Consider the following 142,758-nt stretch of genomic DNA (forward strand, 5'->3'; position numbering starts at 1 on the left):
GCAGTTTCACATCTTTGACAAGAATACTTGTCCTCTCCAAACTTCTTACACAACACTAAATCATCCATCTTCACTGCAAGATATAGTAGTGGCAGCATGATGATGTATGAAAGCCTTTCTTCAGCAGGGACAGCAGAAATTGGTCAGGTTATATGAAGATGGAAGGAGATGCAAAATATGAGACTCTGGGGCCAGATGTTCCCAACATTCCAAGCATTCAGCACGAGCTACAGTAAACAGGTTCAGAATGAAGCTTGTGTTAGAATGGTTATCCTGAGCTATCTCTATAGTTATATTGCTATAGGCTTAGACTGCTGGAGGACATAGGGACCCTTATTTCATCATTCTATCTCTATTCTCTGACTCTGCAGAATCTGCTTTTTCTCATGGTAGCTTTGGCTCATCTGTTCCTGTTTGGCTGTGACTCCATCCTGGAGAGAAATATCAGCTGTGCTTCTGCCATAAACACCTTTGTATATAGATGTGCAAGATCGGACTGTTTTTCAGTGTAGTCCTGTTTCTCTGACTGTGACTGGCTGGATGTGCTCTCTTCATCCTCTGACATGGGAGCTGGCTCAGAGCTCGTCTGCCTGGCTGTGTGTTTCCTGGAATGGGGTCGCCTTTACAGCTGCTTTTTGTATCTCTGCTTCTGTCTCCTTTATCCCCAGTCGGCCTCAGCAGATTCGAGTCAATGAGTCGATGCAATCAACTGGTTTTCCTTAGATAGAAAACTTTGAATGAATTTGATTGTATGATTTGGTGAACTGTAAAGTGCCTTGAGATGTGTTGTGAATTGGCTCTATAGAAATAAACTGAATTTAACTGAATTGGAACAAAGTCCATTGTTTTGTTGTTGTTTTTTTAACATTTTTGGATTAACTATGGCCTGGATGACTAGGAATCTTCACCAGCATATTCCAACATGGTAAGACCACGCTAGTATATTCCACTTCTTTATGACAATTTATTTCTGTTTTTAAAGGTACATAGTAAGATTCTTTAATAGCAGTCTATTATGTCCTTTTTAAGCCTAAATAGAACTTCAGCACTGTGCGATGGGCAGACATAAAGAGATGTGGTGCCATCTACTGCCAATACGACAATAGAGGAAGCACTTAAATGGAGGCAGACCATCCTGTAATGCTTCGCTCAGCTCAGCTTGGTCAAACACTAACACATATTAATTAAATAAACCGATTTATAGCAAATCTAAGTTCTAGTGAAACCTGCCGAGAGTCTCCTATCAGAACATCAAGGGAAAAAAAATCAGGGCGCTAACAAACAGGGAAACTACATGAAGGTAAAAAACGATCAATAAATAAAGCTATTTATAATGCTATCTATACTTAGACTGTAGAGACTAAGCATAGCCTGCTGTTGCAATTATCAGCATTAATAAGGACGTTTACTTTTGCATCCATCAACTATGCAGACACATCTGAACGCCTCTGCAGCTTTTAGCTCCTGCTTCATTAAACATCAACGTTCAAACTATATTTCCAGCCCTATTCCAGTCTTATCCCTCTTGAAATAATAAAAAAAAAAAATAATTGTGATTGTTTCACACTGGATCTTTGAATTTTCTTAATTATTTCCATACTTTGCTCAGAGGTGCTAACTGGCTTAGCCACAGTAGGCTACTTCCTTATTTACCCTCTGCAAACATGAGCAGTATCATACCTCTTTTTTAATTGTACATGATGATCTTTAAAAACAAAAAATTAAAATGTTTAAGCAACAAGACAGATTTACTGGTATTTAAATTTTCAAAATCTAAAATAAACAATGCACCTTTAAAGTTCTACCAAAATGATCTTGTTCCAAATGCAACATATATTATCAGCTAACGCCCTTCAAAATAAATATTTTATAGATACCCATTTAATCACAAGTAGACTACATTTTTAATTACATGCTGTAAGGTGTAATTAAGATCAATTTAATTAGCAAAATTAATTAATGCCATCCATAATCGTTTTTCTGCAATATTCAGTTATATTCATTCAAAATAAAATACAATGAAGTTTGCAGTTACCACGGAGCGGTAAATGCTTCACTGGCCTTTCATGTTAATAACAAAGTGGAAAGCTCATAATTCATGCTGTTCGAGAACCTTCGCATCTGCATACTTTTATAACCATCTGCTGCTGCATCTAAAAAAAAAAAAGGCTAAACTTCCCAAAATTTGAAATGTATACAGAAATCATTGTAATTCTCAACAGATTTTAGGATAAAAGGAGCTGAGTAGTGTTTTTTTTTTTTTTTTTTGTTGTTTGCCAAGAAGAATAAATAATATGATAAACTCTGCATATTAAGACATCAAATAGCACCGTTTTGGCCCATTACTGGCAGGAACCATCACATTTTTACAGGGCTGATCACTAGAGAATCAGTTTAAGATAGAAGATTAGAAGTGGATTGCTTTTCATATAATCACTTTGTACCGACTTGGCTAAAAAAAAAAATATTCAGCAGGTTTTGGAACCGGTTACAACACAGGTGATTTAAAAAAAAGTGTTTGCCTACCTGAAATACAGTGATTCACTGGAACAAACGATCAACAAGTCACCAAACTGAAACTAAACACTGCACATAAAATAAATGTTCATTTTATATAAGTTGACACGGGGCCACAGCACAGCCATGGGGAAAAACATTTGATGATGTCAACTGCAAGAATCATTTGGCCCAAAATCAACAACCACATTGATAAGAGCAAATATCTTGCCCTATTTTGTTTAACAGAGACCAACAGTGAGGGGGAGTCCTCAGGTTTGGGTATGAATGCTGGAAATAAGACAAGAAGAACCAACTTTGGCACACTGAATGAGGAGAGCAGTCAGAAAAGAGGGTGCTGTGTCCGGGTAGGGGGGCGGCTCATAGCCCTTTGTTGAAGTAGACCCGCTCCACGCCCGGGTGGCTGGTCCGGATTTTCTCCTGCAGCTCTGGTTCCAGGCGGCTGACCGACATGGAGCTGGACGGGAGGAGTTAACACAGTTCAGGTTCAAGTTCTGGGACTGTTATCAGGCCTGAAGTTATAAACTGACTCACCTCTTCTGAGGGAACAACGCGCAGCACAGAGGAGTGGCAAACACCAGGCTGAACAAGAAAAAACAGGCACAATAAATGTGGGTGAACTATCAGAAATGTTGCACAAGTTTTACTCACTGTTGTGCACAATGGTTTTCACTCAGTCATGATAAAGATCGATTTAATTTAGTTAAGTTGATCTCAGTGGGGTTTAATGGTCAAACTAGACCCTGTTATGGTCTAATCTGTGGAAAATGCAGGATAGCACTGCCCCAAAGCAGAAACATGTGGAGAGACAACGTTGTGCTAAACAGGTTATGAAGACAGCAGGACATTTCTTCCTGTTTGAAAGGGCTCCTCTCACCCAGCAGCAACTGGACCAGAGGACTGACCTCTGAAAAGCGCTCTTCATGTGATCCATGTCATGGGATTCACATGAGCGGCGTGTCCCAAAGCCATTAAAGACCCGCCTGAGGAGGGGGGTGAACTCAGCAGAAATCTCTGCAGAGAGAAATCTCAGTAAAGTTTCATGTAGCTGTGCCCAGCAAGTAGATTCACCAGTTATTTACATATCAGGTCTTAATGTGATGATTTGGTCTAAAAGGTTCAAAGGATTCATATAAAATATAGTGTGATTTTTCTATTTCACTTTTTCTTCTTCCACAGGATTAAAAAGGCAAACTAGCTGAACTGATCATCATTTTAATCGATTAATCAGTTTCAGACAGAAACCATAACTCACGATAGAAAACCATTTAAATGGATCCATGATTAGCTGTAACAGCAGACTTATTTATTTTCGATGTAAACAATACAGTAAAAATATTGGCCATTTAGCTTTTATAAATATAAAATATAATATCACACAGATGTCACCATGTTTAGACTACAATGTATTCTGCATAAATGGTCCTGTAGTTCTAGCTTTGCCCAGACAAAACAGCAATGAGTAACATTAATCCTTTTCAGTTTTAACCAGAGCGCTTTGATTATTTAGAAAATGCAAGATATGAAGAGGAGAACCAGTTGGAGCAAGAGGGGAGATATCCGAAGAAGCTGGGGTTTCTGCAGCTGCTGCTAGGAGATGCTAACCCAGATTAGGGGTGTAAATCACACCCATCATGGCGATCTGATTCAGTATCAATTTCCTGACCCAACGAATCAATAATTTTTCGATACTCAAGAATGCACCACGATACGATTCAATAATTTTTTATTTTTTTTACATTACAGGCTAAACAATGTTGCAAATTTGAAAAGTAATCAGTGAAAGCTGTAATATTGTTGTGCATTTTATTTGAGAAACAGCAGCAAATTCCAGAAGTAGCAAAGTTATACTCCACCTAGGCCTATAAAAACCTCATTGACTGAAAACAAATAATCCCTCTGTGTTATAGATTCTGAAAGGCCTTGCATCAATAAATACTGCAAGTGGAAAGAGTGTAGTGGCTAAAGGAAGCGAGTTAGGAGAGCAAAATAGGTTTAGCGCCTCCGCAGCACGTGAGTCCGAATTACGACCAGGAGCAAATGGATAAAAATAGACCGGAGGGGGGGAAAAAACTGCGGACGTATTGATGCATCAGACCGTCAGATCAAAGCATCGATATTAAACTATTATTATTTACACCCCTAACCCAGATGTAGAGCTGTGCTACAAGGAGCTCCAGTTTCTAACTGAAGCTGTTTAAGCATCTGGATCAAAACATTTCCTCACATTTAAGAATGATGTTTGACAATGACTAAAAGATGCTTCACTTTCACTTTCAACTGTAATTCATTATCTTCTGATTTACTTTTGATTTCTATTTGCGTTAGCTAATATTTTAAACAGTAGATCGCCGGCTGATCACATTCGTTCGTTTCAACAGGTGTCCCATTTTTAACAGGTAGTGAAAACTGAGGCAGGGACGCAGTGTGGCACTGTCTGCATTGACACTAGTCAAACAAAAATACTAAATTAAAATATAAGACAACTCTGATCATGTTAGCCTTCCTGTGTTTAGCTACTCAGTAGCGTCCAGTAAAACCCAACCACGTCATCAACCCAGCATGAAAAATGAATATCCTGGTGACTTCCGTGGGTAAAAAATATAACAAAGGACATTTTTTTTTTTTAGTTCTTTATGGCACTAGTGGTGTGTTTTTTTGACAGTAGGCTGACAGGAAAGGGGGTATGAGAGAGGGGGAGAGATGCAGCAAAGGACCACAGGTGGTATTCGAACACGGGTCGGCCGCGTCAAGGACTGAGGCCCCCATAAATGGGTCGTTGGCTAACCACTGCGCTATGGTTGGGAATTGATAAGATTTTCACGATTCCGATTCCCTTATCGCTTCTGTGAAACGATTTGATTCTCTTATCGATTCTCGTCACAGTCATCTAAATCTAATGGAGAAGGCATCCGTTTAATCAAAAAGCATTAACTCATCTCCCCTTGATTTAAATAAATGAGCGTCACCTTTCTCTCCTCACCTTTCTCGCTCCTTGAACTGCGGAGCAACTTCGTAGCACATTTCTTACATTCATTGCAATAGCTAGAATCATGAAAGAATTCCAGCTAGCAGTAGTTCTAATTAAACATGCTAGCAATGAAGGGCTGGATTAACGAGAAAGGAACACTCCCTTAATTGCCCCAAAGAGAGGTAGGAAACTGGTTTATTTCCAGAAACGGCATATGATTTACTAGGAACCACTTTAAGCACAGTCAGTGATATAAAACTAGCTACTTACCACCAGAGTTGCCTTCCATGCTGGTTGTAATTTTAGCTTCTGTCCGGAAGCATCAAAAACACGGCATTTGTTAAAATGTCTGCCATGTTGTGTGCGCAGGTGTTTTTGCATGTTGGATGTATTTCTTCCCGCTGATGTTATTGCCACTTTGCATTGATTGCAAAGCGCGTTGTTGCCATCTTCCTTTTCCTTAAAATTAGGCCAAACTTTCTATCGCTTTATCCGATGGGACGCCATTTTTTTTGTTTTGCTTTTCTAGACACGTTGTACTTGCTTACTGAATACCGTGTGCATAACTTGCTTTAAAAAATGTGACGTAAGTCGTGCTGCCCAGAGCGGCTCTGGTGCTTCCTGGAACAGTTAAGAGAATCGTTAACGGTGCCATGGAATTGGAACACACAGAACCGGTTCTGAACAGGAACCAGTTTTCGATTTCCATCCCTACACTGCGCAAACCATTGCGCAACCGAAGCACAACCAAGTAATTATGAGTTCTTCATATCAAAAAGAGTCTTCTTTTTAAGGTAATAGGAAAAATATGACATATTAAAGCCAACAGGTTCTACTGGTCATGAATCCCTTCAAGACAACTGCAAATCTCCCCAAGAGAGGAAATCTAATGAACCCCTCCCCCAAGTCTGGATCGGTCATTTCTCCAAGAGATTTCAAGCATCCAGGATCTCCATTTCAGACTATATGGGTCTCAGGTAGCATGGCACTTGTTAGGATTACAGTACAACTAGAAACAGAGAAGGGAGATATAGTTGATTTGGAAGGGTCACACTTCCAAAGTGTCTTTCACAAACATGGCAACAACTTTTGCAAACCATAATGAGAATGATTGGCCTTTGAACAAGTGAAACTCATCAAACAACACTGGAAAAACAATCTAGAAATAAGTAAAAATGTCTTAAATTAAGTGTATTCCCCCTTAATTTGAGTAGGTAAATGAGGTAGTTTGCCAAAGGAATGAGTATCTTTACTCTTAAAATAAGATAATTAGATAACATGCACCTAAAATAAGTGTATTTTAAATGTAAATTGTCTTGTTCCATTGGTAAAATGTCTCTTTTATCTCCTCAATTCAAGTACAAATGCACTTATTTTAAGAAAAAAGATGATGATCTAGATTTCGATTTTTTTCCAGAACAGGTCTGAGCCAACTATGAAGCATGGTTATGATAATCAGTTTAATTCAATGCAGCTAAAGCTCTTAAAGCTGCTAAACTGTGTATTTAGCTGTTCACCTAAAAGTGGTTTAGCTTAATTTTTGTCTTTAAGAAATAAGAAATCAATATCTGTTTGTTTCCACTTTTATGTCCTGTAAAATCCAACCTCACGCTTAAAATAAGGTTTGCTTCCTTTACACCATGACGGTGTTATAGTGCAGTGATTGCTGCCAATGCCTGTGGTGTTATCTGAAGAATCTCTGCAGTTGGTTTCAAATCGCCACGCAGTGAAACACTGATGAGATGTTGGCATGAATGACCATTAGGAAGAGGAAAAATATCTGCAAGCCAGATATTACATCTTATCGCAGATCATTTATCTAAGCGCATTTCGTCCAACCTGCTTTACTGACCCCTGAATGTCTCAGTTTACTGCTCCAATAATGGGATTACTGCGATCAAATGTCACAGCCGTGAGAAATTAGGCTGAAATCGGAGAGAGTGTTCTCATGAGAGCTTATCAGGTGGGCCATCTCCGACCACTCACCAGAATCCCACCAGGCTGACTTGAATGGGTGCGCTCATCCATGGGAATCTCTGAAAAGACAAATCAGAAAAATGACAGAGGCACACAAAGGCAGCGGGGAACTCCCATACAAGGACAGGCTCAGCTCTTTTCAATCGTCTGACGGCTCGCTGCTGAAAGGGAGCCGACTTCGTCTCACTGTTCAGCCTAATGGGAGCGCTGGCGTTTGTCTTTAAGAGAGCAAAATGCTTACCTTCAGAAAAGCCTTCTTTTCCAGGTGGTTCATTAAAAATGGAGGGATAGCTGAAAATGCAGTTAGTTAAAGTGTTAATGAAACAATCTAATAAACGGATGACGACTGATTTTAAGTAGAGAAATGAAATGTTGGTACCCATCCCAGGAGAAGCCATGAGGATCCGAGAGACAACGACCTGAGAGATGGCCTGCTGAGCAGCTTTGGTTGACTCGCCTAACCTGTTGTCATTTTCGTCTGTTATGGGAATGCCGTGTTGAAGCTCTCTGGAGACAAATCAACCAATCAAACTTTATTTCCTTTCATTAAGAGTTGTGAAACATGCTGCAAAAACAATCTAGAAATAAGTAAAAATGTCTTAAATTAAGTGTATTCCCCCTTAATTTCAGTAGGTAAATGAGGTAGTTTGCCAATGGAATGAGTATCTTTACTCTTTAAATAAGATAATTAGATAATATGCACTTGAAATAAGACAATGCATTTGTGTTTTCTTATTTTAAGTGTAAATTGTCTTGTTCCATTGGCAAAATGTCTCTTTCACCTCCTCAATTCAAGAACAGATGCACACACAAAAGGACTTAACTAGATTTAAATATATATATATATATATATATATATAGTTTCTAGTAACTGATTAATAGTCTGTGATGTTCTGGTTATAAATCAGAGCTGAAAGGAGAGGGAGAGAAAAATGGCTCCAACGCTTTCTGTCAGAAATCTGCAGTAAAAAGAGTTTTTTTGAGATCACCAACTATAACTAAAGTTATATCCAATAAATAAGAAAAATGCATTTGTTTCAATAACTCAATTCACAATGTGAAACATGATTAACCGCACAAAAGATTTGTACTTTCAGTCCCTCATTTCCGTTAACGATGAAGATTTTCTGTTTACAGCTCATGAAATGAGCTTTTTTAAAAAGACATTTTAAGGAGGGGTTTCCAGATACAACTTTTTTCCTTCCCAATACGATACCGATATTGCAGCTTTGAGACTTTACCAATATTGATATTGACCAGATACAATATTAACATGAATCAAATGTCCTTTTATTACTCATTCTGTACTGTAGAATGTTAGAAAAGGTTCATTCAAGTTATATTAACAACACAAGTTACCGTATTTTCACGACTACAAGGCGCACTTAAACGTCTTTTTTTCCCCTCAAAATGTGCGGTGCGCCCTATGGTGCGGTGCGCCATGTGTGTTGAAACTGCGACTTTTGAGACCACCTCATTGAGGACATGATGAAAGAGTGGCTGTTTTTTTTTCCACTCATCACCATCGCTGTTAATATGTAACTCCATGCGTGCCCATCTCACAGCTGATGTGAAAAACATGGGGAAACAAATTAACCCTGTGCTCGCTGTTCAAGCGCTCGACATTGGTGTGAACCGGACCCAGCAGGTGCAGCAGAAGCAGCGAGTTTACATGCAAAGTCAATGGTTGACGCGCGTATAGGTGCAGCAAAAGGTCCTGCAGCAGCAGGTGCAGCACGTCGGGAAGCGTTTAAGCATCTGACGCACCGCCAACGCGCTGCTGCTGCTCGAGATGGAAAAATTTAAGTTTTGCTGCTGGACGCGCCGCATCAACCAATCAGAGAAGCTGATCTGGGAGCTGACAGCGAGACAGACACAGCGCTCTGATGACATATGATATTAAATGAAAAAGGCTGGATGGATGAGATGATGAAAGCGTGGCAGAGGCAGGTGTATGTGAGGAGAACAGGTGTTTTTTTCCACGCATCACCATCGCAGTTAATCTGTGACTCCTTGCGTGCCCATCTCACAGCTGATGAGAAAAACATGGTGAATCAAATAAACGCTGTGCTCGCCGTTATCTCGGGGGTCTGACAAAGGAACTTCAACCGCTCGACATCGGTGTGAAGCGGCCGTTCAAAGTAAGGCTGCGAGCGGCGTGGGAGCGATTGATGACAGACAGAGACCACAGTTTCAGGATAAGTGGAAGGCAGCGCCGGGCAAGTTACGCCACCGTTTGCGGATGGATTGTAGATGCTTGGACTGACGTGTCTGCTGGCTCTGTTGTTCGAGCTTTTGCAAAAGCCGGCATTATTTCTGAGGAGCTGCGCTGCACGGAAAGTGACTCTGACAGCAAAGAAGGGGAAACTGGCATGTCTGATTTAGCGCAGCTGTTTAATTCAGAAACAGAGGATGATGACTTTGATGGGTTTGATTAATACTTTGTAATAAATACATGAATAAAGCACAAACATACTCAGTTTTGCTCCCGCTCTATTTTTCTACCTGAAAACTTAATTCAACAGCAGCCTCTGGGCGGGTCTCCTCCTCTTCAGCGCGGCTGCTGGCAGGTGTTTTTTCATCTAAATTATCTAAATCTTGCAGCTATATTTGCTGTGATCAGTGGGAATAAAGTAGTTTTAATACATTTTTAAGTGAGAAAGTCCACCTGAAAACTTAATAATTGCAGTCAGTTCATCCAGATTATCCATTTCTGTCGGAGGCGCTCAGACCCCCACATACCAGCGGTGCACCGACAGCAGAAATCCTTTCATCAGCAACTATAGACCGGGCAGCCTCCAGGTTCACCGCGGCTGCTGGCAGGTGTTTTTCATCTAAATAATTTACAGTGCAGGCACCAGGATACCGGTAATAAAACTGAACATATTCCGTCGGCAGGTTTCAGGATTTTAAGTTAATTTGGGAGTGATCACAGCGCTGTGTCATCTGCGATGTGTCTGTCTCACGGCCAGCTGCCAGGTTTGATTAATACTTTGTAATAAATACATGAATAAAGCACAGTCATACTCAGTTTTGCCCCCGCTGTATTTTTAAATACGCAGTAGAGGTATTTAAAGGTAGTAGAGGACATGTACCTGTATATAAAAAATGCGCCCTATAGTCCGGTGCGCCTTATGTGTGTGTTAAATACAGAAATGGGACACATAACTGAGACTGCGCCTTTTAGTACGGTGCGCCTTATGGTCGTGAAAATACGGTATGTGAAAAAAAGTGATCCACATTAATAGAAGCAGAGCGTTTCTATCAGTTCGTCAATATCTGAGATTTTTTGGGCCGATATCATCAGATAACACCATTGGCTAAAACTGGACTAATATCCGATATTAGTACCAGATCGGCACACAACCTACTTTTAACCCTATATAGGGCAAGTTACAGTTTTTAATCACTTGCATACCCCTTGAAAATGGAGTCCCTCGTGCCCCTCGGTGAGGTCTAGAAGCACAAGATCTATATCCAGCCATTCAGCGAAGATGCTCTTACATGGCTGTACATCTTATTTTGGCGTCTGACCAATTAGATGAGCCCTTGAATGACATATTACCTGCTGTAAATTAATTTAAAGTCAAAAAAGGTAAAAAGCTAATTGAAAAGTTAAAAAGTAAAGTTAAAAAACTTAAAAAGGCCTAGTTAACAATTATATTTAGGTTTATGAACTAAAAAATATAAGTGCCAGTATCAGAATGAATGCCTCTAAGGTTATGTTGTACCAAAAAATGTGTTTCTTTCACTCTCAGAATTCCTTATAGTTATTTTTCTTAATATATTCAGGCAAGTTGGCATTTCTTGTTATTACATTGACGTTAATGTTTGCCATCAAAATATACCTTTTTTTAATGTTACAAATGTAATAAGGTCTTTTCCTGGATTCCAATAACACTTTTGGCCTGAAATTTGGATTTTCAAAGAATTTCACTGAGTACCCTATAAAGGGTTAAGCTGACAAAGGATTCTCATCAAAAGCATTTTCAAATTTATTCAATATGACTGTATTTTCCATTTCTTTATGGGAAATAAAGCTTTAAAAAAAAAATCTAAATGAATCCATTTCTGGGAAAATATTCTTAAGGCTGGTGAGGAAAAACAGTGGAACATTTCAGTAGCTGTGTATTGTGTTATATCTGCTGTTAAACCAGCACAGTTTTTTAGGAAACATAATGAAAGTTAAACAAGGTGGTAGTTGGATTGTTTGGGGTCGCTCTCCTGCTTACAAACCTAGACGACTTGCAGTAAATCAAGGGAGCATAAAAACTCTGCTCTCTACCAGAAAATTCTGAAAGAGAATGTCAGTCCATCAGTAAACTTAAGCACAGGGCAGGTAGTCTCATTGTTCAGGGATCGGGTAAAATTTATGCTAAAAGTATATATACACCCGAAACCCAAATATGGCCTATGCAAAAAAAAATAGAATAAAAAACATTCAGATTTATCCAACCATCCCAAAAAACAAGCTAATTTGCTGGCAAAGATCCACCTCATCTACAGCTTATTCTCTAAGGGGTCCATGCAAAGCACTGCATGAATGCCGGTGTGTAATCAAATCAAGTGTCCGTGTCCGTTACCTTTGTCTCATCAGCGGGATGTTGATACAGTTAGCGGCCGCTACAGCGGCGAATGGAACGAAACGTCCAATCAGGGGTGAGATGTGCTGCAACAGGAAGGAAACAGCAGAAAATCAGCAGAAAAAAACAGCAAAAAATCCAACAAAAACACCAGATTCATTCCAACGGAGACACATTAGATGTAGCCGTACCTTTGTTAGTGCGTTTAGTCCTAGAGCCGTGGCGACAGCTCCTGTGGTGGCCGAGACATAAGCTGTGCCCAGCTGACTGTAACAGAAAAGTTAGTTGAGTGGTTAAACTACAGGACTGATCCATGTGTGGCTGAGTCCAAGCTCTCCTACCTAACTGTGATTGGAGCGTCGCCGCTCCTGTTGGTGTAGTTCACTATTGCATTGAAGGACTGGTTGATCCACTGCCAGAAGAGCACGGCGGGGGTTGTCCTGTGAGAGGAACACAAGTTGTTTCAAACAACTCAAAAAAAAATCACAGGACCTCTTATTGTAAATGGCATTGAGTATTTTATAATATTGCTCTTTATAATATCGACATGGGAGCTGGCTCAGAGCCCGTCTGCCTGGCTGTGTCTTGCCTGGACAGGGCCGCCTGTGGGGCTATTTAACATTTACATTTTGTAAATCTGTATTTTCTTTTTTTTCCCCCTGTATCTCTGCTTCTGTCTCCTTGAACCCCAGTCGGCCTCAGCAGATGGCCGCTCACACTGAGCCTGGTTCTGCTGGAGGTTTCTTCCTGTTAAAAGGGAGTTTTTTCTCTCCCCTGTCGCTACAAGCATGCTTAGTGTGAGGGACTGTTGTCGAGTCAATGGGTCCATGCAATCAACTGGTTTTCCTTAGATAGAAAACTTTTAACAAATTACACTTTATGATCCGATTTAATTTTCTCTGTAAAGTGCCTTAAAATGACAGGTGTTCTGAATTGGCGCTATATAAATAAACTGAATTATATTGAAATGATTTTCAGTGCCTTGCAGCAGTATTAATATTTTATCTTTTGTTATAATAAACCATATACTTTAATAAATAATGTATTTATTTTCTGGAAAAAAAGAGGACAAAGGAGCTTATGTTCACTCTATATGTATGGAGATTTTTTTCCATTGTTTCGGGCAAACAATAATGGAAAGCGAAAATCCTAGACATAGCTGAGGTTTTACTGTGACTAACTGTATGTGCTCTCTCTCAGACTTTTGACATGAAAACAGGCTCAGAGCTCATCTGCTTATAGTTTTCTGTCCTACACAGAGCCACCTGTGGAGCTGTTTTATCATTAGCTTTTCTATCATATAAAGGATTAATCGGTGCTTCTATGTTTATCTTATATGTCTTCTTGTCTCCTTGAACCCCAGTCAGCCTCAGCAGATGGCCGCTCACACTGAGCCTGGTTCTGCTGGAGGTTTTTCTTGTTAAAAGGGAGTTTTTTTTCTCTCCACTGTCACTGCATGTATTCTCGATTTGAGCATGTGCTTATGCCCTATGGAGATAATTTTTTCCATTTTTTTGGCAAACAAAAATGTCTTGTGAAAATAGAAATTTGAAGTAAATGCAGTCCAGAAATGAAATTTAAGAGAACATTTTAGATAAAAAAAAAAAAGTAAATGTGATGTTTCATTAGAATTATTTTTTTTTCACTTTTGTATGTAATTTATTTCCCCACATTTTCTTCCATTTTTAACATATTTTATATTTTTCCTTTTTTTGAATCTCTTTTATTCCCAATTATTATTTTTCAACCTTTTTTTTAAATCATTTTTTCAACAAAGTGTTGAAAAGGTGTATAAAAAATGTTTTTCAATATATATTATTTTTTTATTTCTAAATTTACTGTGTAACATATTAAATGTCACAAATCTCATTGTTTTTAAATAGTTTTTACGGTAATTTTCTTTTCATTTCAAGGCCAGTATGAACTCTTGCTCTTGAAACAGATATTGACCGATACAGTGTTGTTGCTAATGTCAAATCCAGAGGAAAGCCTGCTCATTATAAGCCAAATTGAAAAGGATGTAATTTGTAAAACTGAAACTGAAAGATAGGGAAAAAATAAAATTATATATATATATATATATATATATATATATATATATATATATATATATATATATATATATATATATATATATATATATATATATATATATATATATATATATATATATATATATTTGAAAAATAATGAAACATTTTAAAGATTCATTTCTGGATTGCATTTGATTTTAGATTTCAGTTTACAAAAAGTATTTTCTTTAAATTCTCATTTCCAAAACAAGTTATATATTTGTAAGAATAAATGGAACAAAATTTACTCCATACATATAGTTGTCTTTTTGTTTTACAAATAAAAACCAAAGTTAAATAGTACATTTGCATTTCACCGCTGTAAGTTTATACTTAGCTCAATCACCTTTATATATATAAATCACATCTGAAGGTCACGCCTGTGCTTTAAAAATACAACAAAACATCTTTTTGTGAGTTTTCTTTAATAATAGCTAATGTTCAATCAGAGTGGATGAAGAGAGTCGGATCAAATTTGAATTTACTTATTTAATTTATATTTGAATCTGGATAGTGCTAAAACAATTAATTGGATTAATCTGACTAATCGATTATTAAAATAATCGTCAACTAATTTAGTAATCGATTAATCGTTGACTTGAGCATAGAGACTCTAATACATGCCTTTAACTGACAAAGCAACGAACCCTTGGGCAGCAATTAAACCAAAATTGTAAAAAAAAAAAAATGTAAATATTTTGAAGTTATAAAAATCTTTTTTGTCTCTCAATATGCTCTATCCAGAACTCAAGTGGAAGTTTTCACCTTGTTTCATTTCACAGAAAGTCTTCTTTAAGGAATCTTTGGCTATACGATTTATAATGAGTCATTCTAACCATTGAAGGTGCTTGTAGCATTGGCTGTATGTTTGCAGTTGCCACATGATCTAAAGACGAACTTTCACCTGAGCTGTCTTTAAAATGACATCAAATTCTACGCAGCTGGACTCTTTTCATCTATAGGCAGACATCTAAAAGAAATTATGCCCACTGTATTTTATTTAAGGCTTAGTGTTCTAAGGTTAGGCACGGTCTTACTTATAAAACGTCATCATACAGCCGGTGATCGTCATGTTCATGGGAACCTGAGCCGACATTCGGCCGATCAGGATCATCTTCTCTCCTGTGTCCGGATGAAAGGCAGAATCGAAAACATATTTGGCCCTCCACAGTTCATCTTCCGTCAGACCTGGAGAGACGATGCCTTTTCTGCAAGATACTAGACGTGTGAGCCAACATCTTCCTACAATCACAATCAATCCCTGTTCCTGCTGCTTTACCTGTAGTCTGTGATGATTCTGTGTGCGTGTGAGAGTTGTTCGTTGGTCAGGAGAACGTTCCTTGGGTCTGTGACAGTGAAGAAATGCTTGGCTCGACCGATAAATGTGCTTTGGTCCCACCGGGGCTCCTTGATGTTAATGGAGGTGGACAGGTCGGCTGCCATGCTTATCTGCAGAGAGAAAAGGTTCAAAAGCTGAAAGGTGCTGGGGAGTGCCAGGATATCCTTCAGTCCAAATGACTCCTATCTGAAGAGAATCAGTAGCACAAGAGCAAAACACAATGCCTCCATTCTATTCGGCTACGCTGCTTACTCAGCATAACGTTGCTATAGCAATGGTCAGGCATGGCACGCAGGTTTTCAAGCACGAAATAGCAAATCCAAGCAGCCATGGGTGCAGTAACCTCACTCTGTTACTCAAAAGCAGTTTCAAAAATTATAAAAGACAATTAGAAGATTTATATCAGCAAACCACAGCCTGTGACTTTAGAAAACGTGCTTTCAACTTTTCAACTTCAACAGGCTTTTTGTTTTCCAGATATGTAAAACAAGAGGATTAGGGCCACTGAAGAAGAAAAAAAAGTTTACTGATTTTTTTATTTTATTTCAGTATAGTATGGGAAAAAAGTCAGAACTCTGACTTTAATCTCAGAATTCTGACTTTTTTATTGTCAGAATTCAGTCAGAATTCTGAGATTAAAATCAGAATTCTGAGATTAAAGTAAGAATTCTGAGAAAAAAGTCAGAATTCTGAGATTAAAGTCAGAATTCTGAGATTAAAGAATTCTGACTTTAATCTCAGAATTCTGACTTTTTTTTAATTATCAGACTTCAGTCAGAATTCTGAGATTAAAGTCAGAATTCTGAGATTAAAGTCAGAATTCTGAGAAAAGTCAGAATTCTGAGATTAAATTCAGAATTCTGAGATTAAAGAATTCTGACTTTAATCTCAGAATTCTGACTTTTATTTAATTATCAGACTTCAGTCAGAATTCTGAGATTAAAATTAGAATTCTGAGAAAAAAGTCAGAATTCTGAGATTAAAGTCAAAATTCTGAGATTAAAGTCAGAATTTTGACTTTAATCCCATACTAAACTGAAATAAAATTTAAAAATCAGTTAACTTTTTTTTTCCACTGGCCCTAATCTTCTTCCGTAGTAACCAGATAAGAACATAAACCAAACCAAAGGAGAGACTTCCTGTCCCAGAAGTGATGCAATAAAGTTATGAATCATAACTGTTATTTTCCTTTTCTCATCACTATCATTAGCAACATTTTTGACTTATTTCACATTTCCAAATAGTGAAATGCATCCCATTTTTCAGACATTAGGTTTTTGTATTTCAGCACTATTTCTAATTACCAGTGAATTAAGTTATATTTCTGTGCATAACATGCAACCCTGGTCCTGTATTTCATCATTTCTAACACTCATATGATGAAACAGAGGGAAAACCCTGCATCATTAAAATCAGGTGAAGGAATTGAGGTCCTTAACTGCTCCAAATGTTGCATCAGCATGAAGCATGTTGTCTCTTTAAATTATTTTAAACTCAGAGGTTTAAAACACTGAATCCTTTTCACAGGGTTTGCAGAGCACTCAGCATTAACATGAATCTGATGCTCAGACACAGATTAATGGGATCTGGAAGAACTGAACTTTGTTCAGTGTTGGTCTTTGATCTGCAGACCCTGAGCTGCTTCTTCTGCCCTCACTCTCAGCCAATCAGGGCGAGCCTCCATAGCTACACATTAACCAGAAATTCACAGCACTCCTTCACTACCATTCAGATACATCTCTAAAATGATAAAAGCAAGCAGCACCAGGGGGGACAATATTAGAGTGGCTGTCTGGTAATATTCCGCAGCTTTCTGTGAGCGATCGTAGGGTTTAATGAGCTCTGTGGAGGAATACAATGGTTGTTTTATGGTGCTGAAGTTGGTATGCGATTTGTAATGTAAAGGGCCATTCCGCTGCACCAAAGGCGTGCAGACTACCTTCAATTAATTATAAATACAGATCTAAAATACTTAAAAAGCCAAACTTCAATTTTATCATTTAATATTTATTCCAAAGCCTATAATCCACAGTTTCTTCTTTAAAGGATTCCTTTTCTGAGTTTTTGCAGATTGCATTGTGGTTTTCGATCAACTGGAGATTAATCACCAACTGGGATTAAGCGTGACAGAAAATTTATGGTTTTTCAATCCCAAACTGTTAAAAAAATTTTATTTTGCAAAGATTAGAACCCTGAATATTGCCATTTACAGAGATGGATAGTTGATTGTATTTAGTTAAATTTACTTAAGCAATTTTTAGGAAAAAGATGTACTTTTAGAAGTACTTGTAGTGTCCTGCAGTATTTACTTTAACTGAAGTAACACATACAATAAAATCATATGAGGGTATTGCTCTTTTAACCTAAGTTAAAATCCTGATCACTCCATCAGCCATTAGTAACACATACGTACAGATATTGCACCAGGTCTTTATCCTTTCATGACGTGGATCCTGCCTGCATTCTCCATTCAACATCTATTGCTGGGAAGTGGTTAGGGTATAGAGCTTGGAATCCAGAGGTTCTGAGTTAAAGCCCCACTCCCACAGACTGTCACTGAGCAAAAGACCTTTAACCCCACACTGCTCCCCAGGGCGCCGCACAATGGCAGCCCACTGCTCCCCAAGGGGATGGGTTACATGCAGATAGTTCATTTCGTTGCTCTGTACTTTTGACAGTTTAATGACAATAAAAAGCTGGATAACCTCACTTTGAAATAAAAAAGGTTTTCTACTGCTTGAATTTTAATTTTGTAATCACAATGTTTATTGGTTTTTATTATTATTATTTCATTCTTTGAAAAACCAGAATTGCCACATAACTTTCTGTCAATTTACATCATTTTAAACATGAAATCTGATGTCACGAGCCAATAATTATGCGGTATTTGGGAAGCAATTATACAAAGTACTTTTTTAGTGATAGCTTCTCCTTACTTTTAATTGAGTAAAAAAAGTTTAGGTAGCGCTACTCTACCTTGAGTACAATTTTTGGGTTCATTATCCACCTCTGGTCATTTATATTATGTATATATTATCTGTATAAAACAATCAATAAATCAGCTCCATTGAGTTTTCACAAATTAGATATTAAAATTACTAAATTGCCTTGCAGCAAGAAGGTTGCTGGTTCGATTCCTGGCCCGGAGTCTTTCTGCATGGAGTTTGCATGTTCTCCCTGAGCATGCATGGGTTGTCTCCGGGTACTCCGGCTTCCTCCCACAGTCCAAAAACATGACTGTTAGGTTAATTAGCCTCTCTAAATTCTCCTTAGGTGTGCGTGAATAGTTGTTTGTCTCTGTGTTGCCCTGCGATGGACTGGTGACCTGTCCAGGATGGACCCCACCTCTTGCCCATTGACAGCTGGAGATAGACATCAGAACCCCTCGCGAAGCGTGTAGGAAAATGGATGGATGGATAAATTGTATTTTACAATTAAATCGGTTAGTATGCAGTAAATTCATAAATGCAAAAGAAATTCGGCTACATTACACATCTATAATCCAAAATAATCCAGGTTACATTAGCTAATTCTAAGTATTTGTCATAAAGCAGGTGAAAATGTTGCAGAATAGCCCTTTAGTTAAAGTGCAGCATGAAAACCTCCAAATCGAAAGCCAACTTTAGCGTCTTCACCTACCCGACGTGGACCAGTCAGATCTGGACTGCAACTGGAGCTGCTAAAACATCTGGAAGATTCAATCACACAAAGCCTCCCCTAATTAATCAGACTAATATCTTCAGTTTTCCTAGCAGGATAATAAGGAGCCACATCTGTATGAGGCCAGGTCTCATCCAGCTGTGAGGCGCTCCAGATTCAACTAGTATCAGCGGGTTTCTGGGGGGGGAGCCGTCTGATTTAGGGTCCCCTCCGACCTGAGGAAGCTGGATTTCTCTCTGACTATCTAAATCAGATAAATGCACTGGTTACTTACTGCACTGAGGGCTCCGGGGGTCTGCGAGAGAGGGAGAGGGTGGCCCTAACAGGCTGCAGCCAATTTTACACGCAGCAGCGTCAGTAGAGCAGAAAACACGGAGCCACGTCCCCCCACTCAGCCAGGACCGCTCTGTGGGAAAATAAAAGTCCTGCTTCTGCAAACACTGGGAAAAAAACACTGATATTTAAGGAAAAAAGGCATACTGAAATAAACACAAAGACATCTTCTTCTCTCATAAACATTTATAATCTTTAATAAAAATATTAGGCGACCAACGACGTTTCAGTTCATTTTGCTCTTAAAGCCAAGCTTTTATTTTGTAGACATTTAACATCCGCCACAGCTATAGCATTACTGCTTAGATTACCTCACAGAAAAAAATCATTAATGCGAAAAAACTTTAGCAAATCTGCATTTTTGATAAGAAAAATACAGAAACAAACAGACTAAACACCTACAAAGGTGACTGATAAAAAATAAATAAAATACATATAGTTAATGTTATATGTAAATCTAATATATATGCATATCATACCAGCCAATTTGCCTCAAATGCAAAGTAACGATCATCCAACGTGTATTGTTGGACTAACACATTTAGAGCTCTGTCTCCACCTAGTGGTGAGTTTGCAGTAGTGACTCAAACAATGTCCTTTTGATGAACCCTCAGTTCACCTCTTCAAAGCGTTTCTAACAGGTTGGATTTTATTAAAGGTTTTGAGCAGATACAGGTGCTGGTCATAAAATTAGAATATCATGAAAAAGTAGATTGATTTCAGTAATTCCATTTAAAAAGTGAAACTTGTATATTATATTCATACATTACATACAAACTCATTTTTTCAGATGTTTATTTTGTTTAATTTTGATGATTACAAATGACAACAAATGAAAATCTCAAATTCATCATATCAGAAAATTAGAATATTACTGAAGACCAATAAAAACAAAGGATTTATAGAAATGTTGGCCAACTGAAAAGTATGAACATGAAAAGTATGAGCATGTACAGCACTCAGTATTTAGTTGGGCCTCCTTTGGCCTGTATTACTGCAGCAATGCGGCGTGGCATGGAGTCGATCAGTCTGTGGCACTGCTCAGGTGTTATGATAGCCCAGGTTGCTCTAATAGTGGCTTTTAGCTCTTCTGAATTGTTGGGTCTGGTGTATTGCATCTTCTTCTTCACAATACCCCATAGATTTTCTATGGGGTTAAGGTCAGGAGAGTTTGCTGGCCAATTAAGAACAGGGATACCATGGTCCTTCAACCAGGTACTGGTAGCTTTGGCACTGTGTGGAGGTGCCAAGTCCTGTTGGAAAATGAAATCTGCATCTCCAAAAAGTTGGTCAGCTGCAGGAAGCATGAAGTGCTCTAAAACTTCCTGGTATGTGGCTGCGTTGACCCTGGACCTCAGAAAACACAATGGACCAACACCAGCAGATGACATGGCACCCCAAACCATCACTGACTGTGGAAACTTTACACTGGACTTCAAGCAACGTGGATGAAGTGCCTCTCTTCTTTTCCTCCAGACTCTGGGACCTTGATTTCCAAAGGAAATGCAAAATTTACTTTCATCAGAGAACATGACTTTGGACCACTCACCAGCAGTCCAGTCCTGTTTCTCTTTAGCCCAGGCAAGACGCTTCTGACGCTGTCTGTGGTTCAAGAGTGGCTTGACACAAGGAATGCGACAGCAGAAACCCATGTCTTTCATACGTCTGTGTGTGGTGGTTCTTGAAGCACTCACTCCAGCTGCAGTCCACTCTTTGTGAATCTCCCCCACATTTTTGAATGGGTTTTGTTTCACAATCCTCTCCAGGGTGCGGTTATCTCTCTTGCTTGTACACTTTTTTCGACCACATCTTTTCCTTCCCTTCGCCTCTCTATTAATGTGCTTGGACACTGAGCTCTGTGAACAGCCAGCCTCTTTAGCGATGACCTTTTGTGTCTTGCCCTCCTTGTGCAAGGTGTCGATGGTCGTCTTTTGGACAACTGTCAAGTCAGCAGTCTTCCCCATGATTGTGTAGCCTATAGAACTAGACTAAAAGACCATTTAAAGGCTTTTGCAGGTGGTTTGAGTTAATTAGCTGATTAGAGTGTGGCACCAGGGGCCATCAATTTTGAACCTTTTCACAATATTCTAATTTTCTGATATGATGAATTTGAGATTTTCATTTGTTGTCATTTGTAATCATCAAAATTAAACAAAATAAACATCTGAAATATATGAGTTTGTATGTAATGTATGAATATAATATACAAGTTTCACTTTTTAAATGGAATTACTGAAATCAATCCACTTTTTCATGATATTCTAATTTTATGACCAGCACCTGTATGTGTACGGAAGAGGATTAGGGCCACTGAAAAAAAAAAAAAAAAAAGTTAGCATGTTTTTCAAATATTATTTAAAAAACAATAAATTTTCAGAATTCTTAGATTAAAGTAAGAATTCTGAGAAAAAAAAGTGAGAATAAAAAAAAGTCAGAATTCTGAGAAGAAAGTCAAAATTCTGAGAAAAAAGTCAGAATTCTAAAAAAAAAGTTAGAATTCTGAGATTAAAGTCAGAATTCTGTGAAAAAAGTAGGAATTCTGACTTTTTTTCTAATATTATACTGGAGTAAAGTGGCCCTAATCCTCTTCCGTACATGTAGGCCTCAGGGAAATATTCTTTTACATTTAGATTACCAGAGGCAAACCAGGAAGTGGGAACTAAACTCGCAAATCCATTCACAAATGTAAATAACCTCTCTGGTAACACGTTTAATTGCATGTTAATGACCAGTTCTGAGGTTTGCTTTCGAATGTTAATGTTAACCCTTTATAGGACAAGTTACAGTTTTTGATCACTTGCATTACCCTTGGAAATGGAGTCCCCCCACCCCATCCCTCAGGGAGGTCTAGAAGCACAAGATTTATATCCAGCCATTCAGCAAAGATCCTGCTACATGGCTGCACATCATCTTTTGGCTATTGACCAATTAAATGAGCCCTTGAATGATATATTACCTACTGTAAATTAAGTTGAAAAAAGTTAAAAAGTTAAGAAAAAAGGTAAAAGGCTAATTGAAAAGTTAAAAAGTAAAGTTAAAAAGTTAATAAGCCTAGTTATATTTAGTTTTATAAACAAACAAATGTAAGTGCCAGTTTCAGCATTAATGCCTCTAGGTTTATGCTGTACCAAAAAAATATGTTTCTTAAAGGAGTGTTTTTTAATGAATTTCTTATAGAAGCCCTTTTGCTTTTTTTCTTTATATAATTGAGCAAGTTGGCATTTATTGTTATTACATTGACATTAATTTTTGCCATTAAAGCTACAGTGTGTAACGTTTAGCGACATCTAGCGGTCAGACTGCAGACCGCAGCAGCATGAACATCTCCCCCCCACCGCTTCTCCCCCCCAACAGTACGGCGAGCGTTACGGGACAAAATTCAATTCAATTGAATTCAGTTTATTTATATAGCGCCAAATTCACAACACATGTCATCTCAAGGCACTTTACAGTTCAACCAGATCATACAGTCAAATCGATACAAAGTTTTCTATCTAAGGAAAACCAGTTGATTGCATTGACTCATTGACTCAAATACAATCCCCCACACTAAGCATGCTTGTAGCGACAGTGGAGAGGAAAAACTCCCTTTTAACAGGAAGAAACCTCCAGCAGAACCAAAATGTCTTCCACGACGTCTGCATCACCTACCTTCTCAAGTTATGAGGTTTGTTTACATAGATAATTTTACAGATAGTATAGATTTAGTCTGTGTAGGGTATAGATTTCATGTAGACTTAAGATAATAAATATACCCGTTATTTTTTCTACATCGTTGTGACGTTTTGGCGATCTCGCAATCACTAGTTTGTTGGCTCTGCACTGCCGTAGCGCAAAGATGTCTGCCTCCATGGCTGCGAGACCCGCTCCTATGTAATTATAAATAACGAATTCTAAAGCAACGCAAATATTAGGGTTAAGAGGCTGAGCTCGTAGATGATGATAAATAACATAGTTATGTATATTACATTTCTGACTGTATATCCCTGTAATTATTACACACTGTAGCTTTAAGCTATCCATATTTTTTAATGTTACAAAGATAATTTGGTCTTGAAATTTTGATTTTCAAAGACCAAAGTGAGTGCCATATAAAGGGTTAATATGAATACAAATATTTCAGGTTTATATATTTCATACAAACAATGAAAGAAACCAACAGTGCGAAGTTTCCTTTATAGTAAAAATGCCAACGTTAAGGTAAAACCAAAATACTTTGTTTTAATTGTGAACATGCTTAAAATCTTTAATATTTTTGTTGTTAATCAACAAGCATAACAAATAATATACGCTGAAGGAGTGATAACTCCTTATGGTTGTGCTATATATATATATATATATATATATATATATATATATATATATATATATATATATATATATATATATATATATATATATATATATATATATATATATATATAAAATGTGTATATATATGTATATATACACACACATTATTTATGCTTTTAGCAAAGTTAATAATAAAAAAAATTGTTACTACTACTAACAATTATCATTACGATCATGATGATGATCATGATCATGATGATGATCATGATCATGATGATAGCTAATAAATTTTTACTTATACGTTTTATAAAATTATAATAGGCCTGTTTGATCGCGCCTTGGTTAAAAACTACATTTCCCATGAGAGGCGCCTCCTCCGGGAGATAGGGAAGAAAATTTGGCTATTCATAAAGCATTGTTTTTATTTTTACATAACACTAAAATAAAAAATAGAATATAGTAGGTGGAACTATAGAGCTACACACTCATGTACAGTAGGTGGCGGTATGCACCTATAAACTGTTTGCAATCCACCATTTAACATAGAAGAAGAAGAGGCGCCTCCTTCTCTGCTACACATGCGCAGTCTGCCGTCCTACTCTGGACAGCTGTAGGAGAAAATGGCAGCACACATGCTAGGACAGCAGGTAAGACATTGAACCATTTCTTGCCTTTTGCAACATATTACCGTATTTCCAGCCGATATAGGCCAAGCTTAGTGGGCTGTTTTATATACTATACGTGTTTCGGTGGTGAGAGAGTGACCCTAAATGTTCACAACATGTTAACGTCTCTGTGCACTTGAATGACTGCTAACCTGTTAGCTTCGCAGCTAACCGCCCGTAATGTAAACGGCACAGAAGACGTCAAAATAAAAACGTTTTGCTTTGTTTGTGTGCAGATAGTTTCTTTAACAGTTCTGTCCTTCCTTCCATCCAGGCCCGCATGTTCAGCACGTCTGTTATCAGACCAGTTGCTAAACTGATTAAGGTAAATGGTTCGACCGAATTTGTTAACCTGCCAAGTCATTATTGCACTGAGCTGCTGCTGAATTGGATGATTGATTCTTTTCATGTTTTATTTTCAGCCTCCCATTCAGGTGTATGGGGTGGAGGGCCGTTATGCTACAGCTCTGTTCTCTGCAGCCAGTAAGCAGAACAAACTGGACCAAGTGGAGCAGGAGCTGGGGAAAGTTACTGTAAGTAATCCTTTTTTTTTATTTTTACTGTAAGTAATCCACTTTAGTACCACTTCATCATAACAAGAACTAGTTCTACTCTAATATCAGACTGTTTTAAAAGGGCTGGATTAATTTTGAAAGTTTACCGCCTAATAGTATCTCTGCTTCTGTCTCCTTGAACCCCAGTCGGCCTCAGCAGATGGCCGCTCGGACTGAGCCTAGTTCTGATGGAGGTTTCTTCCTGTTAAAAGGGAGTTTTTCCTCTCCACTGTCGCTACAAGCATCCTTAGTGTGAGGGATTGCATTCCAGTCAATGAGTCGATTTAATTAATTTTTTTTTCCTTAGAAAACCTTGAATCAATTTGACTGGATGATCTGGTGAACTGTAAAGTGCCTTGAGATGACATGTGTTGTGAATTGGTGCTATAGAAATAAACTGAATTGAAATGAAATATATTCTGAGCAAAAAACTAAAACTCTAACTCCATCTCTCCTTTGATCATTTCTGTGAAGCAAAGATTAAAATAAATATTTACATGTTAAGTCCTTAACAAATTCTGGCATGGATTAGCCCAGGGGTCGGCAACCCAAACTGCTCCAAGAGCCATATTGGACCAAAAAACAAAAAATAAATCCGTTTGTAACCGCAAAAATGTGAAAGTCTTATATATCCCTCGTATGGCAACACTGGCTCTAAATGTATTATCCCACTATAGAAAAGGACTATGTAAGCTTACATTTAAAATAAACCTTCATGATTAAATGTTTATCCTGGAGCAAATGTCACATAGCAGCATGAGGTAAAGGAGGAGCAGTGAACGCTTTCACCGCGCCACGCTGGTTGCAAGTTATGACCATTGATCTCTATGGCTATGACGCAAATTATTGTTTATATTTATTATACAAAGCTTTACAGCATTGGAAAACATAATAAATTTTTGTTGACCTCCTGCACAACATATTAAATCAAACAAAAAAAATCGATTTTCACAAATGTTTTGAAAAAGCTCCAGGGAGCCACAAGGGGTGTGCTATAGAGCCGCTTGTGGGTCCCGGGGGTCGGAACCGCTGGTTGCCGACCAGCGGGTTAGCCCTATGCCCTTGTTTATTTCTCTTTGTTTTTCTCACAAACTGAATTTTATAATGGCTAAATTTCCAAAATGGTTACTTTCATTGTTATTTTTTTTATGCTTGTGTCCAAAGAAAACAAAGATTTTCACCAAAAAGTGATTATGGTTATTTTAAAAATCATATTGCATATTTATTTTTTTCCTTTAAAAAAATATAGAAGAAATCAATATAGGCTGAATTCGAATTCATGGGCTGCGTTGTACAAAGACGCGGTCTAACTAGACAGGATCATTCAAGGTCTGTGGAAATCAGGGGACCGGAAGAGTTTTGACCTTCCACGGCTTTCACTGCCTGTATGCTCTGTCACCTAGCTACTGTGAGACACAAAAAGCAGGAAAAGATGAATACCAAACTTCTCACTACTGTGTTTTTTGTTTTGTTTTTTTAGATTATTTTTTTTGTTGTAAAGTGAACAAAGACTACACTCATGAGAATAAAGAGTGGAATAAAGGTGACAACCACCGGGAGCATGAACAAATAAAAGCAAATGTAATGATATTAAAGGAGAAGAAAGATATAAGTAAATCTAAACAATGTATGCATAAAAATATAGCAGCAAAATCTCTTCAACAAAAAAAAACTTAGTTAAGTAAATTGGGCTATATAACAATAAAAAAATAAAAATCATATCAGATTTATAGTCAAGCTGCAGATATATTAGAAGCTGTCCTTAAATTGCAGCCAAACCCATTTACACAGTAACAGATAAAAACCTTTCAATTAACCAATTATTACCGTCCACATATCTGACTCAAAAACTATTTAAAAAAAACAATTTTCATTATTTTCAGATGGAACTAACTTACATAGTTGTATTATATATTAAACTGCACTTCCAATATTCACCACTGTTCGGTGCCAAGTACAGTTTTCCTCTGAGCATGGAGCAGGCAGCTTGCTTGGTCTTGCAATAAATCCTGGGATAACCAAGGCTAACGGGCAAAAAGAAGGATGCATTTGTCGGCCGCATAACGAGGAGTCTTGCAATCCGAACAGACCTCAGCGCTATGACGTAATTGGCCTTCGAATCTGGCCTCCAGAGGACGCATCCCCTGTATTACAATTCCGGCAGAGATAGCTACGACTTTAACTCTTCGCAGCCAGTGGGTGGCGCCCTGGCTGCTTCTTCCAATCTTCAGTTGTCGTAATTACCATCTGGTGACTATAGCTGTGTCCGATCATTCTCCCTTATCCCCGTATAGAGCACTATATAGGAATTAGGCCATGTTATGCTTGTCTAAAAATGGTGGATTCAAAATTTCCCACAATGCACCTTGAAAAGTAATGTACGCCAATGGTCCCTAAATGAGCAGATGAATCCAAGAATGCTTTGCAAAATCTTTCCTAGCAAACTTCTGTTTTTGGATCAAGAAATAGCAAAGAAGATACAGGCACCGTACAGGGAGCTGGAGTCGCATGACAATTGGGGAGTGAAAAATATTGGTTCTCTGTCCAGTCAGTTAAGTAAAATCACTAACATTCTCTATATAGTCCCCGCTCTATTTAGTGATTGAGGGGTTAGGGGGTTTGGGTGGACGTTCGGACACAGCCCAGGTCAGTTAATGCGAACTCAAGCATTACCAAAAGTTAACTACTGCTGCATGGCTTCTTGACGCCTTTGTGTTTAGTTTTATTTCTTTCAGTTTAGTACATGTGGGAAAAGATTTGTAGCTGCTCTAAGCCAAATGACAGTCGGGCTGCAAAAAGGAAAATAAAAACCTGTGTGATCGGATGATTGAATGGTTACACCCTCAGTTTATAAACTTTTGTGTTAAGCAAAAGTGACATACTGAAATTTAATGTAAAGAGACGTACATGGCGTCTGACTTTCAGACTCGGACATACTTTAATAATCCCAGAGGGAAATTACTTTTCTAATATTGGTTCCATCACAGTTGTACTGTTTCTGTCGCCTTAATGCACACAGAAACAAAGGGTAAACGCTGTGGCTTTTCCCTGTAAAATATAAGGAACGTTCACACCAAATGCAAATTTCAAGCGAAAGATTCGCTCCATGTTAGTATGGAGCAGCAAGCGAACTGTGCAATTTTTACGAAGCTTGCGCCATTTGATCGCCATCTCACCCGTGAATGAAGTGGAGACATCTGAACTTCTGGTAACATTCGCGTCATGAAATCCAGTCAGAGACTAGATGTGGCTGTGAGCTACAGTGAAGGAGCACGGTGGAGACCAGCTTCTTTTTTTTTTTTTTTCTTCTAATTAAATAAGGGAGAGAAACTAATGTAAACAAAGGATTAAGTAGGAATGCTCTGAAGAGGATATAATGTGGCTTTTTAAAAGGCTGTTATAATTTAGACCTTGAAGGACTTTTTCGTTGTGTTATCTCCATCGCAGACGATATATTCCGTCCCCACCTTCACTGGTGTCTACCCGGGCAAGCTTTGCTGATCCTCTCCGATACTCCTTTCATCTCCCCCAGTTAGCCTCTAGAGGCTAGCACCAGCCAGCCATAGCCTCTCCTAGCTCTGCCAGGCTGGCTTCTCTAATATACACTATATTGCCAAAAGTATTTGCTCACCCATCCAAATTATTGGAATCAGGTGTTCCAATCACTTCCATGGCCACAGGTGTATAAATTCAAGCACCTAGGCATGCAGACTGTTTTTACAAACATTTGTGAAAGAATGGGTCGCTCTCAGGAGCTCAGTGAATTCCAGCGTGGAACTGTGATAGGATGCCACCTGTGCAACAAATCCAGTCGTGAAATTTCCTCGCTCCTAAATATTCCACAGTCAACTGTCAGCTGTATTATAAGAAAATGGAAGTGTTTGGGAACGACAGCAACTCAGCCACGAAGTGGTAGGCCACGTAAACTGACGGAGCGGGGTCAGCGGATGCTGACGCGCATAGTGCGAAGAGGTCGCCAACTTTCTGCAGAGTCAATCACTACAGACCTCCAAACTTCATGTGGCCTTCAGATTAGCTCAAGAACAGTGCGCAGAGAGCTTCATGGAATGGGTTTCCATGGTCGAGCAGCTGCATCCAAGCCATACAGGTGCTGGTCATAAAATTAGAATATCATGAAAAAGTAGATTGATTTCAGTAATTCCATTTAAAAAGTGAAACTTGTATATTATATTCATACATTACATACAAACTCATATATTTCAGATGTTTATTTTGTTTAATTTTGATGATTACAAATGACAACAAATGAAAATCTCAAATTCATCATATCAGAAAATTAGAATATTACTGAAGACCAATAAAAACAAAGGATTTATAGAAATGTTGGCCAACTGAAAAGTATGAACATGAAAAGTATGAGCATGTACAGCACTCAGTATTTAGTTGGGCCTCCTTTGGCCTGTATTACTGCAGCAATGCGGCGTGGCATGGAGTCGATCAGTCTGTGGCACTGCTCAGGTGTTATGATAGCCCAGGTTGCTCTAATAGTGGCTTTTAGCTCTTCTGAATTGTTGGGTCTGGTGTATTGCATCTTCTTCTTCACAATACCCCATAGATTTTCTATGGGGTTAAGGTCAGGAGAGTTTGCTGGCCAATTAAGAACAGGGATACCATGGTCCTTCAACCAGGTACTGGTAGCTTTGGCACTGTGTGCAGGTGCCAAGTCCTGTTGGAAAATGAAATCTGCATCTCCAAAAAGTTGGTCAGCTGCAGGAAGCATGAAGTGCTCTAAAACTTCCTGGTATGTGGCTGCGTTGACCCTGGACCTCAGAAAACACAATGGACCAACACCAGCAGATGACATGGCACCCCAAACCATCACTGACTGTGGAAACTTTACACTGGACTTCAAGCAACGTGGATGAAGTGCCTCTCTTCTTTTCCTCCAGACTCTGGGACCTTGATTTCCAAAGGAAATGCAAAATTTACTTTCATCAGAGAACATGACTTTGGACCACTCACCAGCAGTCCAGTCCTGTTTCTCTTTAGACGCTTCTGACGCTGTCTGTGGTTCAAGAGTGGCTTGACACAAGGAATGCGACAGCAGAAACCCATGTCTTTCATACGTCTGTGTGTGGTGGTTCTTGAAGCACTCACTCCAGCTGCAGTCCACTCTTTGTGAATCTCCCCCACATTTTTGAAGGGGTTTTGTTTCACAATCCTCTCCAGGGTGCGGTTATCTCTCTTGCTTGTACACTTTTTTCGACCACATCTTTTCCTTCCCTTCGCCTCTCTATTAATGTGCTTGGACACTGAGCTCTGTGAACAGCCAGCCTCTTTAGCGATGACCTTTTGTGTCTTGCCCTCCTTGTGCAAGGTGTCGATGGTCGTCTTTTGGACAACTGTCAAGTCAGCAGTCTTCCCCATGATTGTGTAGCCTATAGAACTAGACTGAAAGACCATTTAAAGGCTTTTGCAGGTGGTTTGAGTTAATTAGCTGATTAGAGTGTGGCACCAGGGGCCATCAATTTTGAACCTTTTCACAATATTCTAATTTTCTGATATGATGAATTTGAGATTTTCATTTGTTGTCATTTGTAATCATCAAAATTAAACAAAATAAACATCTGAAATATATGAGTTTGTATGTAATGTATGAATATAATATACAAGTTTCACTTTTTAAATGGAATTACTGAAATCAATCTACTTTTTCATGATATTCTAATTTTATGACCAGCACCTGTACATCACCAATTGCAATGCAAAGCGTCGGATGCGGTGGTGTAAAGCACGCCGCCACTGGACTCTAGAGCAGTGGAGACGCGTTCTCTGGAGTGACGAATCGCGCTTCTCCATCTGGCAATCTGATGGACGGGTCTGGGTTTGGCGGTTGCCAGGAGAACGGTACTTGTCTGACTGCATTGTGACAAGTGTAAAGTTTGGTGGAGGGGGGATTATGGTGTGGGGTTGTTTTTCAGGAGCTGGGCTTGGCCCCTTAGTTCCAGTGAAAGGAACTCTGAATGCTTCAGCATACCAAGACATTTTGGACAATTCCATGCTCCCAACTTTGTGGGAACAGTTTGGAGCTGGCCCCTTCCTCTTCCAACATGACTGTGCACCAGTGCACAAAGCAAGGTCCATAAAGACATGGATGACAGAGTCTGGTGTGGATGAACTTGACTGGCCTGCACAGAGTCCTGACCTCAACCCGATAGAACACCTTTGGGATGAATTAGAGCGGAGACTGAGAGCCAGGCCTTCTCGTCCAACATCAGTGTGCGACCTCACAAATGCGCTTCTGGAAGAATGGTCAAAAATTCCCATAAACACACTCCTAAACCTTGTGGACAGCCTTCCCAGAAGAGTTGAAGCTGTTCTAGCTGCAAAGGGTGGACCGACGTCATATTGAACCCTATGGATTAGGAACGGGATGTCACTTAAGCTCATATGTGAGTCAAGGCAGGTGAGCAAATACTTTTGGCAATATAGTGTACCACTGTCCTACTCCCAGTCAGCCTTAGCAGGCTTTCTATGGTCCGGCGAATATCAAGGCGCCGCAAATGCAGGCGTAACTGGCAAAAGTTTTGCAGGTTTCGCGTTCAGGGAGAATTCGCCTTTACTTTTCCCATGAATAAAAGCAAATGGAAATCCACAGTTTCCCAACAAATAGGGCATTGTAAAATGCCAACTAAGCTAAGTCCTTTTAGTGTTTGTTGCTTATTTAAAAACATTGTAAAACCAAATGTTTTTGGGATAGTGACACTCATTCTGTGCTTTATTTAGCTGTTTTAGTGTTTTCTATACGGTGCACCTACACTGTTGGGTATGTTAGACTTAGGAGCTTAATTTGTTTTGACCAAATCATTTCTAAGATTTAAAACTTCCAAATTAAACAAGAAAAACATGTCTGAGTGAAGAGAATCTTATACTATGTTAAAGTAACATACCATTTGTATTGAGTTTGTCCTAAATAACCTCCCTCTAGGTTAGCAGTTTTTTCAGTAGTCTATGGAATTACATTATATGGTCTGTATATTGTCAAAAAAAAAAAATTTTAAATTAAAGTGCATTTTTACCTAAGTCAAAGCGGTTGTTTTTAGGAGGGTTTTTGTCTTTGTTTGTCTTCCTGTTTGCACGATAACTTGAAAAGTTTTGAACAGACTTTAATGAAATTTTCCCAAAGGTGCGCCTCATGCCAAGAAACAATCCATTATATTTTGATGATGATCCAGATCATAATCCTTTTCTCATATTTTATTTTTTTTTTTGGTCACTTTGTTTCCTTAGGTTCTGATCAAGGACCCTAAGATATCTGGTATTGTGTTGAACCCTCATGTCAAGCGAAGCATCAAGCAGAAGGCTTTCCATGATGCTCTTGGAAAGGCCAAGGTTTCTCCGCTCACCATCAACCTCATCAGTGAGTGATCCTTTATTTCTCCACCTCCATGTTGTGGCTCTTAACCATTTAGAGGAAATAGTTTTAAAAATACATTTTTCAATGAATTGTTATAACTATGAATAGTCAAAGGAGTCAGCTTTGTTACGTCAGGATTTTACTGAAAGACTAAACGCTAATATCCCCCCCAAAAAAAACGGTGTCTCCAAACCAGTTGGATTGCTCAGATCAAAGAGGTTAGCATCCGTCACAGAGACGACAAAAAGGATTTTGGCAAACTGTAGCGTCTAGTGGCGAGTGGGGCCTTGGGCTGAAACGAGTAATTGGATTAATCGATTTTTGAAATAATTATGAACTAATTTAGTAATCGATTGATCGTTAATTGGAGTAAAGAGACTGTAAAATATGCCTTTAACTAACAAAGTGACCCACTTAGAGCAGTAATTGTATCAAAATTTCTTTAACAAAATTGCATTTGAGACAAAACATTTTTTTTTCATCTGTCAATATTCTCAATCCAGAACTCCTCAAGTGGAAATGTTTTATTTTCACCTGGTTTAATTTAGGAAAAAAAAAAACATATTTAAATAAACTTTGGCTATCCGATAATTAACCATTTAATTCAAAAAATAATCAACAGATTAATCAATTTGGGGCCGTCAGCAGGAACTGGGTGACGCTGAAGTCTCCTTTCTGATTTTACTTTCCGGAAGGAGCCAGGTTCTGTCAGTGACATGATTATTTGACTCGAGTGTGTTGGAGCAAAGGCACATAGAAAAGGTTAAGAAAACTGTTTGTGGCCTTGAATTGAAGAACAATTGAAATAGAAGTTGTTGGAGATTGAAAGAAGCAAAATTGTTTGTAGTCTGTGAAATATCTGCTCATGTTCATGGTGTTTTGTTTTTTTTCTTCAGATGTTCTGGCAGATAATGGTCGCCTTAATCTGACTGCTGACGTTATCACTGCTTTTGGCAAAATGATGAGTGCACACCGTGGAGAGGTGATCTGCTCTGTCACCACTGCTCAGGTATGAGTCCAATTTAATCTGTGGATCACTGCACTGTTGTGATTGTGTTTGTGGTTTTCATTAATGGTACCATTATGTTTTGTTGTGGCTTCAGCCTTTGGATGAAGCTAGTCTTGCTGAACTGAAAGTAGCCCTAAAAGGCTTTCTTCTGAAGGGCGAAACTATCAAGCTGGAAACAAAGGTAAAGCGTGTTGCTTTCAAACTGCATGAACACATTTTTTTCTTTTACCTTAATGTAATTTTCTACTTGTTTTCTCTTTACAGTCAGATCCTTCGATCCTGGGAGGCATGATTGTCAGCATTGGTGACAAATATGTGGACATGTCCACTAAAACAAAGATCCAGAAGCTGACCCAGCTCATCAGGGAGACTTAAGTCCCGTGGACTTAATTTTGCAAACATAAATATTGCTACTTGTCCTAGCACTGCGGTTGCTCCTTAAATCCAGTGTCTGTGCTTAACTTCATATAGATGTTAATAAAAACTACAAAAAACAGAATTACCTTTTTTCTTCTTTCAGAATGTCAGACACTTAACAAACGTATTTATGCTTCTCAGACTTATGTCAGGACGTGAAATGGTCCCAACGGTTAACAGCCTTTAGAAATCAGGGAAGTGACCAATAGACAGAGATCTGCTCTATATGATTTTAAATTTAACATTCAATTTATGGATTTTTATGGAGTATGAAGGAAAAAGAAGGCAAGATTTCCACTGATGTGAATGAAAAGAAAAATATTTGGATGATATGAAAATAACTGGGCATTTGCACCCTATTGTTAATAAAAGAATAAAGTACAGTGATGTTCATAATTTCTATTTAACCAGGAAAAGTCTCATTGAGATAAAAAAATGTCTCACAAACATGCCCTGACCAAGACGGTTAGTGGTTATTTGTCAGTTTTGGCTATTAGCACAAATATTTACTATTCAAAAAATTAAATTATATAAAACATATTTTAACAATCACCAAGACAATTTCAAACTAAACTCGAAAGTTGCATACAAATACCTGCATTCCTTTAAGATCATTTTAAAGCAGTCTAAAGAGACCAGCTCACTCGATTTTAAGTATTTCTCTTAACTTTTGGAACCGACACATTTCATCCCAGCGCCGCGTGTCCCAATGGACAACTCCCTGCCGCCCTCTGGGAAAAGGCTTCTCAGCATTTGATGTGGGGCCAGCAGGTTCTGGAACAGCTTCTTTCCCATTGTTGCCACACTGCTGAACAGTTGGAAAAACTTTAAATCATGTCACACACTGCATCAAACTGACATCAAATGAGAGCTGCACAAAATGAAATTTAGTTTTGTATACACAGAGTTTATACAAAATGACAAATGTGCCTAAGTAAAAAGTCTAGAGCAAAGATTTTGAAAAAATTATTTTATTGACAGATATGGATTTATAAATATGATGAAAGCTGACAGAGTATACATTAAGTCAGTAAATGTAGGTATTCTGGGGAATAATGAACAGATAAACCAGTTTATTATTGCATTAAAGTTGTACTGATGAAGCAGTGACGAGATGAAGAACCCCGCTGTAGATTTTTGAATTTATACTTAACATGCGTTAGACAGCAGATGGGTTTTGTCACACATTCCAGGTAGGCAATAAAAAGTTCTACTGGATTCACTTTGTATTAGATTTTTTTTGTGCTTCACAAAGGTAGGCAGCAGCTTGACAAAGCCATGATGGCAATTATTTTACATTATTATGGTATCGGTATCGACCGATACTGCACAGCCAGGTATCGGGTATCTGTATCGGGGCCAAAAAATGGCATCGGTGCAACACTAGTTTTTACTTAAAATATAAAATTCTTAATCTTGGCCGAATATCTACGGTGGATTATTAGGGCCTGGCTAGTGTTGACAAGAAGAGAGAATAGAAATTATAAACACAGACATGTATGTATATACAGGTGCTGGTCATAAAATTAGAATATCATGAAAAAGTAGATTGATTTCAGTAATTCCATTTAAAAAGTGAAACTTGTATATTATATTCATACATTACATACAAACTCATATATTTCAGATGTTTATTTTGTTTAATTTTGATGATTACAAATGACAACAAATTAAAATCTCAAATTCATCATATCAGAAAATTAGAATATTGTGAAAAGGTTCAAAATTGATGGCCCCTGGTGCCACACTCTAATCAGCTAATTAACTCAAACCACCTGCAAAAGCCTTTAAATGGTCTTTCAGTCTAGTTCTATAGGCTACACAATCATGGGGAAGACTGCTGACTTGACAGTTGTCCAAAAGACGACCATCAACACCTTGCACAAGGAGGGCAAGACACAAAAGGTCATCGCTAAAGAGGCTGGCTGTTCACAGAGCTCAGTGTCCAAGCACATTAATAGAGAGGCGAAGGGAAGGAAAAGATGTGGTCGAAAAAAGTGTACAAGCAAGAGAGATAACCGCACCCTGGAGAGGATTGTGAAACAAAACCCGTTCAAAAATGTGGGGGAGATTCACAAAGAGTGGACTGCAGCTGGAGTGAGTGCTTCAAGAACCACCACACACAGACGTATGAAAGACATGGGTTTCTGCTGTCGCATTCCTTGTGTCAAGCCACTCTTGAACCACAGACAGCGTCAGAAGCGTCTAAAGAGAAACAGGACTGGACTGCTGGTGAGTGGTCCAAAGTCATGTTCTCTGATGAAAGTAAATTTTGCATTTCCTTTGGAAATCAAGGTCCCAGAGTCTGGAGGAAAAGAAGAGAGGCACTTCATCCACGTTGCTTGAAGTCCAGTGTAAAGTTTCCACAGTCAGTGATGGTTTGGGGTGCCATGTCATCTGCTGGTGTTGGTCCATTGTGTTTTCTGAGGTCCAGGGTCAACGCAGCCACATACCAGGAAGTTTTAGAGCACTTCATGCTTCCTGCAGCTGACCAACTTTTTGGAGATGCAGATTTAATTTTCCAACAGGACTTGGCACCTGCACACAGTGCCAAAGCTACCAGTACCTGGTTGAAGGACCATGGTATCCCTGTTCTTAATTGGCCAGCAAACTCTCCTGACCTTAACCCCATAGAAAATCTATGGGGTATTGTGAAGAAGAAGATGCAATACACCAGACCCAACAATTCAGAAGAGCTAAAAGCCACTATTAGAGCAACCTGGGCTATCATAACACCTGAGCAGTGCCACAGACTGATCGACTCCATGCCACGCCGCATTGCTGCAGTAATACAGGCCAAAGGAGGCCCAACTAAATACTGAGTGCTGTACATGCTCATACTTTTCATGTTCATACTTTTCAGTTGGCCAACATTTCTATAAATCCTTTGTTTTTATTGGTCTTCAGTAATATTCTAATTTTCTGATATGATGAATTTGAGATTTTCATTTGTTGTCATTTGTAATCATCAAAATTAAACAAAATAAACATCTGAAATATATGAGTTTGTATGTAATGTATGAATATAATATACAAGTTTCACTTTTTAAATGGAATTACTGAAATCAATCTACTTTTTCATGATATTCTAATTTTATGACCAGCACCTGTAGAGGTTCTTCTTTTGTTTTTCCTTTTACAGTTGCACATTTCAAGTTTTTTAGTTTTCAAGTTCATGTTTGCTGACAGATATTTAATGAGATAAACTGTGCCTTCATCAGTAGTGGATTAGAGATATAAAGTTAAGTTCACAGGTGGGCCAATTCAATTCAGTTTGGTTCAGGTAGATATTTAATGATGCAGAAAATAACAATCTCATTGTACAATTGATTTATAAAATATTTGCTCGCATGCTGGCATTGTCTACGAAAGAGGATTAGGGCCACTGGAAAAACAGAAAAAGTTAACTGATATATAAATATGTCAGTTTAATATGGGAAAACGCCAGAATTCTGACTTTAATCTCAGAATTTTGGATCTTAATGTATATGGGCATCGTGAAGGAAGGAGATGTGGGAGCACTCGCTTCACTTACAAAGATGTGAGTTGTTTGGGAGGGCCAGTAACACATTGGTGGAAAATTACGGAATTAGGTGACTTTTTACGTGCCAGAGGGCTCACTGGTGATACTATTTCATTATTGGAAGAGCAGAATGTGATTAAAACAAGAGAGCTAGTTTAGTGTCTAAAACATGGCTATGACTTGATACTTAAATGTTTGTTAGCTGTCAGAATTCATTTAGAATTTGAGATTAAAGTCAGGACTCTGGGAATAAAGTCAGAATTCTGAGATTAAAATCAGAATTTGAGAAAAAAGAATTCTGAGAAAGAAAAGTCAGAATTCTTAGATTTAAGTCAGAATTCTGAGAAAAGTCTGAATCAAAGTCAGGATTTTGAGAAAAAAAGAATTCTGAGATTAAAGTGAGAATTTTGAGAAAAAAGTCAGAATTCTGACCTTTTTCTCATATTACACTCAAAATTTGTTAACTTTTTAAATGTTTTAAGTGTCCCTATTCTTCTTCCGTAATTATCTGTGCCCATGCTTTTTTAAATTAAACAATTGCCATAAAAAAAATGTTTTTTGGTGCCCTAGTGTGCCCCTGTATAGCATTGGGTCAGGTGACGCCCCTGACTTCATTGTCGTAATATTGAAACTTTATTCTCGTAATATTACGACTTTATCCTCGAAATAATAAAAAAAAAATGAAAAGAAAAATCTCTAGCCTAGCTCTAGTACTCCTGTGTAAAAATCAGAGCTTCAATCAGAGGGTCTTTTGCTTTATCGGATCCTCCTCGCGCCACTCCCAATCCTTACGTGTTCTAAACCCCGCCTCTGCGCATGCGCGCTCGGACAATGCTGTTTTATCAATTTTTTTTTTTTTTTTTTGGGTCAAAAATGGCTGCCGGTCTGCTCTTCCTCGGTCAGGATTAAGCAGGCCTGAGAACAGCTGTTGTTCCCGGACCGGACCATCGGAGCAGGCTGCGCAGGGATGATGTTGCTTCCCGAGGGGGACAAACCTTTACGAGACACAATCGCCCCCTTCCAGCACAACACCCCAAAATAAATGAGGTACGAACTGTTTCCTTTTGCATAGCTTATGGTTTATTGTTTTCATTTATGTTTGTGTTGTACTTTGTTTAAAAAAAAAAGCAGGCCTATTTGCTTCATCAAAGTAAGCAGCTTATTTTGCATTTGTCACTCTTCACATGTTCCTAATGTTTCTACCAATCTGCACCCAGACAGAAAGAAAAGAAATGATGCACCGATTGAGCAACAGCAGCAGTGACTTCTGTATCAGTGGGCTGGCAGAGGACTGTCATCCAGCTACCCACTTTGATTTATGCAGCACTCACTCCAACAAGTTCTACGCCTCTCCCACAAACCCTGGTTTGCAGCTGTCCCTTGCCAGCCTTGCCCCTTTGCCACAGGGAATACACAAAGCCATGACATGCCAGTTGCAGGAGAGCCAGGGGGATTTCCAGCCACAGGCAGTGAGGATCGGGGCTGCCGAGGCCCTGGTCCCGGATGGCTCCAAGAAAAAGAAAGGCTCTGCTAAGTCAGGGCGGAGAGGGAGGCCGGCTGGGACCACAAAGTTGGCCGGGTACCGCACAAGCACCGGACGCCCGCTGGGCACGACTAGGGCGGCCGGGTTCAAAACCAGTCCAGGGAGACCCCTTGGAACAACCAAGGCGGCAGGGTATAAAGTCAGCCCAGGAAGACCCCCAGGTAGCATTAAGAGTCTATCTCGCCTCAAGAAGCTGGAATTTGGTTGTTGTGATGCTGCAAAAACTCTTGACTTGAGCAACTGCAGCATTCCTAAGAAACTGGACTTCCCTGGCAGCGAAGTTGCAACGTTTCCGTACGCCATCATGGAACCTAGAGACCTCTGTGATGCCAGCAGCAAAGTGGATGAACCCACTGATTAAACACATCTCCCTCATTTGGTTGCATGCGTCAAAAAACTTGGGTTTTGTTTTTTATAAAGAAAAAAACTGTCTTTTCACACACTGCTAATAAGGCGATTAAAGTGTATTTTACACATGCATGCATGTATGCAAACAAACCAAAATTAGAAAAAAAACAACAACAAACAAATGTAGCCTTTTTGTCTGATTTTTTGTTTTTTCACCAGTCAGGTGTACCTAAGGTATAACTGAACTTTAAAATAAAACCTTTTAGGGGCTCAACTTTAATTCATAAATGATAGTTTGGCCACTGCTTGTTCAATAACAGCACTTTGTATGTAGTGCAATTTATGCATTTAATAATGTCAAAGGAATGAAAAAACGACAGTCTAATTGCAAGCAAGGATGGACATTATAAAGGTGAGAAGAACTGAAGGTGGGCCCCTGAAAATCCAATTCTGCTTCAGGCCTGATAAATGCTTGAGCGAGCCCTGGCTCCAGAGCATTTCCTTCCTTTGGATTTTGCCTTTGTTTAAATTTTACTTTCTGAAGCATTGATTTCATACATTTTCCTCCCTAGACAGAAAGTTTGACCCATCTAGTTGTACAGTATGTGTTTTACTTTGTGAAAAAAAAAAAAAAAAAAAAAAACAAGCACCAGAACTAAGGTGAAAAAAAAATATATAAATATATAGAAAAGCACTTCCTGGCCTTTCCTTGCTGATACAGAAAGAAGGAAAAAAACACGTTATGTGAAAAACTGATTGGTACATCTCATTAAACAGTTTGTTTTTAAGTTTCTGTTTAGCTCCAACTTCTAAACTTCCTACTTTATGAGCACAGTATTTATTCTTTCCGCACTTTGTAAATATAAATGTATTTCCTACATGTCGTTGAACGTATCATAAGCACTTCCATTATTTGTGTTGTCATACTTATTCTTAACTGAAAATCTCAAATATGCATATGTTAAATCTCAATGTGCTGTATGTGAAACCATAATTAAAAACCTTTTCAACTATTTGACTCCAGATCAGTTTGCTAATTTGCATCGCCATAGTGGTCACATTTCTTACCACTTTATTCACTAAGTATCAGTTTATTTCTTTAAGCTTTACAATTTAAAAAGTTCAAAGTTTGATTATGTGTCATCATATAGTTTATAAAGAACTGAGGCCAACATTGAAGAGCCCATAATGAGGGACCAAAAACAGACATTTCTTCCCCCTGCTTAGTAATTAATCTCCATCAGTCAGTGTTTAGGCAATGAAACAGATTTTTTTTTAAATTAGACAAATACAAATAATGAATTTTAAAACTATTTATAAATTATTCATCTAATTATTAAGTTTGGAGCACATCAGTTGTTGGGTTTGATTCCCAGCCTGGGGTCTGTTTTTGAATAGATTTTGTGTGTTCTTAGAATAGAATAGAACATTTCCTTTATTGTCCCACAATGGAGAGATTGCAGTGTTACAGCAGCAAAAGATTATAGCAAAAGTGGTCACATAAATGTGGACCTTAAAAAAGTGTATAAAAATAACAGAATTAGTGACAGAGTTAAGAAAATAAATAAAACACTGAACTGTACAGCGTTTTTACAATATAAATCTGTCATAAATGTTAATAATGTTCACTAAATTCCCCAGTAAAGTAAAAGTTAGGCGGTTAAGGGGGAACTGTGGAACATTTAGAGCTCAGTTAAGGTCAGTGTTCATGGGACAGTTCCAACACAAAAAAAACTATTTAAGTTTAAAATACTAGTTTATCAAGAAACATCTTGATGAAAAAAGAGATTTTGCTTAAGCTTTGTTTCCAGTTAATGTTCAGCTTAAAACTAGAAAGAAAAAAGCATCAGATCTACAGTTTTCCATGACGGTAGTACTGTAATTATCTTTTTACATTAAAAAAAATAGGTTGTTACATATTATTAATAAACATGTACTTCTTGTTTACTGTTTCGTGCTACTACTACTATATATACAATAATGTTAGATAATTTATTTTGATTTTCTGTTCTAAACTGGAAGAGTGACAAAAATAAACTTGTATTAAACACTTTCAGATTCTGTTATAGGCTTTTGGCTTTGCAGTGCGCCACTTAACCACTAGGGGGGTTTTGGTCTGACAGACAATAGTAAGTACTTTGTGAGAAATCTTTAAATCCATAATACATTGTGTAAAATCACTACTACGATTAAGTTTACAGTATTTTTGATGTGTTTACAGAGATATGTAAAAAAGGAGACGGCTGATAAAAAAAACTGGGTCATGTTCTACTTTTAATCGTATATAGCTACTGTTTACTGATATCTATGTTACCTATCGGGTATTTCTAGAAAGATTTCAGAGTTTTATTAAAGTAATGGTTTGAAAATGAAAGAGGAAAGCGTCGATAAGTTGAAAGCTGTAATCAGTGTGACTCAGAGAGGGCTCCAGCCTACTGTGCGCTTCTTTTACATATATTAGCGCATTTGAATTCGTGAATACTTATGTAACGGGGTATGTTTATGTGATATCTTTATAGCCATGTTTATTTTTTAAAGTTTTCACAGCGTAGCAGTTCGCTTTTATCTCTTTCTTTTTTCTTGCGCCTGGCTGGCGGCCTGCTTCCTCCTGCCAGCTTTCTCCGCGCAGAAGACAACATGGCGTACAGAGAGAGAGACACAGAGGGCTGACCGGGGAGGCCGTTAAAGTGGCTTTAAAAACCCACTCCGCTCGGTCACAAAGCAACACACGGAGTCCACTTTTAGACACCAACGCGGCTCATTCTTCTACTGCTTCCGTCCTACGTTTATTACCACTGTTTTACAGTTTCCCTAACTTAACCTGGGTGTCCTTAACGTGCGTGTTAGTGATTCGGCCCGTGTTTGTGTGAGTGAGTGTCACGGCCCTCTGCGGAGCATACGGGGGGTTGGGTAGCAGTGCCGATTGGTCGCTGCTCACCAACACAGGCAGCCTGGGCTTGTTTTAACATAACCGGGGGCACTTCGACTGGGACGCAGATAAAACATGTAATAAATAGGCCTAATCTGCTTGAGCAGAAAGGAGGGGAAACCGGCACTCATGGTGTAACAGCAGCTTTAGTCCTCTGTTTGACTGTAAAGCTGACATTTTTTTTAAAGAGGAGGGCCCCGCCGTCGCTGCTGCTGCTGCTGCTGATGAGGCGATGAAGTGCCGAGAATGAGAGCCGAGCCGAGGCCTGCTACCACAAGCAGAGCTGCTGCAGCCGGGATTGTGCAGAAAGCCGTCGCTTTGTGTCACTCCAACAAAGATCCGCTGTTGGTTTCACGGTGACCGACCTCCAAATGGTGGGTATTTCGCCCTTTTTCCCCACGTGTTGACAGTGTGTGTGTTAATAGTAGCTTCCTATGAGCGGCTGTAGCTTGTTTGTGTGATCCGATCTTTTTGTTATTTTTCTGTGATGGCTTTAGTGTCACCACCGCCACCACAGCCTGAGCGATCGCCATGACCCACAATCGACAGCGGCGCATTTTTTCAAATATTTGTAAATAGAAAGGTGTGGATGTGTTCAGGGTTTTTGTCCAGAGTTGGCCTTTTTACAATGGAGGCCATGCTGTGTGTGTGTGTGTGAGAGAGAGGATAGTCTAAGGTTTGTGAGTTCGCCTCTTAATGGATTCATGGTGAAACTGAGCGCCATTACTCTCTTTTCTAACTGTGTTTTATCTTTGTTTGTTTAACAGGATATAAGGATGACAGCATGAATCAGTCATACAGACCGGGTCCTAGGGTTGGATCAGTGTTTGGCCCCAGCCAGCCAGAGAGGAGGGCCCGAAATGGCCCTCTGGGCACTTCTTATAGGAACCAGTGTGGCACCGTAACCCGTGGACCGGGCCAGCTGCCTCAGCCGGCTTTCCTGGGATACAGTCAGCTGGAGCCCTTTAACTGCTACAGCCCTCAATGGAGACCACAGGACAGGAGCAGCCTGCGCTTTGCAAGTCCAGTCACCAACGACGAAGATGAGGACGACGAGTTCAAGTCTCCACCTGTCCAGCTGTCCTCGTCTCCTGGCACTGATGAAGCTGAGCCCTTTGAGACTCTGCAAACAGGTTACAGCCCTCAGAGGAGACCGCAGCGGATGACCAGCAAAGACTCGGACCTTCATCCCAGGGGCAGCTTCCGCTCTACAAGTCCAATCACTGATGAAGAAGATGGATTCGACCCACTGCAGATCCAGCTACCTTCGTCCTCCGGCGCAGACAACATGGACTCTTTTGAAACTCTACAGGACGGGAGCAAAAACGGGTTCTCCCCTCGCAGCGCGGACAGCTTTGAGCGCTGCTCGCCCATTCCCAATGGGTTCCTCCATTTTGGATCCGTGCTGTTTGACAGCGGGGACATCAAGGAGGAGGATGAGGGGCACGGCGGGGTTCAGGCGCTCAAAACTTTACAGCACTCCTCAAGCACGACCCAGGAGCGAAACGTCACTGGGAATAAAAGTAACTCAGGGTTGGAGAGAAGAACTTACAAACCCACAGTCTTCAATCTGATGTCCAAAACTATTTCTGAACTGAACCCCACACTAAGCCCCAGCGCACTGCCAGAAATCACTATGATAGACGGGTGGAAAGTGGGCCAGGAGTCAGACAGCGACGTTGAACTCACCTCTCCTGTTGAGCCTGGACTTGTCTCGCCAGCTGGCACCAACTCTAATGTGAGTTGGGGGGGGGGTGTTTGTTTGGCTGCACTTTTGTTGCCGAAGGAACATTTGCAACATTTTGCAGCAGAGAAAACCAAAGCATGAAGAGAAGGACTGTGCAGCACATGAGATGCACCGATCCGGAATAAGACAAATTCAGATTAGTGGATATTTACAGAAAAACATAAAACTTGTTTTCTCATTTCTTTCATGACATGAAACTAAATAAATATAAACTACCTCTGCTTTAATGCTAAAACAACTAGCACCCCTGTCCATACATCCTTCCTACAACTATTAACATTTAAAACAAAAAAAAATAAAAACAAACCCTATAACTTACTAAATTTTATTGTCCTTTAGGATTCATAAAGTATTTTTTTTTTATTAGGTTGACTTTAACATCTTAAAAAACACCTTTCTCTTACATTAATATTGCTAAACAAGAATCTGCTTTAAATATTTGAAAGAAACCGGAGCTCTGTATCGGCTCTAAATTATCTGCTGCATCCTTCAGTAATTTTAGTAAATCTGTAAAGGTAAATTCTGTTATTTATACTTTTAGACATTATTTTAGAAGTGCTTTAGACCAACTTTATATCGCTGTTTTAATGTGAATTAAAGATAAACTGTAATTTTAGTCTCACATTAAAGTGTCCTCCTTGTGCTTCTTAGTCCAACAGCCCAAAGAAGAAACTTCTCCCTGCTGTGAAGTACCTGGATGGAGATCTGGTGTGGGCCAAATTCAACAGGCGGCCTTGGTGGCCCTGCCAGGTCCTCTGTGACCCAGACCAAGGGATCCACACCAAGATGAAAGGTGAGAAGCATTGATTTCTACTCTGGCCAGTGTTTGTCTGTGGACACGTGTGTAGTTAAGGTAAAATGTAATAACACATTAATTATTACACAGCAATGTAGTAAAGGTTGTTCTGGACTGTCAAAAATTACATTTTGGTATTTTAGTATCAACTTGGAACACCTGATGAGTCGACACCAAGCTCTTCAACTTTTTTCTCTTCCACTTAACTTTCAGTAAAATGTTTTGATGCAGCCCTCTGGGGCTGTATCATTGCACTGCTTCTTTAGTGTCTCACCTTCCTTGTTTAGGGTGTTAATAGCTGAAGCCAGCCGTCGTTCCTGTGATTATATTTCCAACACATGATCATAACATTTCTGCAGTAAAAACAAATTTCTATTGGTTTATATTGAATTTTCTTTTAGAGGTAAAAAGAAATAAAGGTATTCTCCAAATATAACACTATGTTGGCAATGCATCAATAATGCAATAAAAAAAAAAATTAGATGAGTTACTTCAAGATATTGTGGAGTATTTTTTTAAAAGACTGTCCCTCTCCACTAATAAACGCCCGTGCAAGAGCGTGCACAAGCCCATTTCTCCTCGTGCATCCCCTGTTTAAACTGTGCCGTTCTCCACATACAGCGGGGACTATATAGTGGACTTTAAAGCAAGCTCTGCTAACTGACCGTTCGGACAGATGATCACCCCCCCCCCCCCCCCCCCCCCTTAGGTCACATAACTCCTTCTCCACTGCACGGTGCCTGTGCTCTCTGCTGTCACAGTAAATCCCATAATGCTTTGCGAGGAGAGCTCCCTGCGCAAAGCATTCTGGGATATATCTGCCTCTTCTGAGGCCTTTCTTTTCTTCTCCTACACTTTGTAAACACTTTTTCCTCTTACGACCCTCAGCCATTTTCTAAGAATCAAGGTGAGAAAGGTGACTGTCTGAAACAGTAGCTCACCACAGATATACACCTGAAAGATAGCTAACCTGAAAGATAGTCCTACGAGTACGTAGGACTGTCTTACATAAATATATCACCAGAATGATTGACAATTAAGGCGACTACTTATTTAGATGATCCACCTGGAAATAAAAGATTGTCCTCTGTAATTTTTAAGAACAACCAGACTAAAACCTTTTTTGATGAACCTTTTTAATTTAATTGTGTAGAGCCGAAGCTCTGTTTATGTTTCTATTGTTTTTAATGTATACATTTCTTTTCCCATTTTTTGTACTTCAGTACCAAGCACTCGTCCTTGTCGGTTGTATTTCCTGGAGACGATGGGGGAGGTGTCGGAACGCTCCTGGGTCCCAGGTTGCGTAATTCTACCATTTGAAGGCGGACATCAGTTCGAGGAGCTTCCTGTTCTTAGACGGAGAGGAAAACAGAAAGAGAAGGACTACAAATACACGGTAGATAAACACATTCATTTTCCAATTCCATTTGAGATGCTGCATAGACTCGTTAAGTGGAGCAATGCTTTATAGAATCTTATTCTGTCCAAGTCAAATGTTGGAAAATTGTTTTAATGTTGAGACAGAGGTGGAAAAAATCTGCGCAGATCAGCCCAGTTGGAGCCTCTTTATACACAGTCAGTGTTACATGAATAAAATCTGACTGGAGATTACATAGTCAAACGCAGCCGGTGTGTTCAGGCCTTTAGAGGGCAGGTGAGGAGCTTGGTCATCTGGGAGCGGCTCAGACTAGAGCTGCTGCTTCTCCACATCGAAAGGAGTCAGCTCAGGGGGCTGGGACATCTGTTTGGATGCCTTCTGGACGCCTCCCTCATGGAGGACGCCCAGAACACGTCTCACAGCTGGCCCTGGAACACCCAGAGGAACTGCTCATCCTGCATCCCGGGATAAAGTGGAAGAGGACAGGTGTGAGATTTATTTTCTGGACTCTGACTGGGCCCTTTTAACCCTTTGAGCTGCCCTGATCTAAGCATTCTGACTTAGCTGTGGTACCATTAACAGGTTTCCTTCATCTGCACATGAAGTCTTACCATTTTACCCGCCGGTGTTTAAGAAATGTGCAGTCAAAAGCATCTTCACCTTCAATATGTTTCAGGGTTAAGGGTGACTTGCAGTGTTCATTTTCAGCCACACAGCTTCGAAAGCATTCCTAAATCTTTTTCTTCCATGAGTGCTTTTCCAATTTTGTTTCATATTTTCCTCACAAATGAGGACATTTTTAATTCTTTTCTATGTTTTGGTTTCTAGAAGGTACATTTTCATCATGTTTGAAGCCGTTGAAGAAAAGAATAAGAGTTTGGATTCATAATATTTGGAACTAGAAAGAAATAATTTCTATGATTATCTCTGTTTTATTTTGCTGATTTTATAAAATCTGACCTTTTTAGATTCCAAAAAGTTTGCTGACGGCGTGGAAAGTCAGTGTGGCCGAAGCAGAGTATCTGCTCCCAGGTCGTCAGAAGAACAGTGAAAATAAACTTTCAGTATCTGTGAACGGGGAGGAACACCTGACCAGCCCTCCTCTACCCGAGGAGCCACCAGAAAGCCCCTCCGCCTCCATCGTCTCACATCGGCCCGCCTCAAGCAGTCCGACGACCAACGGAAACGGTCACCATCTCTTCAAAAATTCCTCAGCGCATCCCAACAAGAGCAAAGCCATCAGAAAGAAAAAGAAATGTTTGTCGGACATATTTGGTCATATTGTTGGTGGGAAGGAGTCCTCCATCAAGGCAGGCCAGCTTTTGATGACCACACGGGCCCTGAACGAGGAGCCGAAAGACTCCCCTTACGCTGATCTGGATTCAGTTCCCATGTTGAATCGACCAAAACGCACAGCTCTTTCTCCAATATATGACACAGACGCCACGGACAGAAAGCAGCAGGGTGCAGTAAACGCAAAAAAGTCGTCCAAAAAGCTAAACCTTTGTACAGATTTCTCTGACTCGTCCCGTAGATTTCAGAACAAACTGACCTCTGAAGAGACAGACTCTGAACAGAGGCCTGGTGAATTATCCCAGAGCTCAGGTGAAAAACACTCTGGGAGTCTTTCTGCCAGTAGCCGTCTCAATGCGAAGGCTCTGAAACCGTCTGATCTCGATGAGGGGCAGATCTCAGAAGGTCCTTTTGATGAAAAGACTCCCACTTATGCTCCCTTTAGAGCTGAACCGTCTCCAGATCGGAAATCCCCCAGAAAGACGTGTGACTTGGTTCACCACAGCTCTCCAAAGCGCCGCACAAGGAAGCTTGATAAGAAACTGATTCAGAACGGCTCTGTGATCAGGTCCCAGTGCGAGGGCTCGCTCCGGCCCACGCAGCAGCAGGTTAAAATCAAAACAGAGAGCTCCCCATCAGATCTATCTACTACCTCCTCCTCTTTGTCTCTGTCTCCAATTGATACTTTTCAAGATGGTAAAAAATTAAAGTTCGGATCTCTGGCTATGGAGGACAGCGACGACTCTGAGCTGAGTGCATTTCGACCTGATGCCAATTATAAATTCAGTACTTTCCTGATGCTGTTGAAGGACATGCACGACACTCGAGAGAAAGAAGGCAAACCGCTGATGCTGCCGCCGTCGGCTACCTTGATAAAGGAGGAACCCCTGGTGATCCCCACAGCAACGGAAGGCGGGTTGCTAAGAGGCTCCTGTGATGCTCTACCTCTTCAGATCAAATTAGAAAATGGACAGCCAGAGAAGCCCACGCCGAGCCAAAGCACGCCCCGAAAACCCAGGCCCTGCTCTAAAGAGGCCGACTCAGCTGACCCCTACCACTGTGAAGACTTTCCTCCTCACACTGAGATCGGGAGTTCGGAGAAGCAGCGCAGAAAACAGAGGCTGCCCTCTAAGCTGAAGCTCAGAACACCTGAGCCGCCCTTTAATGAAACTGAAAGGGAGTTGATCAGGGTCCGCTCTGAATCGACGGAGCCTGTAACGGATTCGCTTAGGCAGGATCCCTCTCCCAGCTGCACAGAGAAGTCCTCAGAAATAGTGGCTCCAAAGAAGCGCTGGCAGCTGGTAGAGGAAGCCACTGAGATCGAGTCACCGGGGAAGGAGACATTAGCTGAGGGGAAGGGGTCTCCGACAACCAGAGCGTCAACTGATCTCGACCGGAGCGCCGAGGCGCACGCAGACAACGACTCGCACTCTTCAGACTCTGGCAGCACAGCCGGTAAGACGCAGACAAGTGCTTTATGGGTTGTTTACCTAGATGATGCTTTGTTAAATGAAAGTTTTTTATTTTTGGCACAGGACAATCTGAGAACAAACGCCTCCGGAAACCAACTAAGAGGCTCTTGGAGTCCACCGAGGAGTATGAACAAATATTTTCCACGAAAAAGAGGTCGAAGAAGCACACTGCAGAATGTCCCAAAGCGGTGAGGACATTTTTATTGTTCTGTGGTTTCCCTAAAGATACAGAAAAAAAAACAGGATAGCTCCACTTTCAATGAATAAATCAATAAATAGATATCCCACTATAATCACAGAGCTCAGTGCACAGCATTGTTATGCATTGGTAATAGACCAGCAGAGTAAAATGAATTTGACAAAAAGAAAGCAAAAATTTTAAAGGTACTTTTGTTTTCCAACTGTTTAAATAGTGTAGGTAAAAAAAACATCCTGTCTTGGAATGACTGCTGGAGGGTTTTTTTGCGTCTCTATAAGTCATTCACATGGAAAGCATCTGTGTACATCAGCTTTTCTTGCATCATATTCTCTGTTGAATTTAGGTCTATACTTTATGCTGTTTGAACACACGGGCATGCTTTGACATAAATGCTTCAGCTGTAGCTCAGGATGTTTGGGTGTTGGTCTCGCTGAAGGGTGAATATTCGCAGCAGTTTTAAGTCTGTTGCATACACCACAGATTTTTCTTTTTCAATAACGCTATGTTTATCTCAATCCATCTCCTTTTAAACTCTGATTATCTTTCCTGTGTCAGTTTTGGTGTCAGTATTGTTACAAGCAAAATTCACTTTTTTTTTATTTTTATGGAGGTTTGAAAAAAGAAGTACACCCAGGACAGCTGGCCACTCTATGTGCAAATGTAGTCTGGAAATTAAACTTTGAGAAAGGTCTTAAAAAGGGTTTGATAATACCTTTGTTTTATTCTCAGATTTAATTTTTTATATTATTTTCAAATACTTTTCAAGTCCATCCATCTTCCGTCATGCCTATTCCAGCTGGGGTCATGGGGGGTGCTGGTGCCTATCTCCAGCTGTCTATGGGCGAGAGGCGGGGTCCACTCTGGACAGGTCGCCGGTCCATTGCAGGGCAAAACGGAGACAAACAGGACAAAGAACCATTCACACACACATTCGCACTTAAGGAGAATTTAGAGCAGCCAATTAACCAAACAGTCATGTTTTGTGGACTGGGAGGAAGCCGGAGTACCCACAGAAAATCCACGCATGCTCAGGGAGAACATATATGCATGGGCGAACTTGCAAACTCCATGCAGAAAGAGCCCAGGTTGGGAATCAAACCCAAAACCTTGCTGCAAGGCAGCAGTGCTACCCACTGTGCACTGTTCAGCCCTTCTTATTCAAATAAAACATATATTTTTTTATCATGTGGTTTTTTGTTATTCATATAAACATATTTTATTTTTTAGATTTCTCTTTTTAGATTAAGTTTTTTTTAATCCTCTCCTCTCCTCTCCTCTCCTCTCCTCTCCTCTCCTCTCCTCTCCTCTCCTCTCCTCTCCTCTCCTCTCCTCTCCTCTCCTCTCCTCTCCTCTCCTCTCCTCTCCTCTCCTCTCCTCTCCTCTCCTCTCCTCTCCTCTCCTCTCCTCTCCTCTCCTCTCCTCTCCTCTCCTCTCCTCTCCTCTCCTCGTTATTTGTTAGTTTTAATTTGAAAGCAAGCAATCTTGCTGGATTTAATTGAAACAGAGTTGTCAGGGTAAAGAGATGTTGAACACATTTAGATTGTTATTTACTCTTTTATGTCAGAATGTGGTGTTATTTGGTGTTTGTCATTGTGTCTGGGTTTGTAGGAGACTCCAGGGATAACGGCACTCCATGATCTCATCAGCACCACAGAAGCCACTGATACCTCACCCTTGTCTTCAGCGGAGCCGACTGAGGCCTGCGTAGAGATGGATCCTAGTCCCACTCAGGAAGAGCGTTCTCCTGAACCACCCCCTCTATCTTCTGTCACGACACCACCCTGCTTTGACACAGACACAGCGGGGGAAACAGATCTACCTCTTGAAATTGGTGAGCCTGAGCACCCGTCTGATCTACAGCTTAGAGTTTCTGCTGCTCTCCTCATAAAAAATTGCTTTTATTTTCATTTTAAAAACCGTATTTGTGGCGTATCCGTATTACTGGATACCAGGAGATAAGCAGAATGATTATTACTTTTGCTTTCTGAGCAAGAAACCAGAGCATCACTGCAAATTTAGTTTTTTTCTCACACATCTTTTTAAAATCTTTTTTCTTTTTTTTTTCAATTAAGCTTCCAAATTAAGCTGAGCAAGTATGGTAGATGACTGAGAGGGGAAGGGTAAAGAACTTAAACTATAGTTGAGATTTGTGATCAAAGTGTCGATCGTTGCCCTCTTCTGGTATTTTACTGGTTTTACACTGATTTATTTCACTGGACTGAGAATGAATAAAACAGATGAAAAAACTTAGAAAGATGCAGTAGGTACAAAATGTCATTGTATTAACTCCAAACCTACAGTAAAACATGGGGGTGGCAGCATTATGGTCTTGAAGAAAGAATTTTTCAGAAGGAATTATCCTTTTTTAAACATATTATGGACAGGTATCAGTTTTTCTCCATAACCTTCAGTTGTATTTTATAATTTAGTGATTCAAAAGAAATCAAAGTTTGGAAAGTTTCTATCTCCTATTTGAAGTTTGGAGTTAAATCTGACAGAAAACCTTAAAGGAAATGTAATGCTGTCCTTGCAATCTGATAGGAGGGAGATAATACCAAGTCAGTAGGCTGGATGCTGATTCCCTTCAGCCAAGTCAACGCATAACTCAAATCAAGTCTGAACATTGATTACATGTTTTATTTTTTATGATTGATAACTGTTATATTCATGTATAGGAACCCGGTTTGCGAATTAGCATTTAGCGACTCAGCCTATGAATATGGCATCAGTTCTTATAGCAATGCTTCTTGTTCTTTTCCTATCAAGTAAACTATTAAATGTAGGGATGCACGATATTGGGATTTTGGCCGATATCCAATATGCCAATATTTTAAAACTTTTGTATCCGATAACCGATATCGATACTGATGTTAAAGCTGGACAAAAATAAGTAGTCATTGAAAATAGCAGTTTTGTTATTCATTTCTGAAACTTTGAAAAATAATATACTCAAATATATTTTCATATGCTGATATCAAATAGATTTTAAAAAACGCGGTATCGATCTATTTTACTTTCAAAATCTCGAAAAATTTCATCGTTCTGTTACAAACTCTCGTGATATTTTGCAAATTCTTGTGAGATTTTGTTAGTAAAATAGATCGATACCGCGTCAATATATCAACAAATTAAAATATGGCAAAATTTCGTAAATTTTCGGGGGATTTCGTAGCATAACGATGACATATAGCAATATTTCATTAGTAAAAGAGATTGATATGGTGTTTTTAAATGGCAATATATCAGCATATGAAGATATTGTGATATTTTAATGTATCAATATTTTTTCCCTCATCTTTAGAAGTTTTTAAGTCAAAGTTTTTGAGGAAGAAGAAGAAGTAGTATTTTTTTTTTTTAGACTTTAGAAACTCAGAAGCTGATCAAATATCGGGTTAAATATCGATGGGGTGGCCGATGTCCGATATTCAGTTTTAAGGCCGATACAGGCCGATACCGATAGGGGGCCGATTATATCGTGCATCCCTAATTAAATGAATAAAAAAATAAGAACTATTCAAACTAAAGGTGACTTTTTAAATAATGTGTTCTTTCAAGAGCCTAAATGTTTTAAGTTTTTTTCCCTGCAAGTGAGTTTTTTTATTATAGATCAAATGCAACAAATGTATGTCTTGTATGATAAGCTGAAATAGTGAAGTATTTATTTATTTTAACACTATTCATTTCTTTTTACAATTAAAAAATCTGTTTTTCTTTTTTAACAGGGCCATTATTCCTTTTAATTTGATTATATTCGGCACACTGTCTGTCTCTGAAAGGCCTTTTCTGCTGGTGAAAGCAGCACCTGAGTTGTTCTTTTGCTTTCAGACTCAGAAACTTTACCTCAAGAAAGAAAGAGGCCTAGAAAGCTCTCGCACAAGGTGATGGAGTGTAGCGTGGAAGAAGTGTCGGCAGTTCCTTCAAAGAAAAAGGTATGTTTACCAAAACCATATAAGTATTCACACCCCTTCAACTTATTGTTATTGTCTGTAAGGAGCTAACAGTAAGGTTTGAATAGCTCTGAGGGAAGCTGCAGCACTCAAGAATAAATGTTGAAATTACCAGAAGAAAACGATAAATGCTAATAAAGGCTTTTCTTTGGTCCTTTGAGAAGAGTTGTGTTTTTTTTTTAGTTTTTTTTTTTTTACATAATTTGGTCTATTTTTTAAGTTTTTCTTTATTTCATTGTTGATATTTCCTCTCATTACCAAACAGACACGAGGTTTTCCTTTCCATAAAAATTATTTGCAGGGAGTTTGAATCATTTTGGGGCTTAACTGTAACCCATGCCTGAAATACAGAGATGTTTAAACAAAGCATTGGAGGGGATGAATACAAATACACACCTCATTTTCTAGATGTTATTTGTAAAAAAAGCAAAAAACTGATATCGTCCTTCCATTTTATAAACAATGCATTTTTTTCCTGTAGATTTTTACAATTAAATCAATTAACAGCAAGTTTATTTAAATGGCACATCTTAGTAGCGAGACGATTTAAAGTGCTGTACATGGACAAAAAAATAGGAAAACCGAGAAATGTACATTGCATGGGCATAAGGGTTATTAAATACGAAATAAGAAATGAACAATTCAAGTAAATGAAAATGAATAATTAAATGGCAATTATTAGCTACTTATGAAAGCTCCTTCTATCTGTGAGACAGCGCTCAGGGTAGCGGGGAGGTAGTAACAGTAGGAAGTCACTAAATTTGCCTGAATCACAGAGAGAGGACACTACATTTGTTTCCAGGGCTTCTTTGAAAAGAAAAAGAAAACCGTTTCTAGAGGGCTAAATATAACAAACCCGCTTAGATAGTAAAGAGCAACTAGAGATGATGTTGCTAACAAGAGCCACCAGGTAGCTTCATACACTAACCAGCTTTGCAGCAAGTTGGAAAGGAGCTGGAGGGGTTGGTTCTCCATAATAAAGTAAATATACCCCTTCCCCTCATTAAATAAGTAATACATTTCATGACTATGAAAATCATTGTAAACTCTGATAATGATTAGAATAAGTCCACATATGTAGGGTTTGTTAAATTATTTGCTTTACATTGTTTTACCCTTCATTTTTTATTCATTCTGAAGCTATGATGGCTTTATTTTGCTGTGGCGGTGCACCATGATCAATTACTTCTAGTGAGGACGCTTATAGCAGCATTCTGGACCAGCTGCAACTGTCTGACCTGTGATGGCGCTGTTACAGTATTCACGTTGGCTAAATATGAACTTATCAATACATTTTTCAAGGTCCTGCGGGAACATTAGTCATTTACAGGAGGGGCCCTAAGATGGACCCTTGGAAAACCTGCATACTGTATGATTTCCATCTCCATAAACTTGCCTACTGATATAGAAAAATCCCTTTAAATAAATACTTTAAGTAGGATTTATATAGGGTAAGATAACCACCTACAGAAATGTATGCATTGATGTTTGAGTTTGTAAATAAATGACAACAATGGAAATAAATTTAGGATATGAATTTGTTCCTTTATGTCAACTCATAGGTATGTATGACAAGAAGTTACAATTGCAATAGTACTAGTATAAATTCAGGAATTTACCTGTGCAAATGACAAATTTATGAGTACGACTCTTAAATGTACACGCACAAACCACACATTTACGAGTACAAATTTACTATTTTAAAATTGCAAATCAAAAATTTATGAATAGAAATCAAAATTTTCAAGTAAGAAATTCACAAATTCACTAATGTTAATCACAAATGTACATGTACAAATCACTAATTTACGACTAGGAAATTGTACTCAATGTTTTGTGAGTCATATTTGTAAACTTGAGATTTGGATTAGCAAAATCTGGAATTTTTGATCTGTACACTGCAAAAATTCTATAGAAATAAGCAAAAAAATTTACTCTTAATATAAGATAATTAGATAATATGCACTTGAAATAAGGCAATGCTATTGTTCTTTCTTATTTGAAATGTAAATTGTTAAAGTATCTCCCTTGTCTCCTCAATTCAAGAACAAATGCACTTATTTAGGTTTCATTTTTTTTGCAGTGTACTTGTAGTTTTGCAGTTGTAACCTTCTTACACATTCATAATGTTATTCAAGACGTTTTTATTGAAAATTTTTAGACATTTTACACATATTATTTTTTTGACAGCTATCTAACCCCATAGATTTTAACCAGTCCAGTGTTCTACCAGAAAGGCCAACCTCTATTAAAATGGAATGATGCTAATAAGATTCATTGTAAAACATTAAGGAAATCAATGCATCTGTCTGTTTTTTTTTTATTCCTGCATTAAGAACACTGAATATTTTCTTTTGTTCATAGGAAGCAAAAAGGCAACTCAGCATAGCATCGGATGTGAAAGTGTTGGTCAAGAAAACACAGGTATTAATAGAATCACTAAGTATCGGTCACTATATGCTGAAGTTCTGCTTTGCTATGCTAAACTCTGTATTTTACCGGATAAGGTTGCTTCAGAGACGAAAGAAAAACCATCCCCTGCTGGAGCCTCCAAGTGTTCAGAGAGCAGGTCCCCGAGCCCCCAACAGAATAAGACCCCAAAGCAGGAGGTGGAGACGGAGCCCTGCAGCAATGAGGAGAAACAGGACGCACACTCTGGAACACTAACTCCTAAACCTGAGGTGACCATGTTCTGTTGTCTCCTAACAGAAAGGAAAATCATGAGATCATTTTAATCTGTTCCTGACTGCACCTAAGTAACGTTCGATGATGTTGATCCCTTTAGGTTCTGCCAGTGGGTTTGAATGAGAGTCTCTCCCTCCAGGGGGACGTTAAGGGAAGGATAGGAGCTGCATCTTTCAAGGAGAACGTCTGCCAGGTGAAATTACCCTCGCCTGTCTGTGATGATTATCTTCACCTTCTGTTTTATATAAGGAAGGTATTCTTATGTTGGCTCTAATAGGTGTGTGAGAAAACAGGAGAGCTTCTGGTGTGTGACGGTCCATGTTTTGGAGCCTTTCACCTGCAGTGCATCGGGCTCTCTGCAGCTCCCAAAGGAAAATTCCTCTGTCAGGAATGTAAAACCGGTGGGTCTGGCTATATGAGCTTCAAACCGTGACAGGTTTTCCCTGAAACACACCAGAGTTTTCAGATTCCTTTTTTTTTTCACTTTCATTTCAGGCGTCCATAAGTGCTTTGTGTGTAAGAAGTCTGATAATGGGGTGAAGCGCTGCATCATCCCGCTTTGTGGGAAGTTTTACCACTCGGACTGCATCATGGCGTATTCGCCCACCCAGCCGCACAACAAGGGCTTCCGTTGCCCCCTGCATGTGTGCCTGTCGTGCCACATCACCAACCCTCTGAACGCCTGCAACTCCAAAGGTAGGTTTCCATGCATGTCATTTAGAGTCTGTTGTAGACACAGCTCCATTTGCATCAGATAAAAATCAAAGCTGAACCTTAAACTGTCCGGTCTCGTTCTGGGATGTGGTGCCTCCAAATCTGCAGCCTCATCCTGCCAAAATAAGGCAACTGTCCGCCATTACAACATTTTTTGTCAGGCTAGACCTTCCCAAGGGGTTAAAAAAAAGGGGATTTAAGATTGTTTTTGATGGTTTCAGTGATGCCAGTGAACAGGTTAAGAAAAGATGCTCTTTTTCAAGCTAAGTAATTAAGAAAAATTACCAGATGAATAAATTATTATTATTAAAAACAACAGTAATTAATAGGCGACAAAATACAGGGAAATGATCAATTCTAAATGTCATAGGCAGTTATAAATATGTATAAAATACTGTCAAGCTCTAGTCAGCCAAAAAGAAGCAGTTAATATATAAATATATATAAAGTAATAATATATAAAAGATAAGAATAGAAATAACATTTAAAAACCTTGCAGCATAATTAATTAATTGAACTAAGCTTTAAGTTTTCCTTTAGAGGTTCTTGATAAGATATTACCAACTCAGCATGGAAAGCCTGAGGGAGGACGATAAATCTGACAAAACCTCATGAACAGTTTTAAAACCACTGAAATAATAAAAAAAAAACACCTGGTTATGAATCTGCTTTATAGGTCACAATGTTTACATTGGCCATAAATAACAAAATATTATCCTGTCATATTAAATCAGTTTTAAAATGTACAGCTGGTCTAATGTATGCGGCCATAGTTTTGCACTCAGATAATTGAGGTCTGGGTTAAAGAGATCACAGACCGGGCGGGGGGTAAAAAGACTCTCTTCATGTGGATAAGATGGATACTATTTTTTGCTTATTTTCTGGGTGAATCTTGAGGTTTTACAGTTAAAACAACACATTTATTACACTTTTTCACCTCTCTGTTACTGGTGAAGCTCTAGCTTTGTGCTAGCCAGAATAAACTGTTTGACTCTGCTGCCATCTGCTGGTAAACCAACATCCATGGGTGTTACAATACTTTATTAATTAATTATTCACACACTGATTCTAAGCAATTCAATACAGCACCTTAGTTAGGGATAAGATGAGTTGATAATCTGTCTTAAAATCATGCTAACTAGGCTACTGATGAAGTCCAAAAGGATTTAATAAAAAGCTTTTCTCCTCCCAAAATCAGGTCGACCAAGTTCCTATAAATATTTTCTCTTTTTCTTTAAAATAATTTTATATAATGAATTTTAGGTTCTCTGACCTAAAAATGCAAAGTTACAGTTTTCAGTGTTCTTTGTAACTTGATGTATTATTTATAGATCCTCTCATTTACTTTTGTGTTTCTCACTTATTGTGTTGGTCCTTCTGTCCCTAAAAGTATTTCTGTTGAGTTTTAAATATCTGGAGATGCGCAACAAAAAAAACAACAACAAAAAAAAGCAACAGAAACCTGGCTCTAATTTCTCCTAATTTAATTCCCTGCTGAGTCTTGATTTCAGTCATTGAGCATTATAATGTCACAAGAACAAATTCATGACTCCATGCATATGTGGAGGGAGTTTTGTTTCTGTATAGTTCTGGTAAAGAAAATATTTTGTAAATGGAAATATGAAAAGAAAAAAAAAAAAGGTTTCACAATTTGTTTTTCATCATTTATTTTCTCAGATGTAATTTTTTTCAAAATTTTTTAACAGATTTTAATTTTCTTTCTATTTCAAATTTTTTTTTATTTCTCTTTTTTTTCAGACCAAGTTTGAAAATAATTAAATTAATAAATTAATCTGAAAGAGACATTCGGAAAAAATAGCATTTGAAAATATAAAGAATCTGCTAAAAGAAATTTCATACATTTTTCCTTCAAGCTTGTCCCTGCTGGGTCTGCTGGTGTAAAAAAAAAATTTGTTAAAGATAAAATTTGAAATAATGATAATTTGATGAAACAGCAAAGTTACACTCAAAACATTTGCTTTGATTAAAACATTTATTTATTTATAGGGCTGGGTACCGAACTTCGGTTCTTTTATGGTACCGACCGAAATGCTTCGGTTCTACCGAGTATCGAAACATGCCTCGTCTTTCGGTACCAAGTTCCGGTGATTGGCTGTAACACTTAAGGTGATTGCGTCATCCAGGAAAAATACACAGGTGGTCCCGCCTACAGCCAGGGTTCATGTGTATCTGTTGTGAACTGGTTGTGAGCATCGTGGAACCCCTTTAAAATGCCCCCCAGGTCAAAAGTGTGGCTTCACTTTATTAACACTGATGCTAATAGTGCGCAATGCAATACATCGTGCACAGAAACAATTTAGAGCAGAAAGTTTTCCGGTGTTTGACTGCAAGAAGAGCGGACCGCAACCAGCGCGACCATCCTCCTCTCAGCAGCCCGTGGGCAGTGCAAAGCCAGAGGGAGTGAATCATCAATCAAGAGCAGCAAAATCACGTCTGCTGCTTCCTTTTTTGCTGCTTGTACCAGCTTCTGACGCGCGGCTGAAGCAGCTTTGCTGCTCTGGCTGCGCGGTTGAAAAGTGGCTCTAACACGCGTTGGGCGGAGCTAATCTATCCTTTATTTGCCTTGCAGCTATATTTGCTGTGATCAGTGGGAATAGAGTAGTTTTATTATGTTTTTAAGTGGGAAAATCCACCTGAAAACTTAATCAGTGCAGTCAGTTCATCCTGCCTTCCAATATTTCTGTCAGAGCCGCTCAGGCCCCCCCACATACCAGCGGTGCGCTGTCAATAGGATCCCATTCAACGGGCTTGTTTGTCAGACATGGTAATTTTTCTAAAGGAAAACTGCTAAGTAAAAAGGTCCTCATAATGTAACAGTGAATATTAGACACTGAAATTTTTTTTATGTAAGAGGAAAAATGTAAATGGAAAAATCAGAGCTTAAAATAAAACTCAAGATTTGTACTTTTTTATGTTGTGTAATTTTCTTTTTCTTCGAATTGATATTATAAAACTCGTATCGAAAAAAGTATCGTTCAGGAACCGGTATCGAAGTGAAGGTATCGGTATTGGTACCGGTACCGAAAATTTTTTAACAATACCCAGCCCTATTTATTTATTTATTTATTTTTTTAAGTTTCAGTTCTGGATTGAATTATTTTTTAATTTTCCATTTTAAAAAAAAGTTCTTGGTTTGCAACAATAACAGAACAAATTCACTCCATACATACATGCGGAGTATTAAACGGTTTTATGGGAGCATACTTTTTATTTTTCATTCTTGTGGATAAAACCTACCTGTTATAGAAGCATTTTTTTGTGTAATGCAGCTGATCATTATTGTTTACCAAAAGTTTCTGCCTCAAACTGGGAGAAAGTTGTGATCTCTGTTGATTTCCTCCAAATAATAAAACATGTTCTTTGAATAATTTCTTAATTAGCTGTGAAAGTATCATACCTCTGTTAAAAATTAAGTTTTTTTTCCTGATTTGGCTAAAGAAAATTCTCTATACTGCAGTTTTATAATCTTTAGCTTCAACCTTTCATTTATAATATCTGACTGTATGTCAGGACGCACCTCGTCCTCAGCTGCATTCTTATATGAACTTCTTAAGCTGTAAAACATATGTATGTGAAAACAGAGCGAGCGAACTGGTTGGTTTAATGTTTCAAATATATTTTGTTCTGGAAAGCTGTTTGCTCTATTAAAGCCACGTGTGAAAATCTGTTCATGTGGCTGAATCAGTCTGCTTTGTTTTTTTTTTTTTCTTCTCAGGTCGGCTGGCGCGGTGCGTTCGCTGTCCTGTAGCCTATCACCCCAATGATAACTGCATGGCGGCAGGCAGCCTGGTGCTGGCCAACAACAGCTTCCTGTGTCCAAACCACTTCACTCCTCGCAAAGGCTGCAAGAACCATGAGCACATTAATGTTAGCTGGTGCTTCGTCTGCTCTGAAGGTCAGTTTTACTGCTTTAGCTTCCAGTCATGGTACAAAAGAACAAAACAAACTGTTATCTGGAGGTTTTATGTGTGAAAGCAATAATAAAAAGATAATGGTCTTTAACATGTCCTTAAATGTATTTAAATCTCACCTCAAAGATGCACAAAGCTAACAGATCCAAAAAAGTTTGCTCTTTGCTTTTGCAGTGTTTTAGATTCATCCGAGAAAGATGGATACATCTGTGTTTTTTTTGTGTTATTAGTACGTTTATCTTGCATCAGCCGATATGTTCATGCTTCCATATTTTGTTTTATTTGTAAAAAAAAAAAAAAAAAATGTTTCTTTCTTTTGTTCATATTGAGACGTTGCTACATTTGTTTATCTGACCAGTAGTAAGTCAGCTTCATAATGATCAGACTCTCCTCAAGTTTACCCATAATGCAACATAGGGCTGGGCGATATAGAAAAAAAGCTTATTGATAAAAAAAAAATGCATATTGATCGATATCGATAATTATTGAAAAGATTTGAAACCATATTTTATGTGCAGCTCTGCCTGGACTTTTTATAATATTGCTAAATGATTTAATTTTAATAAAGAACACAAACACAGACTTTGAATTAAATCTTTATTTAACTAACTTTTTTAACCATAACAGAATTGTTTTAAAGAAAAATAACTTAAGAGACCTGGATAGGACTAAGGCCTCCATACATGGGTTGTGCGCACTAACCACTGCGCTACCTGCACTCCCCAAAACCTTTTTTAATTAAGAAGTTTTTCATAGTTTCATGTATGGATTAGATTTACTCCCATATAGAAAATCGATTCTTTGCTACAATAATAATGGAACAAAATTAACTCCATAAAGAATCAGGAAGCGAACACTTATAGTCTTCCAGAGCACAACTGCTTAAGGTTTTTGGTTCAAGCCGTTTTTATGAGCTATCAAATTTACGCCTTACCAGATTTTATTCTCATTTACTTCTCCTACATGTAAAAACTCTCCTCCAAGCTGGTCACAATCTGCAAAACGTAACATTTCACAGATCAAACCTTCCCAATTCTGAGGCATGAACTTGCGTTTTCTTGACTGTGCAGGGGGCAGCCTCCTTTGCTGTGAATCCTGTCCTGCTGCTTTCCATCGGGAATGTTTGAACATAGAGATGCCTCAGGGTAGCTGGTTCTGCAACGACTGCAAAGCTGGGAAGAAACCTCGCATTAAGGACATACTGTGGGTCAAATGGGGACGTTACAGGTAAGAGGCACCTTTTTATCCTACTGTCCAGGCGGCAGCAGATGGAGCCAGTCTGACAGCTGATCTGACGCCTCAGGTGGTGGCCCGCTGAAGTGTGCCTGACCAAAGATGTTCCAAATAAGATCCTGAGGATGAAACATGATGTGGGAGAGTTCCCGGTGCAGTTCTTTGGCTCCAACGATTTTGTGTGGACTTACCAAGCCAGAGTCTTCCCCTACATGGAGGGGGACACTCACAACATAGAAAAAATGGGGAAAGGTGCTGACGCAGTGTACAAGAAGGGTATGTGTGTTTTAATATGTATTTATGGTGAATTCTGCTTAGAAAGACACGATTAAGATTCCATTTGTGTCTTTAAAGCACTGGCTGAGGCAGCGGAGCGTTTCAAAGAGCTCAAGAAGGAGAGAGAAATCAAGCAGCTCCAGGAGGACAGAAAGAACGATAAGAAACCGCCCCCATACAAACACATTAAGGTACGTCGACCTGACCCAGCTGGGCATATAATCAGCTGATAGACCACCTGAAAATACGACGCCTGTTGCTTTGTGATCCAGGTGAACCGACCCATCGGGAAGGTGCAGATAATCACTGCCGACTTGTCGGAGATCCCTCGCTGTAACTGCAAGGCGTCTGATGAGAACCCCTGCGGCGTGGACTCGGAGTGCATAAACCGCATGCTGATGTACGAGTGCCACCCCCAGGTGTGTGCCGCCGGGGAACGATGTCAGAACCAGACTTTCACAAAGCGACAGTACACGCCGGTGGAGATTTTCAGGACTCTGTCCTGTGGATGGGGTTTACGGGCCATCACAGACATAAAAAAGGTAAAATGGGAACGGATGAAAGGATTTTATTACATTTGGCTTTTTAATCATGTGATTATTTAATTTTCTCCCCTCAGGGCGCTTTTGTGAGTGAATATGTTGGAGAGATGATTGATGAGGATGAATGTCGTGCCAGAATTCGACACGCTCAGGAGAATGACATCTGTAACTTCTACATGCTGACCCTGGACAAGGTGATTCTGTGACCGATGTCCTTCAATCGGGCCTGAAGATGGGACAGATGAACAAACACACTGAGTAGAGGAATAAACTTTTTGTTGTTGTTGTTTTGGTTCACTTAGGATCGGATCATCGATGCTGGACCCAAAGGGAACCAAGCACGCTTCATGAACCACAGCTGCCAACCAAACTGTGAGACGCAGAAGTGGACTGTAAACGGCGACACCAGGGTTGGGCTGTTCACCCTGCAGGACATCCCAAAAGGTCTCAGAGATGGAGTCGATCTTAAATTCTGTTTTTACTTTTTTGTTTAATGTAAAGCTTGTAGCTCAGTGTATTTGAATTAATTTGAAAATATATAGGAATATGGAAACGCAATGAAAGAAAGCAAGCTACGGATTTAATATGGGTTTTTAAAGTGAAGATTTACATGCAACTTCCCAGAAAGGATGAAATCAGGAGAAAACTTGTTTTAGAGATTTAGGCAAACTGCCCAATGGTTTAAAACAGCATATTATTCACAGAAAAGGCCTGTAGCAGTCTGCTGCTGGAGGAGCACTCCTGTTATGTAACCGCTATCCAACAGGGCATCCAATAGGGATTCTGTATGGAGTGAACTTTGTTTCATTATTGTTGCAAGCAAAGAACACATATTGTAAATGCAAAAATTTCTAATTTTCATTACTGCTATCGAGAAATTAAATTTCAGTTTTTTCACCTTAAGCATAATTCAAACGCTTGCTTTCAAACAATAAAAATGTCTTAGCCAACATCCATGCAGACCAATAGAAATGCGTATTTGTTCCTCAGAGAAAAGCACATCCCCCGAAAGAGAATGTGATCAGAAAAATCAGTTTGAAAAGAATGCTATTTGAAAAAAAAAAATAGATATATGAAAATACAAAATATACATAAAAAATAGATAACATATGAAAACAAGATTTTATTTCTATATAGCATTTTCTTTTAAAACAATGGAACAAAATTCACTCCATGATTCTGAAGACTAAAATTAATCTCCTTTTAAACTAGACATTATTTTCGCTCCATTTCTGGTAAACATTGATGCATAAAATCAGTGCTTTCATTTTCCTCACAGCTGTATCAGAATATATTATATTAGTGAGCCATGCAAGGACTTTTTAAATGGGTATCAGTGAAATAAAGCAGCTAAAATATCACTCTTTTACACACCTGTAAAACATGCTTACCGTATTTTCGGGACAAATTTTTTAAACGTTTTGAAACATGCGGCCTTTACGAAGGTGTGGATTTTCTGTGGATTTTTCCTAACCGCCACTGGATGGCAATCATAACTGTAAATAAAAGAAGAAGAAGGGCCTAATTTTTGTTTAGCACAAATAGATTCTAGCAAGAGGCATGTTGTGTCCCGAATCACACATTTTAACATTTATTTGCTGCATTAAAACTGGTAAACCAATGAAGAGACTGGGCTCAACTCCTGCAGAGCTGAGATAAAGAGCTAACGGGAGCTAGCATACTTCTAGGCCCCTACTCTAGGAATTATATGTAGAGCACCCTCTACAGGTTTGATGGGGACAGTTCAGTGTATATCAGTGGCTTAAATCCTGCTGCATTTTTATATATGAATTGTCATGTTCGGCTGAACGTATTTAGCCCACGGCAGAACACACACGGCAACAGGGATCAGTTAACTGTTTATTGATAGAGAGAAAATGGAAGCAACGGAGTCGACGGGGAAGCCACAGCACCGGGACCCGTTCGACTTCTGAAAGGAGAAGTAGGTGATTAGCCGGAAAGGGCGATCAGGCAAAAATGAACAGAGGAACGTGAGCTTACCACCAGACGCAGCAACCTAACCGGGGGAGGATGGAGCGGACTCAGGCTCTGATCGATGGAGCTGGTGGCGGGTGTCTCAGTGACAGGTGAGGCTCGGGCTTGAGGGTGACAGAGCTGCGCTGACTTAACAATGATCCGGGGCAGCAGGAGAAACCAGAGTGGCTCGAAGCACCTTGCTTTGAGCCAGGAGAAAGGGAGGACCCTGTGGGAACTCAGACCCTGGAGTCAGCACGAGTGGGACCCTCTGAAAGGCGATCGAGAGGTAACCTGGGGAACACAGAGGTTTGGGTTAACGAGGGAAGTCAGAACTCAGTAGAGAGACTGTGGCCTTAGTCGTACCACTACGGTTAACACTCTGGCGTCCTCCTGCTGTCTGGATGCTGCTCTTATAGTGCGATCAGACGCAGCTCAACCAGCCACAGGTGTGAGCGCCCTGCCCACCTGTCAACTGCAAACACCTGCGGAGAAAGCAGAACCGGCAGAAACTGCATGGCCCTGTCGGCTGAGTCCTGACACCACCACCCCCTCAATGGTCGCCACCCGGCGACCTCGAGGAAGAGGAGAGGAAAGAGTCCACCAACGACCTGTCAGGGAGGGAGGAACCAGAAACCCAGGAACGTTCCTCCGGACCGCAGCCCACCCAGTCGACGAGGTATTGATACCCTCTACCACGCCGACGGGAGGCCACGACCCTTTGGACCTGACGTCCCAGGTGGTCGAGGGTGGGTGGAGGGGGTTCGGCCGGAGGGCAAAACGGGCTAGAGAGGACGGGCTTGATTTGGGAGACATGGAAGGTAGGGTGGGTCCTGGAATGGGACGGGAGACGGAGGCGGACGGTCGTCGGGCTGAGGACGGAGACAATCTCATAGGGGCCAGTGAAACGTGGTAATAACTTCCGATGGGAAGATCTGGACGGGAGGTTTCGAGTAGATAACCAGACCCGCTGACCGGGGTGATAGGAGGGAGCAGGGACTCGCCTGCGGTCAGCAAACCGGCGGTTCAGCTCAGAGGTCCGGTTCAGGGCTTGGATGGTCTGGGTCCAGACCCTTTTGCATCGGTGGATGTGGTGGGCAACGGAAGGTACAGCTATTTCCTTATGGTCGTCGGGAAACAGAGGTGGTTGGTAGCCCAGAGAAGCTTCGAAGGGGGAGATGCCAGTCGCAGTGGAGACATGACTGTTATGAGCGTACTCCACCCAGGGAAGGAACTGACACCAGTCGGAGGGATTGGTGGAGGTTAGACAGCGGAGAGCGGTCTCCAGCTCCTGGTTGAGCCGCTCAGTCTGACCGTTGGTCTGCGGATGGTAGCCAGAGGTAAGAGAGTACCGGGCACCAAGGGCCACGGCAAACTCCTTCCACACACGTGAGGTGAACTGTGGACCACGGTCAGACAGAACGTCCAGCGGGATCCCATGCTGGCGGAAAACATGCTTCACCAGGAGCTGGGCCGTCTGAAAAGCAGAGGGGAGTTTTCTGAGGGGAATAAGGTGGCAGGCCTTAGAGAAACGATCAGTCACAGTGAGAATAGTGGTCATACCTTGGGAGGAGGGTAGGCCGGTGACAAAGTCTAGGGCTATGTGGGACCATGGCCGCTCAGGGACTGGCAGGGGCTGGAGCAAGCCTGCAGGGGGTCTGTTTGATGGCTTGTTCTGTGCACAAACTGGGCAGGCTAGGACGAACTGTTTAACATCCTTGGGTAAGTCGGGCCACCAGAACCGCCGGGAAATGAACTTGATAGTTCGGAGGATTCCAGGATGGGCCGATAACTTTTCAGAGTGGGCCCACTGGATGAGGCGGGGCCGAACGGAGGAGGGGACGTAGGTGCGGTTAGGTGGGCCATTACCTGGGTCCGGGTCAGCAGGCAGAGCTTGGGAAATGAGGTCCAGAATCTCCCACTGGAGGGCCCCAAAGGTGCAGGTCGAAGGTAGGATGGGAGAGGGCTCCTTAACTGAGTCGTGGGGGGCGTACAGGCGGGACAGAGCATCAGGTTTTAGATTCTTGGAACCAGGTCGGTAGGAGATACTTAAATTAAAACGGGAAAAGAATAGGGACCAACGGGCTTGCCTGGGATTGAGTCGTTTAGCTGTTTGGAGATAAGCTAGATTCTTATGATCTGTCCATATCTGTACTGGCTGCTCAGACCCCTCCAGCCAGTGGCGCACTCCTCCAGGGCCAATTTTATGGCCAGGAGCTCCCTGTCGCCGACGTCGTAGTTGCGTTCAGCGGGGGACAGACGACGGGAGAAGAAGGCGCATGGGTGCATCTTCTGATCCAGTCCCGAGCACTGAGACAACACAGCTCCAACACCAGTGTCGGAAGCATCTATTTCGACAATGAACTGTTTGGAGGGGTCTGGATGAACGAGAATGGGGGCCTTGGAAAACCTGTCCTTAAGGTCACGGAAAGCTGAGTCGGCCTCTGTGTTCCACCTGAACGAAGTCTTCACGGACGTGAGGGCGTGAAGGGGGGCGGCGATCTGACTGTACCCACGGATAAAGCGGCGATAAAAGTTAGCGAAACCTAAAAACCGCTGCAGCTCTCTTCTGTTCTCTGGTTCAGGCCACTCGAGAACAGCCCTGATCTTTTCAGGGTCAGACCGGACACGCCCCCCTTCCAGGATGAGACCAAGGAAGGTGACAGAGGGTTTGTGGAACTCGCACTTTTCTGCTTTCACAAAAAGCCGATTCTCCAGAAGGCGCTGAAGAACGAGGCGGACATGGTGTCTGTGTTCAGAGAGGGTTCGTGAATAAATTAGTATATCATCCAGGTAGACAAAAACGAAGAGGTTTTGGAAATCACGGAGGACATCGTTCACAAGGGATTGGAAGACCGCTGGAGCATTGCTGAGCCCAAAAGGCATTACCAGGTATTCAAAATGGCCCAAGGGTGTCTTGAAGGCCGTTTTCCACTCGTCCCCCCGGCGGATCCGGACCAGGTGGTAAGCATTACGCAGATCTAATTTAGAAAAGACCGTAGCGGACTGGACCGGTTCAAGAGCGGAGGAAAGGAGAGGAAGGGGGTACCTGTTCTTTACCGTTATAGCATTTAACCCACGGTAGTCTATGCACGGGCGAAGGGAGCCATCCTTCTTCGCAACAAAAAAGAACCCAGCCCCGAGGGGGGAAGACGAGGGTCTAATCAGCCCGGCTGCTAGTGACTCCTTAATGTATTTCTCCAAAGCCTGTCGCTCGGCCTGAGAAATGTTATACAGGCGACTGGCTGGGAGCAGGGCGCCCGGCAGGAGGTTGATTGCGCAATCGTAGGGTCGGTGCGGTGGCAAAGAGCAGGCCTGGGACTTGCTAAAAACCAACTTGAGGTCGTGATACGACTCTGGAACGAGTCTTAACATTTCTGGATCAACCTCAGCAGAAGGCTGGACTGTGATCGGGCTGGCGGGTTCCGCCGACAGCAGGCAGCTGGAATGGCATTTAATCGACCAGGCTTCGATGCGCCGGTCAGCCCAGTTAATGTTTGGGTTTTGTTGCTGTAACCAAGAATAACCCAACACCAGAGGAGCCTGCTTAACAGGAAAAACCAAGAAGGAGATCTGCACCCTGTGATTTCCTGAAACCACGAGCTCAAGGGGCTTAGTACGGTGGGTTATCTGAGGGAGAGCCCCTCCATCTAAGGCAGAGACCTGGAGAGGGGTGCACAGGGGCACAGTTTCGAGCTGGGAGCGTTGAACGAAAGAACAGTCTATTAAATTAAAGTCGCACCCTGAATCAACCAGAGCGGAAAACTTAAAGGTTTCACGGGAAGAAATTAAAGCGGCGCGTAAGCACAGACGCGGAGGAGCAGGGGCTGACAGCTTAACTTGGTCCGACGGTCTCCCTGCTACAGCCGGCGGACCCGGTCTTTTGACCGCTCAGGGCAGTCGCCAATAAAATGATTCGGGGAAGCACAATAAATACATAATTTGGCAGCTATACGCTGCTGCCTCTCCTCGGGGGTGAGCCGTAACCGGCCCAACTGCATGGGCTCAGGAGGAGAAGGAGGACGCGCTGCGGGCCGACCGGGAATAGGATCAGGTGGAGAAGACGGGAGGGATCTCTCAGCTCGTCCCCTAAACCTTCCCCTTAGACGGTTATCTAATCTAACCGCAAGGGAGATGAACTCATTTAGAGAGGCGGGCACCTCTAGACGGGCTAATTCATCCTTTAGTGGCTCGTCTAGAGCCTGAAAAAACACAGTCTTAAGCGCGCGCTCTTCCCAGCCAGCTGCAGCCGCAAGAGTTCTAAACTCAATTGCGAAGTCTGCAACGCGCTTTCCCCGCTGCCTGAGGGCGAGGAGGCGTCGGGAATCAGTCGTCTCATCCGACTCGGCAGCGAAAACCATCTTGAATTCTGTTATGAATTCACTAAATGAGCAGCGGAATCTTCTGCAGTCTGGAAAACGGGATTCCGCCCATCTGAGGGCTCTCCCGGTGAGAAGGCGCAAAATAAAGGCTATTTTGGAGTCGTCATGGGGAAAAGAGCGTGGACTACGATTTAAAGCCAGGGAGCATTGGAAGAGAAAACCAGAACAATCTACACTGTCCCCGGAGAATTTCTCAGGACTGGGAGAAAAAGTCTCAGGGACAGGTGAAAACGAATCAGCTGGCGCTGGACCGGGGGCGGGGTCAGGCTGTGCAGAGGCTGCAGGCTGAGCGCTTGCACTCAGTAAACCTGTCAGCTGATTGAGCTGGGCGGCTACGCCCTGCAGCTGATTCTGAACGGCTAGAACAGTGGACTCTAATCCCCGAATCTGATCCTGCTGGGCATTTAACGCCCTGCCGAATGTGTCCGCTGGGTCTGTCTGGCCAGAGTGTTCTTCTGTCATGTTCGGCTGAACGTATTTAGCCCAAATGCAGAACACACACGGCAACAGGGATCAGTTAACTGTTTATTGATAGAGAGAAAATGGAAGCAACGGAGTCGACGGGGAAGCCACAGCACCGGGACCCGTTCGACTTCTGAAAGGAGAAGTAGGTGATTAGCCGGAAAGGGCGATCAGGCAAAAATGAACAGAGGAACGTGAGCTTACCACCGGACGCAGCAACCTAACCGGGGAGGACGGAGCGGACTCAGGCTCTGATCGATGGAGCTGGTGGCGGGTGTCTCAGTGACAGGTGAGGCTCGGGCTTGAGGGTGACAGAGCTGCGCTGACTTAACAATGATCCGGGGCAGCAGGAGAAACCAGAGTGGCTCGAAGCACCTTGCTTTGAGCCAGGAGAAAGGGAGGACCCTGTGGGAACTCAGACCCTGGAGTCAGCACGAGTGGGACCCTCTGAAAGGCGATCGAGAGGTAACCTGGGGAACACAGAGGTTTGGGTTAACGAGGGAAGTCAGAACTCAGTAGAGAGACTGTGGCCTTAGTCGTACCACTACGGTTAACACTCTGGCGTCCTCCTGCTGTCTGGATGCTGCTCTTATAGTGCGATCAGACGCAGCTCAACCAGCCACAGGTGTGAGCGCCCTGCCCACCTGTCAACTGCAAACACCTGCGGAGAAAGCAGAACCGGCAGAAACTGCATGGCCCTGTCGGCTGAGTCCTGACATGAATGTTTCCAGTTTAAAAAAACACTTTGTGGTAGGGCTCTATAGTCCGGAAAATACAGTAACTTGAGAGACTTTTGTGACACTACAGCGATGCGTCAAATCATTATTTGCTGGATGCAGCACCGCTCAAACTTATTCAGTTTCGTACAGTAGAATGCTCTAAATTTTGCTCTAAATTAGAGACTTAAACTCCATTCCTCAGTGATCCAAAGCTGTTTCACTTGTCTGACACACCTGAATGAAAAGGATGAAAAGGCTTCTCTGCGTGTGCTGAAGTTCTTAAATCCTTCTTATGATCTTATCATTTGATTGTCAGCATTTTGAAGCAGGTGTTAAAGTAGCAGGGAATCGCTCTACCCTAATGCTGCTCATGTATGGAAGAAATTCTGTTCCGTTATTATGGCAAGCAAAGAACATGTTTTGTACATGAACATTTGGAAAAGCACATTTTATAAACTGACATAAAAAACATATTCCAGAAATTACACCTTTAAAATGTTTTAGCCAGTTTTAGGAATTTAGTTTTTTCATTTTATTTTATTTTGTTTTTTTATTTATCTTTATTTTTTTATAAAAAGATTTTATATTTTGTCCGTTTTTTTTTGTTTTTTAAATTTCTTTGAGTTTTAGGAATTGCATTTTTTTTTTCAAATAGTGCTTTACATACATCACTGCTTGCAACAAAAATGGAACAAAATTAATTCCATTCTTGTGTTGGTTAGACCTTAAGGTATAAACATAATCGGAGGAAAGATGGAGTCAAGCACTTGCTTACATGTATCTCCTACATAGAAAAAAGGGAGAGCTAATTACCATGGCTAGAGGTGTAGGTGGAAGGTTTCTGGTAAATGGCTATGCTTTTATTAAAGTAATCTCTGCACAAAGTATTTTAGGCTTTTTAACATCTTCCTTGGTTGCCTCAATGGTCCGGCCGCTGATTCCCCACCAGAGCTTTCTGTCATCGCTGTGGTTTGAACAGTTCTGAATCCTCATCTCCTGTTTTTTCTTGTCTTAGAGTTAGAATTATTAAAGGGGGTGAGGACCTTTAAACCTAAAACTTCCTTACTTCTGCTCTACAAGCTATGTTTAGCTAGTTAGCTAGTCTGTTTACAACAATAGGCAGTTGCTGATTAAATTCAATCATCCATATATTGTAGTCCATTTGTTTTTCAACTTACTTTTCTGCTTTAAAAAAAAAGGACTTTAATATGAGCTGTAATGTCACTTTTGCATTAGGGGTTGAGCTGACCTTCAACTACAACCTGGAGTGTCGCGGTAACGGGAAGACTGCCTGTAAATGTGGAGCTCCAAACTGTAGCGGGTTCCTGGGGGTGCGACCAAAGGTAAAACAGAACATTCAGTCCATCGCAGCATAATCCGAATTAAAAATAAAACCTGCTTTTGTTAGCCTTCACCCGCTTCCTGATTCTTAAAATCCTCATTTCATGTCCTTATTTAGAACCAGCCACCAGCTGAGAAAATAAAGGAAGGGAAAAGGAAGGGCTCCATGAAGAAGAAGACTAAGCAGCAAGTAACCAAGGAGAGGGAAGACGAATGTTTCAGCTGCGGTGACGGGGGTCAGATCGTTTCCTGTAAAAAGCCGGGATGTCCCAAAGTCTATCACGCTGACTGCCTTAACTTGGCTAAGAGGCCGGCAGGTGAGTAAATTCCACAGTGTTAAATAAGCAGTGACAAAGTACTTTACTCTTTAAGAGTTATTACAACAGCAACTGGAGCAAGATATACACTATTTCAGGGTTTCCACGGGTCATTAAGAATTGTTAAAAGTCATTAAATAATAATTTTTTTAATTAAGGCCTGAATTTGCATTAAAATTCATTAAATGTGATTATTTTGGCATTTAAAATGCTTTATATATAAAAAAAAAATTTATAAAAACAATTTCCTAAATTATGTATATATTTGCAAATATACAAAAATATCGCGATATATTTGCGCGGAACTGCTTCCAGCCATCGTTAAGCAGTATGTTCGGAAAAGAAGCTCAAGGCGGAGAAAAATCTGTAGAATGGCGAAAATGCTAATTTCAACAAAAGTGGCTGGAAATCGAGGAATTGCAGCCTGCCGACAGTAAAGATGAGGAAGGAATTTGCTGTGTATATATATGAGTCATTGTTACTTGTTGCATTAAAATTATTTTTAAGAGCATTAAAAAGCATTAAATTAGAGTTGCTCATTCCTGTACAAACCGTGTATTTAGAGAGTTAATGTGAAACTAATTCAGAGTGGGACCAAATTCACTCGGATTGGTTTAAAATGGGACTGGTAAAGTATTACCTTAACACTAGAACTAACAAGGCCGTCATTTTGATGGTTCTGAGGTTTTTGAAGTGAAAGAACTTTATTTGCATTAATCTTATGTTGGTCATGTTAACTCACTTTTTCTGTTTCCGTATTTCCTTAATTTTCATGTAGTTTTTAAATAAAATAAAAACCTGAAAAATAAATATGGTTAATTTTACCTCAATCTCCCACAGCTGTCATTTTGATGGCTCTATTGGTTGCAATTTAGATTCTTCCTGCGGTGGATTGACGTACCATTGCCTAGCAACCAGCGTTTTATCTAGAAAACTCCAGAACTGTTGGCTTTCAGAAAAAAATCTAACAGCGAAACAGGCTTTAGAAATGCTTCAAAATATTGATGTTAGCGATTCGGGCGGAGATGCAGAGACCGATGATGACGACTGGTCGGTAGGAAAGCGGCTCGGACGTATCAGTGACCCATCAGACAATAGGGAAAGTTTAATGGTTTAAGGTTTGGATAGCCCTGCCCACACGTCCGCCGGTACATTCAGTGGCCCAAAAGCCAAACCAGAGCCCTTTGGTCTGCTTTAATCACAAAAAGGTTGGTGTGCATTTGTTGGATCAGATTATCAGAAATTATTCTGTAAAAGCTCCAACGCGAAGTTGGCCTGTGCCTGTATTTTACAATCTCCTGCACATAGCAGCTAGAAATGCATTGGTTTTATTCAGGAGCTTTTTAAATTTCACCATCTCACGCAGAGATTTTATCCTTGAACTAGTAAAACCGTTGCATGCAAACATGTGCTCCAGAGAGCCACAAGTTACCCCCCTCTTTCGCCACAAAGAGCTGCCTTTGGCGAGGAAAAGGAAACAACACTCATATGAAAACCCCCAGAAAAATTTGCAATGTTATTCTCAAAACCTTTTTTTTTTAATAAGACATTTTTCAAAGTTTCATTTCTGGATTTAATTTCCATGTGTTTTTTCTGGTAATAATAACGGAACTAAATTCCCCCCATACTGGTCTATCAGATCCCAGCAAATAGATTGAAGTTTATGGTTGTTATGTGATAAAAGACAGAAAAGTTTTGCTCTGATGCTAAATGTTTCTAATGATCCTGTTTCCAGGGCGATGGGAGTGTCCGTGGCATCAGTGTGACGTCTGTGGTAAAGAGGCGTCTTCCTTCTGTGAGATGTGCCCCAACTCGTACTGTAATGCTCATCGGGAAGGGATGCTCTTCATCTCCAAGCTCGACGGAAAGTTGTCCTGCAACGACCACGACCCGTGTGGACCCGACCCACTAGAGCCGGGGGAAATCCGTGAATCCATGCCCAACATGGCCTCCATGAGGCCCGGGAACATGGCTGTACCCGTTCCTCCTGTGCTTCCTGTCATCAAAGGAGCGACTCCTCCTCCTTCGTCGTCTTCTTCTGCTGCTCACCTCTCTTCCCCTCCCACCCAGGCTGCCCCATCCTGCCCAGAACCTCCTCCTCGTCTCTACATCAACACAAAGACTGCTACCTCCAGACTCATCCCCTCCGGCAGGTCCTACCCCACTGACAGAACTGAACGGAAAACCAGCACCACTAGCGGATCCCCCAGTGGGGAGGGAGAGGCTGTAGAGACCGAGGAGGAGGAGGTTTACAGTTTGGATATGGAGGACGATGACAACGACGATGAGGAGGAAAATGAGACTGAGGACCTGGATATTTTGGAAGATGAGGATGATGATGAGGAGGAGGAGGGGGTATATGGAAGTGACGTGATAGAAGAAGATGAGGAGGAAGGAGGTGATGAATATGAGACTTGGGGCGATTATGATGCTGATGATGGAGAAGTTGGAGAATGGGGGAGGATGGAGGATGAGAAGTGAATCTGCTGTAACACTGAGCAGGAGCTCCCTCTGCACACTGACAGAACTAAAGGAGTTCAAGATGTCGGTACCTACTTGAATGCAGCGCTGCCTTCGCTGTGGTACAACATTGCCTTCTCATCTCCAGACTGATAGCGGGGATGAGTGTTGGTGCTAAGGCTGATCTGTTGTCTCACTCAGTCTCTTTATATTTCTGTCCATACTTTTATCTGTGTTTGGTGCTCTCTTGATTTGTTCTCATTCACACTGTTTACATAGTTTGACCTTTTTAAAAAAAAAAAAAAAAGCAAAGTTTGTAAAATAAGAAATGAGTGAGACTTTTTACCAAAATGTCATCATGAGACCGTCTTGTCTAGTTTCTTTCTTAACGACCTCTTTCTCTGTTCCCGGGAATCATGAATCCTTGTTACACTTAAGCAAAAACTTTACCCTCATCGTCCGTGAGGAGTGACAAATAAAAACCCACTGGAGTCATTCATTTCAGACAAGCATCCTGGTTTTCTGTTTATTAAAATACTGTTCATTTGTGTTGGTGAAACTTCACTATAAACCTTAAAGGAATAGTACACCCAAAACATGATTAGCCTTCATTTTCTACTCACCCCCATGCTGAACAACACTCTGGAGTACTTTTTTGATATCTCAAATGCATCTGGAGATCTGGGAGGCTTCTTGCTGTCTGCTGACATTCAAATAATGGAGGTCTATGGTGCCCGAGGCAGAAAGGTCCATAAAAGTCCACAAAAAACGTGTCAATATTCCTCCATACTGCTCGTCCAATGTATTCCAAGTGTCCTGAGTGGGTAGCGTCCATAATTTACTCGAAACGAAGTCATTTAGAATGTTTTTAGAACATAAACAGTAGTGTATAGGATTTTCTAAAAGCGCGTTCACGAGTCTACGGAAACCGCGGCAGACCAAACCAGGCGAAAGTGCGCATTCAGCGTCTGCTCTGCCGATAATGCAAGCGTAGAAGAAGAAATGTGCTGTTTACCTGTGCAAAGAAAGAAACAACGAAAGAAAAATGTCTGAGGACTTCAGTGTTGAGGAAGAGCATGGTTTCTTTGGCAAGCTGAATGCGCACTTTCGTCTGGTTTGGTCTGCCGCGGTTTCCGTAGGCTCGTGAACTCGCAGGCGCGCGCTTTTAGGAAATCCTATACACTACTGTTTATGCTCTAAAAACATTCTAAATGACTTCATTTCGAGTAAATTATGGACGCTACCCACTCAGGACACTTGGAATACATTGGACGAGCAGTATGGAGGAATATTGACACGTTTTTTGTGGACTTTTATGGACCTTTCTGCCTCGGGCACCATAGACCTCCATTATTTGAATGTCAGCAGACAGCAAGAAGCCTCCCAGATCTCCAGATGCATTTGAGATATCAAAAAAGTACTCCAGAGTGTTGTTCAGCATGGGGGTGAGTAGAAAATGAAGGCTAATCATGTTTTGGGTGTACTATTCCTTTAAGCTAGACACCGTTTCATTCACAACACCTGTCCCATCAACCAGGAATCAAAAATACTTTAATAATCCCAGGACAAAATTAGTTCCATTACATTACTCCATCTGTAATAGATAGAACCAGTGTGATATAACACAATTTCATACATTATATAAAATTAGGGGGTCCCCGCTCCATCTCGCCATCAGTTTGGGGGTCCTTAGCCTGGAAAACGTTGAAGACCCCTGATGTACACTGTTCCAACAGGAAAATTAATGAGCAAAACATCCATATTTTCTAAATAAAGACAAACTATACTTTCCTACAGCCCTTGCTAACAAGTAGACGCATATATCTAAACATCTAATTTCTAAATCAAAGGTATAGTGGATAAAATTCTTTCAGTTTTAACATCTGGGGCGTAAATCTTTTCCATTCTCATTACTTACCTACTTGTAGCAATAAGCATTCTGCATTAAATTGATATTTAAAAGCAATAATATCTACATAAATTGATTATTTGATAAGTTTTTATTAAAACTTTTATTTATCTTTTATTTCACTGAAGATTCCTAGATGATTTGCAGAGACACATAGTTTTCTCTTTACCCCAAATAACGCAACATTTAATTATAAAAAGAGCACGAATTCTGTACTTATCATCTTTGATGTTAGTATATTGATATGTATAATTACCCACAAAAAATTTATTGTTTTGAATTTTCTTCTTGAGAGTAAAACTGCTTTCACCATCTGTATTAGAGGGAATAAATGGTAGGGGTGGCCAATGGTTGGCTAAGGGTGGCCATGGCCAACTCTGGCCCCCCATCTAGCTCAGACTTGCACACGGATGCTGCATTATGTTATTATTGTTGCCTGGGCAACAACAATGTTTTACATCATTTGGCAACAATCATGTGGCGTAATGTTACTGGCATGTAGTGCACTGCACTCCCGCGGGAGTCCCTCAGGACCAACGGGACCAAAAGCACAGCAGTGCGGCGCGGGACAAATATTGAAAGCTCATTGCGGCTGCGGGCGGGAACAGTGATAAGCGGCAGTCCCACGAACTAAAAACACATTTTAAAATGTAAAATAAATGATCAGACTATGTCTATCACATTATACATCACAATGTGCTGGGTGGGGCTCCATCATACGGGTTTAAAATGATTAATTATAACTTATTATATTTTTATTTAATACAATAACGTGATGATGAGTGGCATATAAGATTATAAAAACAATATCCGCAGTAGATTTTGGTAGGTTAGCTGGGTATTGTGAAGCAGCAGCTCGTGCCACCCAACACGCACTATGCGGTGAAGAATCGGCCAACAATGTGCTCAGCTAAGCACACGTTTTTCATTCCTCAAACTAATGACACGAATTACCTTGAGCAGTAGGCGAACGTCTGATTCATGCGTCTGGAATTTGGGCGGGAGTGGGACTGAAAATCATCATTCTTTGTGGGAGCGGGACTTGAAAATCTGTCCCATGCAGGCCTGTACTGCAGTAGAGGCCTGCATGGGACAAAATCCGGTTAGCAGATTTTGACATAGGTGATTTGTTATTTCTTTTTGTTTTACTGAAACCATTTCACTGTAATTTATTCTGCTTTTATTGATTGAATTTCAGTGTACTATTTTTATTTTTTATTTGTGGCCTATACATGTTTCAGTTATTGTAAATTATTGTTCAAAACAGCTTTTGTTCTTTGTTTTTTTAAATGAAATCGATTCACAAATAGATAATTTCAATACCAACTGTGAATCTGAGGCTATTCCAAAAGTCTACCACTAGATGGAGGTAATTGTCAATCCTGCAAAGTTAGTGTGATGAAGTCCAGCTGTTCTCAAGATCCTTAACAGTTTTGTTTTTAAAATTTCCAGGAAAACATATTTCGTAAATGTCCAACAACTTTTTGGAGAGCAGTTGCTCCTCTGTGAGTTTCATGTTAAAGGTCCATGATAAGTTAGAGCTAAGGAAGACTTGGCATCCTATAAAACTATTTGCTCAACAATCTGTGGCTGAATCCTCTTCATCCATCTTAAATGTAGCAGCACTATGTCTTGGTCTCTCTTGTCTTGGTAACCTGAAAGGCTGTCTTGTGTATTCCTATAATTTGAAACACTAGGTGTCATTATTATTATTATATTACCTATTAATTCTTTAACAGTCAAATGTCACAGTGTAACATTTTTCCTTTTGTATTGTGTTCTTCTGTCAGACTGAGTTGGACAAAACTCAGCCTTAAAGGGGAACGCCGGTGTTTTTACATTGGCTTCTTGATTTTAAATTATTACGTCATGTTCTACTCACCCATATTAGTTTTGTGTCGTTTGGTCACAAATGGTCGAAAAGCTCGATTAACCCAGACACAATCGGCTTTTAGTCGCAGTGCTAACAGCTCACTGACGCGTGTCTACCCGTGTTAAATGACTCGGCAATCGACCTGCGTAAAAATTGCCTCCATTCTGATCTGTATGCTGTGGGAACACCACAGTTTGACCCAGTTTGACCCACTAAATTACGTGACACCATTGAACACACCGTACGGGCGTCAACATGCTGCGCCAGTTGCTTTTGATCTATTAAGACCAAACATCTTGGTTTACATTCATTAAACATGGCGCAGCACTGGTAAGGGTGATTTGGAAAGATAATTGAGCAAAACAATAAACCCCGCTTACTAAGCCCTGGCTTTCTTACATGTTGCTCCTCATTGTTTACGTTCCTGAGTTCTGTCACACTGGTGACATCATCAAGGCTAACCCTTAGTGATGGTGTCACCAGAAATGCAGCCGTGGGGGAAAAGATTCTAGACACTAATTCATAGATAAAACTAATTTATCTCCTCATCATTAAGGCAGTTATCTCTTATTTTATCTGTGTTTATTTGATATTTTGCTTGATATTGATTTTCTCTGAAGAAAAGATATCCACAGGTACTGCCTTGTTTCTATGAAGTATAGCAATCAAAGTATGACTTAAAACTGCTTTTAAGTACTTTTGTTTATGTTCTTTATTATCGAGAAGGCACACAGTCTAAGTTCTATAATTACTGCAAATAGTTTTTTCTTCAATGTTTCGGTAACACAGTACACAAACACCTAATTTTCCTTTGAGGTTTGTACCACTTTTTCATGAAAAATATTTTTGCTTTTTGTTTAATTAAAGTAACATAAAAAGTATTAAAAGAAATAAAGCCAGTCTTTGGATTCAAAAACATGTAACTATATACTTCCTGTTGATTTTACCACACAGAATCAGAAATGTATGTTGGTTATCTCAGTTTTCTGACTTTACTCTGTCAATAAAAGCGATCTGATCTGCTATTAAGGGAAAAATCTGCTGTTGTCATAACTAAGCATGGACAAAGGCTGAGTGTGACAGAGATTTGACTACCACTTTTAGACAATGTTTATTGTAGATAAAATACACATGGTTTTTATATCAATTATATTCTTCTTTCCTGGAGTTACAGTAAAAATGGCTGCAGGCCATCTAATAGTAAAGCAAATTTCTATCTATTTCCTGCTTCCGTTAGGTTTCTGTGTTCCTGGATTTAAAAACAATAAAGTTCGTCTTGGTAAAATAGAGTTGAAGGAAGTCTCCAGAGAAATTTTCCTTGAGTGGATGTTTAACAATACACTTTGATCCATACAGATTCTTGATAGGAAAATAATGAATTGCTGGATTAGCAGAAAAGCAGCAGATGAAGCATCCTGTAGATTAAGGGTTTGCAAAAAGGCAGTTAGGACCACCTTAAGAATGGGGGGATAAGGGGGTGTCATGATTTAGGAGTGAAAAAGTTTTTACAGTCATTGTAATGTGATCTGTGACGTACTGCAATGGAGGGAAATGTTAGGAATCCAGTCTGTGTGGGTTGTGTTTTGGTGTTTTTCTCTCCCTCCACCACCAGGTGGTGCCCTGTCCTCGTTGGTCCTCCTGCACACCTGCGGCTGGTTGGCTCATCACTGGGGAGTATTTGAGCGGTGGACTGTCACTACTTCGACGCCAGAGTGTTTGCCAGTTTTGGGTACTCTAGCCGAGCTGAGTTTAGATTCGTCTAACTGAGTCTTTGTTTCTCTGAGTTCTAACATTGTTTTAGTCTTTTGCCTTTCGGCAGGAAGTCATCCTGCATACTGGATTATTGGCCTTCTCCCCCGGAAGGGTTTGTTTGAGCTTCACACTGAGCAGGGAATTTATCTCCACACGTCCAGTTCAAGTACTCCTGGACATCTAAGCTCCATTGCTCCTCAGGAACCAACCAAACCAAAACCTGTCTGCCCTCCAACGAGCCACTCTATCTCTGGAAAAACCCACACCGACTGGATACTGGGAAGAAACCTTTCTCTGCAAAAGTGAGTCCAGTTTACCTCTGTTTTTGCAAGACGTCGTTCAAAGTTCCCTCGGACCCTGAACTAACCTCTGTGAACTTCCCCTCTTCCTTCCAGTTCCGGTTCACCAGCTCTCTGAGTTCACCTGGATCCAACCCATTTGGACTCCTAATAAACCTGTTAAACTTTTACTCTGGTTACTCTGAGTGGTTTCCTGCATGTGGGTCAGATCTCTTTAAAACACCATGACAGGAAAAAATACATAAAACATATATATATATATATATATATATATACACACACATATACACTATATTGCCAAAAGTATTTGCTCACCTGCCTTGACTCACATATGAGCTTAAGTGACATCCCGTTCCTAATCCATAGGGTTCAATATGACGTCGGTCCACCCTTTGCAGCTAGAACAGCTTCAACTCTTCTGGGAAGGCTGTCCACAAGGTTTAGGAGTGTGTTTATGGGAATTTTTGACCATTCTTCCAGAAGCGCATTTGTGAGGTCGCACACTGATGTTGGACGAGAAGGCCTGGCTCTCAGTCTCCGCTCTAATTCATCCCAAAGGTGTTCTATCGGGTTGAGGTCAGGACTCTGTGCAGGCCAGTCAAGTTCATCCACACCAGACTCTGTCATCCATGTCTTTATGGACCTTGCTTTGTGCACTGGTGCACAGTCATGTTGGAAGAGGAAGGGGCCAGCTCCAAACTGTTCCCACAAAGTTGGGAGCATGGAATTGTCCAAAATGTCTTGGTATGCTGAAGCATTCAGAGTTCCTTTCACTGGAACTAAGGGGCCAAGCCCAGCTCCTGAAAAACAACCTCACACCATAATCCCCCCTCCACCAAACTTTACACTTGTCACAATGCAGTCAGACAAGTACCGTTCTCCTGGCAACCGCCAAACCCAGACCCGTCCATCAGATTGCCAGATGGAGAAGCGCGATTCGTCACTCCAGAGAACGCGTCTCCACTGCTCTAGAGTCCAGTGGCGGCGTGCTTTACACCACCGCATCCGACGCTTTGCATTGCACTTGGTGATGTATGGCTTGGATGCAGCTGCTCGACCATGGAAACCCATTCCATGAAGCTCTCTGCGCACTGTTCTTGAGCTAATCTGAAGGCCACATGAAGTTTGGAGGTCTGTAGTGATTGACTCTGCAGAAAGTTGGCGACCTCTTCGCCCTATGCGCGTCAGCATCCGCTGACCCCGCTCCGTCAGTTTACGTGGCCTACCACTTCGTGGCTGAGTTGCTGTCGTTCCCAAACACTTCCATTTTCTTATAATACAGCTGACAGTTGACTGTGGAATATTTAGGAGCGAGGAAATTTCACGACTGGATTTGTTGCACAGGTGGCATCCTATCACAGTTCCACGCTGGAATTCACTGAGCTCCTGAGAGCGACCCATTCTTTCACAAATGTTTGTAAAAACAGTCTGCATGCCTAGGTGCTTGAATTTATACACCTGTGGCCATGGAAGTGATTGGAACACCTGATTCCAATAATTTGGATGGGTGAGCAAATACTTTTGGCAATATAGTGTATTTATACACATATATATGTAGTACAAATGTAAGTGGATAAATATTGATTGAACTATTAAATTTGTTTATAGAATTTATTTATGGATTTACTTCATAGAAGTACTTCCTTATGGTAAAAGGAAATTTGTTTGAAATTCCAGCCATGCTGATGCACTAAGAGTGCTGAGTGTGTACACAGTGATGGCGAGGTCGACATTAGGTGAACTGCCAGTAAAGCACACAAACATGAAGTATACACAATAATGAAAAGCTCAACCAGACCTGAAGGCAATTTAAGGTGGGTTGTTGTGTAGAAACTGATAAAAATTGGGGAAATTTCATGTCACACTTCACACCCTTCATCAACTCGTGTTTCTTTCTTCACAGCCTAATAACAAAACTTATTGTTGGGAGTGTTTTTACTTCTCCTGTGTTCAATGTAATTTCCCTAATTGTGAATAATTGGATAATGGGGGTGGGGTAGGGATGGAGAACTGGTGTGAAACTAGTTACAGTAATTACTACAAACTACTTTGACCTTTTTTTTTTCTTCTAGATTTCAACAGAAAGTGTATGCCTATGAATCACATCGTTTGTATCCTGTTAATGTAAAACAGTTGACAGCAAATTAAAATAACACATAAAGCCAATACCTCCAACAAAGAAATCCTTCACACACCTGGATGATGCAACAGCTCTCAAACCGACCGTGTCACAGCGATTGTTTCTTTCTATGAAATATGAGGATGTAGATAATAAGGATGAAGTTAAACAATACATTCCTAGACGTTGTCACTGAGGTAGGAGTTTCCCATGATGCTGTAGAGGATATAAAGGCTGAGAGAAATGAATTTAACAGCATCCAGACTCACTGAGAGCAGGAGAAGACTGAGCAGACAAGAGGTATGGAAAGAAATCTTATGCTTTAGTTAGTTTAGACTTTGAACAATAACATTTTATACTTCAGCAAAAAAGAGGGCGCATTCTTTGACCATCTTATGCAGTATTTAGAAATCAGCTGTCATTACTATATATTTGTGGTAGTAATACTGAAACACTGTTTATGTAGTTTTTTTCCCCTTATGCCTTCAAGTAATGAACTTCCTTCAAGCACGTAATGAGTTGTAATTTCTGCAAACTCAGCACAACTGGGTGGAGTAGTGCTTATTTTTAAGTGAATGTTCCAGATTTTATTTAAAAAGTGGGGAAACAAACAAGTTTAATTTAAGAACACATCCTTGATGACATTCACTGAATTTAAACCTTGCTTAACCTTCAAATTCCATCTTCAGTTTGTTTCTTACCAACCTTGGAAGGAGAAACAGAAAGATGAACACACCTGCAGCTAAACTACAGGAGAGCTACAAACAGGAGGGCTTCCTCTCAGCGCTGCCTGTGCTGAACGAGACAGAACTGAGGGAGGCCAGGGAGGCTTTCGCTAAGCTGGAGGAGGAATTTGGTATGTAGGATGCAAAGGGATGGGAAATTCAAGAAAATAGTCAGAAGTTGAGTAATATAGACAGAAGTTAAAGAAAACCTGGTGCAAAGAATGCTAAAGGATATAGAATTGCAAAATCCGCAAAAATCTTAAATATTGAGTTTATGCGTAATAAAGTGGGATGACAAAGGAAACGTGACATCTATTTAAAGTTCAGCAGAAAAGCTTGTTTTGGCAATGATGCCTTTAATACATCTTTAGTATGAAGATAATAGTTGTTTGCATTCCAACATGTGACTTTAATCCATTCCTCTGCACAAACTTTCTTCATATCATCAGGGTTCTGTGCTCTCTGATCTTAGGTTCATTGTGTAAATTTTCTGTTGGCACCAAAAATCTACTAAACTGAAAACCAAAAACTCAGGGTCCCAAAAGGGGAGAATTATAACACATTGTACCAATATGTGAAATAAAAATGTGTGATCAGTCATAATAAGACATCAAAGTTTAATTGTTTTTATAAATTTTAATGATAATTGTTTATTACTCCACTTTCAAATAAAACACACAAATGATCACAAACTGAGAGAGTTGAAATCAACACTGTGAAGCACAATTTTTTAACAGTCTTTCACAGTCAGGCTCCATCCTACATTAGAGACTTGTTGTGTCCTCATACCGCCTCTCAGAGGCTGAAGTCTCAGGACCAGAACCTGCTCATACTGTAGTTCCTCGCACTCGTTACAGGACCAGGGGAGATCGCTCCTTTCAGGCGGTCGCGCCGGCGCTCTGGAACCTCCAGAGGGCGGGAATCTCCCGCTTTCCTTGCGCTTACTTTATTCTGTTGATTTTTTAAGAGCGAACTGAAAACCTATTTGTTTAACAAAGCATTTTAATTCTAGGAGATGTAAATGTATGTATGACCGTAAATTCATTATGATTTGTATTGTAATTTTGTGAAGCACTTTGTGACCTCTGTGTCTGGTGCTATATAAATAAACATTACTTACTTACTCACTAATTTATACATTTTGCAGACTAATGAAGTATCAATCTGGGGTTTATATACAGATAGGAAAATCAATCTCTGCTTTGACTCATCACAAAGGTGTTCTCCTCTAAGGCTGAAGATTTAGGGTGAAGCCAATATGTGCTGTGTACCGGGCTTGCAACTTTCATTGTTGCTTTCATGTCTGTACTTCTGGTCTATGATCACCAAGCAATCTTAGGCATGACCATGAGTCAGTTACAAAATGGACAACTATGGATAAAGCATTAAACTTAGGGAAGGAATTCACTTACTGATTAATTTTGGAGGTACAAATTTCAGATGGCCACCTGATGGCTGATGGTAAATATTGATAGAGATTTCTGGATTGGAGAATGATCCAGACCATCGTCACTGTTTCCATGCTTACTTTTGCAGCTGTTTTAGTTACCTGCCTGTGTTCTTATGTTCCATATGTCAGAGCTCTGATGGTCGGGTGATCTCAGCTACCATTGAGAAGAGGAGCGCAACTATTAAACCTCGTCCTTGTCAAATATGGGATTCTGAATAGCTGAACTTGTCATCTGTGTGAAACATCTTTATGTTATGGTTTAAACCTTTTACATTGAGATTTATCTTTTTTACTCATAAGGTTTAGGTTTAATCATTTAACTTACACTTTGTATACATAAAGGAGTCTATTTTTCGATTGATTCGACCTTTTCTCTTTTAAGGAAAAAAGGGTAACTTATGAAGATAAGAGTTAAAAATAATACATTTTCAGCATAAAAAATATCTGATTGGAAAAAAGTTGAATTTATTTTTGTCAATGAAGTGAGATTCCAGGGCCCTATTTATTAGCCACATATTTTAGCTGTCATAATCCTTTCCAAGGGAACATTTTATGCCACAGATTGATTTACTCCCAGTACATACAAACCTGACTCCTGCTTACTCATCTGAACCTCATCAATCGTCATTGACTTCTTGCTTTTTATTTTTCAATGACTTAAAAAAATTATATATTTTTTATAATTGAAAGGGTGGAACCATGGTGGGGAAAAAAATCCATCTCCTATTAATTCACTTTTACATATATTGATTAATGAGGGCTGAGTTTCATTCATTCATGCCTCAGTGCTGCAAGGCTAGAAGGTGTCTAAGGGAGAGGGGTTTTTCATCCTATTAGGGAGTGTTTGGGATAAAATAATTGACAAGCTAGACTGTTTCTCAGGAATTATTTCATGGAATTGTATCTTGTTATTAAATGTCTGTAAGTGTTTTGAGTAACGGTATGTGGGGACCTTCACAGCTTTCCTGCAGGATGAAAGTGAAGTGAAATCCATCTATCGTTTATTTAACTGGACTGTATAGCTGAATACCTTTTTCCCACTGCACTCTAAATAGCACAATGAATAGGCTGGTCATTGGCTACTTGTCTTTTGCCTATGTTGTGGAACTTTAAAGGTCTTGTATTCATTTGAAAAATATCACCAATGCTATTTTACAGTTTTTGTGACAGTTTCTTAAGTGACTCCCAAATACCAGTCATGGATTCCCAGACAATATAAATAGCACTGATCACACAGTAGCAATCTTTTTAGGCAAGTTTCAGGGTTTCTTGAACCATAACGCCGATTCCATCAAAGATCTTGTGAAAGGGAGCGTTGCACATGAAGGCACAGGTGGTGACCAGCTTGTTTTTGACATCAACATGAGCTTCATCCACCTCTTTGTTCACATGTTTGCAGCCCAGGTCCTTCATAGCTCCAGCTGTCTGAGCATACGGCCACCTGAAGAAAAAAACACATTGTAGGGTCACAACATATCTCTGAAACTAGTAAATATGTTTTTCTACACTGAACATGTTTACACACTTTTCACACTCTTTGTCCTGCCCCACAGTGAGCTCACAGCCAGGCAGCAGCTTTGCAGCCAGGACAGGAGAAATGCAGGACATGCCCAGAGGCTTTCCAGCTTTATGGAAATCCTTGATTAGCTTCTCCAGGAGAGGCTGGATGGTGAAGTTCTTGTTCTTCACAGCCCAATCACACAGATTCTTAGCAACACCAAACCCTCCTGATAGAGACCCAAATTATTGTTCAGGAAAAACTTACATGCAAACATGTAAATTAGAGGATTTTCTCACAGCTCTCTCTGGGTCTATAGAAAGTCATCTCACCTGGAATGATGGCAGCATCAAATGCTGAGACATCCACTTGGCCAGATCCGTCACATCGCCCCTGGCGATACGGGCGCTTTCCTGCAGAATGTTCCTTTTCTCCTCTGTAGGTTTTCCCACACAGTGATTAACAACATGCATTTGATCCTCATCTGGAGCAAACATCTGCAACTGGAGTCAAACAATCAACACGGTAAATCTTCGAAAAACAAGTTAACAACTGCTGGATTCTATAAACACATTGTTTTGATAGATAAATACTAATATTTTGGTTTTTACTTTAGCTCCGGCACGACTCAGATGGATGAGCACAGCTGAGGCCTCGTGGATTTCTGTACCATCGTAAACTCCACAGCCTGACAGAATAACTGCAACACGCTTCACCATGATTACTGAAACAATAGAAAAGACATCTTCACCCAGTCAACAGACCAATTAAGATATTAGAGGAAATATTTCATGTATTCTTCATGATTAGGATTGAATTTCTGTTTCCCCAGGATTGGACAAATAAATGGCCACCTGGTGGCTTCTGCATGCTAATGTAAAACATTCACAGTCCTGTTTTGGTGTTTTATGTGCAAATATTTAACCTATGATAATGTAAATGCCACATTTTTAAATAAAATATGCTCACTGATGTGAGCAGAGTGCATAAGTCTTTTTCTTATTAGTAACAAAGTATTTAAAGGTTATTTTTTAAATGTATTTTAATATGGTAAATTAGGTGTCTGTTTTTAAATTCAGAACCTTTTTCTCTGAGCACTAGCCGTATGACACACTACTAAGCTATATTTACGTTTATATCATTGTTACTAGTGTAGTAATCCAAGTTATGGGTTATTCATGGTAACTCACACGAAGCTATAACAGACATTCTCATTTTAAAACAGCTTTTTAAGGTTAAAAACTGAACTTGGGTTAAATGATGCAACCCTCGTTTTATGTGGGGTTGATGTTATTAGATGTTTAATAACAGTTAAATAGAATAAAAGACAAACAGGTCCAGAGCATAGATTACTAACCTTAATTTTGTTTTGCAGCCGGCCTATTTGTCCTGTGTGCGAACAGGAGCTCTTGAGGGGAGAACTGAAGGCAGGTTTCTTAGCAGGGCAGCTTTATAACACTAACATCCCGCCTCCCACCCCATCACTCCCATATTACACACATACAACAAAATCCTTACTCATAATGACTGTTTTAAAGTCCCATAGGCGATTACGCAAAGATGTTGAGATGTCTCAGACGAGTGGGTTCAGAAAAAGGAAGTGACTGAGGTTTAATATCGTCACAACAAAACTCAAAAGTACTTTTTTAATCCAGTTGGATGTAAGTGTGGCTCTCAGGGTTAGATGACTGAACAACAAAACAATGATAATGACAATAACAATGATAATAATCAGGCCTAAAGATATTAAGAAATAGATTTCACATTTCCCTTGTGTTTTTTTTCTTTTTTTTCCTGGAAAACTAAATTAGCTGAGACTCCCACTGCTTTGATTGGGCTGTGTGATTTCCTGAGAAGGAAACGCTCCACCTTTGGCGTGTGGTTCTGTATATTTATATGACTCACAGCTGTATAAAAGTCCCTTTCACATCATTACTGAGCAGCACTGTGACTATGGCTCAGTCCAACTCAATATATGTTTCCGTCGGCATCCTGGGCATTTTAGGAGGTAAGACTTTAAATCTACATTAATTCCTTTGTTGGTGCTGTTGGGCTTTTTTGCAGTATACATATAGTAAGCCTACATTTGTCATTTAAACTAAAATAGCAATCAGGCCCTTTTGGAAGTTTATGTGTGATTGCCTTTCACACAAGATAAATTGCCAGTGTTTGCAATTTGATAAATGTATTTTTCCCCCTCATTTTACATCCTGTCATATATTTAGATTTGATCACTTACTCGGTTAAGACAGGTTTAAACCAAAACATGAATTATCATAATACGTCTCTCCCAATTTTTGAGCACAAGTGAGGGAAAAAAATATACAGTACAACAAAGTTTATAAGATCATGTATTATGTCTTAAAAGCAATAGCGTTCATAAAAAGAGAAAACTTGGGATACATTATGATTTCAAAATGTTTTCAATTTCATCAATAACATTTAACTTCAAAGTCAATGGTTAATTTTCTTTCTTTGTTTCTTTGTTTCTTGCTTTCTATATATATATATATATATACATATATATATATATATATATATATATATATATATATATATATATATATATATATATATATATATATATATATATATATATATATATATAGGGTGAAGAAAGAAAGAATATATATATATATATATATATACATGTATATATATATATATATATATATATATATATATATATATATATATATAAGATGAAATGATAAAATTATACCAAAAAGTTTAAATCGTTGATTATATATTTGATTAATCATTTTAATCATTTTCTTAATGTTATTCTCATTTTAATCCTTTGTTTTTATTCGCTTCAATTATTTATGTTTCCTTTATGCCACTGCAATATACTTGTCTTTTTCTTCTCATGTACAGCTCTTTAAATTGTCTTTCTAATGAAATATTCTATGTAAACAAACGTGTCTTAAAATTACAGTTGGTTTTAAATTTTACTAGAAAGCATTCAGTGTAAACTCATCTGAAAAATATATGAAACTATAAAACTTTATCCTCTGACTTACTGCAAAGGTCTACATAAATGTAATGTTTGTCAAACATATATTTCCACTTTTTGTATTATCACCCTAAATTCAATATAGAAATGTCAGATTTACTACTGTCAAGACATGCATAATTCAACATCTTGATTTTTTAAAATATCTTATAAACAATATAATTTTAATGTAAAACTTGGTATGCTTAACAGACATTGTTACTGTGGCTATTGTAAAATCTATTTCTACTTTTCTTTTTAAAAAATTATTCAAAAATAGGTTTATTTTTATGTTTTTTTGATATTCACATTAATTGTCATTGACTTCCAGGTTCCCTCCTGCTGTTGGTGAACAGCTATGCCAGCTCGTTTGAAGAACCCTTCATTCCTCACTCGGCACTGGGCATTTTACTCCTCATCATCGCAGCCCTGGTCGCTTACACAGGTTTGTTTTCAACATGTTTTCCTACACACATTTGAATTCTCTGCCTGTTTCCAGGCTCCTGACCCTACCTTGTCTCTTTCCAGGAGTTCGTCACAGTCTCTCTCACTCCCAGTTGTTTTCCACTCTGTGTCTGACCATCTCTGCTCTCTGGTGTGGTTCTGGTCTGGTGTACATCCTGATAGGACAGAGTGTGTTGCTACTTTCAGAGCTAAAATCCTCTCTGATCCCTGGCCTTGGTGCATTTACCTTAGCCCTCTTCATCATAGGCACTGCTGCTGTCTTTATGAATAACCCTGTTTTACTGGTGATAGCTGTCAGCATTTCTTTGGCCTGTGCCCATCAAATTGCTGGTCTTTCAGATTCAGGATTTGGTCAGTCTGCCACAGCTGCAAACTACCTCCTTGTTTGTCTTGTGTGCGCTTACTTTGGCTTTGGTCGTTTGCTGTACACCATCACGCAGGGTAAAATTAAACCTCCAGGTACAGTTATGAAACAAAAATCTGAGCTAAAAACAGAAAAGAACCAGAGCTGCAGTGATGCAGTCAGTGTAGGTTTGGTGATGAACTTGTTATCTGCATCTGTATTAGCCTGTCCCTTGTTAGGCGTGGTCCCCAAACTCTCTGTTGGCCACGTCCCCTGGCTTTGGACAGCTGGAGTCTTCCAGCTTGGCATGTGCATCCTCTTTTACAGAGCTATGGACATACTAGCTGCAACTTTTTATGGCTTTGCATCCCTGCTGAAATTTGCTGAGGGTTACAGTGCTTTGTTATCTCTGTACTCCATCCAGCCATTCTCTCCAGTCCCTTTCCCTGTTGTCTTTGCAGTTCTTTTCTCTGTCCTGGCGTTGTTCAGCTGTCAGAAGAGCTTGTTGGAGGGCTTCTACCAGTTATTCTATGTAGCCTATTGTATTTCCATCGCAGCACAGCCTCAAGGCTTCTTCCAGGGAGGCACTCAGGGTGTACAGGGAGCTATCTTTGTAGCTACTGCAGGAATGCTTTTTGTTACTACATTCAACATGGTCTCTAGTAGCAAGATTCCTACTGGGCAGGGTCACTTTAAATCTTTAGTAAATAGGATTAAAACTCTTACTCTCAGGGCTCTCGATAAAGAGCGACATACGCCTCATCTTGGCTATTCCAAGTATGCAGATGCAGAAGTGTTGGGCCATGCTTGCAATGTTCTGGCTGCTTTTGCCATTACAGCCACCATTGGGGACAGGAACCCCTTGGAGGTGTTGGTTCTACCCTGGGCCGTAATGGCTGGTGGAGTGTTGCAACTACTTTGTGGTTCTGTGGCATTTGCTCGGGGTAAAACCTTTGAGAGCACAGCCTTTATTCTCTATGGGGTGATGTGGACAGTATGGGGGTTAACACGATTCGGTGGTCTTTATGGTGAGACCAGAAGCTTTAACGTAGCTGTTGGGATTATTAGCTTCATGTTGTTTAACCTTCTGGTGACAATTGCAGCTTTATTTCTAAATGTTGCCTGGTTCATCTATGCATTTACTTTCCAGCTCATCCTAATCAGCTTCCTGCTTGATGCAATAGGTGCAATGCCTTATGGTTATGATATTGGCGTCACAATCATCTTTGGTCTTGTCAGTTTTTACTGTTTTTTGGCGCACCTTTTTAATAGCACCTTTCAAGCTCCCCAAATCCCTTTAGGAAAACCTTTAGTCAAGCTGGGTGGGGTCGGAGGAGGGGAAGGAGTCTGTCCTCATGTACCAGCTCGCAAAGCATCATCAGTCCAGCAGATTGCAGGTAGAAATACATAACTTATCATTTTTTTGCTTAAAGCTATTTAGATGTTTGACCTGGACTCAGCTTTCACACTTTTCTCTGTTTTTTTGGATGCAGAAATAATGAAAAATGGAGGCATATGTGGAATGCCAACTGACACTGTCTATGTGCTGGTAGCTGCCTGCAACAGACCAGATGCAGTTATCAAAGCTTACAAGTAAGTCTCATTATATTGAAACTGTCACAGTTATTTATTTCCCCATCAAGAATCACTGCTGTTTGGTTTTAGGGTTAAGAAACAGGCTCAGGACCGACCCATGTCTATGTGGATCTCTTCTGTCAAGCAGCTGGAGCCTGTTAGACACCTGCTGAGCCCTCTGCTCCTCGACTTCATGGAGGCTGCATGGCCTTCATCAATTAGCATGGTCATACCCAGAGGTGAGAGAGTCAGTATTTTCAGATGAGACTTTATATGCATTTAGAAAAGTACTTTTTAAATTTTTTATGGGTTTCGTGGGCTTACTCTTACAGGTCCTTGGTTAGATGTATTTGGTTTGGGAGATGCTGCCATACACATTGGAACTCCACAAAGCATTGCCATCAGAAGCCCAGACTGTGCAGTAGCCACACATCTAATTAATCTGGTAAACTCTAACATTAGGCACAAAAGATCATCAGAGTTCAAATAAATATAACTTAATTGACTGACTTGGTTTTATGTCTGAAAGGTGGGTCCAATTGCAGTCACCTCAGCCAACCCCACAGGTGAAGCAGACACAACTCACCATAACCAAGTGTATGCCAAACTGGGTAAAAAGGTAATAACCAGGATTTAGTTCTGATGAGTTCAAAGAAAAATAAACACATTCTTGGTTTGTAGTAAATATGTTTAGTTTTTTGTTTTTTTTGTTTAGGTGGAAGGGGTGTTGTGTGATGGACCGTCCCCAGAGAATATTGCCTCTACTGTCATTGACTGCACCAAGATTGAAACTGGACATATTGGTTTCTTCAGAGTGGGACTCATTCCAAAATCCAAGGTAACAAAGATTGTTGATGTTTTCCTGTACTAGTAGAATAAACTGTTTCATTCTGGTGATTATTGATATTGAGGCTTTCCATTTTGTCTTGCACTTCAGGTTCTTCAGATATTTGAAGAGGTACGGAATCGGCACAGACAAGGTTATATCAATCCAGGATTCGAACATGATCTACCTTTACAAGATATGGAAAGAGACCAAAGTTCAACAGACACAACAGAGCTGGAAAGAGGAACTGCAAACCCAACACTAGTCACATTTCCCCCCCCACAGAGTTGGAAAGTCAGAAATTACTCATAACAGCCTGTTTTTTTTGCTGGTTTCAAAAGAGACCAGGGATCAAGGGTCTGATGAACACACAGCTGCTAAATTACATGGAAAATTATTTTAAAGTCAATATACAGTGTAATATTAGCAAGCAAAATAACTATTTTAATTTTATACTGTAATTTTCATCTATATATTTGTGTTTATGTCTCGTTTTCAATTCACTTTGTCTATCTTTGTCCTGTATACGATTCACAGATTAAAAATCTGTGATTTTGTTCTTTGTTAAGTTATTGAAAACAATGTTGTGATTGAACACATTGTTGGTTATATAAGTGTGAAAAGAAGAAATTAAAAGCAAAATAAGAACGATAGAGTGAAAATTTTCGATATGATATAAATGTTTAAGTCAATGTGTGATTTTTTTCATGGCAATGGGTTTTTCATAATTACCCCTTATGTCATCATGAACCACAATTGTATAGTTTTTTAAAGGCAGTAGCAATGTTTTTGCTCCTAAACCCTCAAGAAGCGGGGAAGATTACATTGTTTTCTTTCCTGTAATAGTTTTTGCATATGACAGTAAAAACACAAACCAAAAAAAACTATTAGTTGATTGCAGCTACCATTCTAATAGAATCAGTTTATTCCGGAAATATTTCTTTAGATTTATACGACTACTGAATGGATATGTGAGACAATCTAAAACTACAATATGCGTTTTGATTTGCATCAATTTGAAATCATTAGATTAGAAATATATTAGATTTGGAAAAGGGAAAGCTGAGAACCACCTGTAATTGGCTCACACTGCAGACCACAGTCTTTGTTGCAGCTGCATCTTCTTTCATTTGAACCTAGTTTTCATCATATTTTGTATTAAAATCTTTTCCTTTTCTGTTTTAAGAACATTCTGAGCAGGTTGGTTCAAGATGTCAGGCACTGGTGCAGTTCAGTGACATTGACCGTGGCTTTCGGTGCTTTGTTCACATTTAGTGAATATTTCTTTGACTTTTTTATTTTTTAATCCAGCCAATTAAGAGGCATTGTTGTCATTTCTGGGAAGGCAGAAAAGAATGGATACATGGACGACTGCCACATACAATTCAGGACATTTGGTCACCCTACAACATGAACTGTGTTCAGGGGGCATTCCACAACAGAAAAGGCCCTCTAAATGATAATCTCTCATTGCTTAATCTTTACTATTGAAACAAACTGCTGCTACAACAAATGGTAAATAATAGTAAAAAAAGGTCTCAATAAGCTTCCCCCGCACTCAAATAGATCTCTGTCTTTTAGTGGGTAGTCTGCAGAGTCTGGCTCTTCATATTCTGCAGAAGCCATTTGGAAGAAAATGGGTCAGTCCTGATTTATTCAGCTTTCCCCTCAAAAGTCCTAGGATTTAATAGTGTTAAAAAAACTGGAGTAATCAGAGAAAAATATCCAGAATTTGATAGGTGGTGGATGTCTGCAAAAATAAACTTAAACACAGAATAATGTGTGCAATGCAGCTGGTTACTTTTGCTAATGTTTAGTAAAATTATAGACACCACAGCCTACAAGGCTGGTGAAATCAGTGTGAGCATGGTAGACAGTGCAGACCTAAGGTAAGATGCAGGGAGGCTGAGTTAAGGAGCTTTCGTAAGAACCGGGTGCAAGCTGCAGGTTTACCTAAGATTCAATTAAATTAATTTAAAAGTACCCTATATGTTTATTTTAAGGAGTTGTATTTATTAATAGGCAGGCAGGAAGAATCTCTTGTGGCGATCTGTCTAGCACCAGATCTGGATAAGCCTTTGACTAAAGATACTCTGCTTTTTAAGTCTTCTGAAGAGGATGCTCACGTTGTACATAATATTGTTTAGTTTATAAATAATTCTTCTTTGTGAATTCATCAGTCTAGCTGCCCTGTCAGTTTGCTGAGCTTCTTAAAATCATCCACTTTCATGCTGTTACCCGACCAGATGATGGCAGGAGAGATTAAACTCTCTACAACAGACTTAACAAAGATGCAGCAATTTCCTGCAAACACTGAAGGACCTAAGCTTCCATAAGAACTACAGTCTACTCTTTCCCTTCTTATAGATGGTTTTACAGTTGCACCTCTAGTCTAGTCTTTTGTCCAAATAAACACCAAGGTTTAAGATTTATACACCTCCACCACCTTTACTTCTTCTCCCATGATGTTAATTGCAATCAATTTGATCTTGTTTCTCCTGAAAATTACAATAATCTCTTATGTTTTGTTCACATTCAGGATTAGATGATTGTTTCCACACTACACCACAAATTGTCCTGCTAGCTCTCTGTACTTAGCTTCTTGTCTATCTGTGATCCACCCAACAACTGCAGAGTTATTTGAGTATTTCTGCAGATGACAGGACTTTGTTGTGTACTAGACATTGGAGGTATGCAGAGTAAAAGGGAATGGTGGGAGTACTGTCCCCCATGGTACTCCTGTGATGCTGACAACCTGATCAAGCAGTTGACCCTTCAGTCTCACAAACTGTGATATTTTTCAGGTAGTCTTTCATTCCAAGCAATTGTTGATGGCTCCACCTGAGTCTTCTGGAGTTTCTGACAAAGAAATTAAGGCTGATTTGTGTTTAGTGGACTGGTCACATAAAAGAAGACAATCCTCTCAGTGTTACCTGCCTTGTCTATGATAGTGTCTTCAACTCCAACTCTGAGATCATGCATGCTAAGCTGGACCAACAATGTTCTGTTCAGGACCTTGTTGAGAACCGTTGGCATAGTTTTCTGTTACTGGTATGAGACAACAGGTCTTAAGCCGGGCGTATATTGTACGATTTTTTGCCCTTTTCAGGCAGATTCTCCAGCCGGGCAGAGTTTCACCCTCATCGTGCGTTGTGTAATATAGAGGGGGTAACGAGGGGCGATTAGCCTCTCACGACCACCTCCCGATCAGGAATCGTAAAGTCTGGAGAAAATCAAACATGTTTGAAATTCAGTTGACCGTCGTAAGGTGTTTGTGGACAAATCCTACTGTTGAAGCAGAGTTATGAGCATCTACGAGCCGATTTATGGGGACCTCGAGCACTGCCCTTGTGCAAACAACGGAGTTCTTCCTCTTCCAGATTGACAAGTCCAACCAGCACTTTCTCTCAGCACTCAGTTCGACATGTGATGTCTGGAGGTCCAGTGTGAGCAGGTGGATCACATCCGAGTGTCGGGCCTCAGTGTGTGAGAACATGCATTGTGAGCTGTGAACTTTTAAACTTTGCGGTTTCATCATACAGTTTGAGCTGTAGCTGCATGCAATGATTAAAAATATCGCACATCCTATCCCCTTGGTCAGGCTAAAGTTGAAGTGGTGCTGTAGGATCCAAAAGAGGTACTCTATAAGGACCTCCAGTATTTTGGGGCTGACACCATCTGGACTTGAGCCTTATTGTGATTTTTCTCTCCAGTTGTGTCTTTTTACTTTCTATCTAAAAACAGATAGGTGGAAGGGGGAGGGAACATAGAATCAGTAAGGTCATGGGAGAGATCAAGATGAAACATTTGAGGTCTGAGAGGGAAGCTTTGGGTTAAAGGAGGGGGGATGTCCATTTGACTTGTTCCTGAAATTGAAGAATATCATTGGTTCATTGGCCCTGTCCAGACTTCTGTCTGTCTCATTCTATTAAGCCTTTAACTCTTTGATTTTTTTCATCCCTGACTATGCCTTTCTGATATTGTTCTGTTGGAGCTTGCTTTCCAGCTTCTTCCTGTAAATAGTGTTGCTTTCTCTAATTTTGACCTGCAGTTGCTTATTTATAGTCCTTAACTGTTACCAGACATCCTTCCTAAATGCTTTCATTTTGAGCAGGTCTTTCAGATCAGTGGTGATCCAGGGTTTATTACTGGGAGATCTTCTCACAGTTCTGGTGTGAATAGTGTTAACTACACAAAAGTGTTTATAGGCATTCGCACACTCAGTCATTGCATTGATGTTCTATCTATATCACTGAGACAGTGAATCCATGTCTGTTGCCTCAAAACAACCTTGTAGGTCCTCTTCAGCTTCTTGTGACAAGTTTTATAGTTAACTTTAAAACAGGTTGCCTCTTATCAGGGGAGAAAAACAAGGATATTATCAAATTAAGAGATGTACAAAGTTGTTTTTTCTGGCCTGGCAGCTGACACACTGGTGGGACATTGGAAACGGAGCAGAGTTATCACCATAAACGTCTTTGGCTTATAGCTTAGTAACAGTTGGACTAATGATGTCACACCCATTATTGGCAACAGCAGAAGGTGGAATGTAAACAGTTCCCCGCAATGGTAAACTTTCCATGATGTAATGTAGAACAATAATGTCCAGTATTTGAGGCAGACAAACAGTTTGATTTTTAAACTTTTACTGGAAACGCAGTCTAAGGCTTAGGCTTGGCAGGAGGGGATGAACATGTTAGTGACCACGTCTCTCTGGAGGTGGACGATAACGAACGTGTGATTCACTAGCCTGGTCTTATAGTTCAGTCCCAGCCTAGAGGATGAGAAAAATAGCTCAGGATAACCTAACTATTTTGAATGAGTTATGGGAAATAGTGTTAAAATAATTATGTATCCTAAAATAAATAACAGTTAATGTTTGACTGACTGACTGATGTCACAGCTGCACCTAGCTCAGGGGTCAGCAACCCGCGGCTCCGGAGCCGCATGCGGCTCTTTAGCGCCCCCTTTGCACTCCCTGGAGCTTTTTCAAAAATTTATAAAAAAAAAAAATATTTTTTTTTTGTTTATTTTCATATGGTGTGCATGAGGTCAAACTAACATTCCTTATGTTTTCCAATGCTGTAAATATTTGTATAATAAAAAAATTTAAACAATAAATGTAAATATTTATTTTAACGAAAATTTGCATCAGAGCCATAGAGATCAGTGGCCATAGCCTACAACACACGTTTCAGTGCGATGTGGTGCCAGGTAAAGAAAGCGATGGGTGTGTCTCGTACCATGATTCCCTAAGGGAAAAAAAGGAAGACAGCTGATGAGAACACATGATTCAAAGAAGAATGGACTGCATCATTTGCTTTCATTACCAGTCCGGAAGGATTGCCTGCAATTTTCTTTGTAATGAGAGTTTGTCAAAAAAAAGAGCAATTTGGAAAGGCATTTCCAGGGAAATCATGATAAATACGCAGTTTTGGTTGCCGACCCTTGGCCTAGCTCGAGCTCTCATTTCTTATCCTGGTGAGGAAGCAACCCACACCCGTCTTCACTGAAGTCCTGGGTTTGAGACAGATTTAAAAGAAGGGTAAAGTGTTCTTTGGGAGTGGGGGCCTAGTGGTTAGGCCATAGAGCTTAGAATCCTGAGGTTCTGAGTTTGAGCCCCACTCCCACAGACTGCTACTCTGGCTCTCTGAGCAAGACCCTTAACCCCAGATTGCTCCCCGGGTGCCCCATGATGGCAGACTACTGCTCCCCATGGGGATGGGTTAAATGCAACATGAGATCAATAAAGTTCAATTACAAAAATTAAAACAGTATATGTTATATATTCTGTATAGAGATAGTAGGTTTTACACTTCTTGCTTACATTTTAAATCCAAGGCTAGCTACAAAAGACAGTGGACCATATAGAGCAGAGACGGGTGACTGTACAAGCTGTTATCATGCAATAGGGTGGGTATAGGCTATTTTCGGACCTTTGTATTTTCAGTCCAGCACCAAGGCAACATCATGCTGTAATATCAAATGGATGAATGGATTATATAGGAGTGTGAGCATTACCAATCTCAGTTTTTTTTACAGCACTAGGCCTGTTTTTATGGACAGTAGGCCGACAGGAAAGGGGGTATGAGAGAGGGGGAGAGACATGCGTCACCCACGTCGAGGACCAAGGCCTCCATACATGGGTCGTGTGAACTAACCACTGCGCCAACATTGCACGTCCCAAACGCTCTATTTTCAAAAATATTAAAATAATCCAAAGTTTTGATTTTTGAATAGTGGAAAGAAACTGTAATGTCCTCAAGAAACCACCCAGAGCAACAACCAAGCACATAGGACAGAAAATAACAATACACTAAATCATTTAGCTTTATCATAAAATACTGTACATATATTTTTTGATTTTTCTAACTATTCAAGTCATTTTATTGGCTATGGGAAGTTTTGACTTGTAAATAACCAAAAACAAAAGGAACATGTTTTGTTGCAGTACAGGTTTATAAAGAGTAATAACTGATATTTGCTAGACTGAATCCTAGAATGGTGTCCAGGCAGCAATATAGATGACTTGTTTCCTGATTACTTGTTCTGAAAAATTCTCCTGAACTGTTACAATATAATTTTCTGTGAAACCTTCCCACCCAATAGTTAGGAGCAACCGGGAAGGAGCCTGGGAAATACTCTCACCACTGTGTGTTAGTGTTTGAGTATCGGGAGGCCTCCTTTTCCAGGATAGGACTCCGAATGGAAGCTGTTCTTTGTAAACTTACCAAAACATAGTCTTTAACATCGTTTAGAGAGAAATTATATAACCCACACCCAGTGACACAAACGCATGTTCATATTAATTCAAAATTAATTTTCTCTATTTTTTAATCATGCTACAAAGTTGATTCCTCTTATGTGATTTACGGAGAATGAAAATATATCATGAAATAAATTAATATGAATGACCCATGAAATAAAGAAGTGTACCAAGAAATAAGTAGATAAATCATTCGGTAATTTTCCTAACCAATATGTTTAAAACATTTAAACGCTTAAAATCTTTAAACCATACTTAGACATCCTTTACTAATCAGACAGTAAGATTCATCTGATGTACCTGTCAGTGAACCCCAGTGCAGCTGTGACTACAATGTAGCTTGCCACCATCAGTGTGTGAGTGTGGGTGTGAATGGGTGAATGAATGTACTGTAGTGTAAAGCGCTTTGGTCAAGTCTCCTGACTTGAAAAAAGGCACTATATAAGTACATGCCATTTTACCATTTTACCATCATAACCTTCCACTCACCTCTAACTAAAATAGAAAATAGATTGAAAACTATGTATAAGCCTTATTCAGTAAGTTTTATTTGTATTGCACATTTCATAGACCAAAGCCACAAAGTGCTTCATAACACAGTTTAAAAACATCAGAAAACACATGATATAAAAGGCCATGACAATAATGTGGATTATAGACAAAAAAGCCCTAAGTTACATTGATCATCCAGTCTATAAAGACATGGATACACCCCCAACCCCCCTATTTATTGTAACCTACTCTTTCTTTTGTAAGAATTCCAGGACACAGTCTAGAATCTAACTGTTAACTACAAAAAAAGAAGAATTTGATAGTATTCTTTCATGTCTAATCAGAAAGCAAGACACCACTGCTGTTAATGGAACTTACAACTACAAGGACAAAAAATATATTCATGCTGAACAATCAAACATGACTGCAAACATGACTGTTTGCACAACAATAGTGGTTTGAGCAATATGTCTGCTGCTAGTATTTGATCCAAACCCCTCTGCCTGCCACTCTGGGTCTCTGAGCATGACCCTTAACCCCAGATTGCTCCCTGCTTCAAAGGGTAGGTTACATACAGGGGGATGGGTTATATGCAGAAGTCTAATTTCATTGAAATGTACATTTGGTGTGCACAATAAAGAGTAAACGCAAAATGACTATGATGGCTGAAATCTTAAAAGCATCTTCTGTTACCTGATACCTGCTACCTTATATTTTATATTCATTATTATATTCACTTTGCAAAACTCTGGAAAACGTTTATGCAAGTTGTAAAATGTCATTAAATCTGTTTAAAAAACAGTCAGCTGCAATGATTGCTATTTCTTGTTTTAAGACTAAAATTCAGTGACATAGCTCATGTGTCATTGCTCTGTGGGTGGCAGACCTATAAGGAGAAAGAATATTTTCTTATTCCTCTTTTAGCCTTATTGAGGTTTTAGCTTTGACTGAGTTTTCCAGTCCTATTAAGGAACATTTCATGAAAGAAATATCTGACTACTGCACTGATAATACCTGCTGTATAGTTACTGTATGTGTTGTCTTCTACTGAAACAGAAAGTCAAAGATTCACACATATATATTTATATATATATATATATATATATATATATATATATATATATATATATATATATATATATATATATATATATATGATTATATATGTGGAAGAGGATTCAGGCCACTGAAAAAGTAAAAAAGTTAACAGATTATCTTATTTTATTTCACTTTAATATGGGAAAAGATAATTCTGACTTCTTTAGACTTTTTCAGTGGCCCTAATCTTTTTCTGTAGGGGTTTGAGAAGAAAGGGGATGGAAACAATAAAAGAAGTAACTTTTCGTATAGTAACTTAAAAAGAAAAAAGAAGACTAAAAAAGAATGTATCCTGTTTATCCACTTCAAAATTATGCCCTGCTACATTTTTGGTTTATTACAATAAGTCCTTATAATATAAACTTAGATTTTGGTTGAGTAAAGTAATAAAAGTGTGAACACCTTATTATGTATGTACATCAGATGCCAAATATATAGGTTGAACAATGTAAATACTTTACTGTACATCTAAAAAAAAATCACAAGCATTTTATTAATGAATGTGATATTATTCATAATTTTAAAGATAAGAGCGATTTTAAATGAATTAGTCTGCTATGGTTACTTTTTGCTGATCTTAGTATGAGTTTTTAAAATAAAGATTTATGACTAAAACACCAAAGTCAAATCACAGAAGTACTTCTATGAGTCGCCAGGGTTAATTTAAGAGAGTATGAAAATATAACAGTCCTACGTAACATTTTTCCTTTCTGCAAAAGCACTTGGAATATGATGTAACCAGAATCATTTCATATGTCTAATTTTATCTCATTTTATTTTATCTGTCATTTTATTTTTTTAGAAAAATGCTTTTTAGAATGAGGAAAATACGATGAATGGAACGAAAGAGGAATGTGAAGAATTTCCTATAAATAAATTCTATTAAGAAAGCCACCCCTTCTTTTACTTATTCACTGAGAGAAGAGACATGAGAAACGTATTACTGATTATGATGCAAATTCATAAAAAAATGATTTAAAAAAAGAGGAAAAAAACCCCAAAAACAAGTGGAAGTTGAACTTCTTCTTTAAAAGAATGGCATAACAAATTGATTTCAAGTAACCTTAAAAATTTGTTTTTTTAATTTAAACCGATATCCGTTTGGTATGATGGCCGTTTAAACCTTTACATGTAAAGAAAATTATTATGTTTACCACTCATAATATTTTCCCGATTTGCATAATATCCAAATAAAACTTATGGTAGATAAACTGTACATCCTGGAAGCCAGTCCATTTCAGACACTGTCACATAAACACACATAATTTAAAACCATGCATTCACAGTCATATCCAGGTTTAGTTGAAAGTCAGCAATAAAACTAATTCGGATTTTTTTTCTCTGCTAAGTTGATAAAAACCAGAATGTGTGACAATAACCAGGATAAGATGCAAACACCCTCTCCTACTGTGGATATACACAGAACGTTGCTCACCCATTGGAAGTTAACATTTTCTTAGGTTCTATTGACACTGAAGTTGTCAGAATGAAATAATAAAGTTGTCAGAATTACAGTAATAAAGTTGATTTACTACAGCCAGTTCATTTTCTTTCCAGCTAACTTTAGTTGGTCATGTAAGAAATGTCTGACATTTTAACTTTAACGTATGCAGAGTAAAACAATGATATTGTGTATGAGCTGTTCTGCAAAAAAGTTTTGCAGAAAATAAATGGATCATAATAAACTTAAAAATACCAAGGCATCATCACTATGAATAGGACACAAAACAAGCCAATATAATGGTTTATAAAGCTGTAATTATTACTACACTGATTTAACATATTAACCTTTAAAGTCATGCTACCTTCAGAAATATTTGATGTCATTTTGCTTTGAAAAAATAGATTAAACCTTATTGCAAAGAACATCAGATGCATTTTTTTGTCTGACCCTCGTAACAAGCATGGCCAAAATAACTTAAAGAAATATATGTAATCCAGCCGTTTCACCCAGCTGACATCAATGTGCAGAAACAGGTGGGGGATGGGGAGCATAGTGCTAGTCGATGCTTTAAGCAGCCTATTAAAACTTGAACCACAACTTAAATATTCTAAGTATTAACAGAACAATATAGATTTTCTTTAGAGGGAACCAGTTTTTAAGTATCTGCTGTGCAAAATAATAAACCATTTTGCTCTTCTACCCCCTCCTAAATTAATTAAGGGAACATAAGTTGTTATTACCTGATTGAGTTCTCCTCTGGTAACTGGTTTGTAAATAGGTACTGTACAGTACTTCAAGCATGTCTGTGTTTCTGCTAGAAGAAATATTTTCAAACAACCAAGTTGGTTGTCTTTGCAAGCAATAAAAAACATCCCCTGTGGCTTAAAGAAAGGCTAACTGATAGCATGTAGCAACAGGTGATTGTGGGCAGTGCTGTACAAAATACTCCATCCTGCCCAACACTCTTCCGATATCTATATTTTACCTTCTGTTATGTTAGAAAATGTCTTTATGCAGATTTTAAATCAAGTTAATTTCTTAGTTTTTAAAGCAGATTGCGAGTCAGATGTCCTTCAGGTGACCAAGAATTACAGGTGGAAAATGTTAACATCACATAAAAATAGATTTACTTTTTGATTTAATCTTATTTAGGATCCACTACAATGGCAACATGTTTTTAGACTGAACACACAACCTGTCTCCCTTATTTAATATAACATAAACATGTCCAAAATGTATTTAATGTCCTTTACAGCCTTTTAAATAAACCAGATCTGAGAAGTGGTTTAAAGAACAGCATAAACACATCACAGAACAGGATAATGCTCTTTCACTTTCTTACACATTAAAATGTTTATGAAAAACCTTCAGCTGAATATAAGATGCTTCTTATGTCTTATTACTTATTTAGCCTTTGCATTATTGCATCAAAATATTTCCTTACACTCTCAGGGCCATGCTTTGTATTTGTGCTTTCTACATCATTTGCCATCTTATATGCATAGTTTCTATTTGAAAACCATAAAATTTGAAACACTGAATATCAGTTTGAATATTTTTTCAAATACTTTATTTTCATAGAGAAATTTAAACGAAAGCATGATAAAAAAATAAGAACATTTGTTTTCTCAATTTAAACAGTAACAATGTGTGCAAAGAGGACATTTCAAATACATTGCTTAATATCTACACATTTACATTTTTTTTCTCATACAAATATGTAATCTCAAACAAACATCCAGTTTTTACAGTTTTAGGATCACATAACTTTATCTAAGCTAAAATTCTTCAACTTAGAGTGGATACAACATTTGAATGAATGAATATCACATGACTTAGTATTTGTAGAGACAACTATGGTTTTACAAACATGTTGATCTTTACAGGAAATCATGATGAGGTTCTTTATGAATCTCACAACATTGTGTTTTTCAGCCTATCAAAGATCTGCTGGACTTTAACCGCAGGGACACAGCCTTCTCTTACAATGCTGATGATACCTGAACAAAGTAGACAAGTCTTTAGTTAGAGCATGCTGGGTAAACAACAACAACAGCATAATGAGGAGGGGCCTTGATTATTTTCCCCTACCTTCATCAATTCTTAGACAGTTGACTACAGTTGAGGCAACAACTTCATTGGAGTCTCCATCACAGAGAACCCCTTGGATCTTGTGTCCCAGTCGACTGTGATGAAAAAGAAATTTAAGAAGTGATCATTAATATCAAAGTTTGAGAACATGCTGTGATAATAATGTTTTTTTATATTTTTTTTAGGAATGTCTTACTTGATGACCATGCTGTGGTGGGTGCTGTCTGGTTCTCCACTGGGATTGGCTGATGTGATGGCAAGTGGTCCAGTCATGTCACATAAGTGGCAGGTCACCGTATGGTCAGGGACACGGATCATGATGCTGTCCCTGGTACCAACACGGTCATAAGCTGCTCCCACTCCTGCAGAAGGAAAGTTGATATTTGAGTTGAAGATAATTGATTTCATTGAATTAACCAGGCTGATTTTAACTCATGAGCATCATCAAAATGACTCTACTTAGTCTACCTAGTTTAAAAAGCCAGTCTCCTTTGCTGACGATGCAGCTGATGCCTCCTGGATAAACATTCCTCATGAACTCCCACAGCAGAGGACTAAAAGGAGGCTTGGCTGCCACCAGCTGCTCTACACTGGAAATGCAAATACATATAGGCTTCTCTGCTGGTCGGTCCTGGAGAAAAGATCCCATTTGACATGATATTACATTACATACACACCTTTAAAAACATAAATTATCGGTGCATTACTACGGTTACACAAGACCCATATATATATTTTCCTTTACCTTAATGTTGTAGATTTTCTCAATTGCCTGGGGATTCTTGCAGGAGGCAGCCAGAGCATACACAGTGTCTGTGGGAATACCGCACACTCCTCCGTCGTCCAGAAGCCCAGCTATTCTTAACAGGCCGCTGGTGAGGCCAGAGCTGGCCACTGGACAGGGTGTCTCCTGATCTAATTCTGATTTATTTTTTTCCTAAAACCAGAGATAATACAATGATTATACTGAATAATTCATGTCTAATGAAAAAAAAACTGGATCAAAAAGTCATTGGAGTATTTACCTTAAAAATGGGAGGTCCCATTGGCAACACTCTTGTTGAGAAAATGCAGTTGATCAACGAAGTCAAAGTTCCATATATGCATATGAGAGACATCAATGCAAGCATAGCTACTGTGAGGGGAAATAGTATCAATATGTGTACATTGTAAGGCAAAGCTAATAAAGATTCATTAGGATAATAAAAAACTTTTGGTATATGAGGCTCATACTAACTTACTTTCAAGCTCATACGGCAGTTTGTGCAGAGTGGAGAGAAGGAAGCAGACAAGAACCACCTCCATGAGTGTAGTTAGAAACAGAAGAACCAAGTTTTTATAGGCAGCTGGAAAAGTTAACAAAAGATTATCAAACTAGTCAATAGAAAACAATGCACAAACATCTAAAATTGAAAATGATTTGATAAAACTTACCAATCAATATCAGGAAAGCATTAATAACCAGGAAGGCGATGGCTCCTGCTGTAAAACCATAATCTGCCTCAGTGGAGAACTCAAGCTGGTTACCTGGAGAGAAAAATAACTTGAGATGCAATTCCTGGTTAAACAGCATCAAATGTTGGCATGCTTGTTTTATAAATGCAATAACATACCTGCAAATCTAAACCATGTCCATGTTGCCCAGACAACCACATAGATTGAGGAGATGACTGATCCAAAGCGGCCGCCTCCTGTCACTTGCAACCTGCTGACATAGGCTTGGATGATGGCTCCAGATATCAGGACCCAGGGGATGGTCAGGTGCAGGAGGGAAGGGTTCAAACTCATCTTTCTTGAATGAAGAGCTGACAGAGCTGCAACCCCGTTTAGAAGATAGAACAGAGCATCTGAGGTCTGATCAGTTTGTGACAGCACATCCTGATCTCCGTGTTTGGATCTACATCCTAAAGCAGTTTTCAATTTCTCAGAGGACACTGGCTGAGGTCCTACAGGTATGAGAGACTTTTCTGCAATGGTGTTGATGAGACGGGTGAAGGTCCCATAGATAGAGACTGCAGTGAAGAGAGAACAAGCTACACCAAAGAAGATGTAGTAACCCTGCAGTGGGATCTGAGGGATTGTAGAGATGGTGAGAAGGACAAAGAACAAGTTATGGATCAGTTCCAGGACATCCATGTTCAGGCTCCCCACACAGAGCACCAAGGCTGCCGCCACAAAGAACCAGTCTCCTACCATTGCTTCCCTGCCAGAGACAACTTTACTCTCCTCCACTATTAGAACAGACACAACAAACTCATCCCAAGCTTTGATCAGCCAATATGTGGCATGGAACCCAAACTTTGTGGTGTGGTAGCAATCTTGGCGCAGATGGGCATAGTAGCTGGAGAACAGCTGGGCAACTGAGATGATTGAGACCCATGCAACCCCTAAGCCAAATGATTTCATGTACCCAAAGCTGTAGAAAGCAAAGATGAATGGAGCAATGGAGTCACAGAAGTAACCTAGAGCCATTGGTTCTGCATATTTTGTGTTTTTCTTTTTCTCTTGACCTCCACTCTGGGCTTTTCCTGTGTTGGGGGTCCCTAGTAGAAGAACATTAAAGAGAGGGGTCCCAAAACCTTTCAGGGCTAGACGCTGAGTCAGACCTTTGATGAGAAGAGCAGCTGAACCATAGATGGCAAACATCAAAATGAGTAACTCCAGAACCCCAGAGACTATCAGAGCCCAGGAGTCTGCTGCCAGAGCAACTGCTTCAAAGATCAAAGTGCCAGTGATGGCTCCAAAAACAAAAGGCATGATGTAGTTGACTGTGGCAGAACAAAATGCAAGAAGAAATGAGAGCAGGATGTAGGGAACTAGCCCAGCAATGGCTGACTCTTCTATGGACAGACATAAGTAGCACTGCCTGGAATCATTGAGAGACATGTTGCTCATCATGTCGAAGGATGAATTGCTCAGCATCTGATCTGTTGTTGATGTCATATTTGGATTTTCAAACAAGGCACCATAGTAGATTCTGGTTGCACCATAACTGCCCCAAAGAGCAGCATAGCCAATGAAAGCAGTACCGCTCAGATGGTCGTATTTACGGAAGGAGAGCAGTCCAGCCACCAACTGGCAAACCCCACCAATCAGGATGAGATGTACACCTGGAAAACGGTTTCAAAATGGCGGTTTACTTATTAAAGCAAATTTTATGTATTTCTGAACACTTCATTTCAATTTTATTTTACCTGCAAGAATGTTCTCTATTCCAACTGGAGCTTTGCCATTGTGAGCTGTATAGAAGTTCTGTAAAAGTACAAGGAATGCACTGATCCCATTTGACAGCATGCCTAAAACTCCTGGTTCCCCATAGAAACTGGCAGGAAACCCATCTGATGCTGCCATTTTTCACTCCGAATCTACAGTCGAATTAAAAACATAAGAGAAACAACACAGACTAGACAGTAAAAATCATGAAAACAAACACTTCCAGAAGAACACAAAAATATTTAAACCAAATACAAAGGTTTCACCATTCAGAGCGAAACTAGGTTTAAACATTCTGCTGTCTTCAGGGAATACTTTCTATAGATATAGTGCTATATTGTCCTGAAACCTCTCAGTATATTCAAACATATCTGTGACCTGTTGGTCCTGCTCTGTCATCAGTGGGCAGAGCCATTGTTGCAATGTGACAAATGTGAGAAACTAGTTTGTATTCGTAGCTCCTGCTCTAATCTCTGAAAAGCAGCTATTTACAGCCAAGTAAAATATATTATTGGTTTAGAATGAGTGTCAAAGCTTAGTCAGCTATACATTTTAAAATATAAGATTAGTCCTTTTCATGGAGTCACTAATCAAAGTATAAAAAAAAATTCAGAAAATGAAATCAATAAAATCATCATCAGGGTAGTTTATATGATACTGAGGATACTGTTAAGCTAAGGTTATTCACATGAATGGCAGATTAAGGCTCACCGTTTTTCCCCCCAAACCAAAATAAAAACAGACATCTTTCATATCATATCATGACAGAAACAAAGTTTGTTGAAAGATAATAATTAAAAATCTAAATCTGACAATAGTTGAATAATTACAGTATGAATAATTCTGGGGTTAAGGTAACATACAGTCAGAAAACCTTACTTTGTGTAAGTAAAAGAGAAAAATTAGGTGAAGTTCCTTACCTGTCGGGATATCAAAGAAAAATGAAGTGTGGAAATTTGTTGCAGCAGTGTGAAAGCCTGTTATAAATAGGACATGTTGGCGTTTGGGAGGAGCTCACGAAAATTTCCCCACTCAAACAGGCAATTAACAAGGTTAAAGAGATGACATCACTAACTGAATTTTTTCCTCCTCCTCCTTCCTCCTCGGGGAAGATGATTATGCCTAGCATCACAATAGGTGAAAATGACTATCAAGGAAATTCTTCAGTTTCATTTCATGGAGAGTTGTCACTGATACACCTGCCCTGCCCTGTCCAGTTTTTTTGGTCCTTGTGTTTCTATATAAGGCAGGCAGGTTAACAACCAGAGAAACATCAGCACCCTGTAGAGCATCGCTGCTGGAACCAAAAGGGACAAGAAGAAAGAAACAAGTTGGGGTCATACTGTCAGTGCTACAGGTAGGAATGGAGCTGTTTCTACATTTGTGAAAAATGAGAAATACACTTTTAAAGTCCTTAAAAAGAGCCATAAATCTTTAAAGAGAACATTTAACACATTTCTCTTTTTTCTTTGCATTTTATTGCCTTTTATTGAGAATAAATGTTAAGCAATTGTTTTAAATTAGACCTTTTTAAGAACGGGGGTAAACCATTTCTATTACAATATATGCAACAGCTCCCTCAGGGGACCTGATGGATATTCATTAGAGTAACAATCTCAGTTAAGTCTACAGTGAGTCAGACAGTGACAAAAAACTAATTGTAGTGGTGTCAGCTTCCTATAATAGGACTCTATTCTAAATAAGAATAGTCAAATTTAAACCTCCTTTTAAGGTGTTGAAGGTGTAACCGGATAGATTTTGTATTATTTGTTCTTAGAAAACCACCTGGTCAGTTTGGGCTGTCAGAGGAGTGCATCAATCTGCTGTCCAGGGTGAGAGCTTCTGCCTATTTTCTCACCAAAACGAAACATATTTTCACCCAAGTTGGATCTTGTTGCACCACAGTTGTGCTCTTATCAAATTTTAACCCTTGTTCATACTTTACCTTATTGCAGTCCTGAAGCACCGACCCCATGAGGAAACAGTTACAGCCAGTTTTGGGAGGTTCATCAATGAAGTGAAGCCTCAGCATTTGTCTCCTGTGGTGCTCCAGCGCAGTAAAAGGATGGTGCTGGACAGCATAGGGGTCGGTCTCATTGGGGGCACAACAGATGTGTTTGAACTGGCCCTGCAGCACTGCCAGGTAAATCAAAAACTTTATTATTATCCTCAAAATCAGTGATCTTATGTTATCAAAAGTGCAGAGTCATGGGAGAGTCAGTGCGTGAACTGATGGTCAAAGGAGGAAAAATATCTCTGGTTATTAAAACACTTTGAGTCAAGAACAGATCATTTAATCCACTTTTTCCTCTGTGTCCAATGACCTTCAGCACATGTATGCAGCTGACTACATCAGCTCTGTTTACGGCCGCAGCGGCGTCAGGCTTTCCCCAACACTGGCTGCTTTTGTCAATGGAGTGGCGGTGAGTGTGAATAACTGGAAAAGGTTTGGTCTCAGGTACAGGGACAGATTTACTCTGTCCCTGAGTTTGGCCCCTAGAAAAACAGGATTAGTTACAAGAATAAAAACAAGCCAGGTGGACCAAAACATTTCCATGAGTACTTCCTCTTCCAGAGAAATCATTCAAACCTCAAGCTTGTTTGTTCTTAGGTAAATTTATATAATTACCACACCAACACACAAACAGGCACTTTACTGGCAACAGGTGAAATGTTGCAACTGATCATTAAAATGCTTATAGTTTCATTCTGATGTATCAGCATCTGATAAATAGTGTTTTCGCTCTCAGACTCACTCCATGGACTTTGATGATACCTGGCATCCAGCAACTCATCCATCAGGAGCCGTCCTTCCTGCTGTGTTAGCTCTCAGTGACATGATGCCAGCCAGCAGGAAACCCAGCGGCCTGGACTTCTTACTGGCATTTAATGTTGGCATTGAGATCCAGGGCCGCCTGATGAGGTTCTCCAACGAGGCCTGCAATATTCCTAAAAGGTCAGTTCCTCAGAGGTGGAGGCAAGTTAAATCAAGATCAACCTTATTTAGCACAAAGCTCCATGTGTCATTTATTCAGCTTGTGTCCACATATGTTTATAGAGGTTCTGTGCTGATCTAAGCAGTGCAGTGTCTAAATATCCCTGGATGTGAAACATGCAGTATTTAGGTGTTGTCAGGGAGCTCTGAATGTAGGGTAAAGATGTTAATCTCAGGGACAGCAGATACTCTGTTGGATTAGCACAATAAACTAAGTGTAGGAAAAAGGAGTATGTTCTTTAAACTCAAGTGGGCTGACACCCTCTGCTTGTTTTATTCAGAAATAAACAGTCCAATGAAAAACACCTACCAAATTAGCTGGAGATCTGTTTATTCTGTTGAAATCTTGCTTGTACTACATAGATATGCGTTTCTTCAACCAGCATGAATTGTTCTTCACTTTAATAATTCTTTGTGTCCCTTATCAGATTTCATCCTCCCACTGTTGTTGGTCCTATGGGAAGTGCAGCAGCCTGTGCTCGCCTCTTGTCTCTGGATCCCTCTCAGTGCAGTCATGCTTTGGCTATAGCTGCTTCTCTGGCTGGAGCCCCGATGGCCAATGCTGCCACTCAGTCTAAACCCCTTCACATTGGTAACGCCTCACGTCTTGGACTTGAAGCTGCCCTCTTGGCCTCTAGAGGCCTAGAGGCGAGTCCTCTGGTCCTGGATGCTGTTGCAGGCGTGGCGGGCTTTAATGCTTTTTATGAAGATTATGTGCCACAATCTTTAGATTCCCCCAATGATGGCCATGCATTCCTGTTAGAGGAGCAGGACATGGGCTTCAAGCGCTTTCCTGCTCATCTAGGGATGCACTGGGTGGCAGATGCTGCAGCTTCTGTCCATAAGCTTCTTGTTGGAGTTGGTCCTGGAAAGTTCTGGTCAGATCAGGTCCAGGACATCTTGCTTAGAGTCCCTCGGTCTAAATACATCAACAGGCCTTTTCCTGAGTCAGAGCATGAGGCCCGCCACTCCTTCCAGTTTAATGCCTGCAGCGCTCTCCTGGATGGTGAGGTGACCGTGCAATCCTTCACCCCATGGGCCATGAGCCGCCCTGAGCTGCACGCTCTGCTGAACCGCGTTCGGCTGGAGCATCCCCATGACAACCCTGCTAACTTCAACCAGATGTACGGAGAGGTTCAGGTGACACTTGTAGGAGGAGACATTCTGAAGGGACGTTGTGATACCTTCTATGGTCACTGGCGAAACCCGCTGACCAGCGAGAGCCTGAGGAAGAAGTTCAGGAGCAACGCAGAGCTGGTGCTTCCATCAGAGAAGATTGAACGACTGATTGAGGTGGTGGAGAAGCTGGAAAATTTTGAAGACTGCAACGACCTTCTTTCACAGCTGCATTAAAGACTTGCAAACATACACTACAAAATGACACAACCAAACTACTGAAAACAAAATAAAATCCATGGAGAACATAACAAACTTTATGCTATTATTTACAATATTGTATTCTATTTAAGATTTTGCTAATATTAGATAAGAAATGACACTAAAATAACTTTCTGGCATCTCTGGTGGTATTGTATACTTTGGAAAAATATCTAGTCTACATGGAAACACTAATGTGAAAAAAAAGAAATGTGATTAAACCAGATGAAGGAAAATGGACAACTTTGTGTTTTGCAGAATTTGTGTTATATAGCATCTATTCAAAGTTTGTATATATTAAAAGGCTGTAATAGTATTATATGTCTGTTTTGATTTTGTTACTCAAACACTATACTGGATAAATGTAGCATATTTCATTGTCTTTTTATCCTAATAAACTTTAATAATTTCTAAACTAATCTCTTCATTTAGATGATTTCTTGTAAAGATTGTTTTTCCTCATCTAAAGCAGTAAGCAAACTTGTTCTGAGGTGACATGTGAACTGTTACAATATTTTGGTTTTATCAACATCTTAAAGATGGTTTTCCTCTTTTATTTTAGACAAATCCTCCAGTTAAGTTATCAAATTGAAGAAATTGATGTACTGATCTTTCCTAAAAAAGGCAAAATGGGTTGAGTGTTGAATAACCAGTAACATTGCTGCCTTGAAGAAAGAAGGAGTGTTTCTCCAGTAACACATTACAGAAATTCACTGGTCACATATTAGCATAGTACTCCAAGAAGCTGCAAACAAGGAGGAAAAGGTGCATTAGGAATAAAAACAAATAAAAATAAAATACGAATAAAAAAATAAAAATAAGAGATAAAAAAATACAAGGGAGTAACACAGAGATTTGAGGTGACATATGTACAATCAGGATTGCTTATATACAGGTGGACTGACTTTTACATTAAAGTGTAGTAGGTAAGGAGCAACGGTGAGGTAGTGGTATGACTATTATATTCACATATATTGCACAGTCAGCGTATTGCACAGAATATTGCACAGTCAATAAATAATAATAATCCTTAATCTTCATGGACGATATTAGAGATATATAGAGAGTCTTTTCAGTGACCTCATACAATACAATTATTTGATCTATAAAGACTTTATTAATGTATAGTTCTGAAAAAACAAAAACTTCAGTGGGATGAGATCCAGACTTCCCTTATATTAAGTCCAGTCCTACAGCTCAGTGGAAGGTGCCTGGAACCTCCTGAGGGAAGTGTTTACAGCGAAAGTCTTCTTGCTGGCTCAAACTAGAGACTTGAGGTCATTCCTCGGTGGATGCAACACCTGCAGGGGGAACCATATGGGGAGCTAAAAGGATATGCAGTCAAAGGCCTCGTTGACCTGATCCATAGAGACACAAATAATTTCGTTTTCATAACATTTTCCTCTCATTCTTTCATACGCGATATGCATCTTTAGACAAAATTAATTTAGCTTTCAGATAAACACATTATTGACCAACTTAAAAATATTAAATAAAATATTATTTATTTTACTACCAAATGACTCAAGTTTTTCATTGGTAGGGGTAGTTTCTGGGTAAACACTAAACAGGGCAGATTGATCAAAACAATGCAGAAATGTTTTTATACTTTTACTAATGGATTCAAACTATTAGAAAATATTGGAAAGAGTTAAAAAAAAATCTGTTTTAATCTTAATTATGTGGTAAAGAAGTAAGCTCAGTCTGTTACTAATATTAGGCTATGTTTATGAGTGAATAACTGTTTTTTTTCCTGAAGATGTAGCAGTAGCTAAAAGAGGGTTCATCAAATATTTCCTGTTCATCCCACTCATTTTAGTCAACCAAATGTCAACTAAAAATAAAAAGATTATAAATATTCCAAATATGACTGATGCTAAGTTACTTTTAGGTCAAAAGACTTTGACTAAAATGAGATTCAACTATGCTGTCATCATATGCATATGATTGATTGTATCCTGCTTTGATTAAAGCTGTACGACGATTTTTTGCCCTTTTTTGTACTGATTCTCCAGTCGGGCTGACTTTCAGCCTGATTGTGCGTCGTGTAGTATACAGGGGGTAACAAGGGCCGATCAGCCTCCCATGACCACCTCCCGATTAGAATTCGTACAGGAGAAAATCAAACATTTTTGAAATTCAGTATGCCGTCATAAGGTCGCATTAGAGCTTCGGGCCTTACAGTGTGAGAACTTACATCGTGAGCTGTGAACTTTTAAACGCTGCGGTTTCATCGTACAGTTTGAGCTGTGGCTGCTTGCAACGATTGAAGATATCGCACAGTGTATGCCTGGCTTTAAGATGTTTTGCATTATCCACATTTTGTCTTAATAGGATGTAGATTCTGTCATTTAGTTGCTTTTTAAATCGTTCCCTACTGATTGAGTTTAAGAAGTTGGAGTCAGAGGAGGTTACCATCTGGTTCTGGGCCAAGAACAGCTACGTAGGAAAGTGAGGTCGGGAGAAAATCAAACATGTCTGACTTTCTTCCGGCTGTCGTGGGCAAATCCCTCAGTGGGCAAACAAGGATTCTTCTTTTTCTTCTTCCTCTCAGATGTAAATACAGAAGCATGGCAGGGGTGCGAGTGGACCTGAGTTCTTTCTGTAACATTGACAGATCGTAGTAGCCACAGTTGCTCAGCTATGTCTTTGTCCAAATACGTCGTTGCCTTTTCTTTTTAGGGCTTTCAGCACAAAATTGCACAAACTGCCAAGGCAGCGCATTTTACTCTAGTGAGCTTCATATTCCTCTTCTACTCGTTTGGCTTCCGGATATACGAGTCCGAGTTGCTCCATCTCACTGCGGAGCTGAGTCCGACGTGGTTTTTAGATGTACAGTGTGAGCAGTTAGATTGCAACAGAGCGTCGTGCTGCAAATACATCGTGAGCTGTGAACTCACACTGTACGAGAAAACCATGCCTTTTTGTCGTACAATGTGAGCTGTACCTGTGTGCAATGATTGAAAAAAAATCACACAGTGTACGCCTGGCTTTATGCCTTTGAATTGTAAATGCTTAGAAGCTGAAACAGCAGTCCTCCCCCTCTTTTCAGTGATGGCTTTTCTCTTCTCACATAGTCGGCTTCCTTCACACCTCTTTCAAACCATCAGTCCTCTTTCCAAAATCTAAACACTTTGGTTTTCAAAGGTGTGTCCTTTGCTCATGTGGTCGAAGTGTTCAGCCGAATCTTGCCTAGAGCTACTGTCTGTGCCATGTGTTTGTGTAGTCTGTGTTTGGTTTCTCCAATATGGGAGGCTGTACAGTCCTCACTGCTCTGGATCACATAAACAACAGCGCTGAGCTTAGGTTTTGGTGTTCTATCTTTAGGATGAACCAGCTTTTGCCTGAGTGTTGTTAGGTTTGAAATTCCAGAAAATCCTTCCGAGTTTCTCATAATTTCCTGACACATATGGAATTAAAATGCTTTTAAATCTCTGTCTACTTTCTCCTCTGTGTTGTATGCATTGTTGTTCTTCCCAACGCCAAATTTGGATAACTATATGCTTCAATTGATTACCTAACATGCTTTAGTTCCTTTTGTTTCTCCTCTGTAAGTGAGATTCAGAGTTCTGATAACAGAAAGTTTATGTTACAGTGGGTGATGTGGGTTAAAATGCAGCTACTGGACTGTATGTTTAGGTTTCCATTAAACCTCAGTATTAAGACTGACTTTATATTCGCCTCATCCCTGCTATCAAGGCTAGATCATTGTTCGTTGTTTGTCCTGCTTAGTTTAAGTTTATTCCATGGTACGTCTTTCCGTCCCCGGAGACCAGTTGGTTGAGAGGGTTTTGGTGTTTGGTTGTCTTCAGATCGTGTTAATATTAACATTTTCTAAGTTTCATTTCAGCATTGCATCTTTTCCCAATTTTGATTTACAAAATGTATTCTTTTCTTTCAACAATAACTTAGACAAACTTTATTGTCGTATTGTATCCACAGTGTATACAAAACGAAATCTATAATCAGTCCATAGATTGGTAAGAACATCTCTATCACTGTACTGGAAGAAGGAAGCTTATTTCTTCCAAAGTGTTACTGTACTTAAACCACATTTCCTTCTCGATGAGGACTTTTCATTCAGGTATAAAGTACAAACTTTGTTGTTCTATGGAAAACCTTCCTTTATTAAAAACTATCCATTACTATCCCACACATGGTTCTTCCTGTTAAAATTAAACATCCTGGTTTTTTCCTGTAATAGTTTTGATTATTAACCCTTGAGTTGTCATGGTATGTTGCTTTTTGTAAATCATTAGAGCAGAACAGGAATTGAATAATTGCTTCCCATGTGAAAATTTCTTATGGGAAAAATTCTTCAAGTATGGGTGTACAGTAATATCTTAAGGAACTTCCTGATTCCGGCCTGTGGTTCAAAGTTAATCAGTTTTACAGCTTCTGAGTCTCTCTATTATATGACTGCCAAGTTTAGCCTTTCAAAAATCAAAACTAAACAAACAATTCCACATCACTTTACTTTAGGTGTGCTCTCTGATAAAATGTTTCAGAGGTGAATAAAAAGTATAAATATAGAGGAGGAACTTATTAATTCTTTATATTACCGTATTAAGTAAAACAAGAAACAAAAAGCTGCTTTGAAGCTGTACTTTACTTTAATTGTTATAATCATGTTTAACTGAATAAAAATTAGGTAAACATAAAATTTTTAGATTAATAAACTAATTTGAAAATACCACAATTAGAAATTTGTCTCGGTTCACATTAGGTTATTTCTGCAGGTTTCTTTAATGTCTAGTTATTTTTTTAACCTACTTGTGTCGGTTATTTCCTATTCTCTATTTCTATAGTTTCAGTTTCAGTTTCTTTGTTTATTAAACAAAGTGAATTATTAACAGTTTAATCAACCAACCTCTGTATAAGAACAGATCATTTAAAGTTGAGTAAATTAACTATTTTTTTTCTTTCTTTTTTTCCATAACAGCATCAGAAATATCTTTAGACATTCCTGAAAGCCCAGACAGGTGGATTTCACTCTTCCTTTATGATTCTGATTGTTAATGTAAATGTTATCAGGGGACTAAGAATCAAAGCATGCCATCTAGTGGATCTTTTCTTTGCTTCTAGTGCAAAAAAGAAAATCAGTGATCTTTTCTGAATAATGGAAATTTATACCATTGATGTTCATAAAGGTCGATGTCCTGCCGATTTAAGATGTTTGACTGCTTCAACAGTCTTTCAACAGGTTTTAATTCAGCGAAAGCCTGTTAAACAGCCATCCATATTAGGTCAATATCAAATCCATGCCTGGCCATGGTTTATAAAAATCCCTTAACATTAAGAAATACTAATGCATGTGCAACTTTTAACTTACTGCCCCGTTAATCTTCCCTTAAAATAATCAAACTATTAATGTTTCAACATGGTTTGTGGTTATTTTAAATTATAGACACTTTCAGATGATTAATTTTTGGCGATTAAAAAATTATAGATAAAACAATAATGGGGATTTTCTTTTCACATTCTCTACAAACAACTGCAAACATCAGTGGTGTCATCTTATACAAGGACTTCTGTACTCCTATAGTTGTGACAGAGGCTCGGTTGTCACCTAACGAAATGTTTTTCTTTTGGTTTACGGGAGGACATTTTTTAAACAGCATTTCAGGTTGGGCTAAATAGTTGTTTGATGAAAATGTTTCTGTTACGCAGCAGAGACAATACTGCAATGGTGCAATATCAGATTTCTAAACACTTCAGTCTCTGTGGGCCTCACTAAACCTACAACTGTGACACGGATGGAGTTTCCACATAACAATGGCTGACCAGGTTTATTGTCTGGTTACTAGAAACCACGGTTTAACTAGTTTATTGTAAACATGCTTGAACAAAGGTATTTTCCTTGTTGTTAACAGATAGCACCTTAAACCCGTGCATATTTAAACAGATTCTTATCTGCATACATAACAGGGTCAACAGACGCTAACAATGAAATGGATGTTTTTTTCCCTGTTTGTCTTCCTGCAACATCCAGGAAACCTCATGAAGAAATTCAACTGATTCTAGAATAAAAATTCTATTTAGTTTTAAATTAATACAATTTTAAAACAATGGGTAGGTATTTTATTTATTCAGATTGTACTTTTAACAATGTAATTGACCATTTAAATGTGCATGTTAAGAAGTAATCGTATATTTATTGTTTGAATTACATCTAAGAAAAGTGGCATTCAAACATTATATATATATATGTATATATATATATATATATATATATATATATATATATATATATATATATATATATATATATATATATATATATATATATATATATATATATATATAATCATTTCACGCTTTTAAACTTCTAAATATAAGTGTAATTGGCTACCATATTTTTTTGTCTTTTATAACATATAATTTGTATTTATTTAATTGTTTTTCAATTTAATGCTATATTTCATAATATGTATAAAAATTTAATAAATAAATGCTACATCTACTTATTTCATGAAACATTTATGTATTTCATATGCAATTATCTATCTCATGGTATATTTTGTTTTATATTTCTTCCTGCAACATCCAGGAAACCTCATGAAGAAATTCAACTGATTCTAGAATAGAAATTCTATTTAGTTTTAAATTAATACAATTTTAAAACGATGGGTAGTTATTTTATTTATTCAAAATGTACTTTTAACGATGTAATTGACCATTTAAATGTGCATGTTAAGAAGTAATTGTATATTTATTGTTTGAATTACATCTAAGAAAAGTGGCATTCAAACATTATATATATATATATATATATATATATATATATATATATATATATATATATATTTATGTATATATATAATGTATGTATGCATATATATATATTTATATATTTATATATATATATATATATATAATGTATATATATATATATATATATATATATATATATATATATATATATATATATATATATATATATATATATATATATATATATATATATATATATATATATGTATATACAGATATAAACATTTCACGCTTTTAAACTTCTAAATATAAATTTAATTGGCTACCTTATTTTTTTGTCTCATATCATTTGTATTTGTTTACCGGTAATTGTTTTTCAATTTAATGCTATATTTCATAATACACTATATTGCCAAAAGTATTTGCTCACCTGCCTTGACTCACATATGAGCTTAAGTGACATCCCGTTCCTAATCCATAGGGTTCAATATGACGTCGGTCCACCCTTTGCAGCTAGAACAGCTTCAACTCTTCTGGGAAGGCTGTCCACAAGGTTTAGGAGTGTGTTTATGGGAATTTTTGACCATTCTTCCAGAAGCGCATTTGTGAGGTCGCACACTGATGTTGGACGAGAAGGCCTGGCTCTCAGTCTCCGCTCTAATTCATCCCAAAGGTGTTCTATCGGGTTGAGGTCAGGACTCTGTGCAGGCCAGTCAAGTTCATCCACACCAGACTCTGTCATCCATGTCTTTATGGACCTTGCTTTGTGCACTGGTGCACAGTCATGTTGGAAGAGGAAGGGGCCAGCTCCAAACTGTTCCCACAAAGTTGGGAGCATGGAATTGTCCAAAATGTCTTGGTATGCTGAAGCATTCAGAGTTCCTTTCACTGGAACTAAGGGGCCAAGCCCAGCTCCTGAAAAACAACCCCACACCATAATCCCCCCTCCACCAAACTTTACACTTGGCACAATGCAGTCAGACAAGTACCGTTCTCCTGGCAACCGCCAAACCCAGACCCGTCCATCAGATTGCCAGATGGAGAAGCGCGATTCGTCACTCCAGAGAACGCGTCTCCACTGCTCTAGAGTCCAGTGGCGGCGTGCTTTACACCACCGCATCCGACGCTTTGCATTGCACTTGGTGATGTATGGCTTGGATGCAGCTGCTCGACCATGGAAACCCATTCCATGAAGCTCTCTGCGCACTGTTCTTGAGCTAATCTGAAGGCCACATGAAGTTTGGAGGTCTGTAGTGATTGACTCTGCAGAAAGTTGGCGACCTCTTCGCACTATGCGCGTCAGCATCCGCTGACCCCGCTCCGTCAGTTTACGTGGCCTACCACTTCGTGGCTGAGTTGCTGTCGTTCCCAAACACTTCCATTTTCTTATAATACAGCTGACAGTTGACTGTGGAATATTTAGGAGCGAGGAAATTTCACGACTGGATTTGTTGCACAGGTGGCATCCTATCACAGTTCCACGCTGGAATTCACTGAGCTCCTGAGAGCGACCCATTCTTTCACAAATGTTTGTAAAAACAGTCTGCATGCCTAGGTGCTTGAATTTATACACCTGTGGCCATGGAAGTGATTGGAACACCTGATTCCAATAATTTGGATGGGTGAGCAAATACTTTTGGCAATATAGTGTATGTATAAAAATTAATAAATAAATGCTACATCTACTTATTTCATGAAACATTTGTGTATTTCATATACCATTTTTTATCTCATGGTATATTTTGGCCCTCTATATTCCTCAGGAACTGCATCGCAATGATTGTGAAAACCTCTTTCCAACCCACCTCCTGGTGTCTCGTGACCCCCACTTTAGGAACCCTTGATTTAGATGATCCTGCAGTTTGACAAGCTTTTCACTATTTTTTACTTAAAAGGATTTTTAGTTTTTAAGATTTTAAGAGTATTCAAAGTAAGAAACATCTAACTGTCTAGAGATGAATAAATACTGTATCGGATTAAAAAGACTTGCTAGAAATATATATCTATATATAGATATATAGAAACATATCTATATAACTGATACTCTGATATGTCACTGCAAAGAGGCTTTTCCTTAATTTTTCAAATATTTTTAACATTATTTTAATTATTTCAAAATTTTTACCAATTCTTCATAAGAAACGTACTCATGTTTTCATCCTAACACCTCTGGTATGATTATATAAAAGTCTTGTGGCATGTTTTCCATTGTTTTTTTGTTTTGCTTTTCTCTGAATGAAAAATATGCTTCATGTTTGTACTATGTGAGATATTTACCAAGTTGCAAAACCTTGAAACAGGATACATCATGTTGCTCTAACCAGTCTGTCAGCCCATTCTGGGTGTAAATGTGTCGCTTATCTCAGTTTTCTGACTTTTGTCTGCCAGTAAAAGCAATCTAATTCACCATTGTTAAGTGGAAACTCCACCAGTGTCACAACTGAACAGGTGAAGAGGCTTTTTATCTAAATAAATACCTCTTTAAGAATAAACTACTGTTGTGTGTATTTTTTCTTTCTTATCCAATATCTCCTCTTCTCTGTTGTTATAGTAAAATGACTGCAGGTCCTCTTATATAAAAAAATATTAAGGAATATTTCTTGCCACAAAATACCCCCCCAGGTTTAAAACAAGAAGAGGAAGAAGAAGAAAAAATACTTCTGGTAAAATACACCTTTGAAGAAAATGCCCACAGACATTCTCACTTGACCCGTAGCCTTGTGTTGATGCTGAAAAGGAAACTCTAATCCATAGACATTCCTAAAAGGAAAATTATTTACTGCAGGGTCAACAGAGGGGAAGCATTAGAAGCAATCATTAGGTGAGACGCTTTATTCTCATTTTGGTTCAAAGTTTTTTTTTTTTACTATTAATCATAAAACTGGTTCTGGTGATAAAAGAGGGACTGAAAGGAACCTTCCCGATAAAATCATTGATTAAAAAGCAGCCATGCTGATGTAGTTAACAGATGACCGCACACCCAATGATCCATAGCCCTACATTCATCCCCTCCCTCTCTTCTGGAAATTGATTTACTCATTTTGATATTTTATTATTTCCCTATATCAGGCATCTTAATATATTTTGTTCATAAGGATAAATCCTCCTGCAAGGTAACGGCCTATTTTTCTACAATGATAATTTACATTAACTAAGGGAGAGGAAGAATAACTAGCTTTTTGTGATGTATCATACATTGTTCAGCTAAGACTAAATCTGAATAGTGGATTAGTTACTATTAGGTTGTTTTATGTTAGTTTGTCTTTTTAAAAAATCACACTTTTTTCCAGTAATCTAGCAATATTATTTACAGCAGGTCCAGTAGAGCAGTTAATAAAGCTTCCACTAGAGGACAGGATTTGATTATCACACAGCATAGCACTCTATTGGGAGTTTTTAATTAATTTTAATTTAATTAATCAGATCTACTTCCTTATGACAACCTGACATTGATTTTTCCTTTAAAGGGGAACACCGTTTTTTTTACATTGGCCCCTTGATTTCACGTTATTACATCATGTTCTACTCACCCATATTAGTTTTGTGTCATTTGGAGCTGTTCCAAAGGTATATGTTGGTAACGATATTAAGTAACGTCTTCCTATGGGCAACGACTTGAAGGCACAAACTAAACTGTTCATAATTTATTCTTTAAGGTACGCCAGCATTCATAACATGTAGGCAAATCACTATCCCCCAGACATCCGCCGTTATATTTTTTATATTTTTTAAAAACAAAGCTGCGTGTGTATGACGTCATCCGCTGGCTACCATTCATTCATCCTGTCTGTTGAACTGCTAGTTTCACTCACATGCCTGGAAGATGTCTAGTGCTACAACCACAGATGATCTCGCTCTCGAAATGGAATTGAACGATTCAGATTAGCTAGCCGAATGAATATAAGGGGTAGAGCGTAGCCGCCTGTGGCCCAGGCAGAGATGGCAAAAGTACTCACTTTCCGTACTTGAGTAAAAGTACAGATACTTGTGTTAAAAAATACTCTGGTAAAAGTGGAAGTACTGATTAAACTTCTTTACTCAAGTAAAAGTAACAAAGTACAGGCTTGTAAATTTACTTAAAGTATAAAAGTAAAAGTAGAAACCACTTTTTTCATGCCGTTGCCTACATTTAAAATGGATGTCTGCCAATAGGACTAGATCTCCGTTGTGTTCATTTTCAATCATCTCGTCGTCCATGCTACTATGCTAACGCCACCGCCACCAAGCTGCAATGATTTGCAGCTAATGAATACTGTCGATTCATCTTGTAGTGGTGCGTCAAATGCAACGTAGATTCCCATCCAATTAGATTGAATTTGGTATTGATGACGTGAAAAATAATAACGGTAACTCCATTGAAATGATTCAAAACTAAAGTAACGAGCCAATTTTTAAAAATGTAAGGAGTAGAAAGTACAGATATTTGTGTAAAAACGTAAGGAGTAGAAGTAAAAAGTCGGCATAAAAATAAGTAGTAAAGTAAAGTAAAAATATCAGAAAAATCTACTTGAGTACAGTAACGAAGTATTTGTACTTCGTTACTTCCCATCTCTGGGCCCAGGCTGCCTGTCACATCTCCATTCCGGCGTGTGGATGACGTCATACACACTCCGCTTTGTTTTATATACACAAAGTATTCACTCTGTGTATATAAAATGACAATAACAGTTGTTTAAGTCTAAGTCTAAAAAATATAGAAACAATGCAGATTTCCCACCACTGGTTTATTGTTGGATCAGCATTATTATTACAGACTAACGATGGAACTAACGACCCATTCATCGGTTACCATTGCATGTTTCCAAGCGATACAAGGCGTTGTCTATATAAGACTCAAACTCACTGCGGATCCAGACATTTGAATTGAGAAAGCTTCCTGGAGAGGTGGCGAAACGTCTTCAAATCTTGAAAACCAAGTCCAGTGGATATTTTTTGAATTTTTACGGAATTATTTCCCTCTGACACTGAGGAGAAATACAACTTTACCTGTGTTGATGTCAGTTTTAACCCCTCAGATTTTACAAGGTCAAAACTGTCATGTCGTTGTAGTTTTCTGAATACAAGCCAAAGACATAAAGAAACAAAAACCTTATTTTTTCTTGTTTTAGTCATCCAATACAATCAGCCTGTTCAGACATTTTTTTTGTGGGATCTTCATCCTTGTTGCAGGGAGACTCTTTTCTGACTGTTCTTCAGTAATTCATGTTCTAGAATAAAATGAGAATATTTATGTGCAGCCAATTTTATTCGAACGAAACAGGTAAAATTAAGCTGTGATTTTTTTTCTTTCATTAATAAATGTACTTCCTTGTACTAAAACACTGGAAGGATAGATTGATAATTCTGCATCAACAATACAAGAACACTGGAAAAAAATCTAAATCTAGATCAGTCAGTTTTTCTTAAAATAAGTGCATTTGTTCTTGGATTGAAGAAGTAAAAGAGACATTTTGAAAATGGAACAAGACAATTTACACATAAAATAAGAAAACACAACTGCATTGTCTTATTTCAAGTGCATATTATCTAATTATCTTATTTTAAGTGTAAAAATACTCATTCCATTGGCAAATCATGTCATTTAACTACTCAAATAAAGCATAAATACACTTAATTTAAGAAATTTTAACTTATTTCTAGATTGTTTTTCCAATGAAAACGTGTTTATAATGCAACTGTGTTGGTTTTTAACAGTAAACTCACTAATCACATCTATTAAATCGTCACATGATGTATTTTTTAAAAGTTAAATTGATTCTTTATAGAATGTCAAACTTGAACCCTCACAAGATTTTTTTTTATTTTTAATGAAACTAAGGGCAACCTGAGATTGTTATTTAAACAAAGATCAGTTCATTTTCTTTATTCATGAGTCTCAGTGGTTTTCTTGGATGTTGCAGGAGAAAAGGCATTCAGAAAAGACAATTTTATCTGTTATCTATGAGTTTTCACCCATTTAGCTCATTCTCTTGTTTATGTTTTGTTAACCTGTCAGTACTGAGTCATCACTTCTGATTGTGTCAGTGATTTCACCCAATCAGACACCCGTAGAGAGCCGGTGGGAAATGTATGGCTCCGTGCTGCTGTCTGTCATCAGAGGAGAAAGATATTGTTTTGTGTTTGCCCTGCAAACCTGTTAAACCTGATAATACAAACCTGTGGAGGTATTGTAATGTTAAATTTCTGAGGATGACTGAGTTTTACGTACATGGGTGTTTAGAAATCAGATCAGTTCTAACTGTATTATAGGGACATTTATAATTATTGTTATGCATTACAAATGATTCCTAGATTTGATGTAATGTGAAACAAAGCAGATTCCCCACAACTGGTTTAGTGTTATATAGTTTGCTTGTGGGTATTTGGATCAATTTGGCCTTAACTGTGCTTTTAAAATCTAAACCTTGGACATACATTAAGATGACATTCAATCTTTCACTGGTTGCTGTCTGTGAAACTTCAGCAGGTATATAAGGCACCATTTTCCCAATTGTTTTTTTTACTTTGTCTCTTTAACGGAAGTGCAGTGATGCCTTTTGCACAGCACCAAAATCCTGGTGGTTTTATACTTTTAGTCAGAACAGCAACAGCTTTTCCACCACTGCCATCAGACTGTTGAAACCATAATCAAGACTCTGCATCACACTTAAAAATATATATATCTGCACTACCAACGTGCTGGTGAAGATTCTCAGTCATCCAGGTCTTAGGCGTTCCAAAGAAGTTAAAAAACAAACCACTGGATTTTGTTTTCCAAGTTCCAAAACGTTTTGCCTCCCATTGAGGAAGCCTTTTCAATTCAAAATGACTGGAGTAGAGATATAGAGGCTTATAGAGTGGACCGAACAAAATTCGAAGCCATAACAAGGCTTTTGTTTGGGCCAATCTATATGCCTAGAACTCAAACGCTACTCCAGATATTTTGAAATGAGAAAGCTTCCTGGATGGGAAGAGAAACGGCTTCAAACTTGGGTTGTTTTTGAATATTTTTGGAACTTCCAACATGGCTGATTTTTCATAATCCCTTTAAATAAAACACAACTTATTGTTCTGCTGCATTTTGCACCACATTTATTTATTTGCACTGTACTGAACCTTTCCATATCAATGCCTTTTGCACCATGAATTTAAACCGGTTTTGTTTTCTCCTGCACTGTTAACATTCTTGATCAGTTCTTCACTTTATAATGTTCATTTCACTGTTGTAAGCTGCTAATTCACTGTTGAAAAGCTGTATGCAGCTTCGAAATTTTGAAGTATAGTTTGTCTAAGTGTAGGTCTAACATGTGATTGGTGAGATGCTTCCTTTACACAACAGTGGCTCAGGTTTTGTGAAACTTGTGATGATTTTCTACAGTGTAGCAACTTTTAAAAGCCAAACTGGGACCTCAGTGTTTTTTTTTTTTTTTTTTTGTTAGACTTTGTGTGAAGCTTATCAGCTGAAGTCTTATCAGCTGCAATGCAGTTGTGTGGATGAATCTGTTTAAAGACATCCAAGCCGCTCTTCTTTAAGTTGCCATAACCACACACATAAACACAATGAGAAACTGACAAGGTGAAAAGCTGCTAATACTATTGGTAAAACATCTCATAAAGGCCTTATTTAGTAACTTGGGTTCTATGTGTTTCAGTTGTTGCTTGTTATGATTTGTATGAAGATTGTCAGGATAATAGTGCGGGTTTGTTTTCCTGTTTAGATAAATTGTCAGGTTAATTCAGCTGAAAGAATTTTATGCTTTTAATTGTGTACCTGTGTGTGCTGTGGTGTTTTTTTTTTTTTTTTTTTTTTTTTTTTACCAATGTTTACCTAAATTCCAGAGATGCTTCATTATAGACTTTAGCATCTGTTTCCATTTTGAGATTTCAATTTAATTTAACTTTGAAAGATTTCAAATTTGGATTTTCTAAAAAGTGAAAGCACCTGTTAGCAATGTATTTTAAAGATAAACCAATACCTTGACCGACCAATATTTTTGCCCATCATCCTTTTTTTTTTGCTGGTATCGGTAAATAAATGTATGCAATGGCCAGTTGATTAGTGCAGTGCTTCTAAAACTGGAAACAGGGGGAACGCAGGTGGCACAGTCTGTTTGCAAGGGGAGTGGTAGAAATTAATTGAACAAATAACCCAGTTTGACATCCTTTGTGTTTATTATGTTGTTGTTACCAAAGTTAGCCACTGTTAGAAAGTAGAATAAACAGTTTAACTTAAAATACTATTACACAGTAGAATAAACAGTTCAACCTAAAATAACTTCACATTAAAGGTGGTCATTTTAGCGATTTTTAAAGTAGATTGTAATTTATGTTTGTACAATATTTAATTTACTGCCTTGAGGTCATAGGAAGAGCATGTTTAGTTTTATTTGTCACTAAATGTTTTCTGTTAAGTCTAAATTGAGAACTGTGTAACATTTATTGTCTTTGTGTCATTATTTGTCATGTAAATTGAGAACAAAGCAGCACTGTATAGTATAAAGTATTATTGTCTACAGGAACTGGGCAAGAAACATAGGCAGTACGCAGGATCAATGATCGCTGTTACAATGATGTCAAAATAATCAAGATCTGCATCAGCCTTAAAAATCCTGTATCAGTCGATCTAATACTTTGTTATAAAGGTGTTTTTTTCTTATTATGTCAATCGTATTAGTTAGTTTTTTTTATTTTATTCACAACCGTGCATTTATAAAGCTACACTTCTGTTTTTCCATTCAAGTGGATCTGAGCTTTTAAGAATCAAAATCCTTTCTTTTGTTGCATTTCGTTCATTGATACTTTTTAGCTTTTATTTTTCAAAAATCTTGCATTTTACCAATCATTTTAAAGTTAAAAACTGTATTAATCTTTTAATGCGTTAATTGGAAACTGTCCTGATGATCTAACAATTTATTTACACTAATTTAAAAGTCTGTCCAGCAATCATTCCTAAAATATTTGAGAAAAGTTAGATTGGATTTTTATTGGAAGTTAGAATTGCACTTTTTACATTCTTTATTAAAGAAAACACACACACAAAAAAGGTTTTGTGATTTTAAAGCAGGCAATGAGGGTTGGTCATTTTCTTTGACATTTCCTGGATGTTGCAGGAAGAAAAGATAAAAAACATAAATCTGTTAAAGTCCCTTATTCCACCCACACAGATACATGGAGATAAGAAGCTATTTAAATATGCAAGGATTAAAGTTGCTGTCTGTTAACAATAGTTAAAAAGACTTTTATTTAAACATCTTTACAATAAAGTTAGGCCGTCGTTTCTGGTAACCAGACAATAAACCTGGTCAGTCATTGTTATGTGGAAACTCCATCAGTGTCACTGCTATAGATTTAGTGAGGCCCACAGATACTGAAGTGTTTAGCAATCTGATGTTGCACCAGTGCTGTATTGTCTCTGCTGCGTAGGAGAAACATTTTCTTTAAACCCACCCTGAAATGTTGTACTATTGTTTAACATTTCCTGCCTTAAGCCAACAAAAAGAGAAAACACGATTATAGATACAAAGAAGCTGCCATCATTGATGTTTGCTGTTGTTGTTAATGTTTGTGAAGAAAAAATTGATGTGAAGTTAAATCCCTAAAAAAAATTTATTTTCATATTGCTTTTGTCTAGGGATGAACAATTTGGAAGTACTTACCATTTAAAATAACCGCATACTATGATGATGAAACATTAATAGTTTAATTCTTTAAAAGTAAAATTTTATTTAAAAGTTAAAATTGTAGTTTATTAGCATTTTTCATTTGAGAAATTGGAAATAATTCATAGCAGGGCCACTCCATAGTAAGCACAGAAAATTGCATTACATTACATTTAGTGTTGCACCGATACAGACACCAGTATCGGACGGGGCCCCGATACTGCCCTAAAATGGTGGTATCGGTATCGGCGAGTACCAACAAATAGGGCACCGATACCATTTTGAGAGCCAAAAGTTTATTCAACTATTGTCACCCATTCCAGGAAGGCAATAAAAAGTTCTACTGGATTCACTTTGTATTAGATTTGTTCCTGCTTCACAAAGGTAGGCAGCAGCTTGACAAAGCAATGATGGCAATTATTTTACATTATTATGGTATCGGTATCGGCCGATACTGCACAGCCAGGTATCGGGTATCGATATCGAGGCCAAAAAATGGCATCGGCGCAACACTATTTAAAAGCAAATGAGAAACAAAGTCACTGTTATCTTTCAATATGGCTGAAAGTCAGTGCATATTCAGGTATTTCGTTTTGGCCTTTGAATATCTTTTGTGTTTCATTATTTTTGTTTCATGACCTGAAATTAAAAATAAGATAACAAACTGTAATTTGCTTTCTCATTTTTATACTTAATCAAATAAAAAGTTTGTGACCTAAAGATAAAAAAAAAACATCAAGGGTATTTAGCAAAACAATAATAATCTGAAAAGGTAACCCTGGACTATTTTACAGTGCCTTTGCAAAAGCCTTAACTTGAACGGGATTTAAATGCTGTAGTATAATCTGAAACAGGCCACTCGGTGAGGCTCATTTAAAAAGTACAACAATAAATATTCTTTAACATAAATTTAAAAGATTTTTTTCTTCTTATTCCATATCCACGAAGGCATTTTTGGCCTCCAAATCAACCATTTGTAAGTTTTTCTTTTGTCCATTTATATTTTCAAGCAGGACTTCATCATTTACAAATCAAATAACCATTTACAAACTGATCAATGTATTTGCTCAGATTATCTTTGTATATTAGAAAAAAGATATATATTTTAAATACCTTAAACCTTTAAGTGTGGCTTAAAATCAAACAAAAAAATAAATAAATAAATCTGTTGGAAAAATACCTTTTCACAGGACCATATGTAAGTAAAGAGTATTGCAGTCAGGTAATAACATATGAAATATGCAGGTTCATAGTGTATTAAAAACCCCTGTGATTCATTCATAGTTATGTTTAAACTATGGTTTACTTATTTACCAGTTAAGGTTGACTGTACTGATGAGTTCATCTTCTTTTATTTATGAGTTTTCCTGGATGTTGTAGCAGCAAACAAAAGCAAACCTCCACTTATTGTTACTTAGCATTTATTCTGACCTGCTCAGAGCTGATCCTCCTTTTCATTGTTCAGATGCAAGAGTTGAATGTAAAAAAGAAACCTGATCAGACAATGTTATGTGGAAACTCCATCTATGTCACAGCTATGTGTAAAGAGGAACAGGTGTTTGGCTAATCTTTTGTTGCAACACTACTACATTGTCTGGGCTGTGAAGAGGTCACAACCTTTTTACTGTTTTAATGTGTAAAAGTGCAGTCATGTCTTGGTCTATTCATGTATGCACTTTGACACAGTTTAGATGCACATTTGAACAGGAACACTCACCCAGCATCACCTGCATTAGATCATCTCATCATGCGCCTCTGCTTCAGCCAATCACTTTCAAGTCCTCACCCCATCCCATCCATCATTCTCTCATGCGCCTTCTGGCTCCACTACCATTGTCAAGGAACTGTCAGGTTCATCCATGAATCTCTCTAATTGCAACTTTTATTTGTGTGTGAGTCTCTCCAAGCTAAAGTAATGCATACTGACCTGCGTGGATTCATTATCACAAAGGTATCTTTATAGCTAATCTGGGGCAATATAAAAAAGGCCACAGGTATGTTCCATTCATTTCAGCAGAGGTTCCCAAACATTCCAACCTGTGACCCCAAATATACCAATGCACTGCTAGCAACTACAAATAACTACCTTACTTAAGTAATTATATTAATTCTTTTTGTGTTTTTGTGTTATTTATTTTTGAAATAATATTTTATTATTTAATGCATCATATTATGTGCATTTTAATTAAATTGTGTGTTTCACAATTTAATAGTATAATTATTAATAAACAAATAGTATTAATATTTGAATTATGTATTACAAAAATAGATAAATACATTCACATAAACTTATTTTATGGTACATTTGTTTATTTAATGGAGATGTATATTTAGGTATTTCATTACATATGTTGTGCCTCCATGTATCTCAAGGATTAAACACACAATGATAATGAAAACCATCTTGCATCCTCCTATTTGTTGTATCCCCACCTTCCAAGGGGTTTCAATCCCTGCATTAAGGAACCAATATCCAAATTGGTGTCACTGCAAAAAATATGTCAGGTGATACTTCCTGATGTAAAACAAAATCTGTAACTGAAATAAAGGTAAACTGGTCAACCACTGTTAAGTGAAAACGTCCACATCATTAATTTAGCTCCATGGAGTCATGTATGTGTTATTAAAAAAAAAGTAAAAAAATCTTACAAAAAAATTATAAGATCACATATAGTATGTCTCTCCTGTCTTGTTTTCCCAATTACATTACATTACGATTACATTACATGTTTTTTTGGTCCTTTCTGTAAATCAATTGTAAATCAACTCCCCCTCATGTTAAAAACAACATTTAAGGAAGTATGCGCAAAAAATCATCTGGAAAACACCTCTATTAAAATGTACCTTCCCGTGCCCCAATGTCCTGGACTTGTTTTTGTTTGTCCTCTTTATTCTTACTACCTCCAACCTGTTGTGACAGATGATCACTCACACTGAGCATGTTGGTTTCTTCCCATTAAAAGATAAATGATCTTTTACACTGTTGTCACATGCATGGGAAACTGTTAATGACTAAGAACAGTTTCTTGTATTATTTTAAGGTATTTTTCTAATTAATTTATAAAATAAACATATAAACTAAACTTACTTGAAAAGTACAAAAAAGATAAATTTCATTATACTTTATTACATAGACTTACATTTGGAATGAGGTAACTATATATTTATTTTGGTTCTCTCCTTGTGTTTAATAAAAAAAAAAATCAAAATATTGTTTTTTTTCTCTACAAATACATGCCTCTTGTTCTCTTATAACAAGAAAGCAGAGCCTCTGGAGGCTGGCCGTGAGGATGGCGTCTCTGCAGCAGGAACCGTAGAGGTCGGCACCGGTTTTTTACATTGGCCCCTTTATTTTACGTTATTACATCATGTTCTACTCACCCATATAAGTTTTGTGTCATCTGGAGCTGTTCTGAAGATATTCAGTTTTGTAATCCAAGTAACGTCTTCCTACTGGCAACGACTTGAAGACACAAACTAAACTGTTCATAATTTATCATTTATGGTATGCCAGCATTCATAACATGTAGGCCAATCACTGTCCTCCAGACATCCGTGGTTATATTTTTTATATATATACAGTATATATATATATATATATATATATATATATATATATATATATATATATATATATATATATATATATATATATATATATATATATATATATATATATAGGGAACTTATTTTATAGATCAAGCTCTAAAGGGGCCATGGCCCTTTTTGGCCCCTCCAAGAACTGCTCATGCCAATCGTATTTCCTTTCATTGCTTTGCACTGGTCTCCAGGCTTATCAAAATTTGATGGAACAGACATTTTGTTTCTCTGACCATGCCGTTACTGAGCTATTGCTTCTGCAGAATTACTTTGATCTGAAAAAAAGTTTTAATTTCAGTATTTTCAAACTAGTGTTTCATGGTATACATTTAATATTTACAACATAAAAGTTAACATAATTATCTTTTTAACAACATGCTCAATGCCTCTTTTTTTTACTCAGTGTGAAGTTATTTTTTTCTTTCAATTCAGTGTTTATTTTGACAAAAAGTTTTTATCAGAGAGTACACCTAAAACTGTGAACATGTTCAGGAATGTTTGTCCAGTGTTCATCTTTGCAAGGCTAAACTTGGCAGGTGAATGATAGAGAGACTCAGCAAACATAAAACTGATTAACTCTGGACTGCACCAGGAAGTTTCTCGATTTGTCACCATGACACCTGAAGCCTTTTTTGTATTCAAAGTGTACAAATATAAACCAAACAGTTCTTTGTTTGACCTTGTTGTAAAACCCCAACAGCAAACCCCATCATGTTTTTAAATGATTTACGATAAGCGATGTACCTGGACAGTAATCAAACATCCCTGTTTGACTTCAATGGGTAGAACCACGAGGGTGAAAATATATCAGTTTTATTTTACTTACTTATAACCATGAAAAGATTCCAACATACCAACAAACAGCGAACTTCATACCTGAATGAATAATCCTCAAAAGGACATGTGTCCGAGCAAGGTCAGGGAAACAGTTCAGAACATCTTGGTTCTGAGATCAAGGAGTCTGTAACCCTATCACGGGTTCCGACCAGAACAGGAACAGACAGATCCAGGGTTCCAGGAATCCACAGAGCAGGTTCAGGGTTCAACAAGTCCAACAACAAGCTCAGGCAGAAACGTTCGGATGGAAACAGGCAGGCTTAGTTGAGAGGCAGAGACAAGACATGGTATCAGGAAAACTATGGAACTTTAAACTAGCTCCCTCCACCGAGTCAAAAAAGGAACAGGGCACGCTCAGATGACAAGAACTAGGACATGATCAGTAGACACTAAGACATGACTAAAAAACCCTCACTAACCTCTGGCCTTCGAGAATGAGAACATGAACCCTGGAAATCAGCCATGATCTGTGCAGAGCCGGATATAAAGCAGCAGGATCAGGTGGATAAGATGAATGGGGAAAGCTCGGCAGGTGAGTGAAGTGAGCAATTAGGTCAGCTATCAGAGCAGATCAGAGCACATCAAAACTGACGAGTACAATTTTTCATTCCCAGCACCTACAGTAAGAATGTAGACAGACCAGCTGCCACTTTGTAGAGCTGTGTATCTTTACTGACCTCCTAATTAAACTCAGTTACAATTTTTTTGCCAACTTATTAATAGACGATGATGCATCTAAATGTGTTGCCATCTGAAACTGGTACCATTCACGACCCTGTTTTCCATGTACTGTATTTAGCTACTAAAAGTTTCTGACGATTGAAATGCATTTAAAAATAACTGCTTACATTTAATGATGGTGACACACCTCATTAGTGGCCTCAAAGGTCCTGATATTCAAAGACTCCAGATATGAGGTGCTTGCTCACACATTTTGTTTGCAATTATTGGGCCATTTCTTGGTGATCTACAAGACTGCTGTGCAGATGGACAGACACTCTGAGAGTGGCCATATAAGAAAGATGAGGTTCAAAGCCTTTTTTGGAGGTAATAACGATAAAAAAATATTAAGAAATAATGATTCTAATCCTAAATAATAATTATGGAGCACTTTGCATATACACTCACTGGCCACTTTATTAGGTACCCCATGCTAGTAACGGGTTGGACACCCTTTTGCCTTCAGAACTGCCTCAATTCTTCGTGGCATAGATTCAACAAGGTGCTGGAAGCATTCCTCAGGGAGTTTGGTCCATATTGACATGATGGCATCACACAGTTGCCGCAGATTTGTTGGCTGCACATCCATGATGCGAATCTCCCGTTCCACCACATCCCAAAGATGCTCTATTGGATTGAGATCTGGTGACTGTGGAGGCCATTTGAGTACAGTGAACTCATTGTCATGTTCAAGAAACCAGTCTGAGATGATTCCAGCTTTATGACATGGCATATTATCCTGCTGAAAGTAGCCATCAGAAGTTGGGTACATTGTGGTCATAAAGGGATGGACATGGTCAGCAACAATACTCAGGTAGGCTGTGGCGTTGCAACAATGCTCAATTGGTACCAAGGGGCCCAAAGAGTGCCAAGAAAATATTCCCCACACCATGACACCACCACCACCAGCCTGAATCGTTGATACAAGGCAGGATGGATCCATGCTTTCATGTTGTAGACACCAAATTCTGACCCTACCATCCGAATGTCGCAGCAGAAATCGAGACTCATCAGACCAGGCAACGTTTTTCCAATCTTCTATTGTCCAATTTCAATGAGCTTGTGCAAATTGTAGCCTCAGTTTCCTGTTCTTAGCTGAAAGGAGTGGCACCCGGTGTGGTCTTCTGCTGCTGTAGCCCATCTGCCTCAAAGTTCGACGTACTGTGCGTTCAGAGATGCTCTTCTGCCCACCTTGGTTGTAACGGGTGGTTATTTGAGTCACTGTTGCCCTTCTATCAGCTCCAACCAGTCTGGCCATTCTCCTCTGACCTCTGGCATCAACAAGGCATTTCCGCCCACAGAACTGCCGCTCACTGGATGTTTTTTCTTTTTCGGACCATTCTCTGTAAACCCTAGAGATGGTTGTGCATGAAAATCCCAGTAGATCAGCAGTTTCTGAAATACTCAGACCAGCCCTTCTGGCACCAACAATCATGCCACGTTCAAAGTCACTCAAATCACCTTTCTTCCCCATACTGATGCTCGGTTTGAACTGCAGGAGATTGTCTTGACCATGTCTACATGCCTAAATGCACTGAGTTGCCGCCATGTGATTGGCTGCTTAGAAATTAAGTGTTAACGAGCAGTTGGACAGGTGTGCCTTATAAAGTGGCCGGTGAGTGTATAGCCTACATCGAAGCGCTACTATGAACGATAGAAAAAAAATAAAGTTATGCTTTATTTTATGTTATTCTCTATTGTCAAGATTAATATAATGTTTGCCTTCTTAGTTTTACTCTTCATTGTTACGTCTTTTCAGCATTTTGCTATTATTTAAACCATGGTCTATTTTTTGTGGGACCTTAGGTTATGTTTTCCATGGCTTCAGTCATCTCCAGTCACTTCTCTTATCCTCCAGTTTTCCCCTTGTTTCATTGCCTATTTTATAGTCCTTAGTTTTATACCCCTTTAGCCTTAAGTTATTTTCTAGTTATTTTCAAAACCTGTTTTCCCTGGTTACCATTTGTTGCCCCCTAATGCCTCTTTCCTTTCCCCTTAGCTCCTTTGCAGCTACTTCTATCCACACCTGCTCCCAATTAACTGATTACTCCTAATTTTTTGTTTTGTCTCCCATATATACTCCTCTTCTGCTGTTTGTCAGTGCTGGATTCTCTTCATTTCCTCTTGTATGTTTCTCCCACGCTTCTCTAGTTTTTTTGGCTTTTGAATTACAGCCTTTTATTTCTGGATTTTTGTTTTTGTAACATCTGCTTCACCATTAAAACTGCAAAAACTATTTCTGCCTCCTCTACTCTGCATTTTGATCCACAACATTATCCACCAACCCTAACGCTTTATAGAGTTTTCAAAGTAAAAACCATCTGATTGCTTCCAGTCACTGACTTTGTAGGATGTGGTTAAAGCAGACGTTCACTTGCATTGTACTGTTGTATTATATCTCAGTTTGAATTTAGCTGCAATGCAAAACTAGAAGATTTTTAGACAAGTCTTGCGGTTAAAATTGTACCATCTTTTACATATACCCTGCTCCTGATCTGCTTTAATCGCCCTCCACTATTATTAGCGTACCATAACACTGAAAATAATTTGTGTTTACATCAACTGAGGTTTTCATGATGGTCAAACCAAAATATATTCTCAAAACACTGATATTGTATTTTCAAAAACCTTTTAAATTTTTAATTACCACACTATAAAACTTATTGTATAAAAAATCCCACAGCTATATTAAGGTTGCAGATGACACATTCTTATGGATTGAGTTTAGTTTGTAGTCATTTACCAAAAACGTCAGTTAGCAGTAGTTATTCTACTTTTAGTTCTTGGCTAAAGTCAGTGGGCTAAAAAAGGAACTCTTTATTTAGCCACTGTAACATCTTTAGGAAAAATATATTTAATTACTTGTTCGCTTCCTTAAATGGATTGGATATATCCATCCATAAAAACAACTATACATTATTTTTCTATAAGAAGTTATCACTAACATTGGCTAACCATAGTATGATAAGACAATAAAACTATATAAAGCATTTTTTTTATTAGTCTCAACTTTAAGGGTGTAGTGGGAAAAAAAAGCAAATGCACAACCCCGTAACTGATCCTGAGAGGGAAAGCCTATTAAACACGTGCGAGAGGATGCACAAGCCCATTTCTCCTCATGCACACTGTACTTAAAAGTTGCTGTTCTCATAGCTCATACAATCATACTACGTCCGAACCTGTTCCCTAATCCCTAAATCCCTCAGTCACTATATAGAGCAGGGACTATGTAGTTTACTTTATAGTGAACTCAGTTGACTGACCGTTTAGACAGATGATCAATACTTTTTGCTACGTTGGTCACGTAACTCACTGCACGGTGCTTGCGCCATCTTTGTTATTAGTAGCCGCTGTCGAGTTGCGACAGTCGCTGTGACAGCAAATCCCTTTATGCTTTAAGGAGAGCTCTCTGCGCAAAGCATTCTGGGATATATCTGTCTCTTCTAAGGCCTTTCTTTTCTTCTCATACACTTTGTAGTCAAACTGATCACATGGCACAACAGAAAGATAGGTGAATGTTTGCTCTATAAGATGACAATCAGTTTTTACAGGAAATGATGTAGCTGAGGAGAGTTTAGAAAAGGAGAAAGTTTATTAGGCTGAAAATACAAATATGCTACATTTTATAGTGTTTAAGTGATTTATTCATACAGATATTTCAATAAACAACTATTTTATCAAAACAAAATAAACATATATTAAATAGATACACTGTATAACGCACCCACTTTTGACCCAGTCCACTTTTTTCATCACAGTTAGTTTTAGTCACATTTTACTGATTTCGTTGAGACAATTTTTTTTCAGTTATAATAAAATACAGCCTGAGATTGAAGCAAGTTATTTTAATATGTTTCCTATCTCATATTAGAACATTTTTAAATAGAATACAATATTGTAAATAATAGTAGAAAGTTATGCTTTATGTGTATTTTTTCTTTGGTTCTAAATAGCTGGATTCTGCAATTTTGTAGTGTATGTTTGCAAGTCTTTAATGCAGCTGTGAAAGAAGGTTGTTGCAGTCTTCAAATTTTTCCAGCTTCTCCACCGTCTCAATCAGTCGTTCGATCTTCTCTGATGGAAGCACCAGCTCTGCGTTGCTCCTGAACTTCTTCCTCAGGCTCTCACTGGTCAGCGGGTTTCGCCAGTGACCATAGAAGGTATCACAACGTCCCTTCAGAATGTCTCCTCCTACAAGTGTCACCTGAACCTCTCCATACATCTGGTTGAAGTTAGCAGGGTTGTCATGGGGATGCTCCAGCCGAACGCGGTTCAGCAGAGCATGCAACTCAGGGCGGCTCATGGCCCATGGGGTGAAGGATTGCACGGTCACCTCACCATCCAGGAGAGCGCTGCAGGCATTAAACTGGAAGGAGTGGCGGGCCTCATGCTCTGACTCAGGAAAAGGCCTGTTGATGTATTTAGACCGAGGGACTCTAAGCAAGATGTCCTGGACCTGATCTGACCAGAACTTTCCAGGACCAACTCCAACAAGAAGCTTATGGACAGAAGCTGCAGCATCTGCCACCCAGTGCATCCCTAGATGAGCAGGAAAGCGCTTGAAGCCCATGTCCTGCTCCTCTAACAGGAATGCATGGCCATCATTGGGGGAATCTAAAGATTGTGGCACATAATCTTCATAAAAAGCATTAAAGCCCGCCACGCCTGCAACAGCATCCAGGACCAGAGGACTGGCCTCTAGGCCTCTAGAGGCCAAGAGGGCAGCTTCAAGTCCAAGACGTGAGGCGTTACCAATGTGAAGGGGTTTAGACTGAGTGGCAGCATTAGCCATCGGGGCTCCAGCCAGAGAAGCAGCTATAGCCAAAGCATGACTGCATTGAGAGGGATCCAGAGACAAGAGGCGAGCACAGGCTGCTGCGCTTCCCATAGGACCAACAACAGTGGGAGGATGAAATCTGATAAGGGACACAAAAAATTATTACAGTGAAGAACAATTCATGCTGGTTGAAGAAACGCATATCTATGTAGTACAAGCAAGATTTCAACAGAATAAACAGATCTCCAGCTAATTTGGTAGGTGTTTTTCATTGGACTGTTTATTTCTGAATAAAACAAGCAGAGGGTGTCAGCCCACTTGAGTTTAAAGAACATACTCCTTTTTCCTACACTTAGTTTATTGTGCTAATCCAACAGAGTATCTGCTGTCCCTGAGATTAACATCTTTACCCTACATTCAGAGCTCCCTGACAACACCTAAATACTGCATGTTTCACATCCAGGGATATTTAGACACTGCACTGCTTAGATCAGCACAGAACCTCTATAAACATATGTGGACACAAATAAATGACACATGGAGCTTTGTGCTAAATAAGGTTGATCTTGATTTAACTTGCCTCCACCTCTGAGGAACTGACCTTTTAGGAATATTGCAGGCCTCGTTGGAGAACCTCATCAGGCGGCCCTGGATCTCAATGCCAACATTAAATGCCAGTAAGAAGTCCAGGCCGCTGGGTTTCCTGCTGGCTGGCATCATGTCACTGAGAGCTAACACAGCAGGAAGGACGGCTCCTGATGGATGAGTTGCTGGATGCCAGGTATCATCAAAGTCCATGGAGTGAGTCTGAGAGTGAAAACACTATTTATCAGATGCTGATACATCAGAATGAAACTATAAGCATTTTAATGATCAGTTGCAACATTTCACCTGTTGCCAGTAAAGTGCCTGTTTGTGTGTTGGTGTGGTGATTATATAAAATTACCTAAGAACAAACAAGCTTGAGGTTTGAATGATTTCTCTGGAAGAGGAAGTACTCATGGAAATGTTTTGGTCCACCTGGCTTGTTTTTATTCTTGTAACTAATCCTGTTTTTCTAGGGGCCAGACTGCAGGGACAGCTCAGTAAAAGTTGTCCCTGTACCTGAGACCAAACCTTTTCCAGTTATTCACACTCACCGCCACTCCATTGACAAAAGCAGCCAGTGTTGGGGAAAGCCTGACGCCGCTGCGGCCGTAAACAGAGCTGATGTAGTCAGCTGCATACATGTGCTGAAGGTCATTGGACACAGAGGAAAAAGTGGATTAAATGATCTGTTCTTGACTCAAAGTGTTTTAATAACCAGAGATATTTTTCCTCCTTTGACCATCAGTTCACGCACTGACTCTCCCATGACTCTGCACTTTTGATAACATAAGATCACTGATTTTGAGGATAATAATAAAGTTTTTGATTTACCTGGCAGTGCTGCAGGGCCAGTTCAAACACATCTGTTGTGCTCCCAATGAGACCGACCCCTATGCTGTCCAGCACCATCCTTTTACTGCGCTGGAGCACCACAGGAGACAAATGCTGAGGCTTCACTTCATTGATAAACCTCCCAAAACTGGCTGTAACTGTTTCCTCATGGGGTCGGTGCTTCAGGACTGCAATAAGGTAAAGTATGAACAAGGGTTAAAATTTGATAAGAGCACAACTGTGGAGCAACAAGAGCAAACTTGGGTGAAAATATGTTTCCTTTTGAGAAAAGTCGAAAATAACTCTCACCCTGGGAAGCAGATTGATGCACTCCTCTGACAGCCTGAACTGACCGAGTGGTTTTCTAAGAACAATGAGGGCAACATTTATGTGGTTAAACCTTTAACACCTTAAAATAGGGGTTGAATTAGACGTTTCTTGTTTGGAACATTAGAGACCTGTTAAAGGAAGCTGACACCACTACAATTAGTTTTTTGTCTCTCAGCGTTGGCTTTACTTAGGGGGTTTAATCTGATGAATATCAATCAATATTTTTTTTAGCTCAGAGAGGTGTTGTATGTGCTGCAATAGAAATGATTTACCAAAGGAAACTTGGTTATTTAGAAGAAATCCTTGTCAAACATTTATTTGTAATAAAAAGAAAATAATGTGAAGAGAAAATAATTTCTCTTAAGTTAAGGTTACATGGACTTGCTATAGATCTATGACCCTATTCATGGGTAAACCCTCTATTTCACAAATGTAGAAACAGCTTCATTCCTACCTGTAGCACTGACAGCATGACCCCAACTTCTTTCTTTCTTCTCTTCCCTTTTTCTTTCAGCAGCTTTTCTCTACAGGGTGATGATGTTTCCCTGGTTGCCAACCAACCTGCCTTATATAGAGACACAAAGACCAAAAAAACTGGACAGGGCAGGGCATGTGTATCAGTGACAACTTTCCATGAAATCAAGCCGAAGAATTTCCATGATCATCATTGTCCACTATTGTGATGCGAGGCATCATCATCATCCTCGAGGGGGAGGAGGAAAAGGTTCAGGATATCTGCAGAGTGTAGTTAGTGATGTCACTCATGCTAATTGCGTTTTAGAGTGGGGAAATTTTCAAAAACTCCTCCCTCCTGACAAGCCCTTATTTACAACAGACTTTCATTCTTTCTTCAGCACAAATAAAAAACGTTGACTCTCTGACGTACGTCAGAGGTGAAATTCACCTTTCCTTTTTTACTTAAATGAAGTAAGGTTTTTTGAGCGCATGTATCCTTAATTACTCACACTATATGTATTCAACTATCGGCTTATTTAAGCTTTAAATTATTTTCATTCAATAACAGAGTTTGTCTATGTTATGGGATTAGAGTCCTCTCTGAAAAGATAATAAAGCAATAGAAAAAGTATTAATTAAAAGAGGTATCTGTTTTCATTTTGACTTGAGTTAAATATGCCCTGTTAAAAAAAAAAGTGTATCTTGCCTTAGTCTTTGTGGTTAGAGGGCGTTCTGAGCATCCCCCTATTCTGTCTCTCCATCCACAGATTCTCTGTCCGATTAAGACAAGCAGCTTGCTTAGCCACTTGAAAATGTTTATGTTAATTTCAGTCAGAAGTAATTTATTGGAAAAATCTAAAACTTCTTTTTTTTTTTTGGCTTGAATCTGCTGGGCATGCGAATAACCAGAGCTTAACAGTGTCCTTTGCATCCTACAAACATACCTTAGTCATGGTATGTTTGATTAGTGATAGTGAAAATACATATTTTATTTTAAAATGTATAGCTGATTAAACTCTGATACTCCTTCTACCAAAAGATAATTAAAATCTTACCAGTTTTAGCATTTTTTTCTTGGCTCTAAGTAGCTGCTTTTCAGAGATTAGAGCAGGAGATATGAATACAGGCTAGTTTCTGTGTGGGGGGTTATAAGAAGTGGCGAGCCATTTTAACATTTATTAAAAGTAAGTAAGTAAGTAAACTTTATTTGTATAGCACTTTTCACAGACAAAGTCACAAAGTGCTTCACATGATAACATAAAAACAACACAAGTGAAAACAGATAAAATGCAATAAAAGCTATAATAAATAAGGGAATAAAACAACAGGCTATGTGCTTTGGAAGGCTAGTGAAAACATGTGTGTTTTTAGCTGTTTTTTAAAGATGTCCACCGAGTCCAGAGAGCGCAGGGACAGGGGGAGTTCATTCCAAAGACGGGGTGCCACCGCTTTAAAGGACCGGTCTCCTCGGGTTTTAAAACGGGTCCGAGGAACCATAAGCAGGTTTTGACCTGTAGACCGTAGACTACGGGCCGACGTATACGGCTGGATCAGACCTGTCATGTAGCCGGGCGCCTGTCCATGAAGGGCCCTGAAAGTAAGGACCAGGATTTTTAACTTTATCCTGGAAGCAACAGGAAGCCAATGTAGGGACTTCAAGAGAGGAGTTACATGGGCTGTCCTATTTGTACGGGTCAGGAGTCTTGCAGCAGAGTTCTGGACAATTTGTAGGCGACCCAGCTCCTTCTTGCTCAGACAGGTAAACAAAAAAAGCACTCTCCTCTCTGTTGTTCCATTTGTAGATCACTAAAATAGGGTTCTTCCTGATCAAAATCACATTCCTAGACTCAACTGTAATAATAAAGGACCTGAATTACATTTTTGCTGCAGAAATTCATTTAAGAAAGTAAAAAAAAAAAAAACGAACAAAATTGTACAAGTAAGGTAAAGTAAATTAGGTTTTATATATCTCTAAATGTTTACACATATTAAGTGGACGTTTTGACATTAATCAGCTCCACTGAAAATGTATTTATGATATCTGAAATTCATTTCTTTATAGTCAAAATAATACAAATGATGACCACTAACAATAGGAATATGGAGATCTATAAATCAGTTCTATACATCAAGAATGTTTATTCTAGATCTGAAGAATGTAATTTTGTTTGAAATGGTCAGTTTGACAAGGGGATTTATTTTCAGATATGAGGAATACATATTCATTCAAATCAAAATATCGAAATTGCTTGCCAAAGTCTGCTGTAACCTCTATAATATCACAACTTTATTTTTTGAGTGATAGTGGATCAATGTATTTATTTAGGTGAAATCATCTGGCAGCAGGTGAGGATGAAATCAAAAGTTTTTTTTCTAATATACGGAACCTGGTCATCATCTGATGGGTTTCTTCAGTTTGATTCTGTCATTTTAACACCGTAAACACTAAGAGGCTGTTGCAGTTGTGTGAATGTTAACATCCCGGTATAGGTTGCAAGTGACAGGTTGTGGTTTTTTCAGGTCAGTCATCTCCTCCATCTATGTGCTTGTTTGGACACATGGACATGGTTTAAATTTGCAGGTATGCCTTTGCAAATATATGAACAGCTTGACAACATATGATGTTGTTTACCCAGGAATTGCATCTCAAGTTTTTTTTTTCTACAGGTAACCAGCTTCAGTTCTCCACTGAGGCAGATTATGGTTTTACAGCAGGAGCCATCGCCTTCCTGGTTATTAATGCTTTCCTGATATTGATCAGTAAATTTTATCAAGTCATTTGCATTTGCAACAAGATTGTTGCCAATGGGACCTTCCATTTTGAAAGTAAATACTCAAATGACTTTTTGATTCTGCTGGAGTTTTTTTTTTCATTACACATGAATTATTCAGTATATCCATTGCATTATCTCTGGTTTTAGGAAAAAAAAAAAAAAAAAAAAAAAAAAAAACAGAATTATCTCAGGAGACATCCTGTACAAT

General features: G+C 39.0%; 10 protein-coding genes across 13 annotated transcripts; 5 read left to right on the plus strand and 5 right to left on the minus strand.

Annotated features, from left to right (window-relative positions):
* Positions 1-1,567: 1,567 nt before the first annotated feature.
* Positions 1,568-19,538, minus strand: LOC119792502 (sideroflexin-1). Of its 2 annotated transcripts, XM_038299163.1 has the most exons (12): positions 19,394-19,453; positions 19,099-19,147; positions 15,400-15,569; positions 15,158-15,328; positions 12,390-12,488; positions 12,240-12,315; positions 12,049-12,134; positions 7,845-7,972; positions 7,707-7,756; positions 7,475-7,524; positions 3,052-3,099; positions 1,568-2,974 (listed from the first exon to the last, which is right to left on the minus strand). In XM_038299163.1, exons 3-12 carry the CDS (start codon positions 15,561-15,563, stop codon positions 2,878-2,880), a joined length of 969 nt encoding a protein of 322 aa, XP_038155091.1. In that variant the 5' UTR covers positions 15,564-15,569; positions 19,099-19,147; positions 19,394-19,453; the 3' UTR covers positions 1,568-2,877. The 2 variants fall into 2 exon arrangements, with proteins under 2 accessions (XP_038155091.1, XP_038155090.1); XM_038299162.1 differs by lacking the exon at positions 19,099-19,147 and having other exon boundaries at positions 19,394-19,538.
* A 4,728-nt stretch (positions 19,539-24,266) lies between these two features.
* Positions 24,267-33,850, plus strand: atp5po (ATP synthase peripheral stalk subunit OSCP). The gene is made up of 7 exons (XM_038299052.1): positions 24,267-24,392; positions 24,685-24,735; positions 24,833-24,943; positions 32,216-32,345; positions 33,239-33,351; positions 33,446-33,532; positions 33,616-33,850. The coding sequence occupies exons 1-7, from the start codon at positions 24,366-24,368 to the stop codon at positions 33,724-33,726; spliced, it is 630 nt and encodes a 209-aa protein (XP_038154980.1). The 5' UTR covers positions 24,267-24,365; the 3' UTR covers positions 33,727-33,850.
* Positions 33,851-38,144: 4,294 nt separating this feature from the next.
* si:ch1073-44g3.1 (UPF0461 protein C5orf24 homolog) lies at positions 38,145-40,195 on the plus strand. Of its 2 annotated transcripts, none has more exons than XM_038299193.1 (2): positions 38,145-38,338; positions 38,509-40,195. In XM_038299193.1, exon 2 carries the CDS (start codon positions 38,524-38,526, stop codon positions 39,193-39,195), a length of 672 nt encoding a protein of 223 aa, XP_038155121.1. In that variant the 5' UTR covers positions 38,145-38,338; positions 38,509-38,523; the 3' UTR covers positions 39,196-40,195. The 2 variants fall into 2 exon arrangements, with proteins under 2 accessions (XP_038155121.1, XP_038155123.1); XM_038299195.1 differs by having other exon boundaries at positions 38,513-40,195.
* Positions 40,196-41,820: 1,625 nt separating this feature from the next.
* On the plus strand, positions 41,821-74,489 carry nsd1a (nuclear receptor binding SET domain protein 1a). Of its 2 annotated transcripts, XM_038299171.1 has the most exons (23): positions 41,824-42,485; positions 42,879-43,849; positions 44,510-44,651; positions 45,878-46,050; positions 47,001-48,780; positions 48,861-48,985; positions 50,605-50,827; positions 52,822-52,925; positions 55,308-55,367; positions 55,451-55,624; positions 55,729-55,821; positions 55,906-56,029; positions 56,124-56,324; positions 60,079-60,258; positions 61,345-61,501; positions 61,578-61,783; positions 61,862-61,974; positions 62,056-62,325; positions 62,403-62,519; positions 62,628-62,769; positions 71,099-71,205; positions 71,322-71,520; positions 73,256-74,489. In XM_038299171.1, the coding sequence occupies exons 2-23, from the start codon at positions 42,896-42,898 to the stop codon at positions 73,999-74,001; spliced, it is 6,390 nt and encodes a 2,129-aa protein (XP_038155099.1). In that variant the 5' UTR covers positions 41,824-42,485; positions 42,879-42,895; the 3' UTR covers positions 74,002-74,489. The 2 variants fall into 2 exon arrangements, 1 of the variants encoding a protein (XP_038155099.1); XR_005281994.1 differs by lacking the exons at positions 71,099-71,205; positions 71,322-71,520; positions 73,256-74,489 and having other exon boundaries at positions 41,821-42,188; positions 42,300-42,485; positions 62,056-62,519.
* Positions 74,490-85,091: 10,602 nt separating this feature from the next.
* On the minus strand, positions 85,092-87,037 carry LOC119792513 (glutamine amidotransferase-like class 1 domain-containing protein 3A, mitochondrial). Its single transcript, XM_038299175.1, is given in 6 exon segments — positions 85,092-85,548; positions 85,633-85,834; positions 85,938-85,973; positions 85,976-86,108; positions 86,217-86,329; positions 86,963-87,037. Coding segments are annotated over 5 exon segments (672 nt in total). The 5' UTR covers positions 86,325-86,329; positions 86,963-87,037; the 3' UTR covers positions 85,092-85,355.
* A 501-nt stretch (positions 87,038-87,538) lies between these two features.
* LOC119792500 lies at positions 87,539-92,477 on the plus strand. The gene is made up of 9 exons (XM_038299156.1): positions 87,539-87,613; positions 88,932-89,045; positions 89,129-90,805; positions 90,902-91,001; positions 91,074-91,222; positions 91,316-91,428; positions 91,513-91,602; positions 91,699-91,821; positions 91,921-92,477. Exons 1-9 carry the CDS (start codon positions 87,559-87,561, stop codon positions 92,119-92,121), a joined length of 2,622 nt encoding a protein of 873 aa, XP_038155084.1. The 5' UTR covers positions 87,539-87,558; the 3' UTR covers positions 92,122-92,477.
* A 10,714-nt stretch (positions 92,478-103,191) lies between these two features.
* Positions 103,192-104,821, minus strand: LOC119792529 (threonylcarbamoyl-AMP synthase-like). The gene is made up of 6 exons (XM_038299196.1): positions 104,726-104,821; positions 104,446-104,637; positions 104,169-104,331; positions 103,897-104,062; positions 103,701-103,795; positions 103,192-103,609 (listed from the first exon to the last, which is right to left on the minus strand). The coding sequence occupies exons 1-6, from the start codon at positions 104,816-104,818 to the stop codon at positions 103,524-103,526; spliced, it is 795 nt and encodes a 264-aa protein (XP_038155124.1). The 5' UTR covers positions 104,819-104,821; the 3' UTR covers positions 103,192-103,523.
* Positions 104,822-104,927: 106 nt separating this feature from the next.
* On the minus strand, positions 104,928-107,865 carry LOC119792445. Its single transcript, XM_038299066.1, has 5 exons — positions 107,834-107,865; positions 106,895-107,065; positions 105,314-106,810; positions 105,135-105,227; positions 104,928-105,046 (listed from the first exon to the last, which is right to left on the minus strand). The coding sequence occupies exons 2-5, from the start codon at positions 107,049-107,051 to the stop codon at positions 104,928-104,930; spliced, it is 1,866 nt and encodes a 621-aa protein (XP_038154994.1). The 5' UTR covers positions 107,052-107,065; positions 107,834-107,865.
* Positions 107,866-108,113: 248 nt separating this feature from the next.
* Positions 108,114-111,662, plus strand: LOC119792514 (cis-aconitate decarboxylase-like). Its single transcript, XM_038299176.1, has 6 exons — positions 108,114-108,270; positions 108,691-108,745; positions 108,869-109,056; positions 109,244-109,336; positions 109,664-109,869; positions 110,337-111,662. Exons 3-6 carry the CDS (start codon positions 108,979-108,981, stop codon positions 111,259-111,261), a joined length of 1,302 nt encoding a protein of 433 aa, XP_038155104.1. The 5' UTR covers positions 108,114-108,270; positions 108,691-108,745; positions 108,869-108,978; the 3' UTR covers positions 111,262-111,662.
* Positions 111,663-136,624: 24,962 nt separating this feature from the next.
* On the minus strand, positions 136,625-139,888 carry LOC119792523 (cis-aconitate decarboxylase-like). The gene is made up of 6 exons (XM_038299187.1): positions 139,775-139,888; positions 139,300-139,354; positions 138,991-139,178; positions 138,711-138,803; positions 138,173-138,378; positions 136,625-137,710 (listed from the first exon to the last, which is right to left on the minus strand). Exons 1-6 carry the CDS (start codon positions 139,790-139,792, stop codon positions 136,786-136,788), a joined length of 1,485 nt encoding a protein of 494 aa, XP_038155115.1. The 5' UTR covers positions 139,793-139,888; the 3' UTR covers positions 136,625-136,785.
* Positions 139,889-142,758: the final 2,870 nt, after the last annotated feature.

This window comes from Cyprinodon tularosa, unplaced genomic scaffold (genome assembly GCF_016077235.1).
Source record: "Cyprinodon tularosa strain WSP-4 unplaced genomic scaffold, ASM1607723v1 ctg42, whole genome shotgun sequence".
Taxonomy (NCBI): Eukaryota; Metazoa; Chordata; class Actinopteri; order Cyprinodontiformes; family Cyprinodontidae; genus Cyprinodon; species Cyprinodon tularosa.

Coding starts and splice junctions, on each gene's coding strand:
- LOC119792529 (XM_038299196.1), bottom strand. CDS start 104,818: ATGTCTCTCATATGCATATATGGAACTTTGACTTCGTTGATCAACTGC. Junction 104,063..104,168: donor AGACTGGCTTTTTAAACTAG/GTAGACTAAGTA, acceptor TTCCTTCTGCAG/GAGTGGGAGCAGCTTATGAC. Junction 103,796..103,896: donor CACCACAGCATGGTCATCAA/GTAAGACATTCC, acceptor TTTTCATCACAG/TCGACTGGGACACAAGATCC.
- atp5po (XM_038299052.1), top strand. CDS start 24,366: ATGGCAGCACACATGCTAGGACAGCAG. Junction 24,944..32,215: donor AGGAGCTGGGGAAAGTTACT/GTAAGTAATCCT, acceptor TTGTTTCCTTAG/GTTCTGATCAAGGACCCTAA. Junction 33,533..33,615: donor CTATCAAGCTGGAAACAAAG/GTAAAGCGTGTT, acceptor TTCTCTTTACAG/TCAGATCCTTCGATCCTGGG.
- LOC119792500 (XM_038299156.1), top strand. CDS start 87,559: ATGGCTCAGTCCAACTCAATATATGTTTCCGTCGGCATCCTGGGCATT. Junction 87,614..88,931: donor CATCCTGGGCATTTTAGGAG/GTAAGACTTTAA, acceptor ATTGACTTCCAG/GTTCCCTCCTGCTGTTGGTG. Junction 91,429..91,512: donor CCACACATCTAATTAATCTG/GTAAACTCTAAC, acceptor TATGTCTGAAAG/GTGGGTCCAATTGCAGTCAC.
- si:ch1073-44g3.1 (XM_038299193.1), top strand. CDS start 38,524: ATGATGCACCGATTGAGCAACAGCAGCAGTGACTTCTGTATCAGTGGG.
- LOC119792514 (XM_038299176.1), top strand. CDS start 108,979: ATGGTGCTGGACAGCATAGGGGTCGGTCTCATTGGGGGCACAACAGAT. Junction 109,057..109,243: donor TGGCCCTGCAGCACTGCCAG/GTAAATCAAAAA, acceptor AATGACCTTCAG/CACATGTATGCAGCTGACTA. Junction 109,870..110,336: donor GCCTGCAATATTCCTAAAAG/GTCAGTTCCTCA, acceptor GTCCCTTATCAG/ATTTCATCCTCCCACTGTTG.
- nsd1a (XM_038299171.1), top strand. CDS start 42,896: ATGAATCAGTCATACAGACCGGGTCCTAGGGTTGGATCAGTGTTTGGC. Junction 55,822..55,905: donor TCAAGGAGAACGTCTGCCAG/GTGAAATTACCC, acceptor TGGCTCTAATAG/GTGTGTGAGAAAACAGGAGA. Junction 71,206..71,321: donor TCCTGGGGGTGCGACCAAAG/GTAAAACAGAAC, acceptor GTCCTTATTTAG/AACCAGCCACCAGCTGAGAA.
- LOC119792502 (XM_038299162.1), bottom strand. CDS start 15,563: ATGGCAGCCGACCTGTCCACCTCCATTAACATCAAGGAGCCCCGGTGG. Junction 12,135..12,239: donor GACTAAACGCACTAACAAAG/GTACGGCTACAT, acceptor TTCCTGTTGCAG/CACATCTCACCCCTGATTGG. Junction 3,100..7,474: donor GTCAGCCTGGTGGGATTCTG/GTGAGTGGTCGG, acceptor TTTCTTGTTCAG/CCTGGTGTTTGCCACTCCTC.
- LOC119792445 (XM_038299066.1), bottom strand. CDS start 107,051: ATGGCAGCATCAGATGGGTTTCCTGCCAGTTTCTATGGGGAACCAGGA. Junction 106,811..106,894: donor AATAGAGAACATTCTTGCAG/GTAAAATAAAAT, acceptor ACCGTTTTCCAG/GTGTACATCTCATCCTGATT. Junction 105,228..105,313: donor GACATGGTTTAGATTTGCAG/GTATGTTATTGC, acceptor TTTTCTCTCCAG/GTAACCAGCTTGAGTTCTCC.
- LOC119792523 (XM_038299187.1), bottom strand. Junction 138,379..138,710: donor CTTTTGTCAATGGAGTGGCG/GTGAGTGTGAAT, acceptor TTTCACTCTCAG/ACTCACTCCATGGACTTTGA. Junction 137,711..138,172: donor GCCTGCAATATTCCTAAAAG/GTCAGTTCCTCA, acceptor GTCCCTTATCAG/ATTTCATCCTCCCACTGTTG.